The sequence below is a fragment of the Lissotriton vulgaris genome, chromosome 4_1 (assembly GCF_964263255.1).
Source record: "Lissotriton vulgaris chromosome 4_1, aLisVul1.2, whole genome shotgun sequence".
Taxonomy (NCBI): domain Eukaryota; kingdom Metazoa; phylum Chordata; class Amphibia; order Caudata; family Salamandridae; genus Lissotriton; species Lissotriton vulgaris.
The window spans coordinates 1,142,607,783-1,142,751,961 of record NC_141691.1 but is presented as its reverse complement, the minus strand read 5'-3'; positions in this window follow the sequence as shown (position 1 = coordinate 1,142,751,961).

Below are 144,179 nucleotides of genomic sequence, written 5' to 3'. Positions count from 1 at the left end.
ATATATATATATTTCAAGAATCAGTTCAGTACGAATTGATAGCCCGGACACTCTTTCTGTGCAAATATAATGTAGATTAACCACCGAAACGCGTTGTTGTTGCCAATAAATCTACATTATATTTGCACAGAAAGAGTGTCCGGGCTATCAATTCGTACTGAACTGATTCTTGAAAAGATATATATATATAACTGTAACTGGGATTGCTGGTGCCCGGCTCGGACCGCCCGCCGACAGTGCTTCTCCACTACCGGCACTCGTGAAAAGAATATATATATATATATATATATATATATATATATATATATATATATATATATATATATATTCACTGAAAAAACCATAGGTTATAGACTATATATAGTTAGGGATTAGCATTTACAAAACCTTAACTTACTCGCACAAAACCATAGAAATTCGCATATATAGTTAGTTGCAATAACTATATATCGCGCACCCGCAATCCACTGCTGATGATGTCACATATTACATCATTCATGACATGGTCAGTGACATCACTGATGACATCACTGATGACATCATCCAGTGACTGTCTGTTTCTGTAAAGTTAAAATATGTCTTACATATTGAAGAATGAGTGGATGTATAAGTGTCTGGATGAAGGATTTAGTAGGTGCATGAGTGAGTGAGTGATTAAATGTGTCTCACTGAGTGCATGGGTTAGTGACTAAACTGTCTTAATTTGTGCATCATTATGTCTGTTGTTCTGTAAACTGCTGCATGTGTTGATCAGTAGCTATATGAGTAACTATATGGGTTATTGATTGATTGTCCAAGTATTTGTATGGAAGACTGAGTGTGTGTGTGGCTGGTTGGGAGATGTGTGACTCTGTGCAGATCAATGTGTTCTTGTATCATTGATTGTATAAGAGAGTAAGTATGTGTTAGTATATGTTTGAAAATGTAAGGTACTCTATGTTTAACTGTATTGATTAGAAAATGGAAGTGTGATTGATTCTTTACAGGACTGACTAGGTGTGTGAGTAACTCCATGGATGAGTGGCAGAGTGTGAGTGTCTGTATAGGTGTATGAGTGCATATGATAGTGTTATAAAGATGAGTGATTGTATGTATGAATGATTGTATAGGTGAATGAGTGAATGTGTGTGTAGACATAGAAATCAGTGAGTGCGTATGTAGTAACTAGTATTGGTGTGTCAATGGTTTAAAAAATTATATTCTGTATTTCACACTTGATGTAACAGAGGTTATATTAAAGTGTGAGGAGATGCATTGTATTGTCACATGAATTATATCATCAGTGATCTGACCATTGATATCAAATGAGATGTCATCAGTGATGTCATTTGTTATGTCATCAGTGATGTCATCAGTGATGTCATTTGAGATGTCATCAGTGATGTCATTTGAGATGTCATCAGTGATGTCATTTGAGATGTCATCAGTGATGTCATCAGTGATGTCATTTGAGATGTCATCAGTGATGTCATCAGTGATGTCACTGACCATGTCATGAATGATGTAATATGTGACATCATCAGCAGTGGATTGCGGGTGCGCGATATATAGTTATTGCAACTAACTATATATGCGAATTTCTATGGTTTTGTGCAAGTAAATTAAGGTTTTGTAAATGCTAATCCCTAACTATATATAGTCTATAACCTATGGTTTTTTCAGTGAATTTCAATGGTTTTTTAATAGCAAATATGAAAAGCTGTAAAATGTCAAGTACGTGGTAAGTAAAAACATTTTCGTATGTATGCACGCTGATATGCTTTGAACGCTGCCCCCCCCCCTCCTCTTTTCTTTTAAAAATTGGAAGAAACAAAAAGTATTCCCTTCCATAAATAACCCAAGACTTTTATTTTGTTATGGCAAGGGAACGAAATAGAGAATAAACTATAGTTGGTCACCATAGGGTTAAAAGAAGGAATGGTTCTTCACCAGATTAGATATTTTCCCAGACCCTCATTCTCCAATGTGATGAACTAGGCTAAAATTCTTCTGGTGCCTGCACCCTGTCACAGAATATCACCCTAAAACATGGAATCTCCCAAACACCAGATTGAGTTGAACCCCACAGTAAGCCTTATTTCTTCAGGGCCTCAGAATTTCTTTTGCTTTGCTCATGGAAATTGTGGGATATTGGAGAGATAAGGTGTCACCATTAAGAAAGGGTAGTATTTAAATTTGCATATCAATTATGTTAAACCTTTTAGACATATGATATGCTAGCTTGAACTTATGCTTTACATTTGAAGCCGAATTCAACAGCTTAAGTAAGTAGGTTTTCGTAGTTGTAACTTTAAAGGGTGATCTAGCAAGTTGTAAAGATTTTCTAAAACAGTGGAGCGTATTTAGTTTTTTAATGTACATGTTTATGAAACGATTACACAAATGAAACATTTGTGAGTTTTAAATTTCCGGAGAAGTATAATTCACCAATAGCTTTCTCTGTAGATGTTTTTCCATTAACAATCCCAGTTCCATCACCCGCCCAGGATATCACTACTGTTAGTTGTCATTGTTGCTTCTGTTTTAATAAAAAATGTTTTAAGGTGTTTACTGTTTTTGTTGCAATGTATATATTTATAAGTTATTAAAGTGTTATAATCCTACTAATTTTTTATTGATTATTGCTCTTTGAGATATTCCCTGTCTACAAACAGAGAAGAATAGGAATATTCTGTCTCCCTTTGCAGATAGTGAAGGATAGGTAATGCGGACTTTTGTCCCCCGTTGTAATCCGTCATGCCTGTTTTTCTCCCCACTGATTGATTGATTGGCTGGACATTTATTGTTCAACGAATAGTTCTTTCGAGGTATTCTCTGTTTGCAAATAACGTGGAATAGAAATATTCTGTCTAGTCTTTGCAAGTAGTGAAGGGTGGGTAATGCGGACCTTTGTCCCCCGTTGTAATCTGTCATGCCCATCTACTCCCCACTGATTGATAAACTAGTTCCACCCGGACCATTTATTAGAGGTACATCATCTGGCTCAACCGGAGGGTACCCCTAATAAAGAATACATATGTAAAATACAAAGTAATCACTGTATCCTGTTAAACAGAAACTTTAGCATGAAACACACTTGAAAAGGAAGGGAAAGAAATCGAACAAAATCAGTAGGCCACTGATGAATTTTTGACTTCGCTAGAAATAAGAAACATGAAAGTGGTAAGAGAAGCCAAGCTTGACATTACGGCAGCCATGAGGTAGCTAGGCTCCGCCACCCCCCCACTGCTCCAAGCATGTCTGTCTCACCGCCCGCCACGCCCAATAACGGTAACATGAAATAGATACAAATCAGCAGATACCTACCCCCATTCCGGAAACTCCCGAAGTGCAACAGGTTCGCGGCTACGCCCATCCGGAAGACGAGGCCTTCGGCACGTGTAGGGCGAGTCCTGCTGGCAGCCGTCGGCCGGGGAGGTCGTCACGTAAGGTGGGCCAGGAGAGGAGCCGAGGCCGACGGGATCCCTTGTCCCATCCTTTTCTTTTTTCAATAATGGCTGCGACAACGGGGGGGGGATGATGTCTTGCACATGCCACCGACCCCCCCCCCCCTGGGCCAGGAGAAGAGCCGAGGCCGACGGGATCCCTCTTCTTTCTTCAATAATGTCTGCGACAACGGGGGGGATGTCTTGCACATGCCACCGACCCCCCCCCCCCTGGGCCAGGAGAGGAGCCGAGGCCGACGGGATCCCTCTTCTTTCTTCAATAATGGCTGCGACAACGGGGGGATGTCTTGCACATGCCACCGACCCCCTCCTCCCCTGCCCTCGTATCTCCTGGTCTGGCCCGGCTTGGTATGAGCTACCCGTTCGGTCCTGAAGCGGCGCCCTGCAGGCCACGGGGGGGGGATGTCTTGCCTCTGCCTCCGACCCCCCACTCCTCTTATCGCCTGGTCCGGACATCACGGATATCAATGCCAGGTGTCGGCGTGGGGTGCGCTGGGAGGGAGAGGCGGCGCAAACGAGCCTCTCCCACACCCGCAGGTGGGGGCCCCTCAGCTGCACCCCCAACGCTCCACTCACCCGACAAGGGTTCCTCCACTCTTGCGATGCAGCGGCGCTCCACTCACCCAGCGGGGCCTCGTCCACTGTTGCGGTGCAACAACGCTTCTGAGTTCAGCTAGAAAATGAGTCCTGCGTCCAAAAACGTTCTCCTCGACTCTGAAGATTCTATAAGAGCCACGGGGGCCCGACCCCCGCAGACACCCCCGATGGGGAATGACTGCCATGATCACCCACGGAACAACCACGACGTAGCCGCGGGACGTTGGCGCGCTCATGCCGGCGCCGGCCTAAGTCTTGAAATGACCAAAATCCTGCAAGACTACCAACTTGATCAGTTCCGGTGGGACACCAGTATGACCCGGTAGGAGAGATTGTTGCCTCCCACCCCACTTTCACTGATGGTTCATGTTGCCAGTCCCCTCTGCTACCCTTCAACGAAAACTTTTGGACTGCCGAAAGAGGTCCCGGTCCAACTACGAGTTGGTGGAGACATTTTGACTTTACTTGGACCTTCCTGACCTCACCCAAAATGGCGCCGGTACAAATGAAACTCTCAACTCCTTGTTGTGCCCCGATTGCTCAGCCTTGATATCATAAGATATGTATGCAGTTTTTAGCACATGAATTGATATGGGATAAGACTGATTATATGTTCGGACAATGAATTGATCAGGGATGGGTATTGATTATACGTTCGAACAATGAATTGACATGGGACGGGTACTGATTACACGTTCGTACAATGAATTGATATTAAGTTCTAATGCATCATTGATTACTGTATTTATTGAAGGTTCGAATTGTCAACACTTTTGGTACTTGCTGACAATGAATTATCGATATGATTTTGTTGCACTTGTCGCACTTTTTACTATGAAATCAACGACCACTGACTCTGTTATGTTTTCCACAAATAAATACCCCCCCCCATTTACAGTTCCAGCCTGCTCCGTGGCTGGCCCACGGGGTTGTAGGCCCGTATTTGTGCACCAACATTTTTATTAAAGGTTTTTGAAAAAGCAAACGTAGTTGTAACGCGTAGATTGGTAAGTTTCGAATAAATGGCCACTGTTTCCGATATAAAAAAAAAAAAAGCAGGTGAAATGAAGCAGCTCGATTAGTTAAGGGTTAAAAAGTATAGTACGCAGAAACATTGCAAATATGAATGGTCCAGGTTTGTTGTATGTGTTTTTCATTTTTGTACAGCATAAAGCAATCGATAAAGATCCTGGTATTTAGCCTCTACTTTATATGCTACCTGTATCAGGGAAGTTGTTTTAAATGCCCCTAAGCCACCCCGAACGAATGTCACCTGGCCCCCCTAGTACGAACGAAAACGACCCTGTACCACTGTAGGTTATCTCTCTTCCTCAAAGGAGAGCATGAGCTCGCCCCCACTTTACACCGACTGCCCTTTGTTTTGACCCTCCCCTGCACACGATCTGTAATGCCACACTTGGGCGACCTATGCTATCCACAGGCCTCCGATAATTATCTCTCCCACATTACCGGTCCCCCCTGGGCTTAAACGCCGAGATGGTAGGGACTGCATCCCGTGGAGATAGGCCGAGTATGTAGTAAGTAAAAGCCTTTTCGGGTTTATGCGCGCTGATGTGTTTTGAACGCTGCCCCAGCCCCTTCTTTTTCCCTCTTTTCTGCAGGTCACTTCGGAACGTCGATTAAAGTACGGAAAAATGGTGACTTAACGGCCGATGGGATGGGAAAAAGGCTTTGAATATGGTGCCTATACACAACAAGCAAACAATGACTATGTCTCTCTCTGAACCCAGCGCTTGGTAGGGCAGCCTGAAGCAGAAACGTGACGGGTTATTACAGGATGACAACATATCACTTCACTTGGCACCCCGAATAATACAACCAAGAATGACGTGCACCAATGAATAAATTCCTACGTTTAACTAAATAGGGAAAGTTTAAGGATTATTCTGAGGTGAGGTTTACCCAAGTACCCTCCGTCAGGAGGACTAGGAATGTTGCCAATGTTTAAAATTTACCACCTCCTTCTCGCACCCTCATAGACATGAAACTCAAAGCTGCCCCATTGTTCTTCCGACTGACACCTACCGTAGCCTCAGCCTGGAAACCCATTCGCTAAAAATGATTCGAAGATCCCCCCTGAGTATTAGCCCGACCAGGTTAGTTCCCGACCAATTGACAAAGGTGTAAGTATTTGCAACCAAAGCCACCAGCGAAGGCAGCCGACGATAAGAGAGAAGAAAAAGGTAAAAAGAGCTCAGCCCCCAGATGAATTAAGTAGGATGCTAAGGATGCGCAGCATGCAGAAAGAGATCTTTTTGGCCAGCAACTGTTCTGTTTTGTCTTGGATTTTTGTATATAATACATGTACTGTCTCCCCCCGCCCGAGTTTGTGTGTACGTAATGTATGGATCTACGTCGTCCCTCTGCCTGTGTTTACATATTACTTAACCCCTGCTGTTCTGTGTTGTGTGCGCATTAAATGGCCTATTATTGTACACGTCTCTCTCTCTCTCTCTCTCTCTCCCTCTCTCTCTCTCTCTCTCCATGTCTTCACGCAGCAAAAAAAAAAAAAAAAACGCTCACGCGCAGCCGCTGGAAGACAAGTATCAACATATATGAGCCTCCTCAACCACCCTCAGAAAACATAGGGGGTCAGGATACGTCTCCCGTACCCCCTTATACCCATTTCTCACATTATTTTTCCTCCATCTTGTAATTTAATTAAATCGAAACACAAAATGGCGAATTCCCGTTTCGCTACCAGATCGCGAACCGGGAAGCGCTTCTACCGCGAAAAATCTAATTTTTTTTATTTGCCCCACGGGACCCTTTAATAACCCCAACATCATTCCTAGGGGGTCAAGAGGGAGCTACCTTGCCCCCTTTCATTAAATTCCCCCTTCGTTTTTCTCCTCCTCTTGTCTCTCGATCCTACCGAGAGACAAGATGGCGGCCGCACCGGACTGTTTAGAATGTTGACAGACACCGGAGAGCCAATCAGCTTCGCTTCGCAAAGCTCCGTTACGCGAAAAGTACGCGATCTGGAGCGCTATCCGGGACGCTGTCACAGATATATCTGTTTTTTTAAATGTTAATTTCTCAAAATCCACTGGAGCACATATATTGAGACCCAGCAAAGGCACATCGGGCTAACAGTCCCTACAATTTTGCCAAGTTTCATGCAAATCCATTCAGCCGTTCGAGCTAAAAGTGAGGCCAAACGCCCTATGGAAAAATGAATGGGAAAAACGCGTTTTGGGACCCCCCTTTTTTCTCGGACCCCCTTGACGAATCCCCCCCCCCCCCCCCCCAAATGATCAGAAACAAAATGTGCCATTTTCCTGAAAATTTCAGCCGATTCTGTCCACAAACGCCAAAGTTATTAGACATAGAATTTTCAAAAGTTCCATAGAGAAAAAATCCTAACTATATATACCTACTGGCGACCGCCAGTAGGTAATATATATATATATATATATATAATATATATATATTGAAATACAATTGCCCGAAAGCTTCAAAGAAAGCACTCGCAGCAGCTGAAAGCAAACGCTTTATTGTTGGGAGAAAACCAGCATCTTCATTTTGATAAAAAGTTCGTGCTGACGCGTTTCGAGGACAAGCCTCTTCTTCATGGGCAGCTTTCAGCAAACACACAGATGGCTCCAATCAGTCAATTTATGCGGTGCAGTCCATCGTTTAGTACCTTGCATGCTGGGACATGGAGTCCCTGTTGGAGTTCATTAATAAGTACAATTACAAAAGGAGAGGAGCACTCAAGTTTATGCCAATTTAACCAAATAAGCTAAGGGTGCAAACTGCAAGACTATGTTGGCTACATAGTCCCAAAACAATGACTGAACATGCAAGCAGGGCCTACATGCAGGATGCACTGTTCCTGGGAGAAAATATTCTCACAAAGTAAACATGAAGTAACCTGCTAGTAAATCAAAAGATATATGCATAAATCTTATCAACATAAATTTTATTTTTTACAGTGATTATTCAGTAATAATCCTGCCTTTTCAGCTCATCTAATGGAACAAAAATAATGACTTTACATAAATCTGTAAGATTGATAACTGTAGCAAATATACAAATATATGTGTGACTTGATGAGCCACTATGTTTCAAGTTCATCCATATGTAGAAATGACATTAAATGTAGTTGCTAGTTGTCGCCCGATGCATTTCGGGAAGCCCTGTTCCCTTCTTCAGGGGCGAGTACCTAGAACAAATGTAATACAAAGAAATATATGTATCAAAAACACTAATGTAACAAATTCATACACGCTGTACACAGAGAGGAAAAAAGAAGCAATCACTAATACATATTGTCATTAGGTAGATATTCAGTCATTGAAGTATATCAACTGTGTTGCGCTAAACTGTCAGAATGCATATCCGGTAGTGTAAACATATAAAGACAGTCATATTGTGTTGTTATACTGTCCATCTGATAGTAAGAACAGAGTATTGGTAGTCCAACGTAAATATACATAGATGGAGAACACTGCTCATTATTCACGAACAATAACATAAAAAACTCAGAGTATGTGTATGATTGATGGATAAACGGAAAAAACAGGCAGATTCCATGACAAATAGACCAATATGATAGTCTCATAACCTGTAGTGACGGTCACCAAGTGTGAATAACCAACAGCGCGATAATGCTAAGATCAATGAATTCGTGCGAGAAAATGGGAAAGTAATAACCTACCAATAGAATAATGGTGAATGGTACGTTATCTGGGTGATTCCCTGGTTAGAGTCACGAGCATACGCTACAGAAACATGGAGAGAGTGAATGACTTGTAAACTTGCGGTGTTCCATCAAAAATCTCATTAATACTCACAGTGAGTTCCATGTGCTGCTGATATTGAAAAGCATTGTTCTTCCTCTAGTAGGCTCCAAAATGCCACGCTGGTTGTTATTAATCCCTCAGTTGCTGCACTGACCGTGGCTTCTGTACAGTGACAATCGACACGCAGCCTCTCCTTACAGTCCCTGGAAACGGTGCATTCTTTCAATATCAGCAGCACATGGAACTCACTGTGAGTATTAATGAACTCCAACAGGGACTCTATGTCCCAGCATGCAAGGTACTAAACGATGGACTGCACCGCATAAATTGACTGATTGGTGCCATCTGTGTGTTTGCTGAAAGCTGCCCATGAAGAAGAGGCTTGTCCTCGAAACGCGTCGGCACGAACTTTTTATCAAAATGAAGATGCTGGTTTTCTCCCAACAATAAAGCGTTTGCTTTCAGCTGCTGCGAGTGCTTTCTTTGAAGCTTTCGGGCAATTGTATTTCAATATATATATATATATATATATATATCACCAACAATCCTTCCTGACGAAAAGATGAGAGGCCACAAGGGGATTAGGGAGCAAGCTTGCCGTTTTATTCAGTAAAATCCAGAACAAGGCGAATGCATTTCGGCGTTGGCCTTCTTCAGCGCCTTCCTCTTAAACGACCTTCGTCCCAATAAGCTCCACCTGCGTTAAATACCTTCAGGCACTGAGTTCCCTCCCCCATGCAGTCTGCACAGCATTGGTAGTCCGTTTTGATTATCGCGGACTCCCATTCCCAGCATGCACTGTTCTGGCAAAGTTCGGTAGCTGGTATAGGGGAGTGGAGTAAGCGTGGTTTAGTGCCCGTAGCAGGAGGGCGGGGTGGTCGAAGAGCACCAAACAATCCGGTGCCGGTTCCTGTGTCCCCTCTGACTGCAGCGCCCGTTCTCCCAAGTCAGTTATGGAACAGGAGCGGCCAAATGCGAGGCGGGAAGCCCTATCGAGGTAAAATATCTCTGTCTGTTCCATCCGATCTGGGATGCTTGGCGGACTTCTGGGGATATCGATCCCTCGATTTTGTAGATAGGCTGCAAGCAGCGTGTTGCCAGTTATTCCCCAAAGTCTCTTAATGCCGCAGGGCCAACTCTTCTGCGCGTCTGGCTGCGCAGTACATATCACCAACAATCCTTCCTGACGAAAAGATGAGAGGCCACAAGGGGATTAGGGAGCAAGCTTGCCGTTTTATTCAGTAAAATCCAGAACAAGGCGAATGCATTTCGGCGTTGGCCTTCTTCAGCGCCTTCCTCTTAAACGACCTTCGTCCCAATAAGCTCCACCTGCGTTAAATACCTTCAGGCACTGAGTTCCCTCCCCCATGCAGTCTGCACAGCATTGGTAGTCCGTTTTGATTATCGCGGACTCCCATTCCCAGCATGCACTGTTCTGGCAAAGTTCGGTAGCTGGTATAGGGGAGTGGAGTAAGCGTGGTTTAGTGCCCGTAGCAGGAGGGCGGGGTGGTCGAAGAGCACCAAACAATCCGGTGCCGGTTCCTGTGTCCCCTCTGACTGCAGCGCCCGTTCTCCCAAGTCAGTTATGGAACAGGAGCGGCCAAATGCGAGGCGGGAAGCCCTATCGAGGTAAAATATCTCTGTCTGTTCCATCCGATCTGGGATGCTTGGCGGACTTCTGGGGATATCGATCCCTCGATTTTGTAGATAGGCTGCAAGCAGCGTGTTGCCAGTTATTCCCCAAAGTCTCTTAATGCCGCAGGGCCAACTCTTCTGCGCGTCTGGCTGCGCAGTACATATCACCAACAATCCTTCCTGACGAAAAGATGAGAGGCCACAAGGGGATTAGGGAGCAAGCTTGCCGTTTTATTCAGTAAAATCCAGAACAAGGCGAATGCATTTCGGCGTTGGCCTTCTTCAGCGCCTTCCTCTTAAACGACCTTCGTCCCAATAAGCTCCACCTGCGTTAAATACCTTCAGGCACTGAGTTCCCTCCCCCATGCAGTCTGCACAGCATTGGTAGTCCGTTTTGATTATCGCGGACTCCCATTCCCAGCATGCACTGTTCTGGCAAAGTTCGGTAGCTGGTATAGGGGAGTGGAGTAAGCGTGGTTTAGTGCCCGTAGCAGGAGGGCGGGGTGGTCGAAGAGCACCAAACAATCCGGTGCCGGTTCCTGTGTCCCCTCTGACTGCAGCGCCCGTTCTCCCAAGTCAGTTATGGAACAGGAGCGGCCAAATGCGAGGCGGGAAGCCCTATCGAGGTAAAATATCTCTGTCTGTTCCATCCGATCTGGGATGCTTGGCGGACTTCTGGGGATATCGATCCCTCGATTTTGTAGATAGGCTGCAAGCAGCGTGTTGCCAGTTATTCCCCAAAGTCTCTTAATGCCGCAGGGCCAACTCTTCTGCGCGTCTGGCTGCGCAGTACATATCACCAACAATCCTTCCTGACGAAAAGATGAGAGGCCACAAGGGGATTAGGGAGCAATATATATATTACCTACTGGCGGTCGCCAGTAGGTAGTTATAGTTAGGATTTTTTTCAATGTTATGTTATGTTATTTATTATTTGTTAAGCGCACATACGCCCAAGGGCTTCTTGGCACTGGTGAGAGAGTCAAACATAACAATACATAGAAGAAATACAATCACTGTTTACAATAAGCCTGGGAAAAAAGAAAAGTTTTAAATGCCTTCCTAAAGGCAAGGAGGTCCTTACTGTGTCGCAGAGTCAAAGGGAGGGAATTCCACAATGAAGCGGCTAAAAATTGAAAACTGCTGCCTCCCTGACGTTTCTTTTTGAAACGAGGGACCTCAAGTAGGTCTTTGTGGATTGATCTCAAGCTGCGCAAGGGTTTGTATTTGCGCAGTAGTAATCTAAGGAACATGGGACCCTTACCCTCCAAAGCCTTGAACACAATACAGCCCACCTTGAATGTAGCTCTCTGTTCCACAGGCAGCCAGTGCAAAGTCTCTAGTCCATGTCTAATTTATTCCCACTTAGGGACTTTGCAGATAAGTCTCGCAGCTTGATTTTGCAAGTATTGCAATCTTTTAAGTTGGCCAATAGGCGCCCTCAAATAGAGGCCATTTGAGAAATCGATGTGAGATAGGACTAGAGCACTAACTATCTGAATTAAGGCCAGACCTGTAAGGAGATGTGCTATTTTCTTGATCTTCCTCAGTTGTTAAATCTCAAAATTCTATTTGGAATAACTTTAGCGCCGGTTGACGAATCTGAGTGAAAATTTCCTCAAAATGGCCTCGCGGAGCAACGGTACTTCCCTGAAAGTTTGGGGGGGAATTGTCAAGCGGGGGCTGAGATAAAGGGGGGGTCCCAAAACGCGTTTTCCCCCATGTTAATTTCCATAGGGCGGTCGATTTCACTTTTAGCCCGAACGGCTGAATGGATTTACACCAAACTTGGCAAAATTGTAGGGACTGGTAGCCCGATGTGCCTTTGCTATGTCTCAAGATATGTGCTCCAGTGGATTTTGAGTAATTTAGGTTCAAAAAATATATATATCTATAGGCGCGCTCCGGTACGCGCACCGGGGAGCGCACCGGGCGCGCCACGCGACTTGCGCGCAGAAAGCTGATTGGCTCTCGGGTGTCTGTAAACATTCTAAACAGTCCGGAGTGGCCGCCATCTTGTGTCTCGGTAAAATCGAGACACAAGAGGTGGCAAAAACAAAGGGGGGAATTGACCATAAGGGGGCAGGGTAGACCCCCCTGACTCCCTAGGTTTGATGTGGGGGCCATTAAAGGGCCCCGCGGGGTCTCAAAATTTTTTTTTTTTTTTCGCGGGGGGAGCGCCCGGCACGCGCACCGGGGGGCGCTCCAGGGAGCGCCTCTGAGAGCGTACTATAGGGAAAAAAGAATCACTTTTAAAAATTGTATGTTTATTAATTGTTCTTTTTTTTTTTTTATTTAAGTACCAACATGTAGGTATCAATGCAGAGTCTATAATTTAATATACACCGTTTCCTTTGTAGATATCTTGCATGTTGTTACAGAAGTTATTGTGGTATATGGGATTCATAACATAGTCAGGAAAGCAGAAACAACATGGAGGCAGGAGATGATAAAGAGATGTTAAATACACATTGGAGATAATATAGTGGGAGAAAGGAAGTAACTATGAGCAAACTTTCTATGTAACACAATAAAGTTGCACAGTATACTATAAGTCTCACTTTATATTTTAAACATCTTTGATCTACTTGATGAATTACATATAAAAATGAATAATGGCCCGAACAATTTTTGATTATTAAATATAAATGTATTCTTCTGATTCTTTTTCATAATTTAATAAAACTTCTAATAAAATGTTGTCTGGAATCTCTTCATTTACATTCTGTGTTTCCATTGATTCCACACACTCAAGTAATTCAAGGTCCAGAGACTCATCCATAAAGTCAATGTTATCATTTTCAGCATTTTTTCCATCATGGTTGTTGTCCAAAACAATTTCAAAAGAAATATTATTTTCTCCTTCCATTTTGTTGCTGTAAATTGCATAAAAAATAATTATATCAGTAGATATAGGGCACTGTTGGGTTTAAGTTCAGACATGTAGTTTGGATTTTTTAACAGTGAAGTTATCTTTGGGCAGTGTATGGTATCAGGCTGGAATTTGAAATATAACAAAGAGTATGTGATGAAGCCTAAGTACATTAATAATAATACAAGGGAAGCCTAACTCAATCCATAACTATAACAGAGAAGCCTATCTCAATCTATAACTATTACAGAGGGATAGTATATAACTAACAGAATATTTTTTCTCAAATTAACTCAAAGTGCACAACATACTTCACTTTCCAAAATAACAACTTACCTTTGAGAAAGCAGTTGAAGTTGTCAGTGTTATTTCTTTTCAAATGTACTTCAGGAAGCAGTAGTCAAAATGGCTGTGTTTCCTTCTCTTTTTTTTAATTTATTCATGTACATAACCAATCAAATGTCAGGAAATAATCGTAGAAAATGAAAGAAACATTTTAATTGGTTGTAAATTCTCACACTTCATTTGTGTTTTGGTCATGTAATTTACCTCAGGATATTTAGACAGGCCTGTAGCCTAAATGTCTCAATGGAATTCCACCAAATTTGGGCAAATGGTAGGGACTGCTATGTAGTAGGGCCTATTCTATATTTGATGAAAGTGTCTCCAGTGGTTTTTCTGTAAATTACTTTCCCACCTTTTTTTTATGGAGCACTTACCGGTGCGTGCTCCGGTACGCGCACCACAAAATGGAGGACTCCCGTTACGCTCCGGTACGCGCACCGGCAGCGTAACGGGAGTCCTCCATTTTGTGTTTCGGTACAATCGAGACACAAGATGGAGGGCAAACAATGTTCGGAATGGGTAGAAGGGGGCACGGTAGACACTTCCTGACCCTCTAGGTTTTCTGAGGGGGGCTTAGGAGGCTCATAAAGGCTAAAAAAAAAAAATCTTGAATTTTCCGCGGGGGAAGCGCCCGGTACGCGCACCTGTGCACGTACCGGGAAGCATACTTTGGTGAAAAATAGTGAAAAAAGTTAGAAAAAAATAAACATTTGAATGATCAGAGGTAGGGTAGCTCTGAAAAGAGCTTTTGGGTTCTGTGATTGGTTTAGGTACCTACAAGTAGGTTCCAATGAACAGTCTTAAATTCAGGAGGAAAATTCTATTTCCCTCATCTGAGAAGTGCACACCATCTCCTCTGTAGATATCTTGCATGCTGTAACGCAAGTTATTATTGTATATTGAACCCATTCCACAGTCTCTCATGTAAGCAGAAACAGATTTATTCACATGTTTCCGTGCTTTTTCAAATTGTGGACAAAATTGGTTGGACCAGTTCCATTTCTGTCTTTGGCATATATTGGAATATACCAAGGCAGTTTGTGGAAAAAGTGTCATCAATTGACACTGGAAATGCTTTTAAAGGTGTCCTTTAAAAGCATTTCCAGACCAACCCCAGTCATAGTACCCAAATCATTTCCACCACAGTGCACTATTAAGAGGTCAGGGTTTGGCAGATGCAAAAAGGTTTTCACCAATGGTATCAATTGATGACATCTCAATCCTCTCTGACCAATCCACTTGATTTCCAGATTTGATAAATCAAGGTTGTGATAATTTCTGCTAGCTGCATACCTTTGAGCCCAGTGGATGTAGCTATGTCCAATAATCCACACAGAATACATGATGTGAGAAGGTTCTGCTGCAGTCAGATGAAGTGTGGGAATGAAATGGAAGTTGGAACAGTAGGAGTTTACAAAAAAATAATTGTGCAATTTCTCTGCTCTTGAATCACAAGCAATGATTGGTGGATTCAGATAGTTGAAAACTGAAAGTTAGGGCGCATGGCTGTGTTGTGTGAAAGAAGCAATTTGAATGGTTAAGAAAAAGTCACTAAAAGCAATAATGCCCTGGATAAGCTGGTGTATTGAGAGGTCAAACATCCTTGCTGACTTAATTTGCAACATTGTAGAATAAACTTTTGAACCTGAGAGTTCAGTTAGGAGGGAGTTGCTATGGTAACAGATAGAAAGATCTGAGAGGGGGAAGGGTGTTGGTTTGAAAATAGTGAGGGAAGACTTTTGATTGGTTGAAATAAGGCATATGTGTGCAAAGTTAGAGATTTTCTATGCCAGTCTTGGTTTCAGTGTATTGAGTGCACACCTTTTGTTCTGCTAAAGAAAAATTGGTGTGTGTGTCTGACACTGTTTTCAATCTCCCAAAGCATTTGTAAAGGTAAGTAATGATTTATTTAATTTAGATAGAGACTTGTTTGCTGTATGGAGAATATTTGGAAGTAGATAGTTAAGTTTTGGTGGTGAAATTGAATTCCTGTACATAGGTTCTGTGCAGTGTTTTTTAAATGTTATTCAATAAACGATTTTGGGGGCAAATCAATGGTATTTTCATTTGGCCCTTATTTATGATTGCCTTGTGCAACCGGTGCATCACTTTATACATGGGAAATAAGTGACGCTCTTCTGGCGCAAGGTCTTCATAAATAAGGCTTTGAGTTTCTTTGCTCTTGGTTTGTGTTCTGCTTTTTGATAATGCTTGATATCAACATTTGCAAGGTAGAGGATTTGTATTTTGGGAAACAGTGAGGTTTCAAAAGTGAAATTCAGTGCTTGTACATAGGTTCTGCCCTGTGTTTTTTAAATATTATTCAAAAAACGATTTTTGGTGCCAATCAATGGTATTTATATTTGGGTCTTATTTATGATTGTCTTGTGGCGTAGGTATGTCACTTTTAACATGGGAAGAAAGTGACGCACTGGTGGTGCAAGACTTTCATAAATAAGGCCCTGAGTTTCTTTGCTCTTGGTTTGTGTTCTGCTTTTTGATAATGCTTGATATCAACATTTGCAAAGTAGAGGATTTGTATTTTGGGAAACAGTGACGTTTCAAAAGTGATATTGAGTGGTTATACATAGGTTCTGGGCAGTGTTTTTTAAATGTTATTCAAAAAACGATTTTGGGGGCAAATGAATGGTATTTTCATTTTTCCCTTATTTATGATTGCCTTGTGCAACCGGTGCATCACTTTATACATGGGAAATAAGTGACGCTCTTCTGGCGCAAGGTCTTCATAAATAAGGCTTTGAGTTTCTTTGCTCTTGGTTTGTGTTCTGCTTTTTGATAATGCTTGATATCAACATTTGCAAGGTAGAGGATTTGTATTTTTGAAATGCAACATGTGTTGTACTGGTGGTGCAAGGCCTTCATAAATAAGGCCCTGAGTTGCTGTTGTATAAACTTAAATATGTTGCAATTTATTGTTTATATTCTTTGCTTTTTGTCATTACTTTGTTGTTTGCTAATAGTGGTCTTTCATATGTTTTTTTTTCAGAACAACAGATTCAAATCAAATTCTGAAAAGCAAGTAAAAATGCCTTCAAGGCAAAGAAGTATCAAAAATACCATTCGTAAAAGGAGAACATCAGCAACAGAATTTATAGAATCCTCTACAACAACTACTTCAAAAAACACCAGAAAAGCTCCTGGCACACTACGGGTTGGGGGATGAAGTCCACTTTACTCCTGATGGTCTTTGGGGGGAAAGAAACCCTCCTGACACCTCCTGTAAGTCCAACGCAGCGGAATTCCTGAGCATTTGTTCGAAGGGCCAACCCCCTTTCTGCACCACTCTGCAAATGCGACTACTACCTTATAGTTAGAAATCAGCATTTAAAAAATCCTTTGCAATTCATTGAAAAAAAAACATAGGTTTCAGGGACAATATAGTTAGTAATTAGCATTTAAAAAACCTTTGAAATTCACTGAAAAAAAAATAGGTTTCCGGGACATAATAGTTAGTAGCAAGGGGTTGGGCGTGTGCCAGGTAATGAAGTCCAGAGAATCAGTATAAAGTTTCAAAGAAGTATTTATTTCCAATCGAATAATTCTCACAAAATGGGAACATAACACTCAGCCAATGTGTTTTGTTCTCAATTGGAGAACTGCCTCAGGGCTCAAATAAGGCGAGGCTCCTTGTGATAATGGATACTTGCTGCACAAAGGGGCACTCTAAATGGTACAATGGTCAAGTGTACGTAGTTCAGAGAGCTCGAGTAATGAAAATGTAAACAATGTGCAGGGTCAGTGCTCTAGGTTTTAACACTGGATGCAAACAGGAATTCTTAGGGCCAGGTATCAGCCACTCTGTTATCAGAATGTCTTTAGAGTTGCAGCACACAAGACACAAGACACAAGAGGACCTCACCACCCCACCAGCAGTGTGCCAAGGGGTGCGTTTGTAGAGTGGTATAAAAAGAGACATGGCTTCGGACCACCTCTCTGCAATCCAGCTCTGTGGCGCTTACTGAAGGTACATGGTGGGCTACTTGGCCCCCAGGGACCCTCAGTATACAAAGGGGATTAATGCCCCAACTTACAATGTGCTAGGGGGTGCGTTTTCACAGTGGTGCATGGAGTGGGTGAGGCCTCCGGAGAGATGCTGGCTTTTTTTCTACTGTTTTTTTTTTAGAAGGGGGCTGTGTGGGCGGCCTTTTTTCAGCATTTCTTTGGCCCTGGGCACCCCATCCCCCAGGGCCTGACCCCTATTTTTTTTTAATGGGAAGGGGGCCGCGTGGCCCTGGGGATCCCATCCCCTGGGGCATGGCCTCCTTATGTATATGTTTTTTGTTGGGAAGGGGGCTGCTTGGCCTCCTTCACTAGGCCACTATTGGCACCAAAGACCCCATCCCCCGGGGCCTGGCCTCACCATTGGAGCTAGTTGGGTGAGCCCCAATGCCCCCATGGTCCCAACCGGGTCCCCACCTCCTGCTGGAGCTGGCATTGCTTTTGCACAAGGGGAGCTGCTGACATGCAGCTCCCCTTGTGCAAAAGCAATCTGCTTTGATTTTTAGAAGCAAGAGCAGGTTTCCAGCTCTCACGTCCAAAAACCAAAGCTGAGTTTGCTATGACAGGGCGGGAGCCATGCTCCCGCCCTGCCATAGCAAACAGCAATGCACCGAGATTGGGCACCGCGGTACAGTACAGGAGCTGGCCCTGGGGTGTGGCAGTCCCCAGGGCCATCAAGGCCTCCAGGAGGGAGGCCGATAGGCCCCCCTCCCAAGTGTACACCCATCGGGAGGTGGTCGTCCCCGAGGCCAGGGGTCCTCAATGGACCCCCGCATTTGAATATTTAGTAATCCGGGAGGGGGTGGTCCCCAGGGTAGTGTGGGGGAAGGAGACACCCTCACTTCTGTATAGTAATTTAAACGCCGGGGAGGTGGCGGTCCACGGGGCTTCAGAAGGCCTGCGAGGTCCCTGGCCCATATTAATGAAATCACCGAGAAGGTATCTGTCCCCGGGGCAGCATGGGGGGGCAATAGCACCCCACGCACATTTTTTTAGAAGCCTCAGGGAGGTGGCAATTCCGGGGGCTGCGTGGCCCTGCACATAATGAATAAAGCCCCAGGGAGGTGGCGTCTCCAGGGCTTCGGGGACCTGGGCTAATTCATTAAACATTGCCCACGTGACCTGGCCCACCCGGGGGCTTACAGATAACAAAGCGCGGGAGCCACACTTAATTTAAAAAAAAGAATTCGGACGAATTCCCTCAGCCATCCGCAAATTCTGTAATTTAAAAAAAAAAACATTATGGGCCCTGATGGTCCTTGTTTTACCCCCAAGCAGGCCTAGGAGGTTAGGATGTTGCTACCCTGCCCCCTTTTCTTGTTTCTCATCTTTTTTTCACCCTTTTTCTTGTGACTCGATTACCGAGTGACAAGATGGCTGCCAACACTTCATGGTTTGGAGTGTTGACAGCCAATCAGAGAGAAGCTTGTGCCCGGTAGAGTTCCAAATCCTCCTGGATGCTCGGATATCTATATTTGTATGTTTTAAATTTTCCAGCAACTACTGAACAGATTTACACCATTTAAAAAGCACGCTTTCTGGACCAAGACCTACCTTTTTGCCAAATTTGGTGTTAATCCATTCAGCAGTCCGGGCTGTAACCTGTTTCAAAATTCCTTTGAAAATTAACATGGGTAAAATGCGTTTTGAGACCCCCCTTTTTTCTCTGTCCCCATTTGATGAATCACCCCGAAATTTTCTAGACAGGAGCTTACCATCTGCCCAATTAGTTTAAAAAAACGTAGCGAAGATTCGTCAAACAGATATTGGCAAATCAAAAAAACGTTTTTCCTATGGAAACTAGGTCCTACCTACAACCTACTGGTGACCGCCAGTAGGAAATATATTTATAATATATAATATCGCCACCACCGACGACATCAGGGCCATACCAGACCTCATCCTCCTGGACCTCTCGGCTGCCTTCGACACCGGCTGCCACCACATCCTTCGCATATGCCTCCACAACACAGGGATCTATGACAAAGCCCTGGATTGGACCACCTACTTCTTCACCAGACGAACCCAGCATGTCCGGCTCCCCATTCCCTTCTAAAGACACCATGATCATCTGCAGCGTACCCCAAGAAGAGTCCCTCAGCCCAACACTCTTCAACGTCTACATTGCACCGCTCACCAACATCGTCTGATCACAACCTCAACATCATCTCATATGCCGACGACACCCAGCTGATCCCTCACCAAGGCCCCCACTACCGCCAAATCCAACCTCCACGAAGGAATTAGCAGCCGCCTGAAACTCAACTCAGACAAGACGGAGGTCCTCATCATCTCACTCATGGTGGCCGGCCGCACTGGGAGCAGCACTGACGCCCACCAACCATGCTCGCAACTTGGGGGTCATCCTGGACTCAGCGTTGTCAATGACCCAGCAAGTAAATACTGTCTCCTCCTCCTCCTTAAACACCCTCCACATGCTCCACAAGATCTACAGATGGATCCCCACCGGAACTAGAAGGACGGTCACCCAAGCCCCTGTCAGCAGCAGGCTAGACTATGGCAACACTCTTTGCGCAGGAACCTCAGCCAAACTCCAGAAACGACTACAACGCATACAGAACGCCTCCGCACACCTCATTCTTGACATCCCCCGCCACAGCCACATCACAGCCCACCTGAAAAAACCTGCACTGGCTCCTAGTCAATAAGAGGATCACCTTCAAACTCCACGCTCACAAAGCACTCCACAACACCGAAGCAGCATACCTCAGCGATTGACTCACCTTCTAAACCCTGAACTGCCAGCTTCGCTCCGCCGACCTCGCCTCCCCACCGTCCTCGCATCCGACGAGCGATCGCCGGCGGCAGATTATTCTCCCATTTCGCAACTAAGACATGGAACACCCTCCCCATCCGCATGCAACAGACCCAGGATCTGCTGACCTTCAGGAGACTCCTCAAGACCTAGCTGTTTGAGCGGTAGCAGCACTTCTGCCCCCATAGCACCTTGAGACCCTCACGGGTGTGTTGTGCGCTCTACAAATGTACTGATTAATTGAATATATGTATATATATATATTTTCAGTGATGTCATTTGAGATGTCATCACTGATGTCATGAGTGATGTCACTGACCATGTCATGAGTGATGTAATATGTGACGTCATCAACAGTGCATTGCGGGTGCGCGAGTTATAGTTATCTGGACTAACTATAATGGAAGACTAAGAATAATTATTTTATTGCTCAGTTAATTAAAACCATTGCAATCAGCATATTTACATGTAAATGAACTTAAAATAAAACTTTTGTCTAGTAAAATATGACTATCAAACATTTCAGTTAGATTAATTTTAAAAATGTTCTAAGAGCTTACTTGAGCAAAAAAAATATATGTTGGAAGACGATTAGGCTTTCGGTTATCTAAATGCTAAGTCATTTTGTAAACTGGAAGAGAATAAAGAATAAAGAATAAAAGGCAAGCTCGCAGACTCCCTGCAGCCTTTACAGATTCTTTGGGGTTCGTAATCCATCCGTGGTAATTGTGGCTTGAGTTTGTGGTAGCGGCTTGATGGAACGGTAGTCGGAGTTAAATGTTGTGTGGATTAGTGTCTTCCGGGCTCTCCCTTCTGTCATTCTGCTTCTTACCAGCTTTTTCCAGGAATTTTACCAGATGACTTGCTAATTGGATGTTTTTTCCATCAAAGCATGCTTTGGCTGCCTGCCGGCATGTCCTTATTCCCAGTTTCTTTAGGGTTGGCTTTAGATGTTGTCGGCGCTCCTTGTCCAGACCTTTGCAGATGCATATTAAGTGAAGGATATCCTCTTTTGTGTCCCCACATAATCGGCAACTTGGTGGCATTTGTGGCCGTTTCCACGGGGGAAGATGGATTTGAGATGGGAGGATGCCCAGCCTTAGTTGTATGAATTTCTCCTTTGTAGACCGTGTAAAACCGGCTCCTAAGTAGCTTTGGCATGAGCTGCTGGTGTAGTTTTGGATGACGATCCAGCCATGTGCCCTTTTCGTTAGTGCAGCTTTGTCCTCTATTAGAGACTTGGTCCTTACAGATTTATTTGCTAGTTGTTTGAACAAATTATGAGAGATGTTGCTCTTCCAGGCTTCTTGTAGCTCCAAAGTTTCTATGGAGTGCTTTAGGTAATTTGCGGCAGCGCTCGTGTTTCTCCCTGATAGCTCGTTCCAGAGATGATAATCCATGGATGAGGCATCGGCTCCTCGTATTTTGTGCCAACTTTTGGCATAGACCCCCATTCTTTCTGTTACTTGGTTTCTCAGGCCAAATTCGAGTCTTATCTGTGCTTGTGAAGTGTATTTGGGCAGATTGAATAACATTTGCATTGCCCTGGCTGTTGTTTTGTTCAGTATCTGTGCGTCCCTTCCTCGGAGACATTCACTTCCATAGGTAATAGCCAGTGTTAGTTTTGCTTGGATTATTTGTAGGAGTGGAGTGAAACTGCGGCCAGATACTTTCTTTTTAAGGTTTCTCAGTGCAGCTGATATTGTGGTACCTCTCCTTGATATTGCTTCCTTCTGAGGGAAGAATGTCCCTTTACTGTCAACAATTACACCCAGGTATTTGTACTCGTCCACGGTTTCCACTGTTAGGCCTCCCATTTGCCAGAGAAATTTAGATGTGGCCGGCTGCCCATTTACTCTCATGGCTTTTGTTTTGGAGAGGTTTATGCTGAGGCCGTTCGTGGCTGCGTGGGTGTATGTTGTGTTGATTAGGTGTTGTAGCCCTATCGGCGTCCGGCTAATGAGCACGATATCATCGGCGTACATCAAGTTTGAGACTGTAAGTCCTCCTAGTTTTGGGGCGTGAGGATTGCATTCGTCTAGCATTGGAGAAAGATCAGACATAAAAATATTGAAGAGGGTCGGGGCTAGAACGCACCCTTGTTTGAGGCCCTTGGTCGTCTGTACTTTTCTTGACAGGCAGTCTCCTGAGCCTAGCTTGATTTGTACCCATGTGTCCGTGTGTAATAGCACCAGTTGTGATAGTAAAGTTGTCGGCATTTTCCTGTTGGCAAGCTTCTCCCATAGTAAATTTCTGCTGATGTTATCGAAAGCGGAGGTGAAGTCAATGAAGCATATATAGAGGGGTGAACTGGCGAGTTTGGCGGATTCAATTAGCAGAGTTAGGGCCATAATGTTTGTCATTGTTCCTAGTTTTTTCCGAAAGCCTGTTTGGGTGATGGGGATTACTGCATTTTCATTAACCCATTCTGTGAGCTCCTCTAGTAATAGGCCAGCATAGTATTTGGCCTCATTGTCAATTAGAGCAACGAGTCTGTAATTATTTGGTTCATTTTTGCTGCCTTTCTTATGAATGGGAGCTATTATTGAGCCTTTCCATGAGTCGGGAATCGTTCCCGTTTCAGAAATCTGTTTGAATAGTGGCAATAGGGCTGCTGCCCAATATTCCGGATTTCGTTTGTACAAAATGGGAGGAATTCCGTTGGGGCCTGGCGCCCCCTCTGTCTTCCCTTTTGCTATCCTGCTTATGATTTGTTTTTCTGAGAAGCACTTTGAAGTTGACTCTGTTTGTTGTATGCAGTCTGAGGTTTTTCTATTGAGTTCTAATGTCTTCTTGGCGGAGTTATTTGTTGTTGTATTGAAATGGAGCCATAGAAATTCAGACCAGGCTTCTTCGGTGATGTGTGAGTTTATGCTGGGTTTTCTGGTATCCTGGAGGTCTTTCACTGTCTTCCAGAATCTTCCACTGGTATTAATTCCTTTTGCATCATGGAGCAGCTTTGCCCATAGGTCATCCTCTGCCTCCCTTTTCAGGTTCCAGATTAATTTCTTCTTGATGGATTTTTGTTTTTGCAGTTCCTTTTGGACTTCTTTGTTCGGGCCTTCTCGGTGTAGTTGCCTCAGTAGTTTGTTGATGTTTTTCTTGTGAATCTTTAAATTGGTGTTCCGTTTTATTTTCTTGTCTTCCTCTTCCTTGTTGCGAGATCTCTTTTTGGTGCTTGGTTGGTTTTGATTTTCCAAGTTTTTAAAGGCTGTTTTTGAGCTTGTTTGGGCAGTTCCAAGGCTGCTGGTGAATGATTCCCATCGGCTTAGATTACCTGTCCGGGACTCTTTGCTTTTTTCCCCACAGTTTTTTCGCTTCTTTTTCGAAGCCTTCTAAGTTGTGCGTTTTGCATTTTATCCTTTTTTGTATAACCAAGTATGATAATCCCACATTGGCTACTGGTAAGGTGGCCGCGGCCCCATAGGTGTCAAGAGTGATCTCTTGCGGTAGGTGGTCGCGTGCTGCGGTTGTTCCTATTCGAAAATCCCGAATTTTGCCAAACAGTTGTAGAGATGAGAATGTGAGGTCTATTGTGGAGCTTGCCATTGTGTTGTGAAAAGTGGCTGCCGATGGGATGTCGTTTATGAAACGGCCGTTTAGAGCTACAAGGTTGAGATGTTCCAAATCTTTCAGGCTTTCTCTTGACAATCTGCTTTGTTTTCCCCATTTGCTGGCCACCTGTTGGGGGATTCCCCATATGTTAAAATGTTCTTCTAGGAATGAGTCCCTTAGCTGGGGCCCGTCTAGGTACATATTAAAGTCCCCTGTTACTAAGAGGTTGGTTGTTGACTCCTCTGACAGTATCTTTGTTACTTCTGCAATTAGTAGTTTAATCCCGGCTTTTTTTTCCCGGGGGTGAACATATACGTTTAGCAGTATTAGCTTTTGATTTTGGTCTTTTCCCCCTAGTTCCAGCTCTATTGTTTTTATGCTGTTGTTCCATGACTGTGTGGCGTCTTTACTCTTTATTTCATTTATGCTCTTTATTGAGGTGTAAGTTGTTTGGCCACCTTTTGAATGGCCATATTTAGCATTTCTTGAAGCTGGTGTGTGGTATGCTTTAAAGCCCTGTATTTGGTACGGCTCATCCGACCAGGTCTCTTGAAGGGCAATTATATCAAAATTCTGGAGGTATAGTAGAAGCTGCGCGTCGTCTGCTTTATTTCCTAGGCCATTTATGTTCCAGGAACAAATTCTTAATTGATGGTTTTTTGGATTGTTTTGTGGCGAGCTTTGTCATTTCTTCTCAGGCCTTGTATTGATGGTCCTTGCTACCCAGTACCAGTCCTCGTCTCGGATCGGTCCTTGGGCTTTCCTTGCGCTCGGTGGGTATATGTCTGTCTTGGAGACTGAAATGCTTCTGGCCCCTTTCAGGACGCTTGTGCTTTTCTCTGAATTTTGTTTGTTTTCGAGGCAGTCGAGTCTCTCTTTTTGTGCTTGGCTTAGTGGTTCTGGGTATCCTGTTTTTTCCTGTATTTTTAGGCGAATCCCCCATGTTTTAAAACGTTGTTCAGACTCCATGATTCTTTCAGTTATTTCCTGCGTAGCCCATGTGGTTTTGGTTACCTCTTGTTCGGACAGGTGACTGTGGTGTTCAAACTCCACAGATTCAAGGTTGTTTGTTTTTATGTCCTTCAAGTTGCTAATGGTGGACAGTAAGTGTAGTATGTTACCTCGGTTGAGTATATCCCCTCTGCCTCTTGACCTGTACTCCGGGATAAATAGAATTATGCCTTTTTCAACTTCCTTCTGCTTGTGGCCCCGTTGCGTATGTTCTTCAATGTCTGGTTTTATCAGGGTCTGGTCGGCTCTTTTTGAAAGTGGTTGCTTTTCGTCTCGGGCTTCTATGGGCTCCTTGTCTTCTTCCTGCATTGGGCCCTGTAACTCAGGGGTTCCATTGGTGACTGTTAGTGAAGCTCCAGACCTTGCTGTAATGTTTGTCCTCTCTGTTTCATTTGTGAGCTTGCTTTTTTCTCGACTGAATTCTGTTTGACGCTTATTGGTCATATTACTGCCTTTGTGATTGTGGTTTTGACTTAATGAGATTTGTTTAATTTCTTTAGCCGGTGAGGTTGTTATGGTCGCTGTTTGCCTGTCTGTATCTACTTCCTGATCCCTTTCCGATGTTGGGTTTGCCACTTTGAAATAAGCTTTTATGTTGCTTGTCTTTTTTCTTCCTTTTCTTTTCTGTTTTCGACCTTGTTTGTTTAAATCCCTGAGTTTTTCAGGGCTTTCTGTCCCCCGAACTCTTGTTTCGAGTGCTGTTATAGTTCGTGGTTTCTGGATCCTGCCCCTGTTGTCCCTGCGAATCACTAAGCTGTGGGTTCTTTTGTTCCGAGCTAACCTTTTGTTGTGATTCTGCAGGGGTTTGTGTTGCTTTCCATGCCACCTCGGCATAAGTTTCAACTTTGTTTTTCCCCGAGGTATTCTGGCATGTTGGACCGTCCCTGCTCAAGTTTTGTGCCTTCTGCCCTTTCTTGGTTCCCGGTGAGAGTCCAATCGATGAGAGTTTGTCCATTATTGTGTAGCAGGCGCAGCTTGGCAGCTCTATTTTTGTTTCAGCTTGTACTCTTTTGATCATGTCGTTCATGTCTGCAAGCTTGTTGTCGATGTTTGCTACATGTATCGCTAGAAAATTTAGAAGGGAAAGTTGCATATCCATTTTGTCCGAGTGATACTGCATGGCCTTTATTGATAGCTGTAGGGTGTTTAGCAAGGATGACCATAGTATTTCTGTTCCACTAGAAGACTCTTCTGTGATTGGGATTTTAACAGGAACTTGTTGACTATCCTCCACCTGTGGGATAACTGGGGAGTAAGATGCTACTAGCCTCTCCCACTCCTCTGTTGTGAGCTGGCCGGTGTTCTCTAATTTGGAGGTATCTGTTTGATCGAGCTCGTTTTTTTCTGTCTCTTCCGGTTCTTCTTTTTCTACATTTTTTGATGATATTCCTGGTTCTCTTCCGACGTCCTCTTGTGAGTGTTCTCGATGTTGCGGTTGCTCGTGGGCCTGATTAGTGGTAATATTAGTTGCTTGTTTACTAATGATGGGTCCTGTATTTGCTTTTAACTGATCCTGTATTTTGTAGTCCATTTTTGTTGGCTTTGTTGGAAATGGTGACTCCGATTTTCTGGGCGTGAGTTGTTTTCTATTGTTTATGGGCTCTTGATAATTTTGCCCCTTCTCTATTGCTGTTATTAGTGGTTGTGACGTTGGCAGGATAGCTATCCTTGGCTCAAGGGGATAGCCCCTTTCCTCCTTGTAGCTGGTGAAGGCGCTATGGATTTCGCTTTGGCCGTCCTTGCCTGTGCCAATCAAATCCGCTTGGGTTGAGCTTTCCTTGATTGAGTGTGTTCCCCTTTTGCCCTTGGCGTTACTCTCCCTCTTCCTTTCTTGGTCTTCCTCCCAGCCATCCCCAGTGGACTAACTATAATGGGGCAGTTTCAATGGTTTTGTACGAGAGAAATGTCCAACTAACTATAATACCCCTGAAACCTATGGTTTTTTCAGTGAATTTCTAAGGTTTTTTAAATGCTAATTCATAACTATAATGTGCCTGAAACCTACGTTTTTTTCAGTGAATTTCATAAGGTTTTTTAAATGCTAATTTGTAATTATAACGTGCCTGAAACCTATGGTTTTTAAGTGAATTTCTAAGTTTTTTTAATTGCTAGTTTCTACCAGTGCCTACAGAGATACGACATGTGAGGAAAGAAGAAAAAACACACAGAAAGAAGCAAAAAAATATTCAGAAAGAAGCAACAGAACTCCTCAAAGACGAAGAAAAGTGCAGGAGGAAGGAAGACGTGCAGAAAGAACAAACAGAGGAGCAGAAAAAGGCCTTTTTGCAAAATTATCCCGTACCCTCATCTTTTTCAGATGGGTTGACGTAAATATTTAATTTACCATCTTAATTTCTATGCAGGTAAGTACTTAATCAATAATAACTCAGATCGGAAGAAAGAAGACAGAGTCCGTGGTGTTAGAGTTCTTAGGGGTTTTTATTCCTTAAAGAGGAATGGTCATGACCAGGATATCAGGTTCTGACCACCACACGGGTGTCAGAAGGGATAGAGACAACTTTTATTGACAATACATAGCTTATATACTTAATTTACATCATAGAAAGCAATATAGTAGGCGTAACAGCTGAGAGGAGACAAGATAACAGCATCCACGTGTTACTAGTACGTAATCAGGAGGCGTGAACTAGGCGTGAACTGGAGGTGTGTGCTAGAAACGTCACAGGTAGGTGTCACAGGTGGGTGGCACTAAACAGAAATGTTGTAATGTCAGCAGAAATCGGAAGCTTGGATGCGCGCGCAGCTGCATGACGTGGGAATGACGTGAAGCTGGAGGGTGCTGGGGACTTGACATTTGATTTAACGGAAAGAGACAGAAGTCTGGCATGTCAGATCAACTTGTGCTTCTATCATATCTGATATCTGGTGTTTAGGAACTGAGCTATCTGGGCGGAAAGGTCTCTGGGGCAGAAGCTATTCTATACTGACTGTGAGTGCGTGTATAAGCGCCTAAGTGTCTGCATGAGAAGCGTGGGGGCATGGGCCTTCCAGGGTAGCATGGTAACAGGAGCAATGAATTACTTGCATAGAAGACAGTGTGGCCTGGCCCTTTCGCTCTGCAGCTGGGGGAATGTTTACTTAAGCTAGTAGGCAGGAATGTATTTTCGAGGAGCGGAACAGATAATTCGAAGGTTGAAGTCAGTCTTGGCAGGCAGCAGGCTGAGCTGAGCGCGATGGGCCGCGCTGGAAGTAAGTCAGAGTTCACGGGTACAGAGGCAGCCTGGGCTGAGGCTTTCAGAGTCAGAAGCCAGAAAAAAGGTTCGATGGCAGAAATTCAGGGCCTACTCAGCCAAAGCTGAAAAACGTGAAAGTACACCACAAAAAGACGTTGGCATGGCATACTTAGGAACGGACTATTCAACCCATTCAGGGTGGGTCTGAAAGAGGACATGTTAACGTTGGACGCAAATGTATTTGCGTCTTCATAGCTGGCACAGGAGGGAAGTTACAGGCAGTTTAAGCTGATACATGGAGTCGGTGGGGTACACGATAGGGAACATAACTTGACCAAAAATTTATATTTCCTCATTCCCTCCCTGTTCCCTACAGACCCTTCATGATATCTCGATCCTCATGAATCGATCAGTTTGTTCTTGTAACATCATTTGCTCGTCTTTCTTTCTTTGACGTTGTGAGAGGAAACTAGAATGCTCAATGCATGATGTGGCACACAGTCCACAAATCGCTGGCCCACACTGTAGGCATAGGCAACAACTGAATACTATGACTAGGCCAATACCTAGGAAGGATAGGATCTTCCATCCCCAAGCAGTTAACGTTGTCCAGAACCAACCGGACCAAGTCCAGGTGCCTGGATTCTGATGTATCAGGTTTGCAATTTTATGAAGACGTGTGATAGCTTGGTATACAGTTGGCACGTTTTCTGGAATGAAAACACAGCAACTTGACCCGATGACCTTACAGGCTCCTCCTCTATCTGCCAAGATAACGTCAATAACGAGACGATTTTGAAGGACAACAATCCGCATAGCAGACTGCTCCTCTGTTAAGTTACCCAGAGCGGAGGCAGTTTCATTTACTACTGCTTCGAGTGTTCTGGTTAGTCTTCGTATTAGTTTACTGTTTTGGACGGGGCCTGTGAAGAAAAAGAATCCTTTATTGAAATCTGTGTATTGCTCCCATGCCGTTTCAGTATAGTCGACAATCGGGAGATTTCTTCTGAGTCTACTCTTTACTAGATTTGTATTTCTGTGATAATCAGGAGGGGCTAGAAAAACAGGTGGCAGAAGGAAAGCAATATAACAGGTACCATCCCAATCTGGAGGTAGGCGTATGTATGCGGTATGGCCACAAACAAAATATGAATGTCGAGTAACTTTAAAGGACGATCTACCTTGATCACTGAATTCGACCACAGTAGTACATTTACTATGACCTAAGTGTACTGAACCTTTTTTACTGACACATAATTCACCAGTGACTGGTAATACTGACATAGCGGGCAGAACTGGTGCGGTTTCGGATTCAACAGTAAGAATCATGAGGTTAATTGTGTATTTTCCTAGTCCATATACTTCATTTTCTAAATCAGTTCCTATTCTAGTGGGGAGTCCCTTCTTGTCGGGGTAGCAGACGTTGAGTAGAACTAGGTTCAGGTTTCCCCAAACCCAGCTCCCCTCGAAAACAGCAATATCAGAATCCAAGGAATTAATTAATCTAAACCATGCACCACAGGAGCCATTGTGAGTGAACGGGTACGGGAAGAGAGGCAGAACTCCCTTATATTTCTGATAGGGAGGGAGTCGGCCACATATCCAACAGTTTGTAGCATTGTTAGTCTGATGGGAATGATGTAACATACTAATGAATGTGTTGTTGCGCAGCGCGAGTCTGTAAGAAAGTTCATGTGGAGGTAACTCGCTAAAAGAATGTTCAGCAGAAACGTTGTAAGCAGATTGTTCACGCTTGAAAATAGGGTAATAGGTAGGAAGCAGTATACTTGCAACAATAATTAGAAGACTTAGGAAAAACATAATTAATAATGTCACTATACAGTGACTACGCAGTGATTTGCAATATGTATGTTTCTTGAATTGTCTCTCTCTCTCTCTATCTCGATCTAGGGGATACATGTCAGAAACTATTTAACCGATTCACCTAGAGGAGGACTTAAACAATTAAACTGTCTGACTTGCTAGATCGGAGCTTCAGGCGGTACTCCTCTTGGGGAGTTTTCTCTCTTTCGGAAACTTTAAAGTCACTAGGTTCATCACAGTCTTTGGTGGGGGTGGACGAGTCTCGATCTGGTTTCAGTTCATGGAATTTTTTAACATGACTCGTGTGGACCCACCCCTTTCTCCCTTCAATCTTCACTGCGGTCCTCGTGGTGAGAAGGACGGTCTTCGGCGATTTCCAGCGGGGCTCCAGCGGACTTTTCCTGTCAAAGTTCCGTACTAACACTAGGTCCCCAGGACGGACATCATGCGGCTTTACATCAGTGTTGTCAGGGAAGGCAGCGGCAACCTGTGAACGACATGATTGGAGTGCAGACATCAAGGAGGCAAGGTAATCTGTCAACATGTTACAATCAACATCAGTAATTTTCTTAGGAATGGGCGTCCCCCACATATTCGGTGGTCTGCCAAAGACCACTTCGTACGGGGATAGTCCTGATCTCGAATGGGCAACCATTCTCATATAGAACAGTGCCACTGGCAGGGCGACTATCCAGTCGACCCCTTTCTCCTGACATATTTTTGCAAGGCGGGTCTTTAGTGTCTGGTTATGCCTTTCTACAAGGCCTGCGGCTTCGGGATGTCGGACACAATGGAATTTCCACTGATATCCTAGCAGCAAAGAAACTTGCTTCATTAATTCGGACGAGAATGGCTGTCCGTTATCTGAGTACACGACACGAGGCAAGCCGTATCGTGGGAAGAATTCACGAACCAGCTGCTTGGCAGTGGTCGGAGCAGTGTAGTCGGGGACTGGATATGCTTCGGTCCAACGGGAAAGTGCACAAACAACTACAAGGACATATTTGAATCCTCGACAACGGTCCATCTGAATATAATCCATCTGGAGGACTTCAAAAGGGTGATCGGGAGGATGAAATCCACCTTGCTCTACAGGGACGCTTTTACCTGGATTGAACTGACAACAGATCATGCAAGTACGCACTTTCTGTTTTGCTGCTGCTCGTAAGTGTTTATTGCTCCAGAGATTTTGTAGACTGTCTAACATCGCTTTCTCTCCTAGATGTGCTGGACTATGTGCTGTATTGATTATGACTTGAACCATAGAGTCAGGGAGAAACCATGTAGATTTTCCCTTCGTCATCCAACCTTGGTCGGTCTGGATCCCTCCTAGTTCAGTCCATTTCTTTATTTCATCTGCAGTAGCATGTGCCTGAATATCGATTACATCTAGGGTGGGATCCCTGACTGTCATACAATTTGTCGGTACTATTGTCTTTGTCACGTCAGTTGTCTGGGTGTGAGTCAGTGCTGTATGTTTTGCTGTCTGGTCTGCCAGGTCATTACCCTGGGAAACAGAATCTGTAACTTTAGTATGTGCTTTACACTTCATAACGGATATGCCTGAAGGCAGGTGTATTGCTTCTAATAGTGCTTGAATGAGGGGACCGTGTTGGATCTTGGCACCATGAGAGGTCAAAAAACCTCGTTCTTACCAGAGGACTCCGAAGTCGTGTACAACTCCGAATGCATAACGGGAATCTGTGTATATGTTAATATTTCTGTTCTTGGCTAGTATACAGGCTCGGGTTAGAGCAACGAGCTCCGCCGCTTGAGCGGACAGTGTGTCAATACGATGTGTTTCTTTAACTTCAGTTTCAGTGGTCACGGCATAGGCGGCCACTAATTCTCCTGTACTCGTTCTCATACATGACCCATCCACATAAAGTGTCAGGTCTGGATTTGTCAGTGGAACATCTGTTAAGTCTCGTCTGGGTTTTGTTACTGCATCAATGATCTCTATGCAATCATGCGGGGCTGGATCTATCATAGTTGTAGGTAACAATGTTGCGGGGTTCAGAATGCTGCAGCGTCTGATTTCTATGTGTGGCTGGAATAGCGTCAATTCGTAACCTGTCAGTCGTGCTATAGTCAAGTGCTGAGTCTGGGTTCTGTTTAAAAGAACCTCTACAGAATGGGGAACTTGTACTGTTAACTGATGTCCTAAAACAATTGAATCGCTCTGTCTGATTGCTAATGCTGTTGCTGCTACTGACTTCAAGCACGCAGGGAGTGCCTGGGCTACTGAATCCAATGTACTAGAAAAATAAGCGCAAGGCTTATGTGAACCTGCTTGATCTTGAGTGAGGACAAACAATGCTGTGCCATCACGTTCTGTAACAAAAAGTGTAAACGGTTTGCTGTAACATGGTGTCGCTAGAACTGGTGCTTGACATAAAGCTTTCTTTAATTCTTCAAAAGCCTGTGTGTGTTCCTGATTCCAAGGGAGGACAGTCGAGGTCGCTGCCTCCTGCGTTGTTAACTGAATGAGTGGTTTAGCTAGAAATGCATACTGGGGAATCCATTGTCTGCAGTACGAGGTGAGGCCTATGAAGGCCCGCACTTCCTTTTGTGTCTGGGGTTGCGGCATATTTACAATTAACTGAATGCGATCGGGAGTGAGCTGTCTCCCCACTTTGGACAGCAAGTGCCCAAGGTACACCACTTGCTGAACACAGAATTGTAGCTTCGAAGGAGACACCTTGTGTCCCTTGTCGGCCAGGAAATGTAAAACTGTCAGTGATGCTCGTTCACATTCGGGTTCGCTTCGTGCGGTGATCAGCAGATCATCGACGTATTGCAGTAAGGCAGTATTAACTGGCATTATGATACAATCAAGTTGTCTTTTCAGTGCTTGACTATAGATGCTGGGGCTTTCTGTGAATCCTTGAGGTGCGCGTGAAAATTTGAAACTTCGTCCATTTAAACTGAATCCGAAGAGATATTGGCTCTCTGGATCAATAGGCACACTGAAGAAGGCGTTCTTGAGATCAATTACAGTAAAGAACGTTGCTTCTGAATCAATAGCAGTCAATAGGGAAGAGATATCGGGGACCACAGGGTACTGTGGAACAATACATTTATTCAGTTCTCTTAAATCAATCACCAGCCGATATACTGGCGGTGCATTGGGATCAGTACGTTTAAGAATCGGAATGATGGGTGAATTACAGATATTGGAGTCGGTCTCTACGACCACTCCTTGGACTATGAGCTCTTCAATGATTTTCAGTAAAGCCACTACAGCATCGGGTGGTAACTTGTATTGTCTGATTCTGGGTAAAACAACACCTGCCTTGAGTGTAACACGGTATGGTGTGATATGCATACAACCTACATCGGTTGGGCCTTTTGCCCACAAGTGATCTGGTACCTTTTTCAATCTGACATCAAACTCTCGCAAAACATAATGACCCTTGAAATCCCGCAGAAAGAGTCTAACTCCCTCCGGGGAACAGCATATTATAGCTCCTAGAGCCTTCAAAGTCTTTATTCCTAACAGATTTTCTGGACATGATTTCGTAAGTAACAAGTCTGTAACACGTGATAATGGACCCACAGCCAGGGGAACGGGTTGCGATACCTCATTTACGATAGGCTGTCCTGAAAAACCAAGGGAAACATTCTGTGAGCCTGAGAGGGGTGCCCCTGGGACTTCATCATGGCTGATTGTGGTGCGACTTGCCCCTGTGTCAATTAAAAACTTTCTGTCTTTTCCCAATACTTGACTGTGTACATAAGGACCTTCTTGATCTACAGGAATTTCAATAAGAGGCAAACCACCTTCCCTCTCTAGGCTGTTTCATGTGTATCGTGGATAATCGGGGTATGCAGACTGGGCATACTGGTACATCTGTTGCGAAACTTGCTGAGTTGCGGCAATGGGCTGTGGCTGTGGTACCGCTACTGTCTGTGCTGCATGTGATGAAGCATGCATAGGCTGTGTATTCTGCATGGGCTGTTCGTGCTGTGAGGTCTGTTGGTGACCAGGGTCTTGCCTAGGCGGATGCGGTCTTTCTTTTGTCTTACCTTTCGCTATGTTATGTTTCAGAACTGGGCATTCGTGTACGTAGTGGCCTGGCTGCTTGCAATAATTACATGTCCCTTTAACGGGAGCTGTAGCGTGACCTGTCTGGGTTGTACCCTTTCTCTGACCGTCGGCTGGAACCGACTGGGCTACTAACATTTTCATTTTCGTGTCTTTCATGCGTTTCTGTTCCTGATCTTGTTCTTCTCTAATTCTGTTCTGATGGTATTGGAGCATCTGTAACATCTGGGATGGCGTATTTGCCTGCCAAGTACTTTCAACTTTGTACACACGGTTCTTAACTAATGGCAGGGAATTCTCGACTAGTTTTGATACAAAAAGATGCGGATATGACTCGCTACTTGGTTTAAGGCCACTATTAATAATGAAACATTTCTCGAATCTTGAATAGAAGTCACTAGTATCTTCATCATGTTTCTGTTTACAGGACGAGATGGCATCCCAATCTTCCTTTCTGGTTGTCAATAATCTTGGCAGAACCTGTACTATCAAACCTGGTAATGCTTTAGTTTTCTCCCCAAGGCCTACCCCTGGGACACGTTTACTCTCTTCGTCTTCTATTTCTGCCCATACAATCTTTTTCTCTCCTACCTCCCATTCTTTTTCCTTGAGTTTCTCATAGATGCCCGTGGGCAACAGTACCTTTAACATTTTCATGATATCTTCATATGTGTAATCCCCCATCAGTAACATGTCTTTAAGTTCTCTGTGAAAACCTGCAGGGTCTTTATCATGACACGGGACTAGTTTCTTCATTTCTAACAGTTCTAACTTGGTCAGGGGTGTGTGTACATACACACGTTTCAGAGTATGATCGGTACCCATGACTGGATGTACTTCTCGTAAGGGGTTCTGACTTTCAATGCCATGCAGACGTTCCATATGATACATTTTTCTTTCTGGGGGCGGAGCGGGAACATATTCGGAGCTTACAAAAGTGTTATATCTGTGTCGTTGTTCTAGAATTATTTGAATTAGTTTGGTGCTTAAACCTCTCCATCTATCCATGAGTAGTGCTTCTAATGTATCGTGTAAGGGACCTGGATCAGAATGTTGGTTTCTGTATTTCGTGAGGAGATGCTGAATCATGTATACACCTGCTAATTTCTGTTCGTCTGGGGAAAGGTTCAAGAATGTCTGTGCTACGGTGTCATCATTATATATGTCTGGATTGTCAGCCCATAATACTGCTGACCGAGCTAGTTCTTGTTCATCCATAGAATTGAGTACATGGTACCCCATTCGGTCTCGAAGCCTTTTATCGGTCTCCTGGAACTGATGTTCAGTAGAATTCGGATTGGTTAGGCCAGAGAAAAAAACTCTCTTGCTTTCTGGACGAATGCCCTTCCTAAGGTAAGTTCCCTTGCCTACATACGCTATCGTATCTGTAGTTTTTTCTGGTTCTTCAGGGTCTTCTTCCCCCTCGGAGGAAGCCTTTTCTTTCTCTTCTTTGTGTATGTCTATCACTGCTTTTCTTATTTTCTTGTACATACTGGCTATGCAGGTCCCCTTGTCGTGTTTTCCTTCAGATATATTTTGACCCCACTTGTTTAGTGCATCTAATTCACTCTGATCTGTCCCAGGCCTGTCTCGTTCTCTTATTAGGCAATTTATGAAAAAACGTAGTATCTGTGCTTGAACGTCAACTTTCTGATGCTCCATGGCATCCTTAATACTGTCAGGGTCTACCCCAGTCTGAACAAACTGATATATTCCATCTAGGCGCTCCTTCATTCCTGCAAAGAACAGCAGGAAATCAGTAGCAGATCGTAACCGTAGTGATGCCATCATCATTCTATCATCTTTGCCTGGTACTGGATCATATCTGCAAACTGAAAGGGTTTCCTTGAGTATGTCAAGGCGGGGTGACTTGAACGTGAGAGGACTCTGCATATCCCTAAGATTTACTCGGTGCGTTAATGGCGGGGTCCGATAACCCCCGGTCGCACCTCCTGAGGCGGAGGCTTGGGCATTATCTCTCTGTGGAGTCTGTATCTGAACTTGAATTTGTCTTTTAGTAGGGTCAGGTAGACGTGGTTTCGGTAGATCAATTTTAGGTACGGGAAGTGGTGGAGCTGATGGAACAGGGGGGACCTGTCGTGGTACTGGCGGAATATGGTCTTGGGGCGGGTTACCACCCCCGTCCCCGTCGGTAGGCAGGGCACGAACAGGCAGATTGGTGTAAGCGGGTGCTACATCCTCTAGATAGGAATTCAGGAATATGTCTTTAGTGGTCCTATGAGTTACTTTAGTGGGAACCAATGGTGGCGGCAGATTTTTCGGTATTTCCGAAATGGCCTCAGGGGAACCCTCGGTCGCGAGATACATACCGTTCACGAGATTGTTTCGTGCACGGTCTACTTGCTCTACCTTTACTCGAATCCCTTCAGTGACTAATTCGTTTTCTTGAGCTTTATCTGATTCTTTAAGTCTGTCTTCTCTACGAAGTGCTTTTTCTGTACGCTTATGTGATTCCTTACGCCAAAATTCTATGGCGTCTTTCTGAGATTGTCTAGCTTTCTTTTTCCATAATGCTTCTTCTACTTTCATGATGCACTCGGCATCCCATGTTCCGGTAGCGGGCCATCTGTGTCTTTCGTCTAGATGTTTAGTATAATCGGCCCATAAATCTAGATACAATATGGCATCTATGCCATGTTTATGGTACATGAAGTTTCCAGGAGTGTCCCTGGGGGGGATAGGAATTTCTTCCTCTAGTATCCCTTTCCTCGTTCCTATCTGCTTTAACTTGTTAAAAAACGGCATCTTGCTTACTTAGTACTGAGTGCTTAATCCTTACTGCTTAAATCTAGACACAGCTAGTTACACAAGAACACAATAATGCACATTAAAACAGTCACTCATACAACGACATTAATCACAGGAAAAACATTTAAGAACACATATGACTACCCCCTACACTGGATGTACTGCTAAACAGCACAGATACACTGCTTAGCACAGTGCAAGAACTAGACTCATCGGATATACTGCTAAACAGTACAGATACACTGTCTAAAACAGTGCAGACCGGACTTGTGTACCCAAACCCGTCTAGATACGTCCCAGCAATGGTACTCACCGGGAAGCACGGAAAACTGAAGGCCTCGGAAAACTCGACTGGACTGGACCGGACTCAACTCGACTCGACACGTGGATACTTCGGAAAACTGGTGGGCCTCTTGACACCTCGGACCTTGCTTCTTTCGGCTAGGCTCTGGTCGGGATCCTCCGCACTCCTTACCGCCTCGTCTGGGTACTGATCGCAGTCTTCGTCACCTCCGTGGGCCAGAGGGAGATACAGGAAATCCTGCCGGTACGCGTAGTTTCAGTCTAGCTGATGGCAGGGGACAGAGCGTGCAACGCACCAACCGGCGCGTAAGGTGGGGGAGGGGTCCCTATTCGGGCGCCAGAATGACGTAAATATTTAATTTACCATCTTAATTTCTATGCAGGTAAGTACTTAATCAATAATAACTCAGATCGGAAGAAAGAAGACAGAGTCCGTGGTGTTAGAGTTCTTAGGGGTTTTTATTCCTTAAAGAGGAATGGTCATGACCAGGATATCAGGTTCTGACCACCACACGGGTGTCAGAAGGGATAGAGCCAACTTTTATTGACAATACATAGCTTATATACTTAATTTACATCATAGAAAGCAATATAGTAGGCGTAACAGCTGAGAGGAGACAAGATAACAGCATCCACGTGTTACTAGTACGTAATCAGGAGGCGTGAACTAGGCGTGAACTGGAGGTGTGTGCTAGAAACGTCACAGGTAGGTGTCACAGGTGGGTGGCACTAAACAGAAATGTTGTAATGTCAGCAGAAATCGGAAGCTTGGATGCGCGCGCAGCTGCATGACGTGGGAATGACGTGAAGCTGGAGGGTGCTGGGGACTTGACATTTGATTTAACGGAAAGAGACAGAAGTCTGGCATGTCAGATCAACTTGTACTTCTATCATATCTGATATCTGGTGTTTAGGAACTGAGCTATCTGGGCGGAAAGGTCTCTGGGGCAGAAGCTATTCTATACTGACTGTGAGTGCGTGTATAAGCGCCTAAGTGTCTGCATGAGAAGCGTGGGGGCATGGGCCTTCCAGGGTAGCATGGTAACAGGAGCAATGAATTACTTGCATAGAAGACAGTGTGGCCTGGCCCTTTCGCTCTGCAGCTGGGGGAATGTTTACTTAAGCTAGTAGGCAGGAATGTATTTTCGAGGAGCGGAACAGATAATTCGAAGGTTGAAGTCAGTCTTGGCAGGCAGCAGGCTGAGCTGAGCGCGATGGGCCGCGCTGGAAGTAAGTCAGAGTTCACGGGTACAGAGGCAGCCTGGGCTGAGGCTTTCAGAGTCAGAAGCCAGAAAAAAGGTTCGATGGCAGAAATTCAGGGCCTACTCAGCCAAAGCTGAAAAACGTGAAAGTACACCACAAAAAGACGTTGGCATGGCATACTTAGGAACGGACTATTCAACCCATTCAGGGTGGGTCTGAAAGAGGACATGTTAACGTTGGACGCAAATGTATTTGCGTCTTCATAGCTGGCACAGGAGGGAAGTTACAGGCAGTTTAAGCTGATACATGGAGTCGGTGGGGTACACGATAGGGAACATAACTTGACCAAAAATTTATATTTCCTCAGGGTACTTGTGGTAACTGACTCTGACTAACCAGTCTTAGAGCCAGTGCTATGCTAAAAGACACTTAGAATACAGTTAAAACACCTACATACACTAGGGAACACTATGCGTCGGGGTACCCCGGTGATAACCATGGCCTCCTCTGTAAGCTCCTAGTACATAATAGGGCAGGGGGATCAAAACTACCTCTTAAACGCGCCACAGGGTATGTTTGCACACCTGAGAAGGAAGGGAGAGGGCCTTAGGTGACATGTGTGCAAACACACCCTGTGGCCATGTTAATTTAGAGGATAAAGTCCCCTTGAATTCTGAGTGTCCCTTGGGTCAAACTAGCCCACCAGGTATCTCCAGGTAGCGCCACGGTGTTGCGTTGCACAGAAGTGTTAAAAAGAGAATAGCCTAGACCACCTCTCTGCAACGCAGTGCAGTGGTGCTTACTGGAAGCACCTGGTGGACTAGTTGCCCCCAGGTTTCCTCAGGATTGAAAGGGAATTATTCCCCCAACTTACAACGCGACACAGGGTGTGTTTGCACACAGCACCTCAGGCCCTGTCTCTCCCTTCACCACTGTGTAAACGCGCCCTGTGGCCTTTTTAAGTGAATCCTGAGGGTCCAAAAGGTCCAACTAGCCCACTAGGTACCTCCAGTAAGCGCCAAATAGCTGCGTTGCAGATAGGTGTAAAAAGGGGCACGGCCTAGACCACCTCCCTTCCCCACTGTGTAAACGCGCCCTGTGGCCGTTTTAAGTTTGGAGATTAAGTCCCCTTGAATCCTGAGGGTCCCTACGGTCCAACTAGCCCACTAGGTACTTCCAGTAAGCGCCACAGAGCTGTGTTGCAGAGAGATGTAAAAAGGGGCCTAGACCACCTCTGCAACGCAGTGCAGTGGCGCTTACTGGAAGCATCTGGTGGGCTAGTTGGAGAAGTGTGGCTCAGGGGTTAGAGGCGGCAGACCCGGAAGCTTAGACCGGCCCTGGACCAGGGTTCAATTCCCCGCCTCGGGGGTCTTGGGCTAAAAATTCCACGGACTCGATAATTCTCGCTCCGGTGCCTTCTCGACTCACGGGTTCACACTCTGCGACTCTGGGCAATAGCTTGCTTAATCTCCACAACGGCCCCTCGCGGCGGGATGCCTGGCTTTCACCTTGTGGATACCCTGCCGGGGTTATCTCACAGGGGAATACCAGGACGGGTTCCCTAAGCAAGCGCCGGGACACCCACTGCGGGTAGCTGTGCGCTATATAAGCTCAAATACATTTACATTTACATTTAGTTGGTCCCCAGGGTCCCTCAGGATCGTACAATTCTAGGGACAGAAAAAGAGAAAGAATAAAAACAATTCAAGGGACAGAAAAAGAGAAAGAATAAAAAATCCTGCTAACAACAGAAGAACTACAGAGGTCACTCAGAGATCAATGCTGATTATTATTACAAATATTCCATCAAGTTAATTGTCTCCAAAAACTCAAAGTAGTTCTCCCTTAAGAACTACTTTGAGTTTTATGGAGACAATTAACCTGATGTGATTTCAAATGTATAATTTTTAATGGATTGCACTATCCAAGCCTGAGCTGGTCTTAACTTGTTTAAATAAATTGTATATGTTTACTTTGCATTTTCGCATTTTTATTAATTCTGCATTTCCCTGTGTGCTGTTTCAAAATGTTGCATTAGTGTTTTGTACTGTTATTGAGCTGAATGAATGCCTGGGTTTACAATTTCCAAAGGGGAATCTATTTTCTGACATTTGTCGCTTGGTACCGTACTGCTTTGGTTTTTTGGGTCCCTCTCTTTTATTAGAGACTGAGAATAGTCTCATTCCAAGGTTGAGTTTAAGGTGAAGTAACAGGGTAATGTGAGACACCTACAAGTTGCTTTATAAACCGATTTTCAACTAGATGAGGCAAATCACATCCACATGGCCCTATATCTTTGTACGATTCAAAGCTTACCCCAGAGCCTGTGATTGGTAGATTTGCAGGGCTGTGCTTGCTGGTTAAAACTGCGATCTATATGCCATCTTAGAAATGCACCTCACAATTTGCTCCAGTTTAAGCCTATGCTGGGTGCCGTCACTTATGACATTTCAAATGACATCACTGATGACATCATACACAGAACCATTCACACACCCACTCACACCCCATTGAACGTCTCATACACCTTCTCCCATTCACATACAGCTAATCATATCTATTCACAGAGCCATGCAAGCACTCACACACCCACTTACTGATCCATAGAGCCACTCATACATACACTCACTGATAAAGTCACTCACTTAATCACTAACTTAACCAAAGAGCCACTCATTTACCGCTAACTCAGTCATACAGTCAATTACATGCTTAATCATCCATGCAGCTTCTTGCACACCTACTCACTCAACTATAAGGTCACTCACACAGCCATTCAGATACTCATTCACTCACTCACTCACTTACTCATACATATACTAACACATGTGTCTGCAGCAAGGACATAAACACACGATGGTAATCGAAAAACCATCGAAGCCCAACAATGCCAGAAACAGATTTACATTGTGAGAACTGTTCTAGGGAACTTGCTATTTTATTCCCTGACTGGCTTCGGCCACTAAAGTATCTGTTTTGAGGCTAGCCTAACATTTACTGGCAAACGTTTAGTGCCAGATGTGTTGGATTTACCAATGCGCATTTGTGAAAGAGGCAAATGCTCTGATTTATATCTTTAATTTTTCATCTTCGGAATCCTCCAGTGTATCTTTTTAGTTGTGGCGTCTAAAAATACATATGCGTCTTAGAGTTTAACCAGTCATATCCCTTAGTATGTGTATGTAGTTGTCTCTTATCACTAGTGTTTGCAGTGGACCTTTGTACTCTCTACCACCCCTATGTGACCCTTAGAGTATTTCCAGTCATATCCCTCCTGTGTAGATAGAAGATAACTCTAATGACTAGTATCCTATGTGATTTTTAGATTGTATCCATGTGTATCCCCTCCCTGTGTTTAGAGATATAGCTTTAACGACTAGTCGCCTATGTGACTGTTGGAGTATAGCCAGGTGTATCCCTTCCCCTGTGTGAAGAGATAACCCTATTCACTAGAACAAAAAGAAATGTGTTCCTTATGTAACGTAACTGATTCTATGGAAAGTGCTTTGATAACATGTAACGGAACTGATGCTATGTAAAGCGCTCTGATAACCTAATCGGTTCAAGTTCGCGCTATATAAAACTCTAAAAATAAATAAATAAAAAATAAAAAATAAATAAATAAATGTGCTAACTCACCTATACAACCAGGAACACAGGCACACACTCACCCATACAGCCACTCTCACATTTATTCACTCACATTTACTCACTCACCCATTCAACACGTATGCACTCACTCTCCAATAGAGCCATTCACAAATCCCATCACTCACCTATACAGCCTCTCACATACCCACTCATTCATCCATACACCACTGACATACCCACTCAATTACTCACAGTCACACATACCCTCACCCACTTAGCCATCAGCTACTCACACACCCACTCACACACCATTACAGCCCCTCATCCACTCTCAGATACCCACTCACACATGTATACATACAGCCAAACAGCCCCTCACATAATATGTGTTAGAAATAGTGTCAATCATTAGTAGTACACAAAGTTTATTAATTTAACATTTATAGTATCTATCCTACTATATATCTTTAACTCTCAAAAACATTTAGAAAACACTCACACTCAATGGATGATATCATTTGAGGTACCATCATTGCTGTCACTGACCATGTCATGAGTGATGTAATATGTAAGGTCACAAGCAGTGCAATGTGGGGGCACAAGTTATAGTTAGCTCGGGTAACTATACCTGCTGAATTTCAATTGTTTTGTATGATCAAAATCAGAGCCTAACTAATGTCCCTGTAACCTTTGTTTTTTCCAGTGAATTTCCTCGATTTATGTTATTCTATATTTTAACTATAACGTCCCTGTATCATTTGTTTTTTTGTGCATTTCTATGGTGTTTAATTCTATTTCCTAACTATAAATTTCCTGTAACCTTTGTTTTTTGAGTGAATCTATAAATATACATATCATTGCTCATAGTGACGTTATAGTTAGGTGATGGTATAAGAAAAGAACCAGCATTTAGATACCCACAATATATTAATTGCACCTTGTCATGCACTGCATATGGTCATATATTTTGCTTCACTCATGACGCCTCAAATGACATAACTGATGACATCAGCCAATAACTGTATGGGTGTTCTACATGTTTTGAGGGCTGGGAGTAAGTTAACCTTTTAAGAACAGGACATATCCTGTAAAAGTAGTTGACTGATACATGGACGTTGTTTACTATTGTGCAATAGAGATTACATAGATGTCAATTCACTTAGATTTAAAGGATGCCACCCTCTTTTAACTTGCAATCTTACTTGCCTGAGAAACACATAGCCGAAAAGTTTATCTAGTAAAATTGCATTAATACTTGCGAATGATGTGAGTCCTTCACAAATAATAAGGATGTAAAAGTGTTGATGATGAAACTTGAAGGGTCCCCCTTGCAAAGTACATTAAGTGGGCCCACCATCCCAGACCCAGTCAGGAGCTCTCAGGCCAGGGGCCAACCACCCTGCACAGTGCAGGAAGGGGAACCCTGAAGCTTGGGGGGACCCCCGTCCCACAGGGGATGTGGCGGCTAATGTTGCACTGCTGGTCTGCAGTTATCTTTTTATTGGGAGACAAGTACCCCATTGTATCACTTGACTCTCCTTGATAGTGAAGCGGAGAAGTCCAAGTCCTGCTCAGGGGAGGTGGTGTGGGCTAGCAACCCCAGAAAAACATTCAATAAATCATTATCCAGTCAATATATTTTCTTACAAAAAGGAAACATACTTTGATTACATGCACAGTAGGCAGGTAACAGAGCCGCGATGACTGACTGCTGTGTTCTGAGACGTAGTCTCCTCCTACCAGAGTACATTATATGTTCCTGCCATGCAACACAACAAAACTGTATCCAGTAGCAGTGGCAGAGATGCAGAAGTGCTGTGATTCTCTTGTTCTGCGGATCACTACAGGAGACCGGTCTCCTCTTCTTGCATGGAGATGAGGCATGTTTATAAAGTGCATGCTGTTGGAGTACCATGCACCATGCATAAAGGAGACCTGAGGCATTGTGGAATACAAGAGAGCCATCCTTTTTCAGCCATCTAGGACTGTGGTTTAGCTGTGGAGTGACAGCATTGAGCTCGGACGGTCCACTGCAGTGTCGGCCTGTGGTCTACTGGGCACGTGGGACGGACCAACGGACCTAAGGTAGGTCGACATAGAGCACAAGGTGGTGGGCCCAACCTACGGGGCTGGAGGCAGCTCATGGGTCTCAATGTATGCAACCAAAGTCACCGAAACAAGCCAGGAGTGTTCCAACCATTCAGATCATACCGAAACAATGCAAAAAAGCATCCCAGAGTTATGTTGCAGGTCGGAGAGAGAAGAGGATATTGGCAAGTACTAACTTAGCATCTGCTACTAGGGAAGGACCGTCCATGGATATTACTGAGTCTGTCCATTAACTTTGCTCAACTGGATACTTTTGTAGATGAAGGCGGAGCTCAGGCTGCCAGTGATCAATTCCAGATGCAATACCTCTCATTAATCAGCCAGCCCAGATCCCCCCTTATTGTTGTAATGCCTACAACATCCCTGGACACACCAGGGAAATCTTAGTACTATTCCTTGTTTCAGAAACTGACCCCCAAAGCAAGCTCAGTATAGGCTTGGACTGTCCTAAGTTTGCTAGAGCAACCAAAGATAGCCCAGATTAAGGCAGTGCCTATACCGGACCTACCAGTATAAGCAAGGTCATAAGGTAATGTAGGGCTGGCCGATATCCTCAAAACAATAATTATAGGTCAAGGATTGGCACAGGCTAAGCAACAAGATTTACATCAGGGAGACCCGAAAGGGAGCGCATCATTAGGAATTAATAATGCAGAGCCTTATTTAGACACTACATCTGGGTCACTACGACCATTGTTGAAAGCAATTTTACTGGCGATTCACAGGCGGAAAATACAGCAAGCATGGGACACTGAAACAGTTAATCAAAAACTGTCTAAAATTGAGGAAATCCTGGTACAGCGACCTAAATATCTACTGGAGGCTGAGCAAAGGATTTCTGATCTCAAAGACCAATTTCAAAGATTTGATAAGAATATTCTACCAGAATTAAACAACCTACAGCAGCTGGAAACTAAAGTGGGGGTGCTGGAAAACCAATTGTGACACAGTAATTAAAGATGTATTAGTATTCCAGAGGGAATTGAGATGCAGGGGGATAGTCAGAGTGTCCCCCAGCTGATGAATCTTCTCATTAAGAAATGTATATTGCCAACACTGACTGATTTATCCATAATGAGAGCACACAGGGCTCAGGCCCAGTGCTCAGTGGATGCCGAATACCCATGGATGATAGTTGTGAATTTTGCAGATTTCTACATAAAATAATAGATTCTGGCGACAGCAATCTGTCTAAAATCATTTGCTATCCTGGACAATGCTTTTATGAGAGTGTTTTCGGACATGGCCTTGGTGACAGCCCAGCGCTGGAAAGCACAGGGTCTTATTCAAGAATTTAAGCGGCTGGGGGGAATGTCTTTTTGGCAAAATCATCTCAAGAATAATTCAGGATGGAGGAGTATTTTGTAAATAATGTACACAATCTCTGGTGGGGGGCGCTATGTTCTAATCACACAGATGCTCTACCACAGCACCAATAGGCGGAGGAAAGGTGAGGGGCTGTCAGATGGGGGGTCCTCCAACTCTGGGAAGAGGGTAGATATAGAGGGTGGAGGGGGTTGGGGGTCGCTGACAAAAAATGAGAAGGACGAGCAAAGTTTTTACAATATACTCTAGGGCCATATTACAGGGTCATCATTAGGAGTTGTAGGAAAAGATGTAATGTGAACTGGCCCAGATTTGGTAGAAGGGGAATAAACTAGATGACCCAAAATATAACAATAGTTACAGGTAATAAAAATGGGTTGCTAATTCCACGCAAGAGTGGAGCTCTTCTTAAATGTCTAGCATCTTTATCCACACTAGTAATTTTCCTGCAAGAAACTCACCTTAGGACCAAAACATCCAAGATATGTCTGCCAAGAAAATACGCTTTGCTTATTTTTCCTCAGCAAATGTAGCAGTACGCAGAGTGGGGATTCTACTAGCAAATACAATTGACTGGCAGATCAAGGTAGTGCTGCAGGATGGAGTCGGGAGATGGTTATAGATCAAGGTAAAGGTTGATGAGACAGTGTTAAATTTTGTGAATTACTATGGCTCCATTATAGATAACACCAAAGCACTGAAACAAATCTATAAAATAGTTTTAAATTCAGAAGTTTTTTTAATCATTGGGGTGATTTTAATTATATTTTAAACTTGACACAGGAAACTTCTAAGAAGACTAGGTAACAATTGAAGACAAAATCGACGAACGTAAGAACTACCATAAAAACAGAATTTACGTTAACTGATCCATGGAGGTGGCAACTGTGTTTCTCCCAGTTTACCTGTTGTTTGTCCAGATATAAGACTGCATCATACTTGGACTTATTTTCTGGTAGATAAGAAGATGGCGAATGGCATGACTGAGATATTATCCAATTATTTCTCAGACCAATCTATAGTCTCCTGTACATTAACTCCAGGGATTGTTCCAAGAAAAAAATCTTTGCTGGAAGATCGGACTTGGCAGGGAGACGAGAATTTTTATTCCAGAGGTTTTTCAATTTAAAAAGAAACTTTCCCAATATTTATGGTTTGGGAATCATTCGAAGCTGCCTTTATAGGACACCTTATTTCCTATAAGGTTAGGATGTATAAACAGTGCATGCACAAAGTTCTGGAACTGCAGGGCACGGTGGATAAAGCTAGACGAGAAGTAAATTTAGCATCAACAGTGGAGTATATTTTTAAAGTACGGCAGCTGGAAATATTAAAGGCCAAGGAAGATCTGAAAGAATTGTTTACACTAGAATAGATTACGGCTAGTAAAGCATATCATCAAAAACTTTATGAAGAGAATCAGCACATTGGTAGAATTTTGTTATGGACTATGAAAACAAGGAAAAACTGTCAAATAATAAATCGACTGAAAGAACTGTTAAACCTGGCACCATTGGTGTGGGTCTCCCTTCCATTTTTTGCTGCTGCCTCATGTATTTTTGCTGGTGTTAGATGCTTTGGGCACTGTACCACTGCTGTACAGTGCCACAGTGCAAGTGCTCCCTATTGTAAATGAATGTATTAATTGGTGATCTCATGATTGACTATTTGGTTTACTTGTTAGACCCTAGTACAGTGCACCTGGGGTGCACAGGGATTGTAATCCAAATGCTTCTAGTGGGCCTGCAGCACTTGCTGTGCCACCCACAGAAGCAGCCTTCTAAAATGTGTCTAAGGTCTGCCATTGCAGCGTCTGTGTGCAGTCTGGTACTGTCATGCTGACAGCAAGTGCACCCCTTTGCCAGTCCTTAAACCTTCCATTTTCTTCATATCAGTCACCCCTATGGCTAGCCCAAGGGCAGGGTGCATTGTAAGTATAAGGTAGGACATGCTCTGGTGTGTGTGGCATGTCCTAAAAGTAAATTACAGCCATTTTCCTTTTTCACGATTGCAAGGCTACTTGTTCTCCACAGGCCAGAATGGGCTGTTAGAATTATTACATTTTATAATCCTAACTGACTCAGAGAACATGTTAGAAATTCAAGTTTAGCATGCCTGAACTCAGAATAATAGAATACATCTTTTAGTAAAGTCGGGTTTAATATTCTGTGTTTGAAAATTCCACTTTTAGAAAGTATGTATTTTCTTGCCTAATCTTTCAAGCCTGCCTCTGCTAGGTAGTGTATTCCTTTGTCTGGAGTTTGTGAGTGACAGGGCTTGGGGACTCCATGAGACAGGCTGGGGCAGCCCAGTGGTGAATAGAGAGATATGCATCTAGGTGGGAGGGAGGAGTTGCACTTGGGACCAGAATAGGGCTGGGCCTCCCCTCTATAATGCTGGCTCCACCTCCTGTGGTGTGTCTGATGTCTCTGCCCTGTACAGTGAATAGAAGGAAGGAGACTCGTAAACAAAGTGCTCAGGAACTGGTTTGGACTGGGCAAAGGCCCCGCTGCCCTCAGAGGACAAAGGATTTTGGGGTATAAATATTGGGACCCTGATCCCAAGAAATTAGATCACTTTGGACTACAAGAAGAAACCTTTGCTGAGGAGAGGAACCTGAAGAAACAGAGGGGAGACTATCTCTAAGCTGAAGTGCTGCTTGAGGGATTGGCCTGCAGTGGTTGACTGACTGCCAAAGAAAGGAGAAAGAACTTTGTATGCTTTACTTTCAATTTGTGAAGGATCTCCAAGGGCTTAAAATAGAGCTTGCCTCCTGCTGAAGTCTCAGGGCCAACAGGCTTCACCCGCCATCTCCTCGAAAGCCTTCCTGAAGTGCCTGCAGCTGTGCTGGACTTTGTGGGGGATTTGCGTGTCACCAGAGAAGAGGTTCTACGTCGCCGCAGACGCCGCTGCATCACCGGATGAGTGTTGCAGGGCCTGTCGTGGCTCGCATCGTTATGGAAGCAACTTGCATAGCCAGTAGAGATGATCGACGTCGCCGCAGATGCCGCTGCATCGCTAGGAAGCTTGTCAGAGGGCCAGTCGTGGCTCGCATCTTGTAAAGTATCTTGCATTGCTGGAGAAGAGGATCGCCGCCGCCGCATATGCCGCCGCATTACCGAGAAGCGTGTCACATCAAGGATGATGGATTAAACCCAGATCTGTTGACTGGGTGTGAGTGTTTGATTGGTTCAGATGCTCCGTCCATCACTACCCCCTTTTGTACCGCTTTGTTCACCATAAGTTGTCAGGGGATGCTCAGAAGTGAGTCCCTTGCTCACTTGGGCACTGGATTCAAGCTAGCCTGGCTGAAGACGCCTATAATGCCAGAAACCAGTCCTAGGAAGCTTGTTTCCGGTCCAGGGAAGGCATGGCTCGGCAGTTCGGGCTGGACTGTTCCCATGAGGCACAGGGTCAGACTGATTTACATATGGCCATGTCTGAACTGGGGTGGCAGAGTCTGCTAAAGAGCGGTGATGGATTAAACCCAGATCTGTTGACTGGGTGTGAGTGTTTGATTGGTTCAGATGCTCCGTCCACCACTACCCCCTTTTGTACCGCATCAAGGAGAGAGCGTTGTTTTTATTTCTTTGCACCAGAACTTTGCCGTATTTCCCTCACTGCGACATTGCTTGTCCTGGGAGCACAAAGCATCATAAGGTACATTGACGCAAAGTGTTGCATCTTAAGAACTGAACTAAACTAAGCTAAACCTACCATCTTGAAATAACAGTATTGTGTATTTTTGTCGTTTATGGTCTTGCGGTAACTCTATATAAAGTATACTTATTTTTTATATAAAACCTTGTGTGGTGTCCATCTGTAGGGTCATCACTGGGTTACCGTATGTGGTCACAAATGCTTTACACACTGCCTCTGAGATAAGCCTGTCTGCTCGTGCCAAGCTACCAAGGGGGTGATCAGGGGTTATTTAGTAGTGTAATCCCCTTATACTGACTAGAGGCAAGAGTCCCTATTTGTCACAGGTTTACTGTGCCAACTAGAGACCCCCAAATCTAACATTGGTGGTCAGCGGTGAGGATTCTAGACTTGCATTTGTGACTCATGTACAGTGATTGGTAAACACTACTTAGTGAGTGCAGACCAAAACGCAACCACATACTTTTTGGCAGATTCCTTTTTGGGATTTTCTATTTTTGAAAGATGCCAAATTCAATTACCACAGACAAAGCAGCATACATAGCCTCTGTTGATCTGGAATGGGAGAAAAGAGAGACTAGAATGCTACACCTTAAAACAGCTCAAGCATTTCTGCATAAGATTCAAAGTTTGTACCACGGGTATCTCCAGGAAGGAGGACCTACAAAGGGCGCTGAGGGCCTGGTTTGAAGCAAGGAATACCCCTGAGGAAGGGGCTGAGAATGCAGATGAGCAGCTGCAAGGGCTATTGGGTCCAGGGGGGAGAAAGTCTCCCCAGCAGGTAGTAGTGTTTCTGCCAGAGGACTGTCTCCAGAAGAGCTGGAGGACAGGAAAGAGAGCAGGATGCATGAAATGGAGCTGACCAAGCTCAAGCTGAATGGGCAATTGGAATTTGAAATGCAAATGAGAAAGTTAACCATAGAGGAAAAGAAAATGCAGTTTGAACATGAAAAGGTTTTGAGGGAGTTGGAATTGAAGGCCAAGAGCTTAGAGATTGCTCTCTCTGGTGGCAGCACACTGTCAGTGCCTGTGGAAACTAGAGTATATTTTCCCAACGATGTGGTGAAAGAGTTTTATTTAAAAAAATGATGATATTAGGCAGTGGTTTAGAGCCTATGAGGTAGCCATGTCTTTCCACCGGGTCCCGGAGAGAGATTGGGGAGCGGGCTTATGGGGAAGGTTCCTTAGTGAGAGGTGGGACACACTGTTATACTTCCCTTCTGAAGTCCACAATGCATACAGCCAAATGAAGGAAGCCTTAATGTCTAAGTATGGTTTGACCCCTGAACTCTATAGGCAGAGGTTCAGGTCTTGTAAAAAGATAGAGAACAGTACCTGGGTTGAATATGTAACTTTCTTTTGCAGAGCACTGGATGGTTGGGTAAAGGGCAGCAAAGTTAATGATTTTCAAGGTCTCTGATTTGATTGCATGGGAGCACTTGGCTAATAATTGTTTTCCTGAGCTGCGCCAGCACCTGATTGGTAGTAAGCTGTCTAACCATAGGAAGCTTGCGGAGGAGGCAGACCACTGGGTGAGCACCCGGGTCCAAAAGGGTCACCTGGGAAACTCAGCCAAAGGTGGGCAGGGTCCCCAGCAGAAGAGTGGGGGGGACAAGGGTAAACAGAAGGAGTTCCTCAAAGGGCCCCAAAGTAGTCCCCAAGGGAACCAAGGGAAAGGTTCCCGGCCTCCCCCCTGAGAGAAAGCAAGGGGTCCCAACAGGTGGTCCTGTTCAACAAGGGTCCCCTGAAATGTTACAAATGTGGGGACCTGAGTCACAAGGCGAGTGATCCCAGGTGCCGCCTATTTGGAAAAGCTGTACCCATTAGTGCTCCGCCCCATCAGATGACTAGTGTAGCCTTGGGGGAGGTTATTGATGTCCTAGGTGGGTGGGGTCCCGCACAGATGACCCTTGTCTCTTTAGGAGACTGTGAGGTGGTCTCAGAAACTCATCTGCCCAGGAACACTAAGAAATATGGGCAGTGGGTGACCATCAATGGCCAAAATGTGGAGGCTCTTAGAGATACAGGAGGGAGTGTGACAGCTGTCAGTTGTCACCTGGTGTATCAAGAGCAGATTGTCCCTCATGCATTCTGCCGAGTTGTTGCCGCTGACAACACAGAGAGCCATTGTCCAATGGCTCAGGTTCCCTTTGAGTGGGGGGGTCTCTGGTACTCTTCAGGTAGCTGTCAGGCTGCCATGCCTGTTGACTGTTTGTTGGGGAATGATTTGGAGAGCTCCCCTTGGAAAAAGGTGGAGAAGAGTACTCACTTCAAGATGGTGGGTCTGCCTGACTGGGTGTGCGTGACCACCCGGTCAATAGCAGCCAGTAGGGGTGCTCAAGAGGACCTGGAGCCTGAGAGGGAGGCCCAAGAACCTGCCTTAGAGAGAAGTGGCGGGGCACAGAAAACCGGCCCGAAGTTCCCATTGCCCTGGAGGAGGTAGACCCTGAGGGGGATGCCCTGGAGCCTACCGGGGAACAGGTAGCTGAACTGGGGGACCTGCCTGAGCTGACCCATTGGCAGTGAGAAGGAGGCCCCTCCAGGGAAGAATTCTGCCAGGAGCAGAGAGAATGCTCTTCTCGAGGGCTTGCGGCAACAGGCTGTAAGCCAGGCAGCAGGTGATCAGTCAGGATCACATTGGCTTTACTGGGAGAATGGTCTCCTGTATAGTGAGTCTAAGGTTGCTGAACCTGGGTTGGCTCGTGTGCTGGTGGTACCCCAGAAGTTCAGAGCCTTCGTACTGGGGCTGGCTCATGATGTGCCATTAGCAGGACATTTGGGGCAGAACAAGACATTTGAGAGGCTTGTCACCCCTTTCATTGGCCCCAAATGCGCAAGAGTTTAAACACTCATTGCAGGACCTGTCAGACTTGCCAGGCAAGTGGAAAGAGTAGGAGGAAGCACAAGGCTCCTCTCCAGCCATTCTCTGTCATCAGTACCCCCTTTGAGCGGGTGGGGATTGACATTGTGGGGCCACTGGACCCCAAGACAGCCATGGGCAACAGGTTCATCCTTATCTTGGTGGACCATGCCACCCGGTACCCGGAAGCCCTACCTCTGAGGACAGTGACGGCCCCCGTGGTGGGACGAGTACTGATAGGAATGTTCTCACAAGTAGGATTCCCTCGCCAGATAGTGTCCGACCGGGATACTAACTTAATTTCCAGGTATATGAAGTCCCTGTGACAGGAGTGTGGTGTAACTTCAAAGTTCACCTCCCCCCAAGGAAACGGGTTGGTTAAAAGGTTCAACCGGACCCTGAACGGCATGATAATGTGTCTTAAGGAACCCATGAGGCGTAAGTGGGACCTCCTCTTACCATGTCTACTCTTTGCATACCAGGAGGTGCCACAGAAATCTCTAGGGTTCAGTCCCTGAGTCTGGTTAAAGAAGGCTGGGAGCAAACGCCCAGGAAACCTCCACAGGATGTATATAGCTACATGCTGGCCTTCAGGAACCAGACTGGGTGTTTTAGGCAACTCGCTTAGGTGAATCTGGAAGCCAGCCAGGAGGAGATGAAGTACTGATATGACCTGAATGCCACTCTGGTAGAGCTTCAACCTGGACAGAAGGTGTGGGTCACGCCCCAGTGGAGCTCTGTGCGCTCCAAGATAAGTGGACCGGACCTTTTGAGGTTGTGGAGCGCAAAAGTCCAGTTACCTACTTGGTGGACTTGCAGTCTCCTAGGAACCCCTTGAGGGTCCTGCATGTCAACCGCCTTGAGCCCCACTTAGAGAGGTCTGAAGTGGGCAAGCTCTTAGCAACAGGTGCTGGAATGGAGGAGGAGACTGAGCCTCTTCCTGACGTCCTGTCTGCAACAGAGCAAGATGGGTCAGTGGATGGTGTTAACCTCTCTTCCAACCTGACCCGTGAGCAACAGAATGACTGCCTTCAGTTGCTTGGACAGTTTTCTGATCTATTCTCCCTGGTTCCTGTTGTCACAGATTGGTGCGTCCATGATGTTGCTAGCGCCTTGAGACCCTCTGGGTGAGTAGTGCGCTATATAAATGCTTTGATTGATTGATTGATTGATGCAGTAGACAGCTTACCTGTGAAGCACAAGTCTTACAGGGTAACTGACAGGGGGAGGGCTTGCATCAAAAAGGTGGTCTCAAAGATGCTTGGGCTAGGGGTGATTGAGTCCTCTAGCATTCCTCGGGACAGCCCAGTCGCCTTGGTCCCAAAGGCTGCAACGATGGGTGCCACACCCAAACTCCGGTTCTGTGTGGACTACAGAGGGCTCAATTCAGACACGAAGACTGAAGAGCAACCTATCCCCAGAGCTGATGAGCTCATTGATCGGCTAGGGGCTGCACAGTACCTTTGCACGTTTGATTTAACGTCTGGGTACTGGCAGATTGCCTTGACTGATAGGGCAAAGGAGAGGTTAGCATCCTCCACACCAGGTGGGTATTTAAAGTCAGTGTTATTCCCTTTGGGATAAAGAATGCCCCTGCCACCTTTCAGAGGTTGGTCAACCAGTTGTTGGTTGGACTGGATGAGTTCAGTGCCACCTACCTGGATGACATTGCAGTGTTCAATGCCAGTTGGGTGGAACATCTGCTCCACCTCTGGGAAGTGTTGTTGGCGCTGTGGAAGGCAGGCCTCACGATCAAGGCGAATAAGTGCCAAATCGGGCAGGGTTCCATGGTGTACATGGGACATCAAGTTGGGAGAGACCAGGTGGCGCCCCTACAACCCAAGATTGAAACTATCCTGGCTTGGAAGCCCCCAAAACCCAGACAGAGGTGAGGACCTTTTTAGGACTCACCGGGTATTACAGAAGGGGTATGGCAACATTGTTGCACCATTGACAGAGCTGACTTTCAGGAAGCAGCCCAAGAAAGGGATTTGGATTAACACGTGTCAGAAAACGTTTGATGCCCTGAAAGCTGCCATGTGCTCCTGGCACCCAACTTCTCAAGAGAGTTCATCGTTCAGACAGACACTTCAGAGCATGGGGGCTGTTTTGTCACAGATGAATGAGGAGGGCCTAGATCAACCTGTAGCCTTCATTAGTATGATGTTACTTCCATGGGAACAGAGGTGGAGTGCTATTGAGCGTGAAGCATTTGCTGTGGTCTGGGCACTGAAGAAGTTGAGTCCATACCTGTTTGGGACTCACTTCCGGGTTTAGACAGACCATAGGCCCCTCAGATGGCTGATGCAGATGAGGGGTGAGAATCCAAAGCTGTTGAGGTGGTCCATTTCCCTACAGGGTATGGACTATATGGTGGAACACCGCCCTGGTACAGAACACGCCAACGCAGATGGTCTGTCCAGGTTTTCCTGCATTAGTGATGAGAACTCCCTGGAGTTAGGGTAGTTCTCCCCACAATTTAGCTGCAGGGGACACGTGTTAGACCTGGAACCATTGGCATGGGTCTCCCTTCCATTTTTTGCTGCTGCCTCATGTATTTTTGCTGGTGTTAGATGATTTGGGCACTGTGACACTTCTGTCCAGTACCACAGTGCAAGTGCTCCCTATTGTAAATTAATTTATTAATTGGTGATTCCGTGATTGACTGTTTGGTTTACTTGTCAGACCCTAGTACAGTTCACCGGGGGTGCCAAGGGCTTGTAATCCAAATACTGTTAGTGGGCCTGTAGCACTGGTTGTGCCATCCACAGAAGCAGCCTTGTAAATTGTGCCTTAGGTCTGCCATTGCAGAGCCTGTGTGCAGTCTGGTACTGTCATGCTGAATGGGCAAGTGCACCCACTTTCCAAGGGCATGGTGCATTGTAAGTATAAGGTAGGACATGCCCTGGTGTGTGTGGCATGTCCTAATAGTGAATTACAGCCATTTTCGTTTTTCACTATTGCAAGGCTACCTGTTTTCTATAGGCCAGAATGGGCTGTTAGAATTATTACATTTTATAATCCTAACTGACTCAGAGAACATGTTAGAAATTCAAGTTTAGCATGCCTGAACTCAGAATAATAGAATACATCTTTTAGTAAAGTTGGTTTTAATATTCTGTGTTTGAAAATTCCACTTTTAGAAAGTATGTATTTTCTTTCCAAACCTTTCAAGCCTGCCTTTGCTAGGTTGTGTATTCCTTTGTCTGGAGTTTGTGAGTGACAGGGCTTGAGGATTCCAGGAGACAGGCTAGGGCAGTTCAGGGGAGAAAAGAGAGATCTGCATCTAGATGGGAGGGAGGAGTTGCACCTGGGACCTGAATAGGGCTGTGCCTTCCCGCTACAATGCTGGCTCCACCTCCTGTGGTGTGTCTGGTGTCACTGCCCTGCACACTGACAGAAGGGAAGGAATCTTGTCAACAGACTTCTCCAGGGCTGTGCCTTCCATCCCCTGTGCTGGCTCTACCTCCTGTGGGGTGGATGACGTCTCTGCCCTGCACAGTGAATTGAAGGAAGGAGTCCTGTAAACAAAGTGCTCAGGAACGGGTTTGGACTGTGCAAAGGCCTCTCTGCCCTCAGAGGACAAAGGATTTTGTGGTATAAATAGTGGGACCCTGATCCCAAGAAATTAGATCACATTGGACTACAAGAAGAAACCTTCGCTGAGGAGAGGAACCTGAAGCAACTGAGGAGAGACTATCCCTAAGCTGAAGTGCTGCTTGGAGGATTGGCCTGCAGAGGTTTCCTGACTGCCAAAGAAAGGAGAAAGAACTTTGTGTGCTTTACTTTCAACTTGTTAAGGATCTCCTAGGTCTTGGAACAGACCTTTCCTCCTGCTGAAGTCTCAGAGACAACAGACTTCACCCACTAGGTCCTCAAAAGTCTTCCTGAAATGCCTGCAGCTGTGCTGGACTTTGTGGGGGATTTGTGGGTCACAAAGAACTGGAAGCGCGACTCAAGATCGAGAAGCGTGTTCCAGGGTCTGACGCGGCTCAACACCGGAGAAGAGAATTGACGTAGCCGCAGACAATGCCGCGTCACCCGGAAGAGTGTCGCAGAGCCTGTCGCGGCTCGCATCGTTGTGTGTGTGTAAATGTGTAAATGTGTGTATACTTGTAAAGCGCACTATCACCTGACAGGCATCCTGCCGCTGTATACCACTGTGGAACCCGTCCTGGCTTTCCCTGTGAGATGCTCCCTACTGGGCACCCCCAAGGTGAGGCCAGGCATCCCAGCGCTTTCGGGCCGTTGTGGAGATTAAGCAAGCTATTGCCCAGAGTTGCAGCGTGGGACCCATGATTAGAGTAGGCACCGAGGCGAGAATTATCGAGTCCGTGGACATTGAGCCCAAGACCCTGCCGCGCTGGAAATTGAACCCTGGTCCCGGCCAGACCTCTGCATCAGAGTCTGCCGCTCTAACCATTGAGCAACTCGCATCACCAGTAGATCAATGTTGTTGCAGACGCCACAGCATCGCAGGGAAGCTTATCGCAGGGCCGGTCGTGGCTCGCATCTTGTAAAGTATCTCGCATCGCCGGAGAAGAGGATCGACGTCACCGCAGACACCGCCGCATCACCGGGAAGCGTGTCGCATCAAGGAGAGAGCGTCATCTTTATTTCTTAGCACCAGAACTTTGCCGCATTTCCCTCGCTGCGACATTGCTTTTTGTGGAAGCGCAACGGATTGTAAGGTACATTGACGCAAAGTGTTGCATCTTAAGAACTGAACTAAACTAAGCTAAATCTACCATCTTAAAGTAACAGTATTGTGTATTTTTTTGTTTATGGTCTTGTGGTAACTCTATATAAAGTATACTTATTTTTTATATAAAACATTGTGTAGTGTCCATCTGTAGTGTTGTCACTGGGTTACTGTATGAGGTCATAAATGCTTTTCAAAATCTGCCTCTGAGATAAGCCTGTCTGCTCGTGCCAAGCTACCAAGGGGGTGAGCAGGGGTTATTTAGGAGTGTAATCCCCTTATCCTGACAAGAGGCAAGGGTCCCTATTTGTCACAAGTAGCTACCTGTGCCAAATAGAGACCCCCAAATCTAACAAGAACCAATCACAGGTCAAATAGAAAAGGATAACCATAATTTCTTACTCATATAAAAAAATCTATACAGAAACGCAGGTAAAAGAAGAATAAAAATGAACATCATATTTTGAATCTGTTCAATTGTCCGAATTTTCTGAGGACCAGAAAACTGCCATACTTAAAAGCCCGATAGAATCATCAGAAATTGTTGGGGTACTAAAAAGCATGGCTAAAGCTAAGGCTAGTGGGAGTAATGGGATCCTGGTAGAGGTTTATAAAGCCTTTCAGGATTAATTATTTCCATTTCTCACTAACATCTCAGATCAAATAGAAGGTGGGCTGGGCATACCTAAAAGATTCAAGGATTCAGTTCTGGTAATTATTCTTAAAAAGGATAAAAAACCACAAGATCCTAATTCTTATCGTCCTATTAGTCTCCTAAACACTGACTATAAAATATTTAGGATAGTTTTGGCAATTGCAATTGCCCCTTTTTCCCAAAAGCTGGTCCACACTGATTTCCTTCCTGACAGGCCTATGGCTACTAACTCTTATTATTTTAATGCAAGCCATTGTTTATGTTTCAGCTAACTGGGTCATGGCTGCAATACTTATGATGGATGCGGAAAAGGATTTTGACCTGATAGACTTACAGGCCCTATTTTGTATTATGGAAAAGTTCAGATTTCCATATCAGCTGATTGGTATGCTGAAAGAATTGTATAATCAGGCAGAGGCCAAAGTTATTATTAATGTGGAGGAAGCAGGGATGGTCAACATCAAAGGGTCGATTAGGATGGCGGACGGAAGAGCCACCGCGGCCCGTGAGTAGGTGGAAAAAGCCTTTTCCGTGTCCGCCTGCCGCGGATACTCCGTCCGCCATATCAGGATAGGAAAACTTGTCAAATTTCCGTCCGCGACGGAAAAGCACGCTCCGCCGGCCAACTACACACGACCACGCGGCGGACGTAACAGATCCGGACGCACCGCCGTACGTACTGACGACGAAGACCGTCCCCCCAATCAAGATGGCGGAAAACACACATAAAACCGCAGCGGAAAAACAACCTGTCTGAACACGTCGGAATCCCCACAGCGAACACAGGTGACATAGCCGAGATACCCACCGCAAGCTGACCACCACCATGGACCCTGCGCTACACGCCTTCCCGATGCTCTTCGCGATCCACCACATCCTAGTCATGGCCTACTATGGACGACGCAGGTAAGGCACAAACCATTGGCTGTCTGGAGGTGAATACCAGCAAGGGACGTGACGTAGGGAGGGGGAGTGTCATGTCACCGTAACCACTGATGAGAAGCAAATACGAATACACAATTGTAGTACGCAAGCAGGAATGACAACGAAAAACCACGAGATTTGATAGACCACCTTTATTTCACAAAATAGGGGTTCAATCACAGTGTATGCGTGAGCATGGGCAAAGTGGGCACCAGAGCAGGCACATCATAGCAGGTAACGGGAGGGCAGTATGCAGTATCAGAGCATCAACAGGGCACAGTGCAGTACACAGCAGGTACATCATAGCAGGTAACGAGAGGGCAGTATGCAGTATCAGAGCATCAACAGGGCACAGTGCAGTACACAGCAGGTACATCATAGCAGGTAACGAGAGGGCAGTATGCAGTATCAGAGCATCAACAGGGCACAGTGCAGTACACAGCAGGCACATCATAGCAGGTAACGGGAGGGCAGTATGCAGTATCAGAGCATCAACAGGGCACAGTGCAGTACACAGCAGGTACATCATAGCAGGTAACGAGAGGGCAGTATGCAGTATCAGAGCATCAACAGGGCACAGTGCAGTACACAGCAGGCACATCATAGCAGGTAACGAGAGGGCACTATGCAGTATCAGAGCATCAACAGGGCACAGTGCAGTACACAGCAGGCACATCATAGCAGGTAACGGGAGGGCAGTATGCAGTATCAGAGCATCAACAGGGCACAGTGCAGTACACAGCAGGTACATCATAGCAGGTAACGAGAGGGCACTATGCAGTATCAGAGCATCAACAGGGCATTGCAAAGAACAGGTCCATCAGAGGCAGCACATGAGAGGGGCACAGAGAATCAACAGTCCATTGCACAGAACAGGTCCATCAGAGGCAGCACATGAGAGGGGCACAGAGAATCAACAGTCCATTGCACAGAACAGGTCCATCAGAGGCAGCACATGAGAGGGGCACAGAGAATCAACAGTCCATTGCACAGAACAGGTCCATCAGAGGCAGCACATGAGAGGGGCCAAGTGCATGAACAGTCCATTGCACAGAACAGGTCCATCAGAGGCAGCACATGAGAGGGGCACAGAGAATCAACAGTCCATTGCACAGAACAGGTCCATCAGAGGCAGCACATGAGAGGGGCCAAGTGCATGAACAGTCCATTGCACAGAACAGGTCCATCAGAGGCAGCACATGAGAGGGGCACAGAGAATCAACAGTCCATTGCACAGAACAGGTCCATCAGAGGCAGCACATGAGAGGGGCACAGAGAATCAACAGTCCATTGCACAGAACAGGTCCATCAGAGGCAGCACATGAGAGGGGCACAGAGAATCAACAGTCCATTGCACAGAACAGGTCCATCAGAGGCAGCACATGAGAGGGGCAGTATGCAGTATCAGAGCATCAACAGGGCACAGTGCAGTACACAGCAGGTACATCATAGCAGGTAACGAGAGGGCAGTATGCAGTATCAGAGCATCAACAGGGCACAGTGCAGTACACAGCAGGTACATCATAGCAGGTAACGAGAGGGCAGTATGCAGTATCAGAGCATCAACAGGGCACAGTGCAGTACACAGCAGGTACATCATAGCAGGTAACGAGAGGGCACTATGCAGTATCAGAGCATCAACAGGGCACAGTGCAGTACACAGCAGGTACATCATAGCAGGTAACGAGAGGGCACTATGCAGTATCAGAGCATCAACAGGGCACAGTGCAGTACACAGCAGGTACATCAGAGGCTGCACAACTACGTGTCCCTACCAACCCGTCACAGGAACCACAAGAGTGCCACGCAGTTCCCAATGGACACACCATGTGAAGTAACATTTCAGTGAAGTGTACAGCACCTCACATCACAGACTCAGGGGGACTGCGTGAACCACCTGCCTCGGACACACTGGCAGCACCAGCAACAGGAGTGTGAGACACAGTCACAGCCCGAGTCACACACACATGGGCCACGGACCCAGACACACTGGCAGCACCAGCAACAGGAGTGTGAGACACAGCCACAGCCCGAGTCACACACACATGGGCCACGGACCCAGACACACTGGCAGCACCAGCAACAGGAGTGTGAGCCACAGCCACAGCCCGAGTCACACACACATGGGCCACGGACCCAGACACACTGGCAGCACCAGCAACAGGAGTGTGAGACACAGCCACAGATGTAGTCACTGACACGTGAGCCACTGACCCAGACACACTGGCAGCACCAGAAACAGGAGTGTGCAACACAGCCACAGATCTCCTAACTGACACGTGAGCCATAGACCCAGATACACTGCCAGGACGTGCAACAGGAGAGGGCACAACTGACACTGTGCCACCATCTGATACATGAGAGTCAACTGCACCAGCGCCACTGGGACAACTGAAATGATGAGCCACAGGGCTGTATGGGCCAGGAGGCAGGGTGGCCCTGGGAGCTGGTGATAGGTCAACTAGAGCCAAATCGGGTGTGGCAGGTGTCAATGGTGTGTGTCTGCGTTTCTTATGGAGGTGTGAGTGCACCCTGGACAGGACTGGACTGCCAAGTGGCGGGGACTCCAAAGAATCACCACCCAGCATAGGTGGAGCAACTGCTGCCGGGGACCTGGTTTCTGGGGACGTGCTGGAGCCTGCTTGTCGTTTGCTCTGTGCCTGCCGCCTGGACTCGGAATGATGTGTAATGGGGGATGCTACAACAGGGGACACCCACCTCTGCTTCTGACTGGCCTGGATGGGAGTGGAGGTATGGGGGGACTCCGCCGCGGAGACATTAGTTTGGCGTCCAGTAGTAAACATCAGCCTCAGTGCAGCCAGGGGTGGAGTATGCCTGTCCTTGATTGCGCCAATGTCCATGCTAGATGCCTTGTCCGTAGGAGGTGCCTTATCCTTAGGTGGAGTGTTGTCTCTGGATGTAGCCTGTGCCCTGCTCGCCGCCCTGTTCCTGCCAGCAGACTTGTCGTCTGTGGTGCACCTGTCTCCAGTAGACACCTGCTCTCTGTGTGTGTCCATGCCCTTGGGAGTGTCCCTTACCTCTGCTGTGGGCCTGCTCTTGGGAGTCTCCCTGCACTTAGTAGGTGCCTTAGTCTTCTCACTGTCCTTGGGAGTTTTCCTATCGACCGCTGTGGGCATGCTCTTGGGAGTCTCCCTGCTCTTAGTAGGTGCCTTAGTCTTCTCACTGTCCTTGGGAGTGTCCCTTACCTCTGCTGTGGGCCTGCTCTTGGGAGTCTCCCTGCACTTAGTAGGTGCCTTAGTCTTCTCACTGTCCTTGGGAGTGTTCCTATCGAGCGCTGTGGGCCTGCTCTTGGGAGTCTCCCTGCTCTTAGTAGGTGCCTTAGTCTTCTCACTGTCCTTGGGAGTGTCCCTTACCTCTGCTGTGGGCCTGCTCTTGGGAGTCTCCCTGCACTTAGTAGGTGCCTTAGTCTTCTCACTGTCCTTGGGAGTGTTCCTATCGACCGCTGTGGGCCTGCTCTTGGGAGTCTCCCTGCTCTTAGTAGGTGCCTTAGTCTTCTGACTGGCCTTGTCCAAGGAACAGTCCATGGACATGTGAGTATCCCATGCCTTGGGAGTACCTTTTGTGTTGAATGCCTGTGTAGCTCCTGAAGGCATGTCCTCCAACAACACTTGTGGATCCTGTGTGTGTACTCCAGTGCATCTGACGTCGTGTACGTGAACAGATGTAGGTGATCTAGGGGATGTGGTCTGTGCCCTGCGTGCCCTGACGTGCTGTCTGACGCTGCTTCTAGTGCAATAACCTTTATTTGAGTCTTGCACACAATAATCACTACCCCCTGAGACATCCAGCGGTGTAGATGGGGAAACAGAAGTAGGACCCTGTTCATTCGACTGAACTATTGCAGACGACACACTGCTTGCCAATGACTGCACTGTCCTGCGTAGACCTGAAAGATCGCCATGCATCCCTTCCATGAATGCCACCACCTGCCCCAACTTCCTATCATGGTCCTGGAATGCATTCGTCATATTGGTCTGCCCCACACACAGCTGTCGCAGCAGATCAACTGCCTCAGCACACAGTGCATTTTGGCTCACCGTGGCAGGGGCAGCGGTGCCTGCACCAAACGCCACTCTGCTCCCCCTACTCCTCCGGCCACGAACAGTACATGGTGCAGTTGGTGGAAGTGTGGGCCCTGTGTGCTGTCTTCCGACAGAAGGTGATGAGTGCCCACTCCCAGTCTGTGACAACAGTGCAGGCTCACCAAGAGTGTCCGACGAGGAGGACGATGGTGTCTCCACATGCGAGTCCTCAGGGACGGTCCTGTCCCCCTCTCCGGCGCTGGCCTCCTCCGTGTCAGTCTGCGTGTGTGCGATGTCTGAGCCGGACTCATTTCCTCGGCTACTCTCCACCGTCTGTGGCAGAGTGTCCTCTGTCAAAGCTGAAATGCACAGAAAAGATGTGTGAGTCATGGGCAGACTGACGTACAGATGGAACAGGATAGCCAAATTACATAGCAGACAAAGGTTTAGGAGCCAACATCCTGCACATGGCCCACCCCTACCAGTCATCCTCACATTTCCTGGAATGGGGCCATGGACCACTAGGGGATGTGCATTAACACTCAAGTACTAAGCAAGTGGCGTGTCAACATGGCGGACCTGGCTGTCAAATGAGTACCACCCAATGGGACCAAAATGGCAGCACAGGCATACGTACGCAACACGGAACTCAATAGTGTGTCTGGGCACCAATACATGCATGGCACTCACAAGTTTCCTACACAGACAGTATGCTCACCGCTAGTTTGCTGTTGATCGGCACTCAGACGTTCGGCCAGTTCAGGATGCGTCACTGCAATTATACGGTGCATGAGAGGGGTCATGGAGCGTCGGGCCAGACGGGGCGTCCTTGGAATCAGGCCCAGTGTTACTTCAGCTACATTCTTGCTCAGCCTGGAAATGTCGTCCCAGCGTTTGTGGCAGTGTGTATGTCGTCTGTTGCACACCCCCAATGCCCGTACTTCCCGTGCTATGCCCCTCCACAGGTCCTTGCGAAGGTGCAGCTTGACCTACCATGATGAAAGAGAAAAGGGTTTTAGTCAGTGGACAGGTGGCCTGTGACACACATAGGGGCAAGACGTAACTGTCAGCAGCCATGCACAATCGGGAACATATGTGTAGCCCACACTACACAGCTAAGATAGAAATTGGCAAGATCATTTAGCCCCCTCATGCACACCAACATGTCCCACACTGCACTTACCACCCGTCCTGGTGCGCCGTAGAGGCGTCCATAGTTGCGGAGTACACCGTCCACGAGGACATCAAGCTCCGCGGCGGTGAAGGGTCGAGACCGGATCTCATTGCCTCTCGACATGGCAAGATCACGGAGTATGGCACTAGAGCAGCAGTCGGTGGTCAGCTCAGCAGCAGCAGTAGGTCGAGGTGATGGTCACAGGCAGCAGTCGGTGGTCAGCTCAGCAGCAGCAGTAGGTCGAGGTGATGGTCACAGGCAGCAGTCGGTGGTCAGCTCAGCAGCAGCAGTAGGTCGAGGTGATGGTCACAGGCAGCAGTCGGTGGTCAGCTCAGCAGCAGCAGTAGGTCGAGGTGATGGTCACAGGCAGCAGTCGGTGGTCAGCTCAGCAGCAGCAGTAGGTCGAGGTGATGGTCACAGGCAGCACTGGTCCCCAGGGTAGGTAGCGTCGTTTTGGCCAACACACATATATAGGGCCCTCTGCACGTGTCAGTGGCATACGTCACCAGCAATTGGTCAGCCCTGGAAGCGTGATCGTGAAATGGGCCAATGACTGGCCCATAGTTGCGGTGCACACCTTCCGCTACTTGCGATTGGCCATATGCGGCCAGCGTCCCTCTCCCCATTGGCAGCATGTGCATGGACCGTCACGGGCAGACATCGGCGACCGCACGTGCAAGCCTCAGGCACGGATGCTTCCGTTGCAACAATGTACTATCACTGGCGCCTCCATGGCGGTGCACGTACTCAGCGGGGGAGGTGCAGGCCCATACACCCTGTAGATGTAGTCAATGGACATGCCATTTCATGACCCCCCTTACAGTCACCTTGCATCATCCACCGTACACCGGCCGGAGCGGCCGGGCCTAGGACGACCGCCGTGCCCGGCCATGAACACAAGCGCCATGGCCGGGCACGGCGGTTCAACATGGCCGGGCACGGCGGTTGTTCATGGCCGGGCACGGCGGTTCAACATGGCCGGGCACGGCGGTTCAACATGGCCGGGCACGGCGGTTGTTCATGGCCGGGCACGGCGGTTCAACATGGCCGGGCACGGCGGTTGTTCATGGCCGGGCACGGCGGTCGTCCTAGGCCCGGCCGCTCCGGCCGGTGTACGGTGGATGATGCAAGGTGACTGTAAGGGGGGTCATGAAATGGCATGTCCATTGACTACATCTACAGGGTGTATGGGCCTGCACCTCCCCCGCTGAGTACGTGCACCGCCATGGAGGCGCCAGTGATAGTACATTGTTGCAACGGAAGCATCGGTGCCTGAGGCTTGCACGTGCGGTCGCCGATGTCTGCCCGTGACGGTCCATGCACATGCAGCCAATGGGGAGAGGGACGCTGGCCGCATATGGCCTTTGGGAAGTAGCGGAAGTTGAGCACCGCCATGGCGGCGCCAATTATGTGATCTTGTCAGACGCTGCACCGTGATGTGTTGTGTGCAGTTGTGTCATGAGGGATGTGAGCGTGATTGGGAAAGGTCATATGTCATACAATATAGCATGTGTGTCCATACAATGGCAATTGGTCGGCACATTATGGGCAAAAGATGTGCATTTCTACTTGTTGACGTCGGGTGTGACCCTACAGACGTTGTTACATCTTCACAACTACACAGTACATCACGGCTGTGTGGCCAATTAATGCATCTGTTGTCAGTTTCTTGTTGTGTCGAGGTGACTACAGTGGTGGTGGTACACATGCATTCCGTGTATGTGTTTTGTACGTTGTGTCACCATGCATGTCATTTCCGTATGCACATCATTATTGGTGGTGGCATTTGTGCTTGATGACATGGCGTGTGTACACTTATCGTTTGTGTGCATGCAGTAGCATGAGTGTCTGTGATGTGTCTACGAAACATTAGGGTGATGACAGAAGTTTTGTCAGTAAGGTACACATGTGATGGAGTTCTACACGTATGCGTCATTTGTAAGTTGACCAAAGTTACATCTCTGTCCCACACAGGAGGGCTCCAAATGTGCTTCGGCCATACACTGTGCTGGAGGATATGGTAGACGAGGACATCATTCGGAAATTCAGGCTGGATCGACGTCGGTTGATGGACCTTGTGGCACTATTGTCTCCTCATCTGCAGCCACGTAGAACGTATCCTGGGTCGATTACACCCACTGCAAAGGTCATGGCGGTACTACTTTTCTTCGCTACTGGCACTTTTCAGTTCACTGTTGCAGTTTCCGGGGGGATGTCGCAGGCCATGTTTAGCACGGTTCTTCGGGATGTGTTGACAGCTATGATGCTCTACAAGGATGAGTACATTCATTTTCCACGGCCGGAAGAGTTGCCAGCTGTCAAAGCTGCTTTCTATGCACTGGGCCACATGCCTCACGTTGTGGGCTCAATTGATGGCACACACATCGCTCTGATTCCACCACGGGCACGCGAACAAGTGTTCAGGAATCGCAAACACTTTCATTCGCTGAACGTGCAGGTGGTGTGCCTGGCGAACAACATCATCTCCCATGTGTGTGCCAGATTTCCTGGATCCGCACATGACGCCCACATCATGCGGAGCAGCAATGTCCCACGACTCATGGCAAATCTGCGACCCGGTCAAGCGTGGCTTGTTGGTGAGTGTGCAGTGTGTACTCTTGTGATCTCTGTGTTGCATGGGGTACCCACCATATATATTTCAGATGTTTGTCTCTGTCATCCCCCTACATAGGCGACTCGGCTTACCCAAACCGGCCCTGGCTCCTCAGTCCCCTACGTAATCCGAGGACGGCGGGTGACATGCGGTACAATGAGGCACATGGAAGGACACGGAGAGTCATCGAACGTACCTTTGGACTGCTAAAGTCCAGGTTTCGGTGCCTCGATAAGACCGGAGGGGCCCTGCCTTACACACCAGGAAAAGTATGCAAGATCGTGATAGCCTGCTGCATGCTCCACAACATTGCAGTACGCAATGGCATTGAACTGCTGTTGGACCCTGAAGACGAAGGAGTGCCTCGGCCTCCCATCCCACCCATGTCCACTGATGAGGATAGTGGTGAGGAGGAAGGTGTGGACCAGAGGCGCCAGCTCATAGATCGCTACTTCCCTTGAATGTGAGTATCTACCTGTAGTGGCGGTTGACAATGCCTCATGTATGTTTGCTGGTGTTGTGTGGGTATGGGGTTAATCAGCTGGGTGTTGTTTGTGATGGTTGCACATGTGTGTCTTCATGTCTTTGGACATGGAAGTGTCCATGATGTGTGTGCTCTCATCCCATGCTTGTGTGATGGTTGTCGTTTGTGTAATGTAGCTGTGCATTGTGTTGTGATGTGTGTGAATCTCTTTACTGACGTGTGTTTGCTGTCTCTGGTTTTCTCTAGGTCACTCCCGCAGCGCCATGATCATGTACGACTATGATCCCTGTACCTGTTTACGTCTGTATCTGATGGCAATCATGTGAATAAACATGGAGGCAAAACATCATTGTGTGAATTAATGCTATTTATTTACAGGTTGTGCTTCTGTGCTGGTGAATATTTACAAGTCAGTGGGGTGGAGGGAGTTGGAGTTGAAGGTATTGGCTGATGAAATGTCCGTGCTGACGCCACATTGGGGGGTGTCAGGGTAGACCAGCAGACCAGTGGGAATGATTGTCTGTGGGACAGGCTACTTAGCTGGGTGAATGTCTGGCACAGGCAGTGACATTGTCATGGTCGTCCCCTCTTGGAGCGTGTGCCTGGCGCTCCAACACTGCTCTCAGCCTCTTTCTTACTCGGACGGCCCCTCCGTCTCTGACCTGGAACAGATTCAGCTGGGAGGGCAGGTTGTTGATGGGCCACATCCGTCGCCAGGGGCTCAGGTGGTGGTTGCGGCGGTGGAGGCGGAGGCGGAGGTGGCGGCGGAGGCGGAGGTGGCGGGGGAGGCGGAGGTGGCGGGGGAGGCGGAGGTGGCGGGGGAGGCGGAGGTGACGGTGGCGCTACCACACTTGGTGGAGGGGGGGGGGGGTTGTTCCGGTCAACCCATTCACTCCACATCGTTGCCTGCTGCCCCATGATCAGCAACATCTGGCCAAGGATGCCAGCGATTTGGCGCTGGGTGTTGGTGTTGTCCACTGAGTCCTGGTGTGCACGATCAGCGTTTGCCTGGGACCGGTCGTATGACGCCTGGCACCTGGCAAGAGCTTGTAGGGACTGTGCCACTGGCTGGGGTAGCTGTTCCTCCTCTGCACGGCGGTGTGTGGCTCGCCTGATTGGATGTTGTCCCGTTGCCTGTGTTTGTGGCCCACTCACCCTGCTTGTGTGTGGGGCCGTTGGACCAGCGTTGCGCGGTGGGTTCTGCTGGGTGGCAGCGGCAGGAGTCGTGGTGCTGGTGGTAGTGGTGGTACTGGTGGTACTGGTGGTACTGGTGGTACTGGTGGTGGTGGGGACTGTGCAGATCACAGAGACAGGTGCCGCTGGAGTCACACATGCGACGTTGGTCTGTCCAGGGAGTCCCTGTGAGCCAGATGGCCCTGGCTGCGTGCTTGGTCCCGCTCCATCCTCCGCCCCGGAGCTGACTGTGTCCTCGTCACCAGAGAGTCCTGTAGATGTGAGAGGCGAGGCTGGCGGCCGGGTACTGGTTTCCGCAGTCAGTTGACGATCACCTGAGGGACAAGATCGAGGTGGTCAGTAATTTGGACATTACATGGGTATATGGATTTGTAGCCATTTCGGTTTCCTGTCGAACACACCCCACCCTCCATCACCACCACCACCACCACCCTCCCCGTGCACATGGGGGCCTGTTGGGAGTTGTAGTTTGGGCCTCTCACACACCCCACCCTCCACCACCACCACCACCACCACCCTCCCCGTGCACATGGGGGCCTGTTGGGAGTTGTAGTTTGGGCCTCTCACACACCCCACCCTCCACCACCACCACCCCCACCACCCTCCCCGTGCACATGGGGGCCTGTTGGGAGTTGTAGTTTGGGCCTCTCACACACCCCACCCTCCACCACCACCACCACCCTCCCCGTGCACATGGGGGCCTGTTGGGAGTTGTAGTTTGGGCCTCTCACACACCCCACCCTCCACCACCACCACCACCCTCCCCGTGCACATGGGGGCCTGTTGGGAGTTGTAGTTTGGGCCTCTCACACACCCCACCCTCCACCACCACCCTCCCCGTGCACATGGGGGCCTGTTGGGAGTTGTAGTTTGGGCCTCTCACACACCCCACCCTCCACCACCACCACCACCACCACCCTCCCCGTGCACATGGGGGCCTGTTGGGAGTTGTAGTTTGGGCCTCTCACACACCCCACCCTCCACCACCACCACCACCACCCTCCCCGTGAACATGGGGGCCTGTTGGGAGCCATGGACATGTTAGTGAGTTGGTGTCGAACGTGCATGGTTTGGGGCGTAGGGGATGTTTCTTCTCAGTTGTGTGAGCCTGACCATGTCGTGCTGATCGTGGTGTTGGTTTGTACTCACCAGTCTCTTCTCCTTCGTCAAGTCTGTCTAGGCTCTCTCGGTGCAGTATCCCCAGCACCTTCTCCTCCCAATCTGTGTAGGGTAATGGCTCCGGGGGTGTGCCACCGCCAGTATGATTGGCTCTAGTGACGTTTTTCGCTCGGATGCCCTTGACCCTGGTCTTCAGGTCATGCCACCGCCTCTGAATGTCATGCTTCGTCCTCGGCACAGTCCCCGATGCATTCACCCGAGTGACGATCCTGTCCCACATGTGGTTCTTTTGCGCCACGCTCGTCTGCTGGACTTGGGCCCCGAAGATGTGGGGCTCGACACGGATTATTTCGTCTACCATTACCCTCAACTCTGTCTCTGAGAATTTAGGATTTTTTTTGGGTGCCATGGTGTGTGGTGCTCAGTGTGTGAGTTGTGTGAGTTGGGAGGTGCAGGTGTGTGGTGTGTGATGTGTCGGATTTGTGTGGTGGGTGTTTGTGTGGTGGGTGTGGTAGGGTGGTGGGTGGGTGTCTTCTATGTGATTTTATGTGAGTTAGCAGTTTCTCGATTTGCCCTCTTGCTCGCAGCAATGCTGTGGTGCAAACGATTGTGGTTGTGTGTGGGTGTCATTTTGTAGTCGTGTCTCAATGGTTGTTGCGAGTCAGGTGGTAGGTGGGCGTGTTGACGTGTGTGCATTATTGGATGATTGGGACTTGTCATGGTGGCTTGTGATTGGTGTTGGGGGGGGGGCTTGTCAATGTTCGTATGTTTGCTTAGGACTTGCGGTGCAGTTTCTGACATTTGTTCGGCGCTAGGGATGTTGTGCGTGTTGGCCTTCCGCGGTGATGCTGTGGTTCTCGTGGCATTGTTTCCGCCGCGGACGTGGATGGCTGTGCGTTCCGTGGTACGGGCGGATTTATCCTAATTGCGGCCACGGAGTATTCTCAGGTATGGCGGTACATGTTTTATTTTCCGCGGTCATTTCCGTCCGCGGCAGTGGTTGTTCATTGAACTCCGTCCGCCGCGGACGGACTTGGTTGTGTTCCGACCGCCGCGGACGGTGTTGGTTGTGAACCGTCCGCCGCGGTCGGAGTTTCGTCACATGAATATCCTAATCCCAAACGCGGTATCTCCGCGGCGCAGCCGGGAGTAAAATTTCCCCCACCATGGCGGACAGTACCCATTTCCGTCCGCCATCCTAATCGGCCCCTAAGTGTGGTACTCGACATGGATATATGTTATCTCCCCTCTTGTTTTCTCTTTTTATTGAACCTCTAGCAGTAGAAATCTGTACAAATGTGCTGATTATACCTCCCCATTAATGGGATGGCTAAAATTAAATTGTACATTGATAATATAATTTGGTATCTTAAAACTGAAGGCTCTAAAATACAAAATGCGATGAAAGAAATCAAGAAATGTACACAAATCGAAGGATATAGAGTAAATACAGCAAAAACAGAAATTCTTACATTTAACTTGAATACCTCGGTGACCCCAGCCTGCCTACAAAATTTTCTACCACATCCTATTAGATACCTTGGTATTCTTGTAACAAACAAATATGCTTAACTGTTCATGTTGAACTGTGGTAATATGCTGTAAAAAGTTACAAAATTATTAGATAAAAGGACTCTTTTCAATCTATCACTAATAGGACGGATTTCTATGATAAAATTGTCTATACTGCCACTATTCATATTTCTTTTTATTAAACTTCCACATAAAATACCTAGTTCCTTTTTTAAAGAATAGGATGGAATGATTCGAAAATTGGTCTGGAACAACAAGCACCCCATGGTAAAATTAGCTACACTTCAATTAGATTTAACAGAGGGGGTCCAGCACTGCCACATTTTGTGAGTTATTATCAGGCCTCCCTGGTTAATTTGACAATCCAATTAGCCAAAACAAATTTGGTTCATGATCATTTTTTTATTAAACCATATGGTAAATGAGGGTGCAATCAAGTTACCCATTTTTCTACAGTCGCAAAACTTTCTAAGAGAACTAGATATAAGGTCTTATTGGCTCTATCAGTACAAATCCATATTTTCACAAGTTCTCAAGATATACCAGCATACAGTGCCTATACCCCTATTCAAGACTGTGTGGTGGGAGGTTTAATATTGTCTAGGGGGTTATACCACTGTTGGTAAGAGCTAGGTTTTGCTCAGCTTGAGAATTTGTATAATCATGATAAATTCATCACATGGCAAACTATCTCAGTACAATATGGCAACCAAAGTGCTGCTTTCTTGATGAGTTTTTGCCCGGTAGCTAATTTCCTCAAGAGTAATTATGCTATGCTGAGTGAATCAGTGTGACAGATCATTAGGCAAATGGTAAATGGGATGGTGGGTGTGGGATCCTGGTATCATTTACTACACGAGAAGGTGCAAATTGAGAATAAATGAGTGGCAGCAGCTTAGCGAGATGTGCCACAGGGCACTGTGAGGGGCTAACGTTAAGAGAAATATTTGTTTATTCAGATGGACTGCATACTACACACCACTACAACTATACAAAATGTTTCCAACACTAGCTGTCAAAAGCTCAAAGAAGGTGGATGGATGCATAACTGATTTGAATGTACTAACCAACGGCAATTCTGGAACGATGTGTTTGCAACTATCAGTTGCTGTATGTCTATAACAATTGTTCCATCTTGTATGCTGGGTTTATTTGTTTTTTCAGGGGCGGAAGGGTGTTTAAAACAAATATCACCAGTATTTCATATTAATTTCTATAACCGTGGCAAGATCACTCATTCTACAGAATTGGAGAACAAATATACAACCAACAGTCGGTCATTGGATCAGCAAGATGTGCAGGACTTATAAATGGGAGGAGGTGTATGCAAAGAGGGTGGGTGCCACTATAAGATTCAGGTCAACATGGACACGTTTTTCCTCGCACTTTATAAATTAATGAATTCTTTTGTAAACAGATCGTAATGACATATGTAAGCACTCTTGCAATTTCGTAACTAGTAGGCTGCTAACCATATATACACTTTATTAATTGCTATAGTTCTAAATGGGATCAAATTTAGTCAGAATAGGCTGCTAACCGGGTATGCACTTTATTAACCATTATAGTAGTAATAGTGAGTAAAGTTATGTAGGGCTGTCTCAGGGTTCTGGTACTTTAGTATTTACTATGCTGCTAGTCACATTACCCTTTGAAGAAATATTTTTCATGCTGCAAGAGGTAATAGGGTTTCTTTTTTATCTATTACTTGTAGAGTTAGAATATTTTTAACTTCTCTTAGATCATGTCATTATTGCACAAAAGTAAGGTAGTGACTAATGTTCCGCATTTACATATAGGAAAACCGGATTCATATTAGTAATGTGACATGCTTGCTAGAAATTTTGGCGATGATATGCTATTCTTTATATGTTGTATTTTTTATTATTTACACAGAAGGTATTAGGTGTTCTCTGCAATTTTGCTCTTTGTTTTGCCCTAATTAAAAAAACTAAAAAAACAATCACACTATTAAAATGCTACACATAAAATTACAAATATGAGGTAGATGGAAGCCCCTTTTGTGACACCTTTATAATACATCAAACCGATAGTGTGTCCTGAAACCTGTAACCAGTCAGTCAGTCAGAAAGCTTTATTATCGGTTGATAACCATAAAAGCAGTAATACAAAATTACATAGAACAACATTTGACCAGCAGTAGGCAGCTATACAAAATATACATAATTTACATAATTAGCACTAAGTTAAAACAATAAATGGTTCCATGATGAAATATCGATTACAAAAACATTGTCTTACAAAAACATCGTCACAAAAATATCGTTTACAAAAATATCGTCATCATATACTTAAACAAGGTTTCACACAAATATCGATATTTTTTTATCGACTACCCTAATATCGTTAATGCTTATATAGACTACATAAATATCGACTACTACATTATCGACTTTCTTTAAAATAACATTACCTTCTACATTAATATCGACTACACTAACATCGACTACCTCTCTACTTATAAAAATATACCAATAATATCGTACTATTATTAACAACCAAACATATACAATACCTTCATATTATTCACATTTTTATAATTATTTAATGTTAAACAATTCTTTTCGCACATATATTATTTAGTATACCTATTATTTATTTATATATATATATAAAATATCGTTTACTAATAAATACATTAACTAACACTATCATACACTCCTATTGCATATTTTTAAAGCATATTTCACTATTTTCTACATTTTAAAATTGTCATTCTATTAAAATAAATCACATATAATACATTTTACTATTTAAATTCGCTAACAATTATTGATGCAACAAACTCTTTCAAAAATAACGGCTTTTAAATTCAAAATAATGTCCTCAACCAATGATTTTAAAATATATATAATTGAACCAATCAAAAGCTACCATTAATTAACTCACTACTATAAATACAATTACACACTTAACTTAATTTACCTTTTTTGGCCCTAACTTGGAGAAAAACGGTTACCTTGCTGAAGAAAAGAGAATACACACCTACTACAACAACTACAAAACTGCATACTACAATTCAAGTAAGTGAAATCCCATTTCATTTATCATTCTAACCTGTTGAAAACTACCTAAAGTCCCTAATGTAAAAACTGTTCTTCTTTTCTATGAAAATACAACTACAAAAACCTATCAACAACCACCAGAAAATAATAATGAAATAAAATTATGAACTGCCTTATCCATGTCTACTTAGATAGCTGTAAAATATTAAAAAAATAAACGTGCAATAGACTTCATATGTTATTAACTACTATTATCCTAATAAAATAAATAACACAATAATTTTTTTTTCAACAAATTATACAAACTTCATCTACCAATCTACAACTACACTACCAACATCTTCTACTACATCAAGTAAGTATAATGACTGTATGTATTAAAAATCAGAAAGTTAAAACAAACAACTATAACACTAAATTATTTTTTTCTATTATTTTTTACCACAACTACAGAACATTAAAAAGAGAAACTCAAGAAAAAAAAACAAGAATTATATAATTAGCAGGAAAACAACATTGTAAGGACGTTTTCACACTTTTTCCTTCTCATATACACATCTCTATAAATGTTTTTCACTTATAATTAAAATACATATATATGTTTCCACAGATCTACCTTAGACATGGCAACTGGAGCTACTTTTATTACTGCTCAAAAAGGGAAAATAATGCTGAGCTACATGGGTTACACCTACACCCAAGAAAGAATCAAAGGGAATAAGACCCATTGGAAATGTAGTAAATATTACTCAAGTGCATGCTATGGTAGAGCAACTACTGTTGATAACAATGTTGAAAATGTACGTGAGCATAACCACCCGCCCAATGTAACAGAAGTTGAAGTTAGAGAAGCACTAGAGACATTGAGAGATGCTAGTACAGGCTCACAAGAAACAAGCACTAGTATTTTGAAAAATGTTTTAAGCAAAGTGCCAGAACATGTAACAGGACTGTTACCTTCAATCCCCAACTTGAAAAGATTAATAGCTAAAACAACACGTGCTTCTGATCCAACTCCACCAACCCCAGAAACTTTTCAAGACATAAAAATATATCCTGAATATACTATTACACACAATGAAGATACATTCTTAATGTATGATAACCACAGTCATGACAAAAGAATTTTACTTTTTGCAACAAATAGCAATTTGCAAAAACTAAAATCATGTGAAACCTGAATGATGGACGGAACTTTTAAAGTATGTCCCAAACCTTTCTATCAACTTTACACCATCCATGGTGAATACCAAGAAACAAATATCCCTCTAATTTATACTCTGCTGCCAAATAAAATAAATGCTACCTACGTAGAAATTTTAACAACTATCAAAGAATTTACAGATAATTACTATCCACAAAGAATAATAATTGACTTTGAAATTGCGATGATTCAAGCTATCCTTAAAATATATCCCCACACCTCAATACAAGGATGTTATTATCACTACAACCAAAGTATATGGAGGCACTTACAAAAATCTACTTTAAGCATTGAATATTCTACAAACAGTAACTTTGCTTATCAGATTAACAAGTTAATTGCATTGGCATATGTGCCAACAACAGAAGTTGCTAACTACTACAATTTACTACTTGACAGCCCTTTCTACCGCACCAATGAGAAAAAATTAACTCCCTTCTTCGACTATTCTGAAGATACCTGGGTGGGAAGATTACATCGTTCAGGCCACCGCAGACAACCTAAATTTCAAATTCCATGGTGGAATGTGTATGCTAGTACAATAGCACAGAAAGCAAAAACTAACAACACAGTTGAAGGATGGCATAATGCCTTCCAAGCAACTTTAGGAAGAACACAACCAACACTTCATAAACTAATCCTAAGAATAAAAAAGAACAAAGCTACCAAGAACTCAGAATAGAGCAATCTCTATCTAAAATCGCCCTAAACTAAGTAAACAAACATTAAATATGTACGAATACCTACAGCAAAAAACCAGAATGTACCCAAGTATCGAAGGTCTAGAATACTTAGACCTAATAGCAAAATCCATCCTTTAACAAGCAATACCTAAAAACGTAGCAAATAATAAATAAAACATATATATTTTTTAAATGTAGTTAAATTATGTCATGTAAAAATAAATATAATATATTATTACAAGACATAATAAAACGGCATTAAACAAAATTGTACAATATAACACAATCCAGCCCAAAATTAAAATTAATAATAACTTACGGTTCTGCTGCTGTAGAATATATTCCAAGACAATTGTTTCCACAGGAATAGAACAAAAATCAATCCATATAGTTTAAAAAAATCCCAACAAAATGCAAAAATACAACTGTTTTATAAGAGTCCCACGTCGCAAAATAATCACGAGAAAAAAGCTCCAAAATCCCGAGAAGTCAGGAAATGTAATTAAACATTTACCTGTATTTTAAAAAAAAACGAGATAAAATCCATCTGCTCACCAAAACGAACACCTGTAAGTAAATACAAGCAAAACCCACCCACAATACTTACGTAATACACAAAGCCTACACATAGCACATAAAATATAGGAAAACACATGAAGTAATCCATTAATAAAATACATAAACCTTAGTTTCATTAGAAATACCTAACAAAGTACGTTATCAATAACGACCTGAAATAACACGTAATTATCACATAAACTGTAAATCACTACACATATCGACACTTACACACTACAACTAGCTCTCAAATACCTTAAAATATAGTTAAAATTAATGTAAAATAAACTTACCTTCACAAACATGAAGCAGCTCCCAACCGCGAGGTTCCGTTTTCTGAAATGACCCAAACAACGATGTCGATAGAGTAAAAAGTGAAGTTCCAAAAAAAAAAATGGCAGCATAATAAAAACAAAAATAGGACTAAATACCCATTTATCCCAAATAAAATTGTAATAAATAGCATTTTTTTTCCATGTTTACTAATAATTTTCTTATTATTGTGAAAAAACATATGAATAATGTAAAATATACAATAATATTTTTAATATAATTCTGTATTAATTCATTATTGTATATTAAAATATGTTTCTGATTGTTAAATATTTTTTTCTAATGTACAAAAACATGCACTATTTATGTACATATTTTTGGAAAATACTATTACATGTAAATTAATTAACAAATAAAATTTTAATAAATCATATTAAAATTTAATATACTAATTAATGTATAAAAAATGTATATATGGCAAAAATTGCAATGTAAATTGTAAACAAATAATTTGTTAATTTTGTAATCAAATAATATAAATGTTTGCATTAACAAATGAAAGTATGAATAAAAAATTCTTGTACAAAACTAAATAACTATTTTACTTAATAAATGTTGAAACTTGTCATATGTTTGTAAAAATGTTTATAAAATTATTAATTGTTTATTGCTTAAAATAATATTACAACATTACATATATTATTATTATTATAACTTGTAAATATAATATTTTTAAGAAAAATAATGGACAGTAAAGCATAATAATTTACTATTCTAACTCCAATCCAACATAAGTCAGGGAAAGCGCTGGACAGTAAACCATAATAATTTACTAGTTTAACTCCAATCCAACATAAGTCAGGGAAAGTGCTGGACAGTAAACCATAATATTTACTATTCTAACTCCAATCCAACATAAGTCAGGGAAAGTGCTGGACAGTAAACCATAACAATTTACTATTCTAACTCCAATCCAACATAAGTCAAAGAAAGTGCTGGACAGTAAACCATAATAATTTACTATTCTAACTCCAAATATGACATTACTCTGGGAAAGTGCTGGATAGTAAACCATAATAATTTACTATTCTAACTCCAATCCAACATAAGTCTGGGAAAGTGCTGGATAGTAAACCATAAAAATTTACTATTCTAACTCCAATCCAACATTAGTCTGAGAAAGTGCTGAACAGTAAGCCATAATACTTTACTATTCTAACTCCAATCCAACATAACTCAGGGAAAGTGCTGGACAATAAACCATAATAATTTACTATTCTAACTCCATAAATGACATTACTCTTGGAAAGTGCTGGATAGTAAACCATAATAATGTACTATTCTAACTCCTATCCAACATAAGTCAGGGAAAGTGCTGGACAGTAAACTATAACAATTTACTATTCTAACTCCAATCCAACATAAGTCAGGGAAAGTGCAGGACAGTAAACCATAATACTTTACTATTCTAACTCCAATCCAACATAACTCAGGGAAAGTGCTGGGCAATAAACCATAATAATTTACTATTCTAACTCCATAAATGACATTACTCTTGGAAAGTGCAGGATAGTAAACCATAATAATGTACTATTCTAACTCCAATGCAACATAAGTCAGGGAAAGTGATGGATAGTAAACCATAATAATTTACTATTCTAACTCCAAATATAACATTACTCAGGGAAAGTGCTGGATAGTTAACCATAATAATTTACTATTCTAACTCCAATCCAACATAAGTCAGGGAAAGTGCTGGATAGTAAAGCATAATAATTTACTATTCTTACTCCAATCCAGCATAAGTCTGAGAAAGTGCTGGAGAGTAAACCATAATAATTTACTATTCTAACTCCAAATATAACACTACTCAGGGAAAGTGCTGGATAGTAAACCATAATAATTTACTAATCTAACTCCAATCCAACATAAGTCAGGGAAAGTGCTGGACAGTAAACCATAATAATTTACTATTCTAACTCCAAATATGACATTACTCTGGGAAAGTGCTGGATAGTAAACCATAATAATTTACTATTCTAACTCCAATCCAACATAAGTCAGGGAAAGTGCTGGACAGTAAACCATAACAATTTACTATTCTAACTCCAATCCAACATAAGTCAAAGAAAGTGCTGGGCAGTAAACCATAATAATTTACTATTCTAACTCCAAATATGACATTACTCTGGGAAAGTGCTGGATAGTAAACCATAATAATTTACTATTCTAACTCCAATCCAACATAAGTCTGGGAAAGTGCTGGATAGTAAACCATAAAAATTTACTATTCTAACTCCAATCCAACATTAGTCTGAGAAAGTGCTGAACAGTAAGCCATAATACTTTACTATTCTAACTCCAATCCAACATAACTCAGGGAAAGTGCTGGACAATAAACCATAATAATTTACTATTCTAACTCCATAAATGACATTACTCTTGGAAAGTGCTGGATAGTAAACCATAATAATGTACTATTCTAACTCCTATCCAACATAAGTCAGGGAAAGTGCTGGACAGTAAACTATAACAATTTACTATTCTAACTCCAATCCAACATAAGTCAGGGAAAGTGCAGGACAGTAAACCATAATACTTTACTATTCTAACTCCAATCCAACATAACTCAGGGAAAGTGCTGGGCAATAAACCATAATAATTTACTATTCTAACTCCATAAATGACATTACTCTTGGAAAGTGCAGGATAGTAAACCATAATAATGTACTATTCTAACTCCAATGCAACATAAGTCAGGGAAAGTGCTGGATAGTAAACCATAATAATTTACTATTCTAACTCCAAATATAACATTACTCAGGGAAAGTGCTGGATAGTTAACCATAATAATTTACTATTCTAACTCCAATCCAACATAAGTCAGGGAAAGTGCTGGATAGTAAAGCATAATAATTTACTATTCTTACTCCAATCCAGCATAAGTCTGAGAAAGTGCTGGAGAGTAAACCATAATAATTTACTATTCTAACTCCAAATATAACACTACTCAGGGAAAGTGCTGGATAGTAAACCATAATAATTTACTATTCTAACTCCAATCCAACATAAGTCAGGGAAAGTGCTGGATAATAAACCATAATAATTTACTATTCTAACTCCAATCCAACATTAGTCTGAGAAAGTGCTGGACAGTAAACCATAATAATTTACTATTCTAACTCCAATCCAACATAACTCAGGGAAAGTGCTGGACAGTAAACCATAATAATTTACTATTCTAACTCCAAATATGACATTACTCTGGGAAAGTGCTGGATAGTAAACCATAATAATTTACTATTCTAACTCCAATCCAACATAAGTCAGGGAAAGTGCTGGAAAGTAAACCATAATAATTTAATATTCTAACTCCAAATATAACATTACTCAGGGAAAGTGCAGGATAGTAAACCATAATAATTTACTATTCTAACTCCAAATATAACATTACTCTTGGAAAGTGCAGGATAGTAAACCATAATAATGTACTATTCTAACTCCAATGCAACATAAGTCAGGGAAAGTGCTGGATAGTAAACCATAATAATTTACTATTCTAACTCCAAATATAACATTACTCAGGGAAAGTGCTGGATAGTTAACCATAATAATTTACTATTCTAACTCCAATCCAACATAAGTCAGGGAAAGTGCTGGATAGTAAAGCATAATAATTTACTATTCTTACTCCAATCCAACATAAGTCTGAGAAAGTGCTGGAGAGTAAACCATAATAATTTACTATTCTAACTCCAAATATAACACTACTCAGGGAAAGTGCTGGATAGTAAACCATAATAATTTACTATTCTAACTCCAATCCAACATAAGTCACAGAAAGTGCTGGATAATAAACCATAATAATTTACTATTCTAACTCCAATCCAACATTAGTCTGAGAAAGTGCTGGACAGTAAACCATATTAATTTACTATTCTAACTCCAATCCAACATAACTCAGGGAAAGTGCTGGACAGTAAACCATAATAATTTATTATTCTAACTCCAAATATGACATTACTCTGGGAAAGTGCTGGATAGTAAACCATAATAATTTACTATTCTAACTCCAATCCAACATAAGTCAGGGAAAGTGCTGGAAAGTAAACCATAATAATTTAATATTCTAACTCCAAATATAACATTACTCAGGGAAAGTGCTGGATAGTAAACCATAATAATGTACTATTCTAACTCCAATCCAACATAAATCATGGAAAGTTCTGGATAGTAAACCATAATAATTTACAATTCTAACTCCGATCCAACATAAGTCTGAGAAAGTGCTGGACAGTAAACCATAATAATTTACTATTCTAACTCCAATCCAACATAAATCAGGCAAAGTGCAGGATAGTAAACCATAAAAATTTACTATTCTAACTCCAATCCAACATAAGTCTGAGAAAGTGCTGGACAGTAAACCATATTAATTTACTATTCTAACTCCAATCAAACATTAGTCTGAGAAAGTGCTGGACAGTAAACCATAATAATAATGTTTTCTAACTCCAATTAAACTTAAGTCTGTAAAATGCTGGACAGAACTAAAACACATTTAGGGTATTCTAATAAAATAACAACACTTAGAATATATATAAATAACAATTATGATCTATGATAGTACAAAATGAACTATTACTTTCCAACTATACAATATTCTAAATTTGTTATACCAAAAATTAATATTTGTGGAAAAAAATTATTTACATTTGGAAAATATAATTATTTTTTTACATTAAAATTAATATTTTATTTATCTTTCTATTTTTTACATACTTTTTAATAATTCTTATCATATATTATAACAAAAACACATTTAAAAATACTACACAAATAACTTATTTCAATATTTATAATTAAGAAACTATCGATTTAAAAATTATTTTCTCACAATGTAAAATTTTAAATTTCGAATTTCGCAATTTTTAAATATTTAATTATTTTTGAACATTATATTACATTATTCAGACAATTTTTCAGAAATTTTTTACATAATATCTAAAATTGAAATCCAAAAACTGAAAAAATTTGTTTTATAATTTTGATTTTTTTTTTCTTTTGCATTTCACATCACTTATTATAATATACTACCCACCCTTATCCCCTGTATCAACAACAACCCACTACTAAAATTTTAACAATTTTTTATTAAATTTTAAAAATTTTATTTCGTTTTAAAATTTGAAATTTCGCATTTCAATTTTAATTTTTTTATATAATTCAATATTGTTACTATTCTATACAAATTATTTACACTACATTTTTAAATTACTACCCACCCTTATCCCCTATTATACCAATAACCCGCTCCTAGATTTTTTACTATTATTATTTTTATTACAATTTTTTCAACACATATTAATACTAATAGACATTTTTCATTAATTATTTAAACATAATACATACTTTTAGACACTTATATAACACATTCTATTATTTTGTCGATATTATATGCAACAATATTTTCCTCAACGATATTCTGTTCAACAATATTTTTTTGGGACGATATTTTTGTCTTTCTAAAAAAACAATATTTACTACAAAGATATTTAAAACTACGATATTTTTGCAAGTCAATATTCTTACCTCGATATTTATGCTAGTCGATATTATCCCGTCGATATTCCTGCTTTATACCACAATAAATAAGTAGCGTTTAAACATTTAGAACTTAGCAGGTAGAAATAAAAACAGCCAGACGTGAATGCAAGTAAAATAAGCCCCAGTAGATGCAGAGAGATATTGGAACATTAGGGGCGATTTACATTTTAATTTTTGCTCCTCTAGTACACCACATAGAAAATAAGAATCTTGAGGTTGCAAACACGGTCAAGGGAGAGCAATCATATTTTAGCAATCTGTAAACATCCCTAAATCCCTAAAGTCCCTGGACTTACATAACAATGAGATCCATTTAGCCCTAGCTTTGGAGTACAACGAGCAGAAGAGCAGAACGTGCAGATCAGTCTCTTCAGTTTGTTCGCACCCCGGGCATAGGCTAGGTGCTTGTCGGGCTGCTGACCACTTGCTAGTTACGGCCCTTACTGGGAGAGACCCATGTCTGAATTGGACGTATAATTTCTTTGCCAATGGTGGTTGAATGTCGTCAAGGAATCTCTCAAGGTGATACTCGTCCTTAACCTCAAGAAAACTACTGGCCAGCCTATCCAAGAATGGTTTTGATATCATCAGGTCCATTCGGAATTGATTGAGCACTTTGACCAGTGTTCTCCTAGGAGACAGGGCACAAGTGGATTCCGGGGAAGTCCACAGGTCACCCCTCCCCAAGGCCTGGCAAAGCTGTTTCACATGCCTTAGCCAGGGGATTTTCCCCACACCCCTCGACAACAGTGAGTGGCTAAGTTCCTCCCAATAACTAATAAGCTTGGGTGTAGACCATAATCTCCTCCAAAATAAGAGAGGACTATTATGGATGACTTCTACTAAAGGTACCAATCCCAGGTCAAGGTGTAGCGGGATCAGTGGTGTGCTATGTGGGAGTCTCAATAATCTTCTAATGAAACTGTTTTCGGTAGTGGAGAATGTAGAGGTGTTAGCATGGCCTCACAGTTCTACTCCATAGAGCGCTCCCCCTCTCACCTGAGCTTTATAAATTTCTAGTGGCGGTCCCACAATTTTAGATGAGCACTGGTTGTGTACCTTTAGAATGCTTCCAGCGGCCTGTGCCAACTTCATGTTTGCTTTAGCTATATGAGTCCCCCATTCCATCTTATCGTTCAAAGTTACCCCGAGATACTCGAATGTGGAGACTCTTTCGAGCACTGTGCCATTCATGTGAGGGAGGGGGCAGTTAGGTTTTTTAGAATTAAAAACCATAAATTTAGTTTTCGAGAGATTTATCTAATTTCTTAGTCTGCAGAAAGCGCAAAAAGCCTCCAATATTTGCTGTAAACCCCCTGGGGATTTAGATAATAAGAGGTTGTCATCAGCGAACATCAGGGCTGGTATTTTGCAAGCTGCCAAACTAGGGGAGTCTAAATCTCTCGCCCACCCAAGATGTTTAATCAGCCGTTTGGGAATAGGGATAAAAGCGTGGTGGCTAACACGCACCCCTGCTGTACACCCCTTTCCACCGGAAAGGCAGCTGTGAGTTCCCCGATCCTCCCATACCTAACTCTTGCAAACTTTCCCTGATGTAACCTTTTGAATAAGTCGTACAGATACGCTGGGGCTCCCATCTCCAACAAAACCGTCCAAAGCTTCTCCCTCTGGACCAGCTCAAACACAGATCAAAGATCTACAAAGATCAAATACAGAGAACCAGCCCCCAAAGTTACCGTCTTCCAGTAGATCATCTGTAGTCTAAACAGTTGGTCGAGGATGGAAACTTTGGCACGAAAGCCCGCTTGTAGGGGTGTCAGGATGTGATATTCGTCCATCCAACATTGCAACCTAGACAGTAAAATGCGGGCCATTCATTTCTGCAAGACGTCTATGAGACTGATGGGGCGGTAGTTGACCGGGTCCAGTGGGGAGGCCTTTTTGTGGATGGGGATAATTTCAGCCCCCAGCCAAGTATGGGGGATTTCCATACCACAAAGGATGGTGTTGAAGTAGATTGTTATCAAAACAGGGGTTGACCCAGTGCAGTCAAAGGACCTGGGTATTCAATAGTATAGAAAACAGTTGGTCCTCGACATATTTATAACATATAAAGCAATTATAACATTCGGTTAAATTAATTTTCTTTAAACAAAGATTGAATCTGTGTTGTTAATTCAATAGGTAATACTAGCCCACATTTACAGGATATCATACAGTAAGCACCAACAAACCATCAGAGCTGAGAAAAATCCAATCAGGTCAGCCTGTTTAATGTACAATATAACAAAGTTTAGAATTTCAACATATCTTTATACATGTATTTACATAAATAATAAACCGAGAGATAATTCTATAATAAAAGAGAACGTGCACAGAGAAAGATTAAAGTGTGTGCTCAAGTGAATGATCAAGATGATCAGAGAAACATAGTGTGCGTCATTTATATACAAGAAAAACGAGCCTGCCCTGGGTAACGCTTGTAAAAAATGTACTTATTTTTTACTCGCTTATATACTATATACAATTCCGCAGTCCTTAGTTTGCACAGATGGCAATGGGATTTTTGGAAATGGGGCAGGGGACAGGCGCACTCTAAATTAGGTAGTTCACAAATTATTACACGTTAGTCCGGGGATATTTTCAAAGAATTTTGACTTCACACAGTGCCCGTATCGCTATGTCCAGCACTAAACGGTAAATCCTTTAGCTCAGTGCGCCGCACGGCTTTCCAGCTACACCTCGCGTTATGGAAATTATTTCCCCGGACTAATGTGTAATAATTTGTGAACTTCCTAATTTAGAGTGCGGACCAAACGTCGCACCGATATTGATGCACCACAAAAGGGTGCCCAATGATAATAGTTTTTAACCGACGTGCACTCTGAAAGCATACCCCCTTCCCCCATCATCCCGTCCTGATGAAGACCCGTTGTTGAGGACTTAAACCACCCGTTGTACGGTTGGGTCGAAACGTCGACGACATTCCCCTTTGGGAGCCTGCACCTACTGACCCCTGTCCCCTGCCCCATTTCCAAAAATCCCATTGCCATCTGTGCAAACTAAGGACTGCGGAATTGTATATAGTATATAAGCGAGTAAAAAAGAAGTACATTTTTTACAAGCGTTACACAGGGCAGGCTCGTTTTTCTTGTATATAAATGACTCACACTATGTTTCTCTGATCATCTTGATCATTCACTTGAGCACACACTTTAATCTTTCTCTGTGCACGTTCTCTTTTATTATAGAATTATCTCTCGGTTTATTATTTATGTAAATACATGTATAAAGATATGTTGAAATTCTAAACTTTGTTATATTGTACATTAAACAGGCTGACCTGATTGGATTTTTCTCAGCTCTGATGGTTTGTTGGTGCTTACTGTATGATATCCTGTAAATGTGGGCTAGTATTACCTATTGAATTAACAACACAGATTCAATCTTTGTTCAAAGAAAATTAATTTAACCGAATGTTATAATTGCTTTATATGTTATAATTATGTCGAGGACCAACTGTTTTCTATACTGGTGTTGAAGTAGAGACAGAGAAAGGGGGCCCAAACCTTTGGTTCGCTCAGAAAAATATCACCTTCTATATGATCCAAGCCCGGGGTCTTTCCGCTTGCCAGACTTTTAAGGGCCTCTTGAATTTCCCTTAGGCTAATTGACTGGTAATCTGGGTCTAAGGAAACAGATTGGTATGGATATATCTAATTCTACTGGGGGCACAGTATTGGTATGGGCAAAAAGGGGCTTAAAATGCGCTATCCATACCTCTTTACTAAGGTTTGGTGTTATAGCACACGCCCCCTCTACCGAGCCAGATCTAACCAGATCTAACCAGATGTAATTACGTGTATCCAGAGCATCCTTGATGTCAACCCATCTACAGGCCTCCCAGTCCGAATTAGACTCTGCAATAATTCTTTTATAATTGAGCCCCTCTTACACTCTCAATTCAGCCAAATTTAGATCTCTGACAAGTGCACTTTTCACCTCCCTACAGGATTTATTGAACCACTGCTCCTGCATTTTAAACCATGCCCTCCCATTAACTGGTGTGTAAAAATAGTCCGCTAGGGAGGTAATTAAGTTGTTGTGGATAAGCTGTAGCACCCGAAAATTAGTGGTCCCATTAATAGCCGGGAGATTAAAAGCCTCAGCTAGGGAGGAGGCAACTTGTTGATAGAGCTCCGCTAATTTATCCGTCGTGAGGACAAACTTGGCCCACTTAATACGTCTACCACCAGCCGCTGCAATTAAGTTAGAGTTACTGTGTAGATCACGTTCCGTCGCTCCTAATTGACTACCTAATGCAAAATGTAGTTCCAGGGTCAAGAGATTGTGGTCACTGTCAACCCTATTAGTTACTTTAAATGACTTGATTTGGAACCAAAATTCAACATTAACCAGGATGTAATCAATTATTGTGGATTTCCCTGGTCGATTGAAGGTAAACTTCCCAGGCATATCGGGAGCAATCCTGCCATTACATGCTCTAAAAGAGTGAGAAACTAAAAGCTTGTTAATCTGTAATGCAAGTGGGGTCAGGCGCTTAGCTGGGTACACAGAACACTCCTGGATATGCCAAATAGCATCCTCCTCTGCGGTCACAGACGTTATACCTGCCAAGGGTTTGAAATGGCAATTTAAATCACCTCCTAATATTTTATATTTAGGAGAGGAGTGGACTTAAAGAAGTTCGTCAAGGGCGTCAATCAAAGGCGATCCCTGCGATAGGGAACAAGGGCGCTGATAGATGTTAAATATCGCCAATGACGTGCCGTCTAGTAATTTAAGGGCAATGCCCAGGATGTCCGGGGAAGGCGGATTAATCGCTTTCACAGAACACCCCAAATGGGTGGCCACCCATATACAGAGTCCCCCCGATGGCCTGCCCCTCGGGCCCTGTAGAGCTGGTATATAATAAGTTGCAAAGCCCATCCTAGAGGGAGCAATTGTCATCCAGGTCTCTTGGAATAGGCATACATCATAGTGGTCCACCAATTCCCCCCAATCTGGATCTAATAGCTTGGCACTCAACCCTGCTAAGTTCCAAGACCCTATTAATGAAATACGAGGGTGTTGTCTTAAAGGATCAACTGTGGTCAATGGTGAACTACTGATACAGGGGATATGTTCTCTAATAACCATCACAGCCCCTTTCCCTTGAGGGCACAGCTTAGAGGTTTCAGTAGGTGGGAGCAACCGTGAGTCCGCCGAGCGACCCCACTGACATTCTCGAGGTGCTCTCCTGCTTGCCTCACACCCTCTAATGCCGCCTGGCACCCAACTAGATTAAAGTCTTTGTCAAAGTGCCAGGGTGGGAGGGTTAGTCAGTCTACATTATTCAGTGGACTGAATCTGTTCTCCACCGGAATATTGTATTCTGATGTCTCACCACTATTATACGCAGGAGAAAAGCCATATGCCCGGGGGACCTTGCCTGTGGATAGAAGTAAACTAGGGGGAGGGGGATGATAGGGCCCTGTTGTCGGGGGCCAACCCAATCCAGGATGTGATTAACCATGCCAGGATCTCTAAAATTAATGATCACACAGTCCCCTCCCCTATCCTTAGGAGTATTCCCAATCCAATTTACTCTTCTTGCAAATAAGATTTCCCCTAGTCCCGAGTTCGTTAGTGGTCTACATTTGTTCAACCAAAATATGATCTTATTCTTTAACTCAGGAAATGTTTCTCCTCGCTCTCCTGATAGCTGTGGTACTCCAGCTAAAACCACCACGTATGGAGAGGCCTCGGGTGGGAGTTGGAGAGTGGGTATTGGTTGTCTGGTGGCTTTGGTAGAAGAAGAAGAAGTGGTAGGCTTCTGTGTCTCTGGAACTCGATTTGGCAATTGTTTGTCAGACCCTGCTAAGGTTGGTATTAATGTACTAGGGCAAGGGCCTACTGTATTTGTGTGACTACTAGATTGAATAACGGGGCAAGGGGGAATGGGGACATTAGGGCGGTTGGTCAAAGTCTCTTGGCCAATTCCTTGTACCCGATTATTTGGTCGCGGCTCTACACCTCGACCTAGGCTTTGAGAAGGGTGTTTAGTATTGACAACAGCTGGAGATGGGGGAATATTCCTAGTTGGTGGAGATAGCTGTGGGCTTATAATACTCTTATTGTTTAGGATGGAGACAACTTTGTCAATTTTACTCATTACAATTTTAAACTAGGATTTAACAAGTTGTTCCATATATTCTTGCAAGTCAATTATTAAATGAGTGGCCCACAGTGGGGGAGCTAGGGTGGAGAAGGGGGGCCCCACATTGGCCTGATAAACCTCTGAGGCGGATGTATCTCTCCTAGCGGTTTTCTTTTGTAGCCTAGGCTTCCTTTTTTTGGACAATGTTTCGGAATCTTATTGGCCACCCTGGAGCCCACTGGAGGGCTCTCCTTATGCTTCCTCTTGTAGATAGGAGCTTTGTATTGTTTCCTATCCATGGGCATAGCAAAGGCAGGGCAAGAGCAGGGAGTAATGAGACTGATGTGGCCTATACTCCAGACACATGCGGGCAATCCGCTGGCCTAGCTCTCCTAGTTAACCCCTGGAGATTTGGTCCCCATGTACCTTTCTCTTGCATTGGACCATAGGAAAATGGGGCCCCGCAGAGGCAGAAAATGGCATAGGAAGGGGGGCCACACATGCCCCTTTGCCGTAAATTTTGAGGTAAATGTTGTCCTAATTCCTCAGGCCTTGGTCCTCCCTGGGATAATTTTAGTCTAGTTGGTAAAGTGCCATGTGATTAAATATCTACCCAGTTGCCCCAGGGGATCGAGCTGTATCTCAGGCCCTGTAGAGCCTTTTTCTACCTAGGAGGTGTTATTTTGCTCCTGTGGGCAGGCTCTAGCAATCAGGAGCTTCCTCTTGGCCTCTGAATGTGCATGGTGAGCTCGAATTGTAGGCTCTCTGTGCTACAACTGTCCTCTCCTTGGCTTCTGGTACTCTTCTCTTGCTCGTGGGGACAGCTAGGATTCAAAAGACCCTCCCTGCTACACTCCTCAGTACTCAGAGCCTCTGAACTTCTTGAAGGGAACTAGTGGGTCAGCTAAGTCCAGGAGCGTCCACAAATGTTTCAGGGGGTGGGGGCGGTACCATTGGTCCTGGAGAGACCCATTCTAGTTTAAATGGCCAGCTGGAGTCAAAGTTCTAAAGTCTATCCTTGCAGGGTATTGAGTGTCTTCTTCTTCCAGCTAGTCATTCTTCCACAGTCATAGCTCCCAGTTCCAGCATAAAGGCGGAGAGAGGTATTCAGGTTATTGTTGCAGGTATTTTGTGTGTTATTCTGCATGTACAAGGAGGAAGGTGACAAGTGCAATCTATATACTTTAAAGATGCATATATCTAATCGAATACAGTGGCGTTTATAAAAAGTATACCTAGCTATAGGTCTAGGGTATTGGTATTATTATGTTGGTGCCTCCTCTTTGTGCTTTGGCTGGATCTCAGCTTAATAAAACCAGTGCCCTATACCTAAATGTCTACAAATAGGTGCTTCTGCATGCATGTCATGATGGAGATATTGTCAGATGTAGACAATGGTCGTTTGGACACGCAGGTCCATTGGCAAGATTCATATACTACAGTTTTTTTTTGCAAAATTTTTGCCCTCATAATTTTACTACATACCTCGATGAGCCTTTTGTCCTAATGTTATATTATAATTTGCTCCAGCGATCTACCAAATGTCGACTTTTAGCAGCTGATGTGCATTTTTGTGGGCTGTGGGATGAAGTCAAGGGCCATCTGGATGTGACTACGTGCCCATGACTTTACCAAAGTGTTTGGGAAGGGTCTGCACGTATACTCTGTTTGGTCTATGTCAAATTCCTCTGTGCATGATGATTCCATTTCTATGACAGTTGTCTTTTGTCTAGATTAGTTTATTTCATGTGGTATGCGGTCAAGTCTGTGTCCAACGTCTGTATGTGATTGGGGTTTATGGGTGTGATATTGGTTGATGTGACGTGACAGGCGTGCTTTTGGGGGTGTCATTGTCCCTAATTGTCCTGTTTAAATTATGCTTTGCAAATTTTCATCTGTATGAAACATAAACTTTACCATCCCACTGGTTATTCGATTAACGCAAATATGTTTTTTAAATCTTACATCTTTTTTTAAAGTTTTGCCATGGTCTCAAATTCTCTTGTTTTGCCATTCGTAAACCCCCTAGTGCCTCATTTATGAGGCCGCGCGTCACTTTTACTGCGCCGGTGCGTCACTTTTTGTGACACACCAGCAGCGTAAAAAATGTGCCTTGTTGCACCATATTTACAAAGTGACGCATCTAGGTAGATGCGTAACTTTGTAAACCCCTGCGCTACATTATACCTACGCCAGGTATAATGTATGCAGAGGGGACGTTCTGACGCAAGAAAGGGTCATAGCGCCACTTCTAGGACACAAATGCGTCAAATTCTTACGCCTGCCTCAGCAGGCGTAAGACTGACGCAGGCCCTTTCACATGGGGCTTATACCATGTGAAAGGACACATTGCTGGAGTAGTGTCATGTTTGTGACACACTCCAGCAAAGCGTCACTTTTGCGCGATACAGATACGTCAGAAATACTGACGTATCTGTAACTCCTTGCGCCATGATGCATCATACTGTAAATATGACACATCATTGGTGTTGCAAGGAGGGTGCAGTGAAAAGTGAAGCATCGCTATTTTCACGCAGCGGTGAGTCACTTTTCATAAATGAGGCCCTTAATATTTTACCTAATAGTTATTTAAAAGTAGCTTATTTAGAGGTCCACAGAAATCTGCTTTTCCAGGGAAAATATACAATTAAACATTTGCTCCTATTTCCACTTAAAGCACATTTGAATAACTGCAGTGAAAATGCACGTGCAATGTGACAATATCACCCCGAGGACATGCTAGTATCACCTAACAGCATGATAATTGCATGCAATGTCTACACAAACTGAGGGTAAAGGTGACCAATAGAGCATGCCAATGTATTTGGTTTCTGCACTTCTTTTCATGATGTTCAGGCTTCAGACCTTAAGCTCGGATAATAGTTATGACCTGTTAGACCTGTCTGCCTCTGGGGGTGTTCTAACCATTATTATTTATTTTTGTCACCCTTAGCCTCCTAGTGTTTCTATTTTTTTTATGTTCACCAGGGTTTTTCAGTGTTGTCAGGGGGCTAGGTGTTCCTTGATTATGTCGCCATCTTTCCCTTCATTTTCTGTGAGGCCTAGTCAAGCTCCTGAAAATCTAGGGACACTCAGAAACCTAAAATGGTGTCCACCAACTGCCATAACGGTCACCTAAGGGTGGCAGACCCATAGGCTAGCATGAGGAAGCTTCCAGAACCCACTAGTAGCTTCCAGGGGTCTGAGGCCAGCCTATAAAAGGCCAGTGACCAGCAGCCATTTTGTACAGTATTGGAAGTGACCAGTGCGGAGAGAGGCGACTTGAGGAGGAGGATAGCACACTAGTAGTAACAAGATCGACCTTTGGGGCCGGCTGTCGCTCTACTGGGAAGTGACCCCTCTTAGGCTGACCAAACCCCACTACCACAGCAACCATATCAAGAAACCAGAGACTCTGTGGCAAGTTTTATAACTATCAGTGACTCTTGCAGCGTGGCTCCCAAGTGACCTGTAAGTCCCGCCCTGAAGGCACGTGTGCAGTGGGAGCGAACCCTGACACAGTGTCGCGCTGAATGATCAAGGAATCAGGAGACAAGGAGTTGAAACGCCCGCGACTGCAGCACATGAGTCCGGTGTCCACATTGTAAAGAAAAGCGGCGGAACCAGCTGTTGACCTTACCTGAAGGAAACGCTGCTGCCGTGTGCGATCCCTGTCGCGGGATCGGAAGAGGAGGAAGAGCCCAGCTGATCCGTGCTGCCGTCCGGAGGAATCTGAGGTAGCGTCGGAAGAGGCGGGGAGAGTGCAGGAGGAGGCTGGGCGGAGGCGGAGCCCTGTGTGAGGAGGCCGGCGGCGGCAACAGAAGAAGACGACAGACGCCCAGGAGGTTGGCCGGAGGCGGAGTCAGGAGTGAGAGAAGCCGGGCGGAAGAACGTCGCGGGAGCTTCTTCGGACTTCCCCCCCCCCCCAGTGAGCAGCCGTGGAAGGTGCGTCGGAACAGCGAAGAAGGTTCCGATGAGAGAACTACCCTGAAGTTGAATGCTCACTAAAGTAAGCTGGGAAGAGTTCTCTGGTGGGGGGCAGTGTCAGTCAGTCAATTTTCTTTATTCGATTATTTAAAATCATAAAAGAGCAAGCATAATTACATAACATAGTTACGATACATTTCATTGAAGCACAAAAACAATTTAACAACTCTGCAACATTCAATAAATATTATAAAAACGGATAAGGTGCAATGCAACATACATAAATATCTAAAAAAGCTAAAAAAGAAGGGTTTATTAAGCACAATTCATTTTGGAAAATGGAAAAAAGATAAAATTCATTTGTCAAGGATAAAGTGCCTGTGCCTTGTGCGGTGCTTATTTAGGCGTGCACCGGCAACCAAAAAACTAGCCACTGAGAAAGCTACTTGTACAGTGGGGAGGAGCTGCAAGAACAACAGGGCCGGTTTAACCTGGATGAAACCCTGGAGACGTAAAATAGGGAGCAAATAACTTTTCCTAAACTCGGTATAATGTCCGCAGAACATTATAAAGTGCATCGTGTCTTGTGTCGAGAAGTGATCACAGTCGCACGGGTCGGCATCCTCGGGTCGCGACCAAGATTTGAAATTACCCAGTACGAAATGAATTAGATCAAAGCGGAATCTCGTTAGGAGAAGGCGATGATAGGAATTAGTAGTAAAAAGGAGATAAGGTTCCATTCCTGGAGCTAAGGAGAGCATACAATGTTTCCTCACCATAATCTTTTTTAGCTCTACTTCTTCCCTTTCCATGGCATATAAATTTGTCAGGGTGTTTTTGACTGATTTTATATCGCCATAGGTTATCCCCTCTGGGGAAGAGAAGAGCTCTGGACGACCAGCCAAGGTAAGCTGTATTTTAACGTATCTTAACCAAGGAATGTAGAGGGCTCTATCCAGGGCTAAGCAATCTTTTAAGATGGTATGATTTAAAGTAAGCTCCTGATTGAGCCATGTTTTTATCCAGCCAATCACTGGGGCTAATTTTAATGAATCTGAAATATAGCCCACGCCTAACTCTGTATGTATTGCAAAGGTCGACGTTGATTGGGGGACAGAGAGCAAAGATCTCAGAAATTTATTCTCTACAATCTGTATTTTAGCTGGGCTGGTATAACCCCAGATTACCGAGCCATACTGGGCAACTGACAAACACTTGGAGTTATAAACTTTAATGATGCTTTCCATGGGGCGGGCACCCAGCTTTTTGGCAAAACCCAGCAGCCCTGCAGCCGCTCTAGCGACAGCGCTGCTTTTGACCAAAAGCTGAGGGCCCCAAGTGCCCCTATCGTCAAAAGTGACTCCTAAGTATGGAAAGGAGGAAACTCTCTTAACCTCCTTTCCAGCACAGGAAAAAGTTAGTAACTTTCTTTTCCTTCCTGCGGGTCCAGCAATCATTACATGTGATTTGTCTGTGTTAATTTTCATGTCCAAGGATGACATAAAAGCCCCGAAGGATGCAAGAAGTTTATTTAGCGCAACTCCGGAGCGTGCCAAAAGGACAGCGTCATCCGCGTACAGGAGTACAGGAATCTTTGTCTCCCCTGCACGTGGAATATCGCTATGGGCTGTTAACATTGCTGCCTCTAAGTCATTAATGTATAAAGTGAAGAGGAGGGGAGCAAGTATACACCCTTGCCTAACCCCCCTCTCCGACTTAAAGTGACAAGTGCATCTACCTTCCCGAGTAACTCTGACTGAAGTCATAAGATCCTTGTGTAGCTCGGCCAGGTATTCGACCAAAGGGGGGTCGAGACCCATGGCCAAAAGGATCCGCCATAGCTTTGCCCTGATGACCAGGTCAAAAGCTGATGACAGGTCCATAAAGGCCATGTATAAAGACCCCTCCCTGCCGACTACATACTTATTTACAATTAATTCTAAATTTAGGCACTGATCTAACGTTCCTCTTTTGGATCTAAAACCATATTGTGCATTAGATAAAATACCCCTACTTTCTAAAATGAGGGATAGTCTTGATAATAGGACTCTGCCCATAATTTTTACACTCGAGTCAATGAGAGAAATTGGCCTATAGCAAGCCGGATCTGTCCTCTGACCCTTCTTAAAAATTGGCACTATAGTTGAGTTTGCGGTGCGTGGGCTGCACGCGACAAACCCCTAACTAAATTGTGCCGCTTTAGTCTGAAACTGTGACACCCATAAAAATTACCTGACAAGTGGTGAGACGTCCGAAAGGGACTTTAGAACTGAGGCAATAGGGCGGGCAGGCATTACAGGAGGACAGGAACTGGCCGTGATGCAGTATATGAACTAAGCTGTAGAGGAAAGCTTTCATCGAGAAAGAATAGGTGTACAAAATATCCCAGCTTTCCCATGAGTGCTTAGAGGATTCTAGGGGGCTAAATGTAATGAGGTATTAATTACCCTGTCTCCTTTCAGATATCCAGATGCCTAATCCAGTTACTAATACAACAGTAAGGTCCTCTTGTTGCACAACTGATCCTTCCAGCTGTTATTGTCTTACAGTTCCTATGGTAATGTAGAACTTGATTCTCTTATAGGAAAGTGTCATTTAGTTATTTACCAACTGTGTATTGAGATCAAATATTAAGAAGTAAGGCTAACAGTGGAATTTTGATGCACCTACCAATCGGAAAGAGGTGTGGGCAAATGTATTCAATGAAAGTAATGTAAAGATTGCGAATGTGAAAGTACACCAATGCAGAAATATTTTATGTGAAAAGGTGAAACGTTATTGCAGAACCAAAACGAGAAACCATAGCTTTCTTTTATAAAACATTCGTATTTTTCTAAATTGGTGTGGCGTCCTTTATTTTTAGTGGTAAGACATTGAGTTACTGTGAGTGGGTTTTGTAAGTACTTCACAAAAGCCTTGGAGGTTAGCTGTTTCCCCTCTGTGCCAGGCTACCCTATGTAGTGTAGGATTCCCTAGGTCTAACATAATTGGTGTTTCAGCGGTGGGATCACGGATTTGTGCTTACACTCACTTAGTAGTAACGCAGTGCTTACCACGGGCCTACACCTGGAGTCTTCTCCAAGCGGCCTCCCAAAATTTATATTTTGATTTTCCAAATTTACTCCTGGTGGTGGGTGGAGGTTGTCCTCAAATTACACTTCTTAGTTCTCTCCTGAGTGTCCATTTGATACCATATTTGAAAAATGGAATTGAACCTTGAGGAGATAGAGACCTACACTGTGGCCCAACTTAAAGAGTGGTGTCAACGACAGGGGGTGTTCTTCAAGAAAGGTGCCAAGAAAAGCGAGTTACAGACAAGCTTGAGGGCATGGGTGGAAGCTCATATAGAGGAGGAACAGGACACAGAAGAGAGTGATCGAGACACTGTCCTTGGGGCAGGGCTGCTGTACCAAACTGAAGGGGGGAATCTACTGACAGGTCCCAGGACACTTTCAAGGGAGGGCAGCAGTGTCTCAGTGAGGAGCCTTACTGACGCCGAGCTAGAAGACAGGAGGGAAGAGAGGAGACTAAAATTGGATTTAGCTAGAATGGAAATGTAGAGGGAGGACAGGAGGTTGGCCCACGAACGAACAATAAAAGAGTTAGACCTTCAAGCCTTAACCTTAAGATCCTCCAATCCAAACAATGGTGGCAGCGAAAACAAAGAGATCACCAGAGAACCCAGACCCTACTTACCCAAGGATGTTATTTCTAGCTACACCCCGGGTGATGATATTTCCAAATGGTTAGCCGCCTATGAGGTCTCCTTAAGGGCCCATGGGATCGTGGAAACCCACTGGGGGGGTGGGCTGTATAAGTACATGCCACCTGCTGGCAGGGATACCTTGTTGGCCCTGGAGCGGGATGAGCAAACCCACTACCCTACAATGAAAGTGGCGCTGATAAGAAAGTTTGGACTAACTCCTGAGAAGTATAGGCAGAAATTTAGGAGTAGCCACAAACTAGGCACACAGAATTGGGTGGATTTCCTTGATTACGCCAAGAAGGCCTTGGAGAGTTGGGTGAAAGGCAGCGAGGTAGGGGACTATGAAGGTTTATATGACCTCATACTCAAGGAACACCTACTCGAGAAATGTTTTCCCGAGCTGCGTCAACACCTGGTGGACAGCAAGCTGACCAGCCCCAGGAAGCTTGCTGAGGAGGCGGACATCTGGGCTAGTACCCGGGTGTCCTCGAAGGGGACTGGAGGGGATTCCCAGAAGTCTGGACAGGGCGCCCCCCAGAAGAAAGAGGGGGGAGATAATAAGAGGGAGTTCTCAAAAGGTCCACAAAATACTTCTCAAGGAAGGGGCAGAGGATTCATCCCTAAGGCTAACCCACCCCGAAACCCTAATCCTGGCCAAAGCCAGCAGCCAAGGGTTGTCCATTGCTTCGAGTGTGGTGGTGTGGGACACTATAAAGGAGACGTGAGATGCCCAAAAAGACCACCCCCTCCCACTGGAGGAAAAGCCCCGGGAATAACTAGTGTAGTGCTCGGGGAGGAGATGCCTTTGGGTAACGGAGGGGAGCGGGCGGGTGTCACTTTAGGATCCCTGGGAGATAAGGAGATGGTTCCAAAGGCCCAGTTGCCCGCAAATACCACAAAGTATGAGCAATGGGTCACCATCAATGGCCATAGAGGGGAGACTCTGAGAGACACAGGAGCCAGTATGACTATGGTGAGAAGTCATCTGTTGTCTCCAGAGCAGGTCATCCCAAATGTACTCCATCCCGCTGTGATGGCTGACAGCAGATTGGGCCACTATCCTGTGGCCGAGGTTCCCTTTGAGTGGGGAAGGGTTGCAGGTTCACTTCGAGTTGCCGTAAGCCCTGCCGTGACTGTTGATTGCCTGTTAGGAAATGACATGGAGCACAATGCTTGGAGGGAGGTGGAATACCGGACTCATTCTGAGATGCTGGGTACACCTGACTGGGCCTGTGTCAGCACAAGGTCCGCGACTACCCGGAGGGGGAGTTCGTTTACGCTGGAGCCTGGAACAATGGCCCAGCCCGCTGCCAGAGAAGAGAAGGACAGTAGGCAGGAGGGACCTGCCTCAACATCTCTACCTCGTGAGATAGATAGGCCACTTGCGGAGGTGGATCTGGAGTCCACGGAGGAGAATGTTACTTCCTTGGAGAACCTACCCATCCCCGCTGAGTGGCATGTGAAGGGAGGTCCTTCCAGGGAGGAATTCTGCAAAGCTCAGAAGGAGTGTCCTACTCTTGAGGGGCTGCGACAACATGCCAAAGCCCAGGCAGCAGGGAACATTGTAGGGAACTACCAGATTTACTGGGAGGATGGACTCTTCTACAGTGAGCCCAAGGCACCCGGACATGGTTCATCCAGGGCCTTGGTGGTCCCTCAATGTTTTAGAGCCTTTCTTTTAGAACTGGCTCACGAGATATCCTTGGCAGGACACTTGGGACAGGACAAGACCTTTGCCTGGCTTGTCCCCCACTTTTACTGGCCTCGGATGAGAGTGGCGTCTGATACCTATTGTCGGACGTGTGTGTCTTGCCAAGCCAGTGGGAAAACAGGGGTGAAGCTAAAAGCTCCCCTGGAACCACTTCCTGTCATTAGCACCCCCTTTGAAAGGGTGGGCATCGACATTGTAGGGCCATTAGATCCACCAACTTCAGCTGGTCACAGGTTCATCCTGGTTCTAGTGGATCATGCCACACGGTACCCAGAGGCAATTCCTCTGAGGACCATCACTGCACCTGCAGTGGCAAGGGCCCTGATGGGGATCTTCACCCGAGTGGGTTTCCCCAAGGAGGTTGTGTCCGACAGGGGGACCAACTTCCTATCAGCTTACATGCGGGCTATGTGGAAGGAGTGTGGTGTTACCTACCGGTTTACCACTCCTTACCACCCACAGACCAATGGACTTGTGGAAAGGTTTAATAAAACCTTGAAAGGCATGATAAGAAGTCTGCCTGAGAGCCTGCGGAGGAAATGGGACGTCCTCCTACCCTGTCTTTTGTTTTCTTACAGGGAAGTGCCACAGAAGGGAGTGGGCTTCAGCCCCTTCGAACTTCTGTATGGGCACCCTGTACGGGGTCCTCTCAGCCTGGTGAAGGACGGATGGGAAAAGACTCCCAGGAAGCTTCCCCAGGACGTGGTGAGCTACATGCTGGCCTTCCGGAGCCAAATGGCCAAGCTGTGGAAGCAAGCTTCTGACAACTTGCAAGCCAGCCAAGCAGTAATGAAGGAGTGGTATGACCACAATGCTCACCCAGTGGAACTGGAGCCTGGACAAAAAGTGTGGGTGATGGAACCTGGAGAACTAAATGCCCTCCAGGATCGTTGGACAGGCCCCTTTGAGGTATTGGAGAAAAAGGGTAAGGCCACTTACTTGGTGGACCTTAAGACCCCGAGACAGCCCCACCGGGTGCTTCATGCCAATCGCCTCAAGCCACACCATGAGAGACCCGAGGTCGTCTTGATGATGGTGACCGATGGAGCAGAGGAAGAGGAAAGCGAGCCTCTCCCTGATCTTTTCTCGTCTCAAGAAAAGGATGGGTCGGTGGAGGGAGTGATTCTCTCGCCATCCCTGACTCCTGAACAGCAGAGAGATTGCTGCCAGATCCTGGAGCAATTTTCTTCACTGTTCTCCCTTGTCCCGGGAAGAACCCACCTGTGTACCCATGATGTGGACACAGGAGACAGCCCACTTGTGAAGTCTAAGATCTACCGGCTGTCAGACAAGGTGAAGGCCAGCATCCAGGGTGAAGTCACTAAGATGCTGGAGCTAGGAGTGATTGAACCTTCTAGTAGCCCTTGGTCCAGTCTGGTGGTTTTGGTACCGAAAGCTGCCCCGCCGGGCGCCACACCCGAATTGAGATTCTGTATGGATTACCGAGGACTAAATTCAGTAACAAAGACTGATGCTCATCCGATCCCAAGGGCGGATGAACTAATTGACCGGCTGGGAGCTGCCCAATACTTGAGTACCTTTGACCTTACTTCAGGGTACTGGCAGATTTCCCTTACTGATGGAGCAAAGGAAAGGTCAGCCTTCTCCACGCCTCAGGGTCACTACCAGTTCTGCGTGATGCCCTTTGGGCTCAAGAACGCTCCTGCCACTTTTCAGCGGTTGGTGAACAAGGTCCTCTCTGGTATGGAAGCTTTTTCTGCTGCTTATCTGGATGACATTGCTGTCTTCAGTAGTAGTTGGGAGGATCATTTGCAACACTTGCAAGCTGTTCTCCAGGCCCTGCAATGGGCTGGCTTGACAATCAAGGCCAGCAAGTGTCAGATTGGGCAGGGGTCGGTGGTGTACCTAGGCCACTTGGTGGGCAGAGGGGTGGTGCAGCCCCTCCAGGCAAAGATCGAGGCTATCATGGCCTGGGAGCCCCCCAAGACTCAAACCGAGGTCCGAGCCTTCCTGGGCCTCACTGGATACTACCGTCGCTTCGTGAAGGGGTATGGCACCATTGTGGCACCCCTCACTGAACTTACCTCAAAGAAACAACCCCGACGAGTAGTCTGGACGGAAGCTTGTCAGCGAGCCTTTGTGACTTTGAAACAAGCATTGTGTACTGCTCCAATACTCAGGGCCCCTGATTTCTCAAGATAATTCATTGTCCAAACAGATGCGTCAGAACATGGCATTGGGGCAGTGTTATCGCAACTAAATGATGAGGGCTTGGATCAACCCGTGGTCTTCCTATCCAGGAGACTACTCCCCAGGGAACAGAGATGGAGTACTAAAGAGCGGGAAGCCTTTGCGGTGGTTTGGGCTCTGAAGAAGTTGCGTCCATACCTATTTGGCTAGCACTTCCTGGTTCAGACCGACCATCGGCCCCTTCGTTGGCTGATGCAAATGAAGGGGGAGAATCCCAAGTTGTTAAGATGGTCCATCTCCCTACAGGGAATGGACTTCCGGGTGGAACATCGGCCTGGAATGGACCACGCCAATGCAGACGGTCTTTCTAGGTATTTCCGCCTTAGTGATGAGAACTCCCAAGGGATTGGGTAGCTCTCCCCACTTTCAGCTGGGGGGGACGCGTGTTAGACCTGTCTGCCTCTGGGGGTGTTCTAACCATTATTATTTATTTTTGTCACCCTTAGCCTCCTACAGTTTCTATTTTTTTTATGTTCACCAGGGTTTTCAGTGTTGTTAGGGGGCTAGGTGTTCCTTGATTATGTCGCCATCTTTCCCTTCATTTTCTGTGAGGCCTAGTCAAGCTCCTGAAAATCTAGGGACACTCAGAAACCTAAAATGGTGTCCACCAACTGCCATAACGGTCCCCTAAGGGTGGCAGACCCATAGGCTAGCATGAGGAAGGTTCCAGAACCCACTAGTAGCTTCCAGGGGTCTGAGGCCAGCCTATAAAAGGCCAGTGACCAGCAGCCATTTTGTACAGTATTGGAAGTGACCAGTGCGGAGAGAGGCGACTTGAGGAGGAGGATAGCACACTAGTAGTAACAAGATCGACCTTTGGGGCCGGCTGTCGCTCTACTGGGAAGTGACCCCTCTTAGGCTGACCAAACCCCACTACCACAGCAACCATATCAAGAAACCAGAGACTCTGTGGCAAGTTTTATAACTATCAGTGACTCTTGCAGTGTGGCTCCCAAGTGACCTGTAAGTCCCGCCCTGAAGGCACGTGTGCAGTGGGAGCGAACCCGGATACAGTGTCGCGCTGAATGATCAAGGAATCAGGAGGCAAGGAGTTAAAACGGCCGCGACTGCAGCACATGAGTCCGGTGTCCACATTGTAAAGAAAAGCGGCGGAACCAGCTGTTGACCTTACCTGAAGGAAACGCTGCTGCCGTGTGCGATCCCTGTCGCGGGATCGGAAGAGGAGGAAGAGCCCAGCTGATCCGTGCTGCCGTCCGGAGGAATCTGAGGTAGTGTCGGAAGAGGCGGGGAGAGTGCAGGAGGAGGCTGGGCGGAAGCGGAGCCCTGTGTGAGGAGGCCGGCGGCGGCAACAGAAGAAGATGACGGACGCCCAGGAGGTTGGCCGGAGGCGGAGTCAGGAGTGAGAGAAGCCGGGCGGAAGAACGTCGCGGGAGCTTCTTCGGACTTTCCCCCCCCAGTGAGCAGCCGTGGAAGGTGTGTCGGAACAGCGAAGAAGGTTCCGATGAGAGAACTACCCTGAAGCTGAACGCTCACTAAAGTAAGCTGGGAAGAGTTCTCTGGTGGGGGGCGGTGAAAGGAAAGGCTTCCAGGCGCCGGGCGTGAACAAAGTACGAGCCTCCTTCAGTGGCGCTTCCTCCGGTGCGTGGGCTGCACGCGACGAACCCCTAACTAAATTGTGCCGCTTTAGTCTGAAACTGTGACACCCATAAAAATTACCTGACAAGTGGTGAGACGTCCGAAAGGGACTTTAGAACTGAGGCAATAGGGGGGGCAGGCATTACAGGAGGACAGGAACTGGCCGTGATGCAGTATATGAACTAAGCTGTAGAGGAAAGCTTTCATCGAGAAAGAATAGGTGTACAAAATATCCCAGCTTTCCCATGAGTGCTTAGAGGATTCTAGGGGGCTAAATGTAATGAGGTATTAATTACCCTGTCTCCTTTCAGATATCCAGCTGCCTAATCCAGTTACTAATACAACAGTAAGGTCCTCTTGTTGCACAACTGATCCTTCCAGCTGTTATTGTCTTACAGTTCCTATGGTAATGTAGAACTTGATTCTCTTATAGGAAAGTGTCATTTAGATATTTACCAACTGTGTATTGAGATCAAATATTAAGAAGTAAGGCTAACAGTGGAATTTTGATACACCTACCAATCGGAAAGAGGTGGGGGCAAATGTATTCAATGAAAGTAATGTAAAGATTGCGAATGTGAAAGTACACCAATGCAGAAATATTTTATGTGAAAAGGTGAAACGTTATTGCAGAACTAAAACAAGAAACCATAGCTTTCTTTTATAAAACATTCGTATTTTTCTAAATTGGTGTGGCGTCCTTTATTTTTAGTGGTAAGATATTGAGCTACTGTGAGTGGGTTCTGTAAGTACTTCACAAAAGCCTTGGAGGTTTGCTGTTTCCCCTCTGTGCCAGGCTACCCTATGTAGTCTAGGATTCCCTAGGTCTAACACGACCCTACCCAGTAACTACGGCATTATTTGTCTGCAGTTTAAATGGCATTACTGACAGTCACTATTATTAAATTTTGAAAAGCCCAAATGAATTGAGAGGAGAACATTACAAACAAAGCTGCAACTTCCGCCAGCAGGTGTCCTACGCAGGGCCGTACTGGCTACCGGGCAGTTTGGAATGCTGCTGAGTTGGGGGTATATTTCGTTGATGGGGGGCTGCGTGTACTAAACGAACTTAGTTTTGGGTTTATTATTTCGAATCACACGGAAATTTGTTACAGGTGCGGAGTTTAAAAAAAATGTACAGTGACCGAGTTATCAAACATTTTTGGCACTCAGTACCGTTACCGCCTACTACATGCAGACCCCCGAACTAGGAAGAAATGTAGAGTGACAGTGATGTCATTTTAATGTGTTTCCCTCACTTTAACGCAGACCTCTAAATAAAGGCCACTGTTTCTTCTTGCAGCCATTCTTTTTGCTGATCAATCCCATGTTTTGCATGACGCTGATGTTAAGCTGGGCCAGGGCTGGCTTTAGGGTGGTGCGGCCGGTGTCGCCGCACCGGGAGCTGAGCTCGAGTGGTGCGGCATTTTGAAATACCCTCTGGGATTTTAAGGCCTGCGGCAGTCTTCATTGTGTGCCCATCGATTTTTAGGCAATAATAGAAATGGCAAGCTAACTCTGGTGATTAATGTACCTGCTGGGGATATCTGAGGTGTGTCTAGTCCTAGTTTTGACTCATCGTAAAGGAAGTGCAGAGAGTAAATGTGCCTGCTGCAAAGCACTTGTAACATGCAGATCACAGAAATATATTTAAACGTAGATACCTCAGTGGGTTCCTGCTTTTGTCATAGAGAGTGTTTTTTACTTGCATTTCAGAAATTACAGTCATTCTGATATAGCATATTGGGGCATATTAGCAAGAACCTTGTTAAAATTATCGCTGTTTTAGCGGCAGAAAAATGCAGCTAAACCAGCGATAAGGGGCTTGCTAATATGCGTTATAGAATTCCAATAGAAGCCCAGGTTAGATGTCCTGTACATCTAACCTAGGCTTCTATTGGAATTCTATAACGCATATTAGCAAGCCCATTATCGCAGTTTCCTGCTGCTAAAACTTCAATAATTTTAACGAGGTTCTTGCTAATTTGCCTCATTGAGCTATGAACGGGCCTCAAAGGGCAAGGTATGGGTGATGGAGCTGGGATTCGCGTGCAAGCGCCTTGCTCTCATACAAAACCCTTGCTTAAATCGTATAATCATATTAACACCATTATTCGTCATTTATAAAGTGTTTTTCCCAACACGCGGGTGTCCCCAGGATGCTTGCTTGTTTGTCTTTTCTCGTACTAACGAAGCTTGCACTAAAATCGGCTGCTTCGCTGAAATTCAGTCTGCGCATGCGTCGGTCATACCCATGTGATGTGACGCACTCGCATTCTGGAGGGATTCTGTGCTCATGCGCACTGTTGCAAACATGGCCGCTTGTCTCTCACCACGCTCTCCGCTTGCTACTGCTGCTGTAGCCTATCTGTCTTTTCGCACTAAAACATTAATGCTATAGTCATTATAAAATAAGGGTTGGTTAGAATTTTATCATGGTATACAGTGTGATCATTTTATATATGATTTTAATTTGTTCTCGCTTACTTTTCATGTACCGCGTCTTTGTGGGCTGGGGCATACATGAGCGACGCCATGCTGAGGCTCCTCTGAACCCTGTCAGCTGACCAGGGAAAGTCCTAACTGCGCAGAAGCTAAATCTAGCCAGCTGGCTCCTGAAGCACAATGCGCCTGGGAACATCGCTGGGAATACGGAGTCTTACCTTGGAAAAAGCAATACTGTTGCTACCTATTGTGAACTGTCTTACACTGCTGTATTCCATGCATGGGAACGTGAACCCGGGGGGCGGGTGTGCAAAATTGCATATTAAGTATGAGAAAGCAAAATTCTAGGAGGTGGTAATGACCGCACCACCTCTCCTGACCAATCATAATATGGGAAACTGTCACTTGCAACATTAGTGGGTGGTCTGAGGGTCCCCAAAACAGTATAATTGCCCTAGTTTAGCTTAGGAAAATTGTCCGACTTGTCCGAGTAGCAGACCTGTCACTGACCCTACGAACTCTATAGGTGCTCAATCTGAAGTGCTGCGGAGCACTTTGTCCATACTTTCCACAAACTCATAAGGGGTGGAAATAATCCTAAGTGCTAGCGAAGCACTTTGCTGGGAAATTCGAAAACCCAATCGGGGTTACTGGCGGATTACTTGCAGAAAGGGGTAACGCTGGCGTTGCTTCTGAAGCTGTGGGTGTTGGTCGTACCTTGGTGAGCCCAGTCCTGATCCCAAATCCTGAGGGGTATCCTGTCCTTACTGTCCGTGAGCTGTACCTGCTCGCATTCTGGTATTCCTTCCTGAGGGTCCTTGTCCCCGTCCTTCCAACTGACCCGTGGCCAGGGTTAGTCTTCATTCTGAACTAGGTAAATATTAAACCGTGGGTTTGCGTCCCTATTCTCTCTCTCTCTCTCTCTCTCTCTCTCTCTCCATATTTTTTTAATAAAGCACTCTTGCTTGTGATATTGCCCTATCACCGTGAATGTAACGTATATGCTATTCTTGTTAGAATTGTTCCATCTCTCTCCCCACCTTTAGAGAATTGTCAAATTGTTATACTTTATTAGTATGTTCCAATTTTTCCCTTTCCTTTAGCTGGTTGCAGTGATTTTTGTAAGAATAGTTTAGTACATTTTAGGGTAAGTACATGTTCTAGGTCCCATCCTCGTCCTAGGTCTCTAGTATAAGGTTGCAGTGACTAAATTCTGTTCTAATAATTCCCACCTTAGTCATTCCATGTACTCAAATGGTTTTAGCATTTATCTATAGTTACGTTATTGTTATGATATTATTAGTTGACGTTTTATTCTGCTTATCACTTATTGCCTTGTCATTGCCCTTTTAAACTTTATATAAAGTTTTGAACTACCCTCAGGTGTCTGTGGTCATTTTACAGAAATTGTGGATAAGTATTGTACTGATTATAAAGAGTATTTGATCTAGACCTGTTTACTATTTTCCCTACTAGCTCCAGATCTGTTGTAGGAATTGTGCCTGTGGTAAGTCAGGTACATGGTAAGCAGAGGTGAAACCAAACCTTAATTACTCATAGCAGCGTGCAGGAGGAGAAACAAAGTAATCATCACCCGGTTCACCCGAATTGTTAGTGGGGTATTAAAAATTTTGCACGCCAGGGCCCAGTGCGTGTAGTGAAATTGGTAACCTTGGTGACCCGGGTGGACTGCGCGCTCTATCAGTAATTTTCTGGCAGCGAGAGGATGGTTTGGACTAGTTAGATTAGGTAGACAGGATAAATCATAAACAAACCGTAAAAATAAAATGTGCTGCTAATTTTCTATTGTATTGAGTCAAATATTTTGAAATGTTTAAGAAGTTTTTGTAAATGTATACGATTTTTGCATTGCTGCTATAAAAGTTATACTAACCGAAAAATTGTTTGTGAATGTTCAGTGTAGTCCGAATCCCCGGGGAAGTATTTTAGCTAACGGTGAGCAGAATCCGGTTAGCTGTTGAAGTCACTAGGTTTGAGACATTAGTGCAGGGTTGAGGATAACTGGAAGCACTAATTAGGACCTTTTTGGTTTATGGAGTGAATGATAGCTACGAGTCCTTTATAAAACTTTCATTGCGATATCACCTAGTAAGGGTCGCATACGGGAGGAGTAGTAGGGTCTCCGAGGCTTGTCTGGTAAGTAAGATAGTTCGCTGGTGAAATCCTGGCTCAGTACATATCCCCGACTGAGGTGGATGAGTCAGAAGAATAACGGGTTCTGTGTTACTAGTGTGAAGGGACAGGCAAAGAAGTCTATCCAGAGTGAATGAGAAGTAGACAGAAGTGGTTTACTTGTAGCGAGAGAAAGTTCTTTTTCCTTTTTAGAACACTCAGACATAGTGGCAAACGTTGTGTGTTGTTAAATAAACTCTGTATTCGCACTTTAGGGAGAGTTAAAAGTTTCCGTTACCTTGTGAAGGAGGGAGTCAGTCGGAGAGCTGCTCTGACGTCACTCCGTGCCGCGCTGGTATTGGTCAAAACAGCGGGTGTGTAGCGGAGCTGAATTTGTAAAGGAGGGGTGAGTGCCGAAGCGTGAGACTCTGTCTTGCGAAAAGGCCGCGCACCCATTGGACGAGGATATTTGTAAACTCTGACCTGATTGGGTAGTGTGAAAAATAAGTCGCGCTAGCATTGGAAGCACAAAGGTAAACAAAATTAATCAAGCCGAGTTAGAAGCAAGTCTGGAGAGGTGCATGTGGTATCCAGATTTCATACCGAATCCAAAGTACCTAGGATTTTATAAGGATCAGCTTATACGAGGTAGACCGCACATGATGTATGGAGTAAAGAGGAAAATGTCTCTTTCCAATAAAATTAAGAATTTTTTCAAGTCCGACAAGCCCATTAGAACGAGGGAAGGCGTGCTCATTCCCCCGCCAAACACCCCTGCTTCTTTCATGTTGTTTGATAAAGGGTATCACACTTGTGTCTGGTTAGAAAATTGGGCAAAATATACTGCCGAGGACGGAGTCCTGGCATTCCCTGTTGAAGGTACATTTAATGGTCGGATTTTGTTTAACTTAAGGACCCGCATGAATGAATTGCACCCTAGACCTAGGCTGACCCAGTACGAAGCCCTGGAGGAATGGGAAATTGAGGCTGCAGAGCGAGACAAACCCAGGATGGATAAGGGAGTGAGTAAATGGTATCCGAGGGTTCAAGCGCAGACTAAAGAGCAGAAAATGAAACAGTGGAGGCAATCTATGTTGACTGAAGGATTATTTCCCATGATGGGGGTATTAGAAGAAAATGGAGGTAAATGTAAAGAAAAGACCCATCACCTAATGCCCGTAGGGGACTCAGAAGATGAGCACCTGGAAGATTTGTTAATGAAAAATCCCCCTCCCTATGTTGCAGAGTCAGAGCCTGTACATTCCCCAAATCCCTTTTCAAAGTATCCCAGATGTAGGAGGGATAGTGATACAGATGGAACAGGTACAGACAGTAAAACCAGTGACGGGGATGGATTTTGCAGACCTAAGTCCACGGTCCCAAACTATCAGCCGTTCGGAGAAGGTCCACCTCGATTGGTCACTCCGACTGCCCCGAGTATTTATCCGTCCTTAGTACCACAGGTATTGCATGACAATTCTGCCGAAAAAGCATTGCGGGAAAAAGAGAAAGAAGCCCTGGCTAGACAGCGGGAAGATTTAGTTCGAACCATTGCCCAGATACATCCCCATCCTGATTCTCTGACTATTCCAGTAACTATTGGCCCAGCTATTCCCCTGTATAGAAACGACCTGACTAGCCCCCATCCTCCTGTTAACCCCTCAGTGTTGCCCACTCCTAGCGTCCCTTCCTCGAAGAAAGAAGTATTCATAGATGAGGACCAGGAAAGTGAATGTGAGTCTGTGGTGCTGATGGATTTGCCCATTAGAGAACCTAGGACTAGCACAGCGGGGGCAAGAAGTCAGCCTAGAATAAGAGAGGTATCGATTGAAGGTGCAACTGGGATTAGGAGTGCCACTGTAGTAACCCCAGAAGAATTAGACAGATGGTCAAAGGAGCTAGAGAAGGAGACTACTCCCCAACCCAAAGCATTAGAGATATATAAATTGAGAATAGAAATAGAAGAAATGATGGCTGGAAATGTAGGAGTTGAACGCCTAGGCTCGTACAATGAAGAAGAATTACTGTTTATCAGCAAAAATCTTACCCGGAGTGCTAGGTTGCTCCATGAAAGGATAATGGATACAGCCACAGAAATGGGAATTGATGTCAGTCGCTCCAAAATTCTTCAGAAACCCTACAGAGTAGATTTTTCAGACAAGGATTTAGAAAGCCTGAATGTGATGGGGAAACAGATCCAAGTAAAAGAGTTGTTGAAGCTCCTGCAAAAGTGGGGAGAGGTGGGAAAATGGAGAACCCGGTGGGCTAAGAAAAAGGAAGACAGCAGGGCTAAGTCTCAGGCTTCAGAATTCGTGTTAAAGGAAGTAACACCAGCAGAAAAGTTGTGTCCCATGAGAGAGGTCCCGGGAGGGAAATATGTCCATGTCCCTTGGTCCCGACAGGATATTGTGTCATTTACAAATGACTTCCCGAAATTACGGGAAAAGCCTGTTGATTGGTACAGGCAGGTAGAACGCTTCATAAAGGTTCAGAAGTGTCTGCTGAAAGACCTGGATGGGTTTTTCGACATTGTGGTCCCTGTAGATTTGTGGACCGACTGTAAAATCGAAATTGATTGGCCCAGTGAGGAATTCCCTAGAGATGAGAAAACAGGGGCTCCTGCACCTGAAGTAATGAGGAAATATGAACAAGTCATACAGTACCTTAAGAAAAAGGTGCCCGCAAAGGAAACAGATTGGACCCGAATAGATAGAACCACACAGGAACGTGATGAAACGGTGCATTCATTTTATGAAAGGTTGTTGCAGGTATTTAAAACTTACAGTGGTATTGATAACGTAGACATGAAAGACATGACCAATTTCAGCTACAGATTCGTGCTAGGATTAAGGCCTGAAATCTCACAATGGATCCGAGATAATAAAATCAGTTGGCAGGGAAAGCCCATAGATGATGTCCTGAAATATGCAAAGTATTGCGAAGATGAAATCGAAAATAAAAAGAAAGCCCTCAAGGAAAAGGTCATGTGGGCACAGGTAAAATTAGCTAAACAACAAGAAAAACAGTTAAGTCAATTGACCTCTGGTAATAATACTCAGAATGCCACTGCTGGGGGAGGAGGGAAGCCCCGCACTAAAATGAGTAGGGAAGAGGCCATGAAGAAATTTCCGTGCCATGGGTGCGGCCAGATGGGGCATTGGCGAGACGAGTGTCCACACCTGCAGGCCGGTAATGCCCCTGTAAATGGTTTAAATCCACAGGTGCCGAAAGAGGGGACGAGAAAGAACCAGCAACAGGTAAAATTGCCTCCAGTACCTCGCGCCCCAAGACAGAATTTTAAGAATCAGGGTCAGCAGAATGAGAGGGCGGAAGTATGGGAAGTCGAGAGTGAAAGAATTGCAGTCATTCCACAGTATTTGTTAAATGATACCTTCCTCTGTGAAGATCAAGATTGACGGGGCCTGAGAGGGGAGGATGAGGAGTGCGTGCTTGGCGCCTCCTTACCGGTAGACCAGACTGGACCATACATTGAAGGAAAGGTTGAAGGAAAAGATGTCACCTTTCTGTTGGACACTGGTGCTACCAGATCTACTGTAAGAACAGTGGATGTTCCTAACCTACCCCTCTCGGGAGAAGCGATCCAAGTAGTGGGCGTCTCAAATCAAATAATAAGTACCCCAGTAACTGAACCAATGGAAATTTCTATAGGAAATTTCAAGGAAATGCACAGATTTGTGGTCTGTGATTCCAGTCCTGTAAACCTGCTAGGACGTGATTTGTTGTGCAAGATGCGTTGTACCATTTTCTGCACACCAAATGGCGTCGAAATTCAGACCCCTGATGAAGATGGCCTGTACAAACTGATGTTAGTCAGACAAGACGCTGATATCAAACCTTTGACAATTGAGGATTTACCTGAAGAGCTCTAGTTAAGAGTAGTTCCGGAAGTATGGGATTTCACAGGAAAAGATGTAGGCTTAATGGCAAATGTGGACCCAGTTAAAATAGCAATAAAAACAAATGCTATCTACCCGAAAACCAGACAGTACAAAATGAGTGCAGAAGTAAAGGCAGGAGTAGCGACTGAAATTACGAGGCTGCTCGAAGCAGAAATAATAGAGGAAGTGATGAGCAGTCCCTGTAATTCGCCTATCATTGGGATTAAAAAGCCTAGTGGAAAGTACCGGGTGGTGCAAGATTTGCGCAAGGTAAACCAAATTGTTGTGCCTTGCTGTCCTGTTGTGCCCAACCCTGCAGTGATTCTATATCAGATCCCCTGGAATGCAGAATGGTTCACTGTCATCGACCTGTGCCATGCGTTCTTTTCCATCCCATTGCATCCAGAAAGCAAGTTCCTTTTCAGTTTTGAATTTGACAGCCATATCTATGTCTGGAATCGTGTCCCCCAGGGGTACACCGAAAGTCCATCGATTTTCAATCAGATACTAAAAAAGTGCCTTGAATCCCTAGTGCTGCCAAGAGAGTCTGTTTTAGTGCAGTACATAGATGACCTGTTGGTGGCGTCTAAAACCCAGATTGACTGTGTCACTGACACAATTGCCTTGCTGAATCACTTAGGAAAGGGAGGACATAAAGTGTCGCCTGACAAGTTACAATTCTGTAAAAACTCAGTGAAGTATCTGGGGCACCAGATAGAAAAAGGAATCAGGAAAGTCACTACCGAAAGAATTAAAATAATTAAAGCAATGGAACTGCCCAGAACTCAGAAAGAGGTGAGAATGTTCTTGGGAGTCGTGGGTTACTGCAGACAATGGATTGTAGGATTTGCGGCTCTGGCAAGACCCCTGATAAAAATGACAAAGAAAGGAGTAGAAGACCCCGTCAGTTGGGACAGCGAAAGTATGAACGCTTGGGTAACTTTGAGAAACTGTCTATGTACCGCTCCTGCATTGGGTATGCCTGACTACACCAAGCCTTTTGAACTATTCTGTGACACAAGAGAGAATTGTGCTCTTTCAGTTCTGACCCAGGAACACGGACTGGTTAGAAGGCCAGTGGCCTATTTTTCAGCCACTCTAGATCCGGTGGCTGCTGGATTACCTGGATGCTTGAAGGCAGTTGCTGCTACTTGCGTCAGCCTGGAACAAAGTGAGAACATTGTCATGGGACATCACGTCACTGTATATGTTCCTCATTCTGTTGTAATCCTACTGACTAGAACGAAGACCCAGTACCTCACGCCTAGCCGGCTGACTAAGTATGAGAGGATTTTAATTGGCGCCGAAAATATAACTATTTCTCGGTGCAACGTCCTGAACCCTGCAACCCTGTTACCGGTCCCTTTGGATGTAGAAATCGAAGAGGGAGGGGAACATAATTGCATCGATTTAACTGAGTACAGTACAAAGCCCCGTCCGGATATCCGTGAAATAGCATTACTTGATGGGGATAAAACAATGTTCGTGGATGGCTCGTGTTTAAGACATGAGAGTGGGAGTCTGAGTGCTGCCTATGCTGTGGTTACATTGACAGAAACAATAGAAGCATCCTACCTGAGCGAGGTGAAATCTGCACAAGTGGCGGAGCTCATCGCGTTAACTCGAGCATGTAAGAGGGGAAAGAACAAAAGAATTACTGTTTACACAGACAGTCAGTACTGTTTCGGGGTTGTTCATGACTTCGGCCAATTATGGCTGCAAAGAGAATTCATGACTTCCTCAGGCACTCCTATCAAAAACGGAAAGGTGGTGCATAACTTACTGGAAGCTATTCAATTGCCCAAAGAATTGGCTGTGGTCAAGTGTGCGGCTCACAAATCTGGAAATGATGATGTGACTGCCGGTAATAGGTACGCTGACCAAATTGCACAATTTTGTGCCCGACACCAGATGTCACTCCAAATTGCCTTGTGGAGTGGAACCAGCTGCCAACTTATGTTGTTTGAGAATGTGTCAACGTGGGAAGAATTGAAAGAGTTGCAACAGGCTACAGATAGGAAAGAGAAAGGAAAATGGGCAGCAGAAGGATGCAAATTGAGAGATGATGGTGTGGTGGTAAACTCGACTGGTGTGCCTGTACTGCCTGATAGCTTGATTGACCCCATGATCAGAATGATACATGAACCAACACATATGGGAAGAGACGCAATGTGTCGGGTGTTTGACCAGGTGTTCTGTAACTCAAAGTTCAGGAACCAGGCAGAAAGGCTTTGCCAGAGGTGCCTAGTGTGTCAGCAATTCAATGCAGGAAAGAGGACTGTAGTAGAGCAGAGTACTATTGGAAAGGCAGTAGGTCCCTTTGTTAGAATGCAGGCAGACTTCGTGACCATGCCCAAATGCAAGGGATATAGATATATCCTAGTCATAGTTTGTCTGTTCTCCAGGTGGGTGGAGGCTTACCCTGCAAAGAAAAATGATGCCCTAACTACTGCCAAGCTATTGCTCAGGGAGTTGATACCTAGGTACGGAATCCCAGAGACTATCGAAACGGACCAAGGTGGGCATTTTGCCAACGATGTCCTATTGGAACTCTGTAAAGCATTTAAAATGAAGCAAAGACTGCATTGCGCCTATCATCCAGAGGCTTCTGGAGTAGTGGAACAAATAAATGGCACCCTGAAATCCAGATTGGCAAAAATGTGTGATTCCACAAAGATGAACTGGATAGAGGCTTTACCCCTTGTGCTGATGAGTCTGAGAAGTATCCCGAACAGAAAAACTGGCCTGAGTCCCCATGAAGTGTTAATGGGAAGAGTGATGCGACAGGCGTGGGTACCCGGACACAAACTGCTAAGCATTTCTGATGATATGGTATTAGAATACTGCAAGCAGCTGGGTGACCAAGTGCGTTCTCTCTCTCAGCAGATTGGAGAGACAGAAGACGAGTGGCCAAAGACTCCAGCACATAATCTGCAACCAGGAGATTGGGTGGCGTTAAAGAAACACACCCGGAGCAGTTGCCTGAAGCCAAGGTGGGGAAAGCCACGACAAGTGATCCTCGTCACTACAACTGCTGTAAAGTGTGCTGGTGTACCGAAGTGGATCCACGCCAGCCACACAAAGCGGGTATCTGGAGAAAACGCGACTGGAGCTGAAGGCAGCACAGCTGAAGAGGCTTCTGAGGAAGAGAGTCCGGAGCTAGCTGACATCGAACTGCCGAGCACAAGTCGAGACGTTGAATGGTATCCCGCCGACGACCAGGTTCATGATCCAATACGAACCAGGAAATATTCCTACTTAGACAGTGAGTGGGATAGTCCAGGTGAGCTAGAATTAGAAGAAGAAGGTCAGGTCAACGAGAATCACATCACACCTGATCAGGAAGTAGGCCAAGTAGGGTCAGATCGAGACCTCGAGAACTCTCCTGAGACTCCAGAAAGTGGAGAGGGACAGTTAGAAATTAGAGCTGACGTTCATGCAGAAGAAAGCGAAGAGATCGAAGAGCATGAACAGGAACAGATAGAACTAGATCAAAGTGCTCAGACAACGGAAACAACAGTAACCAAAAATAAAAAGAAAGTGCGATTTGAATCTGAGCAGGGTCAGAATAGGGACCAGGCAGAAGAAATAGATGAAAGACCTGGAACTAGTCAGATAGGCAGGAAAACAGAGGTGCCACAACAAAAAGTGAAAAGAGTGCACGAAGAAGGCCAAGTCTCCTCAACCACTGGGAGGCACGGAGGAAGAAGTGCACCCCGATACGTAAAGAGACTAAGGCTCAGACTAAAGACAGTCGAAGAAAACGATAAAGACCGAAAAAGGGCTGAAAGTGAAAGAAAGGCAGCCCAAGGCAAATCGCTAAGAAAGAGCGACAGGCTAAAGAAGCAGAACCGACTGTATCGGAGCCCTGAGTGGACTTACTTTGTGTTGGAAGAAATAGACGAACCACACCACAGTGGCAACAGTGACGAAGAGTCCATTGCTGATCAGAGTTCTGACGAAGACCCTCCTTGAGAAAGCCCAGAAGTGAGCCTTGGGTGCGGAGAAACGAAGAGGGGTAGCGAAAGCCACCTGTAAGCTAAAAATGTCTGATCCGAATGTCTCTGGGAGATCCCGGTGTGGGTGTCTCAAAACCTGTTGTAAGATATGCTTGTGTAGTATAGCCATGCTAATAGTAACGTGGATAGGACTAACAGTTTTTCTACCTTTTATGATAAGTAAGAATCCTAACTTGTCCCCCACTGAACCCGAAGCAGTAGACGTAGGAGATGTACAGACTGCAGAAACACCACGAAGCTTAGAAAGACGCGACAGCCAAATCAGACTGACACACACACGACCTAATTTAGAAGCATCAGATGAGGATGGACTACATTTTCACAAAATGAAAAACAGGACGCATTTAAATGTTTTTGCTAACTTGTTGGTGCATTACGTAGAAGCTATGGAAATAGAGGACTGTTATGTCTGCATGAAGCTGCCAACTTCAGTGGCTGAAGGCGTGACATACCACCACCTACCTTTAACCTATGGAATCTCCTGTAGTATATTAGCTAGCCTGTTCTATAGAAGCTCCTTGCAGTATTATTATTCAAATGATGACGTAGTATTTTCTGAACTTCCTATTAGAGGACACTTGAACCGTGTACATACTACAAGTGACGTGACCCGTTATATGGGAGAATATTTTCTGACTATAGGTAACATAGATTTAGATGAAGCAAGACAATCTAACCTGACCTGTTCTCTGCAAGAGCAGGAAAAGATGTTTATAAAGATGGAAGACAGAAGGAGAGAAAAGTTTCAGAAGAAAGCGAATGACGAAAAGGATAGAGTCCCTAGGTGGGCTGAGCACATGGATAACATCTCGCAAAGCGAAGCTAGTCCTGCCTTGTTGCTGGATTTTGAACGAAAGGGGAAACTTTGTATCCATAGGGAAAAGACAGAGTACTATAACAATGTATTCATCGGTTCCAGCGAGTGTGAACATAATTACAAGGTAATTGGGGGTTGGGGTTTCAAAAATGGGTCAGAACCTGTGTTTCCCGGAATATATTATATATGTGGGAACAAGGCTTATTTCAAATTGCCGGATCACTGGTATGGAAGCTGCTACTTTGGCATTGTTTTCCTGAAAATATACCATGTGAATAATGCAGCTGGAAGCGATGAAGATACTAATGGCTTAGTGCGTAGTAGACGTGAAAGTGTAGGTGAAATTATAGGTGATATTTTTAGTGCACTGATACCTGGAATGGGGGTAGTTCTGAACACCCATAGAATCTGCAAATTGTCTACAGTAGTGGACCGGCTATCAACAGACACTGCTGCCGGATTCCTGATGGTCAATACTGAAATGGTTGCGATCAGATCAATGGTTTTACAAAACCGTCTTGCCCTTGACACCCTATTAGCAAAAGAGGGCGGGGTCTGTAGAATGCTGAAAGCGCAACATTGTTGCACTTACATTCCTGATAAAAGTATCGAATTAAAACAATATGTGAGGAACATAACTAATTTGGAAAAAGAACTCAAACCATTGGAGGTTGACAGTGCCTGGACGAGACTGACTGGAGGTCTCTCCTCTATAGGTAGTTGGTTTACTAACCTAGGTAGAAATCTTTTGTGGAAAATACTGATGCCAATAGTTGTAATAGGTGTAATTGTATTGATCGTTTTTATCTGCTGCAAATGCCAAAAATGCAAAAAGAAATATACAGTGAATCAGAGGGGGGTGAAAAGAAACATAGATGAACTAGAATTAGAAGAACTAAAGAGTGCTATTTACAAGAAGGCGAAAAATCACCACTCTCATAGAGAAGCTGAAAGAAAGCTAAACAATAAATTTATTGAAATCCAAATGAGTGATGTGGATGAATAAAAAAAAAAGTTGGCATCTGTTTCCTTCTATGTGGTGATGATAGTAAATATCATCAAAGAGGGGATTGATGGAGCTGGGATTCGCGTGCAAGCGCCTTGCTCTCATACAAAACCCTTGCTTAAATCGTATAATCATATTAACACCATTATTCGTCATTTATAAAGTGTTTTTCCCAACACGCGGGTGTCCCCAGGATGCTTGCTTGTTTGTCTTTTCTCGTACTAACGAAGCTTGCACTAAAATCGGCTGCTTCGCTGAAATTCAGTCTGCGCATGCGTCGGTCATACCCATGTGATGTGACGCACTCGCATTCTGGAGGGATTCTGTGCTCATGCGCACTGTTGCAAACATGGCCGCTTGTCTCTCACCACGCTCTCCGCTTGCTACTGCTGCTGTAGCCTATCTGTCTTTTCGCACTAAAACATTAATGCTATAGTCATTATAAAATAAGGGTTGGTTAGAATTTTATCATGGTATACAGTGTGATCATTTTATATATGATTTTAATTTGTTCTCGCTTACTTTTCATGTACCGCGTCTTTGTGGGCTGGGGCATACATGAGCGACGCCATGCTGAGGCTCCTCTGAACCCTGTCAGCTGACCAGGGAAAGTCCTAACTGCGCAGAAGCTAAATCTAGCCAGCTGGCTCCTGAAGCACAATGCGCCTGGGAACATCGCTGGGAATACGGAGTCTTACCTTGGAAAAAGCAATACTGTTGCTACCTATTGTGAACTGTCTTACACTGCTGTATTCCATGCATGGGAACATGAACCCGGGGGGCGGGTGTGCAAAATTGCATATTAAGTATGAGAAAGCAAAATTCTAGGAGGTGGTAATGACCGCACCACCTCTCCTGACCAATCATAATATGGGAAACTGTCACTTGCAACATTAGTGGGTGGTCTGAGGGTCCCCAAAACAGTATAATTGCCCTAGTTTAGCTTAGGAAAATTGTCCGACTTGTCCGAGTAGCAGACCTGTCACTGACCCTACGAACTCTATAGGTGCTCAATCTGAAGTGCTGCGGAGCACTTTGTCCATACTTTCCACAAACTCATAAGGGGTGGAAATAATCCTAAGTGCTAGCGAAGCACTTTGCTGGGAAATTCGAAAACCCAATCGGGGTTACTGGCGGATTACTTGCAGAAAGGGGTAACGCTGGCGTTGCTTCTGAAGCTGTGGGTGTTGGTCGTACCTTGGTGAGCCCAGTCCTGATCCCAAATCCTGAGGGGTATCCTGTCCTTACTGTCCGTGAGCTGTACCTGCTCGCATTCTGGTATTCCTTCCTGAGGGTCCTTGTCCCCGTCCTTCCAACTGACCCGTGGCCAGGGTTAGTCTTCATTCTGAACTAGGTAAATATTAAACCGTGGGTTTGCGTCCCTATTCTCTCTCTCTCTCTCTCTCTCTCTCTCTCTCTCCATATTTTTTTAATAAAGCACTCTTGCTTGTGATATTGCCCTATCACCGTGAATGTAACGTATATGCTTTTCTTGTTAGAATTGTTCCATCTCTCTCCCCACCTTTAGAGAATTGTCAAATTGTTATACTTTATTAGTATGTTCCAATTTTTCCCTTTCCTTTAGCTGGTTGCAGTGATTTTTGTAAGAATAGTTTAGTACATTTTAGGGTAAGTACATGTTCTAGGTCCCATCCTCGTCCTAGCTCTCTAGTATAAGGTTGCAGTGACTAAATTCTGTTCTAATAATTCCCACCTTAGTTATTCCATGTACTCAAATGGTTTTAGCATTTATCTATAGTTACGTTATTGTTATGATATTATTAGTTGACGTTTTATTCTGCTTATCACTTATTGCCTTGTCATTGCCCTTTTAAACTTTATATAAAGTTTTGAACTACCCTCAGGTGTCTGTGGTCATTTTACAGAAATTGTGGATAAGTATTGTACTGATTATAAAGAGTATTTGATCTAGACCTGTTTACTATTTTCCCTACTAGCTCCAGATCTGTCGTAGGAATTGTGCCTGTGGTAAGTCAGGTACATGGTAAGCAGAGGTGAAACCAAACCTTAATTAAAACAGGATCCTGCTTGCGAGACTGTGGGAGATCGGAGTCAGGGAGAGTGCCTTGGGATGGTTCACGTCGTTCTTATCTGACCGCTCATTCCAAGTGCACGCCCCGCCGTACTCATCCAGCATACATCCCCTGGACTGTGGAGTCCCGCAGGGCTCTGCGCTCAGCCCCACATTGTTCAATGTGTACGTCCGCCCCCTGGCCATGCTGGCCAGGGATCGTAACATCAAACTAACATCATACGCGGACGATACACAACTCATCTTCTCCTTTTCTAAGAACAGTGGGGCTGACCAAATTAAGTTCCAGGAAGATATCCTGGTTATATCGAACTGGCTGTCACAGAACTATCTCCAGCTAAATTCCTCCAAGACGGAGATACTCATTGTAGGTAAAGATACCGAGAAATGGGATGCACATTGGTGGCCTTCCACTCTGGGACCCTCTCCTGTCCCCAAAGAGGCTGTAAAAAACCTGGGTGTGATGTTGGACAACTCACTCTCCATGGAAACTCATGCCAAGAGAGTGGCAGGCACCTGCTATGGTCGCCTGCGTTCTCTTAAACCTATCCTCGGATTCTTTGAGCCTTGCATCCGCCAGACTATAATTCAGGCCTTAGTCTTATCCCATCTAGACTACTGCAATGTCCTGATGCTAGGTTCTAACTTGACGGTGATAAACAGACTTCAGAGAGCTCAGAATGCCGCGGCGCGCATCCTATTCGCTCTGCCAAAAAGATGCCACACCTCCCCTATTCTCCATCGGTTACATTGGCTTCCCGTTAAACAACGTATCCAGTTCAAAAGCCTTTGCCTAATGCATAAAATCCTGTATAATACCGCCCCTCAAACCTTGCTGGGACTCTGCTCCTTCTATGTCCCCTCGCGCGCCCTTCGTTCAGCCGACCTGTCACTGGCACGCACGACTAAGATCCGTAGGTGCCGAGCGGGTGGTCGCTCTTTTAGGCATCTGGCGCCGAAGCTCTGGAATTCGATCCCCCTTGGGGCTCGGGCCACTTCTAACCACTTGCTGTTCCGCAAACAGATTAAAACGTGGCTGTTCTCTTCCATCTAGCTCCATTCTCTTCCATCTAGCTCCACTCTCTCTGTTGTGTTGCACTGCTTCCAGGTATGTCCGCAGCGCTGGGACGCCCCATTGCTGGAGTAGCCATGCGCTATATAAGCAGAATTAACATAACATAACATAACAATTACTCATAGCAGCGTGCAGGAGGAGAAACAAAGTAATCATCACCCGGTTCACCCGAATTGTTAGTGGGGTATTAAAAATTTTGCACGCCAGGGCCCAGTGCGTGTAGTGAAATTGGTAACCTTGGTGACCCGGGTGGACTGCGCGCTCTATCATGGGCATAGCACCGTATGTTAGGGGAATATTATCAAGAAACAGCGTTATATTTATCGCCGCTTTAGCGGCAGAAATCTGCCACTAAAACTGTGATAATTTTAACGCCGTGCTTGATAATTTGCCCCTTAGTTCTCCAATCTTTCGTTATCCCGAAGTTGGTAAAAACGAGTAGAAATAAAATCTGATTAATAAAGCTTACCTCAAAAACTGTTTAACTTTATAAATCCCCAGTTTGTGATTCTCCAGACCAACCTCTCCTAAAATAGATTGCCTACCAGTATGGATTATGTGCATCCTACACCTTGTAGTCCTAATTGTTGTATGTAATATGTCTTATACTTTGATATATACACTTGTACCATTCATCGTCTTTGTATAATATGTGTGGATTGTATCATAATCTGTATACCTTACATTGGTATAAGTACCGCTATAAAATAAAGCAAATGAGATTGGGTAGGTAGAGAAATGGGGCACCCTTGGAGGGTGGTACTAATCAGGGAATTCGTTGAGATGGGGGTCATTGGATGATCTACAACAAAGATTGTCGCTCTGTGCGCCACAACCTTTAAAGCCAGCACAGAGCTGAGCCAACAGAAAAGATGAATTCATGACATTGTTTATCAATATAAATCTTGTAAAGTGACAGTATTAAAAATAAAAAGACATACTACTGCTGCAGACGGCACTGCCAATAGTTTACATGCAAACAATAAAATCCTCCAACATTTTGAATTAACAGACGTTTATTATCCCCAAAGAATGTCGGCTTTTGTCCGTATTTCAAAAAAGCTGTGCTGCTTCTTGATTGGCAGCATTAACGTAATTTTGTATACAACTTTTTCCATTTCTGACTCACTGTGTAAATTGTTTGCAGTTTTTATCGCGTGGAAAAACCAAGACGTTTTTGTACCCGTGGGTGCAATCGAAAACAAATTACCGGAGTTGATATCATGAGACTTTTTAATCAGCCTCATGTGTTTTTGTAAGGCGGGATGTGTTGCCTTGGCAACAAAGCAATGAAATCAAAGTAAGACTCACAATACGGGAGCTGCTTAAAATTGCCATGGTAACTGCCATGAAAAGAATTGTCTTACAATGTTAAATATAAGTTCTCATTTTGAGTAGATGAAATATGTTTGAAGCCATAATTGTTGATATGTCACATGCTCAATTTATAGGATAAGAGAATACATTATTCATAAAAAAATAAAAAAAATAGAAGCTCTCTACAGCACTCGTTGAACTGTAAATAAAGTTGTATTGCCCTCAGAGGATAAGTTAGAAATACCTCAAATTACACCGTTGTGCTGCCCAAATAACGTAGCATATTCACTAACTTATTTTGTAGTACATTAGCAGTACTAAAATAATACTTTTAATGTGCTAAAAAATGCTACTCACCAACCTCCCTCTCCATTGTGTGGAGCTCTCCGCCCTGGCATAGGTGTCACTGCATGTATACATTTTAGTAATAAATGTGAGAGGGGGAGAGGCTGAAAAATGGGTAATAATTGCTACAAAATGGGAGGTGTTAAGGGGCGAGTGAGGAAGGGTAAAGGGATGAAGAAGGGAAGGTATAGGGAGGGGGGGGGTACACACACCACAAACGAGTTACCCCATTCTTATTACTTCTAAAGAAACTGCAGCCAAAATGGAACCAAATCAGTTGTAAATGTATTCCAGCTTAGAGGTGGAGTAAGTACAGCAAAACACATGGTCAACCACTGGTACTGCAACGCTCTCTCAGTGGGAAAAATGGAAGCAGGGACTTAAAATAAAGCCCCATTTGAAGTAATGCCAAGTTAAATTAAATTATTTAAACTAGTTAAAATGTAAAATTCAATATCAATCGCTGACCGGGTGACATCTTTGCCTGTACGTATAATTGTCATGCTTGTCAATGCTTGCCCTGCCCTCTTTATGGCAGGGCGACTATCACTGGATTTCCGTTGCCAGGACGGACCACCATGCAATACATGTGGGAACGTGATGGGGGTCCAGGTCAGGAAGATCAAACAATGGTCTGACACAAAGGAGGAAAACTCCCTGCCTGTCTGGGCCATGTGTGTTTTCTTTGGTGTTCATGAAACGAATGAGGTAATTTATAGTTTGGTCCAGTGGGAACAGCAACATAACTCCCACTCTGCTAAATATTCTAGTTAGAGTTGAGGGAAGTATTGGGTTTACACTACTGACGCCTCAGCTGGTTAGAATAACTCTTTTATGTGATGGGCCATCCACCTTAGGGCTCTTAGGCCACAGTAATAGTCACTGCCTTCCATTTTAATGTGTCTCTTTCTACCAACTACCAACCTAAGAGACATGAAAGTCCCAGCTAGGGAAGCACAATAATTGTCCTCAGACACGGAGAGAAAGCTTCCTCTACTTTGAAGACATTTTAATTTTGCTTTGCTTTAAAAGACTAAACTCTTGTTTTAGAGCATCAAACATGGCGCCTGTGCGGCTTAGGATGAGTGCCTTCAGTGTAGCAGGCACAACAGTGACTTCACTGAGGATACATAGAATTTCACCAGGCAGACAGAGAGCTCCTAATTGTCTGGGCAGTTCTTAGCCAGGTCAGTGGAGACCACAACCTCTACTGACCTGGTGGGATGATGGGCCATCTGAGAGGATTCAAATAATCCCTTAATTCCTGGTTTGGGTCTTGTTTCGTGAAAAGAAAACACCTTTACCAAGCAGGCACAACAACAAATGTGGCACCTGATCATCAAAGTGCAGTTGCTTCAGTGGAACCACTGGACTGGAAGCTCTGGGCGTGGAACAGAGACTGTTACCTGCCTGATGAAGATAACTCAGTTTAGCGGGTGATCCTGTTCCTGGTGGCTGGAGGCCAGCAGCTCTGCTGATGTGGCAAGCAAGTGGGCCTCCTACCGTGGTCCTAATGACCAAGAAAGAGTTTGCACTGTGTATATCCCTTCCTCCCTGCTTCTCCATGATTAAACTCTGGCCTAATTGCTCTGAGGAACATTCTATTCATCACCTTCACATCAGAGATTCGTAATGTATTGCTTTGACACAAAACCTAAAATATAAAGTGGAGAATCAAGGGTTTATTATTTTTTTTAATCTGGAGGCTTTCAAATTTGCTATGCTAGCAATGACCTCTCACATCACAACTTTATCTAATTCCACTCTCAGTAATGCTTAAGAATTACAAAGAAAATGTACCAATCGCAATCACCTAAAAAACAATTGCAGAGACTGTGATCATACCAAACTAAAGGAATAGTTCAAATTAGGATGGCCACTGATGCAGGTGCTCTGTAAAGAGATCCTCTTGCTTGAGAACACAGTCTTTGAACATTTGATTACTACACCAACATTCTCCTACTCAGTTTAGTAAAGACAAATGAGATCTGGTGACATACATTGCAAATGCTTGTTGTTCTTGGTACCTGCAAGAGTTCTAGGGCCTCATTTATGAAAAGTGACGCATCGCTGCATGAAAACAGCGACGCATCACCTTTCATTGTGCCCTCCTTGCGACACTAATGATGCCTCATATTTACAGTATGGCGCATCATGTCGCAAGGAGTTACAGATACGTCAGTATTTCTGACGTATCTGTAGGCACAAAAGTGACGCATTGCTGGAGAGTGTCACAAAAGTGACGCAACTCCAGCAATGTGTCCTTTCACATGGGGCAAGTTTTGTGTATGTTGCCTGGTATAAAGAAAATATAAGAAAACATTTTGATATAAGAATAAAAAATTATTTTTGATATAATTGGTCATTGATATTGAGTGACTATTTACTGCTAAAAAGCTAAGTATTGATCACGGCGGTGACATTGTTAGAAATTATTATACTAAGACGAATGATTCCTCAAGGGATAATTGAATTTTGTTATTGAATATACCCAGTCCCTAGGGGATTATTGGGTGGCTCTCTATTGTTTAGACTTTGTAAATATGGCGCAACAAGGCACATTTTTTACGCCACTGGTGCGTCACAAAAATTGACGCACAGCCTCATAAATGATGCCCCTTGACTTTACTGGACTTCAGCGAGCTAACCAAGGTGGAAATCTTTTGAACATAGGGGATTATCAACAGAAAGTCCAAGCCAAACCACAACTAAGGAATGGTGGCAGTAATCATTAAAAATGCTATATCCTTTTTACCTGCACCCTACGTGTAGAAGATTGCCTACCGCTGTCCTCGTATTTGGAAGTCAAATCCCCCAGCGCCTTTGAGCTTGATATGGACCAGTTACTTTCTGATCTAAGGAGGCTCTGCATTTCTGTAAGACGAGCAACTTAACTATGTTTATTTCCTCTGGATGCATCCTAGATCCTATCAGCATGGAAATTCACACAAGAAGACTTTTGTATACATTTTATCGTATTATGAAATTCGTTTTATTTAACTATGTATTTAAAGTGACTGTTTTGTATAAGAAAGTATTTGTATCTTTTTATGGCTTTTTACCTGAAACAAATAAAATGATTCTTAGATTGCCTACTGGTTCTCCCTAGTAAAATCCATGTAGGGTGCAGTGACTGGGCTGCTCACTCCTGCAGAAAGAAGTACTTGGGTCCAAGAGGGAGTACACCAGTATTGGGGTCCATTTGTATGTACGTGGCCTAAATGTCTAGGGTGAATCATTTTTTTTTTTTTTTTTTTTTTTAACATCATTTTTATTGCATCACCAAGATAAATGTACAGGCATTAGAATTAAAATAATAATTCAACCTAAAACAAGAAATAACATTTTCCATTGTTCCCCATTCTGGGAGGCCCGCCCCCTCCTCAGGCGCAGCTCGGCCTCCGTCCGCTAATAGTCCTTGTGATTCCTTACATTGCCCGACGCTATTAGTACCAAAGTAATGATGGGTTGCTTTTGTGATTTTCGACCCTTCCCCACCCCAAAATTTTCGATCCCCAACAGCCCGCCAATTCCAACAACTTGCCCCCCCCCCCCCGTGGTCGCGCTGTGCTGAATCACTGTCGAAAGAACGTCTGTTGTGGCGTAGGAAGTACATACATTCACTAAGGTGTGTCCCCCGGTATGGTGACAGGGTTAGCAGTACCCAGCTCCTCCACTTCCTCCCGCTCCTCGTCGGCTGTGTCCCGGAGCGCCTGCACCATCATTTCCCACGCAGTCGCCCTCTCCATAGCCTTCTCATCATTCATTCTCCAGGCCACCTGTTACCTCAAGGTGCTCTCACATGCCGCCCACCGCAGGCATTCCCCATACCATCTCTTGTACGTGGGCCCTGTCCTCGATTTCCAATTTCTCGTTATCTCCCGCTTAGCCAGAATTAGCCCTAAGTCTATAAATTTGCTGGTAGTCTTATTTCTAGGCGTGTGTGGAAACCAATGGAGGACCCCCACTGCTTTCGTGTACTGAATGTCCCTATCTGTTGCACTGTTGAGGGTCCTCCCAACCTCCTGCCAGTAGTCCCCCAGGGAGGGGCAATCCCATAACATGTGACCCAAGTCCGCACCAACTGTATTGCACCTGGGGCAAGCAGCTTGTTCCACCCCAAAATATTGTCGTATTTTCCCCGGCGTGAGGTATGCCCTGTGAATGACGTAAAAGTGAAACAACTGAATCCTGGCGTTTCTCGAGCTTTTCCGTGTTCGCCTCAGCAACTGGCCCCAGGTCGTATCCGGGATCTCCAGTTGGAGGTCCAACTCCCATTTGGCCTTCAGAGCCGCTAGAGGCTGCAGGGTCTCCCGCAGCATCCTGGAGTACAAGCAGGTGACGGCCTTAAAGGTCCCTGCTGCCATCATCGTGTATTGACATGCCATAGAAACGCCTGGTTCCTGCAAGCCTTCCCCCCAGTGAGCCTGCATGGCGCCCGTTACCGCCGCGTGCAACAAGTAGTCGCCCCGCGGTAGGTCGAACCGCTCCTGCAATTCCTGAAACGGCAGCAGTACCCCATCCTCATATAAGTCGCCCAGCATGTGTATCCCCGCCTCTTCCCACCCCAGCAAGTGCGACCAGTCCCCTCCGTGAGGGAGGGCCGTAACCATCCCCAACGGGATTTCAGGAGCGTACATAAGGCGGACCCCCGCTCGTTTACGTGCCCTGTTCCAGCAGAGTCGAAACGTCTGCTCCTCAACCGTCAGGTCCCCAACCATGAGCTTCTGGTGCAATGTGATATACGCCAGCACATGTCTCGGAGTACCTTCTGCTCTCGTTTCCTCAGGGCCTCTATATACTCTCGCGACCTCCTGAGTGAAGACCTGCAACTGCGCCGCCAGATAATACCCTTCAAAATCAGGCACTGCCAACCCTCCTTCATCCTTGGGGCGTAGTAGAGTGTCCAGCGCTATACGCCTCCTCCCCGCGCCCCATAAGAACGCTATAACCAGAGACCTCAGGCGTCGAAAAATAGAGCTCGGGATCCACACCGGGAGCGTCCTAAAATAATACAACAGCCTGGGCAGGGCCACCATCTTAAGCAGGGAGATCCTACCAGCCAGGGACAGCGGCAGTGTAGACCAGAAATCCATGCACCCTCGCAGAGCATTAATACAACGGGTGATGTTACCTTCCAGCAGATCCGCCGGAGTATGATAGATATAAACTCCCAGATAATGCAAACAGCGCGGTTCCCACCGGAGTTCCTGCGCCGTGAGTGGGCACGGTTCTCCTGATTGCAGAGGGAATAAACAGGACTTAGGCCAGTTGACCCTCAGGCCCGATAACCGGCCAAACCGCTCCAGCAGCCGTCTCGCCCCCAAAAGTTCTGAGCCCGCGTTTGCCAAGAACATCAGCAGATCATCTGCGTATAATGAAATGAGATGTGGCCTGTCCCTATATGATAATCCGGCGTAGTGGCGGCCCGATCTGGCCTCCACAGCGAAGGGTTCCATCGCCAGGGCAAACAAGAGAGGATATAGGGAGCACCCCTGCCTGGTGCCTCGCCGGACGGGGTATTGCCTCGAGACCAGAGTGCCCACCCGGACTCTAGCTACCGCGTCAGTGTACAGGACCTTGGTCCAGTTTATGTAGCCGTCTCCCAGCCCAAAACGCCGCATCACCTCATACAAGTACCCCCATTCAAGACTGTCGAAGGCCTTCTCTATGTCAATAGAGAGAACAAATGGAGAGACGGCGCCCGGCCAGTCTGCCCCCATTAATCTCGTAAGCCTTCGGATATTGTGGGTGGTGTTGCGTGTCGGGATAAAGCCGCACTGGTCCTTATGAACAAGGCCAGTCATGTGCACTAGCAGCCTATTGGCAAGGATTTTACTCAGGATCTTGTAGTCCGTTGTCAGCATGGACAACGGACGGTAGGAGGATAAAGCCGCTCCCTCTCTGCCCGGTTTTAGGAGCGGGATCATGATGGCTTCACACATGGAGCCCGGGAGCCGCCCCCTTGATTGTGCCTCGTTGTAGACTGCTCGCAGCCGGGGAGCAAGGTACTCCAGATATTTACCATAAAACTCAATCGGGAGGCCGTCGAGATCCGGGGTCTTATTTCTGGCCATTTGTTTAACTGCACACCCTATCTCCCCGATCGTAATGGGCCGACCCAGCTCCTCTGCCTCTGAGTCTTCCACCCTCGGCAGTTGTAAACCGTCCAAGAAATCGCCCAGCTCATCCATCCCCCCTGTTTCTCCACTCTTGTAGAGGTCCGCATAATACGCCCGAAACTTGTTCAGTATCCCGGTTTGGGTATGGCAGGGTTCCTCCCCTGTCTCCTGGATCATCATGATCGGCATACCCCTCCTGACTGGGTTGGCAAGCCACGCCAACATAGACCCCGCCTTATCGCCTTCCGCATGCGCCCTCGTCATGTACGCTTTATGATCAAAGCTGCGCAGCCGTTCCAGTTCCACTGCCAGCCCCTCCCTGGCCCCACTAAGCCCCTCCTGCAACTCAGGGTGATTCGGGCGACCTTTCTCCAAATCCCTCAACCGCGTCTCCACCTTATCCAAATCATCCATCAAAGTCTTGCGAGCCCCAGCCGTGTGTCCAATACAGTGCCCTCGCACCACCACCTTAAACGCGTCCCACTCCACCGCCCTCGTGGAGGCGGAGCCACTGTTCTCCTCAAAATAACACTCTATACAGTCTCCAAGGGCCTCCCTGAACAACAAGTCATCCATGGTGTCGGGTTGCAGGCGCCATGTTGGTACGCAGCTAACGTCCACCATCCAGTTCAGGGATAACAACAAAGGGTTGTGGTCCGACATCGTCCGAGCCAAATATTCCGCCCCCCCCACCGCAGAAAGTACATACGATGAACACAAAAACGCGTCCAGCCTAACATGTAGATCATGCAACTGCGAGTGAAAGGAGTAGTCCCTAGTAGTGGGGTGCAACACTCTCCATGCATCTGTGAGGGCCCAACTCTCCTGCCATTCCAGCCTGCGCTTGGCCACCCTATGTGCTGGGGATGCGCGCAGCGGGGGATGGGACCTATCCATAACCACGTCCTCCACCGAATTGAAATCCCCCCCCCAGGAGCACCGGCCCCGCCAAATAGCCCGCCAGTTTACCCGAGAGTGTGGACAAAAATGCGGGCAGATCCACATTGGGAGCGTACACACTGCAGAGAGACACTACCCTGCCTCTCAGCCTCCCCTCCACCGCCACATATCTGCCCTCCGGGTCCACCAATGTTTTAGTAACCTGGAAGGGAACCCCGGCTCGTATCCAAATTAGCGCCCCCCTTGCAAAAGCTGAGAACGTCGTGTTGAACAGCTGCCCCCTCCATCGCCTCTGCAGCGCAATCCCTTCTTGTTTATTAAGATGTGTTTCGTGCAGGAACGCTATGTGCACCCCCCTACGCTTGAGGTACGCCTGAACTTTATGCCTACGTGTCATGGTCTGCATACCCCGCACATTCCAGGTCACACATTTCAATGCCCCGGTACTAGCCATTCCCCTTCGCCCACCCAGACCGAACAATAGAAATCATTGATCTTGCACGCTCATCGACCACGGATTGTCCCCCCCACCCTCTCCAAACAAGAAACCAAACCCCCCATCCAACAACAACACCCAGAGCAACCCCAACTGCTCTCAATTCCCACCCCCCCAGGACAGGCCCCCCCGCAAATGGAAGTACCCCCATCCAAACCAACACTCCCAACCACCCCTCAAAGAAAGGCAGTAATGTTCGCAGTCTCCACTGCGATGACCTTAAGGGCCAGTAGGGCGCGGATCAATGCGAAAGGTTTGTGAAAGCAAATCAGTCCCGCACACTCCGCCCCACAATCCCCACATCATAGCGCCCCGAAACCTCAAGCAACAGTGTTCCGCTGCCACGGGCCCAACGCCCCGGTGTCCAACCAGCGAGTCCGCTCCACTAGTCCAGGTTAGCACGCCTCGAGGATCTCCTCCGAAGTCTGCGGCGTCACAATAGGGCCTCGGGCTCCACCAAATTCTGAGAGTCCCGTCTCTGAGCCCGTGCCCGGGTCCTCCGATTCCATGGCCTTCCCGGACTGGCTCCTGGCATTGTTGGATAAGTTCGCCACGGCCTGTAGGGCCGCCTGCCTCTCCGTCTCCGTCTGCGATACCGAAGGCCTGCCGGTCCTCCTGCGGTTCTTCCTGATCCGTTGAGATTTCCTAATCGGTTGTGTCACCTTAGCCTCCTCCTCTCTGGCCTTGGCGCCATCTGTTCCCGCTTTGTAGGTGTCCCACCAGGCCCAGGCGTCCGCTGAGGTTGTAAAGAAGAGTACTCGCTCATCCACCACTACTCGCAACTTCGCCGGGAAGAGCAGGGAGTACTTGATACCTTCATCGCGGAGTTCCCGCTTAAGGGACAAGAAATTTGCCCTGAGCTTCTGTGTCTCAAACGTATAGTCTGGGAACATAGTGACCCTGTTGTTGTCCACTTGAAAGGGTCCTGCCTCCCTCGCTCTCTGCAATAACCAGTCTCTGTCCCTGTAATGGAGCAACTTGAACACCGCTGGGCGAGGCGGGAGGCCCGGGGCCGGCGGACGCGCTGGAACCCTATGTGCTCGCTCCAGGGAGAAGAAGGGGGACAATCCCTCTGGCGCCACCTCAGTTCGTAACCAGTTGTCGAGATATCCCACCATATCGTCTCCTTCGATTTTTTCCGGCAGGCCTACGAGGCGGACGTTGTTGCGCCTATTTCGGTTTTCCGCGTCCTCAGCCCTCCGTTCCAGCACCTTCAATCGATCCACCACATCCGCCATCTGCGCCTTCACCGCTGCATGGCTCGGGGCCAGTTCCTGAACCGTGATTTCCACGGACTTCACCCTGTCCTTGAGCTTATCGTGGTCAGCTTTCAGGAGGCCCAAGCCCGTCGCCACCTGGGCTATGTCCTGCTGCAAAGCGTCCTTTGTGGTGGCGATGGCCTCCAGGATACGGTCTTGCATACGCTGCAGCGCCGACTGGTCCCGATCCGCTCCTTCTGTGGCTTCGGTGTCGGTCGCACCATCCCCCTTCCCTTTCGGCTTCCCCATCTGGGCTGGAAAGAGTGGTGGCCTCCAAAGCTGCCTCTGCATTCGCTCCCCACTTTGCAGGGCCTCGCCCTCAGGAAAGTTCCCCTGTAGCAGTAGTGGGAAAGGCCCGCTGCATCCCACGCCTTGAGCACCACTCTAAACTCTGGAGTCAAAGCCGCCTCTTGGGATTAGGGTCTCCGATGGGCTGTTGAGCAGTCTGGTGCCAGTCGTGCTCGGAGAACTGAGGTCGTCGTTATTGGGCTGTCGCCATGTTGTCGCCGCCACTACCAAGGGTTCGGCTCCTCTCCACCGCTGGCAGCGCGCGAAAGGTCCACTCTAGATCCCCGAGGGAGGGTAGGAGCGTCCGCCTATACCTCTCATCGGAAAAGGGCAGCAGTCCATAAAGTGGCTCCGGGCCTGCGACTCCGACGTCTCCGTGCCTCAGGCCACCGCCGGCATCTTAGCTCGATGACTTCACGCCGGAGACCAACTTTTAGATCCAAATACCGGGCCGGGAACGACCTCGAGTCGACCGCCGTCGGCGCCGGACCCTCCATGGCACCTTCCAATACCGGATTGTATCAGTTTCGTTGGGGTCCGATCAGGTATTCAGGATATTTTTCAGGATCGGGCGCGGAGCTCCGAGCTCACGCTGCCTACCTCCTCGGCATCCAAGCCACGCCCCCGTCTAGGGTGAATCATATTGACAGCTGAAGTTCAGAGGGTTTAGTTTTTACTGCATTCTTCTCTGCACTGCATTCTCATATTTTCCTCCTCCTAGCAAGTTAATGAAGGCTAGGTGTGTGAGTCTGTTTCTGAAATCACATCCACTTTAAAGGAGGAGGAAGATATCCTTGTAACTAATAGGCCCAAACCAACTCCGCCTGTGGTTTAGGAGAAATAAGCCTGAATGAGGAGTTAAGGCCCAGGGCATGACCATGTCAGACACCTTCATCTCTCGTTCACCACTGGGAATGAGGGCTGAATCCAGCAACAGTCACTGACTAGCTGCCGAGTGCATGTGACTGATCCAAAAACCATTGGACATTATGCCTGCCATTATCATGGATCCAGACTGATGGAACATAGGATCGAAAAGTTCCTACATTAAGAAAAACTGGGCATTGAATGATTCCTACAAAATATAAAGTATGGCTTTTATTTAATGCATTTATTTGTTGATATTTAATAGAACACTGTGTGGCACCTTTCACTTACATCAGGGAACAGCTAACTGGGACAAATTTGAACTTAGGTCAGCTCTAGTCTATTTGGTAGTAGGGGGTACAGTCAGTATTCTTGATGATGGTCCCTAAAGGAAGGAGATCTAGTGATAAAAAGAGAGTAGTTTTCTAACCCTTCCTGAAATGCAAGTCAAAGATTCTTCCAACCTTGTTTTCACTGCATTTCACAGTTTAGGCTTCTAAATTCCCAAGACCCTTCCTTCATGCTTGCGTAGGAGGAATGCTCTTTGGATAATTATATATTGAGGTGCAGATTACAGGATTGTGTTAGGAATGTAGCAGTATTTTAGTATTTTTTGGATTTGTTTGTTTTCCTCCCCAGACCTTGTCGACAGTGTGGAGAACTTTGAATACAATCCTGCCTTTTACTGAGAGCAGGTTAATAGCTTCAAATGCCTACACTGCACGATTACTCTTCTTCAGGTTCAGCCAGGGCCATCATGTCTCTCTTTTGAGCCATTCTACCCTGAAATAATGTTTTTTTGAGAGGTAAGCGAGTGCTATGTTGCAGTGGCCTTGTCTGGTTATCATCTGTAATTTGTTCAACAGTACCACCTGATGATCTGGGTAGACTCTTCGAAACAGGTAGAGTTGCAGGTTGTGTTCGGGTGAGCTCCCACCTATCGTTTTACCTCCATTAAATGCCAAACCTCTGGGACTTTCCAATGTTAGATTGAACTTTCTGCTGTTGTGCTTCATCCTTTACTGACCTCCAGCCTACTGGATACAATTCAGAGCTTGCCTTGTTTTTTGGATCCTTGATCAACTTTGTTACAGCTGAGATGCTTTTCCTTTCACAGGTTAAATTTTCCAGAAGCTCTGACCTTATGGTTTATGTTAATAATGATTTACATTTTCTTAAAAACATTCAGGACTTGCATTCTAGTTCTGAGCAGAGGTGTATGGCAGCCTTTATGTTTTTCTATGCCAAAGACTGTCTTTCCCTGACTTCCTTGCTCACTGCTCTGTTTTTACACTTGCAAGCCAATGCTGAACAGAGGAATCAACACACCAGTAGGTACCATGTGCTAGCTTTATGCCATCTGAGGCCTAGTTAGCTAATTGCGAGCTCCTTCAAGCCCTTATTTAAATCAGCCCAGCAGTGTTCATTGATGCAGTGTTTCTGTTGGACTGACCCTCTATTTCCTTAGAGTCTTCATACTTGTACCGTAGAAGATCCTTGTGTTCTTGATTGGCACTGTAGTAGTGTATCCTCATTTCTTGATTTGCATTCTATTTCAGTGCATCGCTGTTTCGTAAGATGGTGCTCTTTAGATAGGTACCGTTGGTTCTTCGGTTAGCACTGTCCTCTATGTATCTTTGGTTCATGAACATGCAGTGCTTTGTAATCTATCTGTATTTGTAGTTATGTTATGTTATGTTATGTTAAAATGCGTTTGTATAGCGCTCGGCTACTCTAAAAGAGTGTCCCGGCGCTTTCCACGGGCTAAAGTGTAGAACAACATAACAAGAAAAACAGATTCCAAAGAAAAAGAAACCCGCCTAAACAGAAAGATTAAAAAGCCAAGTCTTCAAATTTTTCCTAAATTGAAGCAGATTGGGGGTACTGTGAAGTGCCAGTGGGAGCGAATTCCACAGCTGGGGGGCCTTGAGGCTAAAAGAGCGCCCCCCAATGCGGGCCTTCCTCACATGCGGGACCACAGCAGTGAAAAGGGATTCAGAACGCAGTGAGCGAGCAGGGTGATAGAAAGCCAATCTCTTCTGCAGATATTCCGAGCCTGAGCCAAACAGAGCTTTGTGCACCAGCGTCAGGGATTTGAACATAATCCGCTTCCGGATCGGCAACCGATGGAGCGTCTGCAGCAGCCCAGAAGCCCGTGCTCGTCTATGCAGACCAAAAATCGCACGGGCTGCAGAGTTCTGTGCCACCTGCAAACGCTGGACCAAGTAATCAGGAAGGCCTAAGAAAAGGGCATTGGCATAGTCTAGCCTGGATCCGATGAGCGCCTGCACCGTAATCCGCCTGTGCTCCGCAGATAGTAAAGCAAGAAACTTGCGGAGCGTTTTCAGAATGCCGAAACAGGTGCCGGACAGGCCAAGAACGTGCGCTCTCAATGAGAGCTTGTTATCCAGCTTAACACCAAGGTTCTTGGAAACCAAGGAGGATTGTGCCGGGGGACACATGGCAGCCGGCCACCATTGCCGCCACTCGGGATCGATGGCACAGCCGAAAAATAGAACCTCCGACTTACTGGAGTTGGCCTTCAGACTATTCCGCTGGAACCATCCAAAGGCCATATCCAGGCAGTCCCGAATTCTCTCCCCATCAAATGGCTGATCTTTGCCACATGTGACTGACCATAGTCCTTAGGGGCGATCCCGCTGGTGAGTGAGTGGTGTGCGACCCCACCCCCTTTTTGAAATATTTAAGAGGGCTGACGAGCCTGGGACCCGCACCCGCGCGCCTGTGTGGTACTAGACCTGGCAATATTTGGCAGCCACCGGCAACCCCAGAAGATAAGAAGATGGCCTATTCCCTGCTGATGAGGGGTAAATACCCCGAAACACGTGTCCAGGGATGGCGAAGAAAGATACATCGCGGAATACAAAACTACACTGACCATAGTCCTTAGGGGCGATCCCGCTGGTGAGTGAGTGGTGTGAGACCCCACCCCCTTTTTGAAATATTTAAGCGGGCTGACGAGCCTGGGACCCCGCACCCGCGCGCCTGTGTGGTACTAGACCTGGCAATATTTGGCAGCCACCGGCAACCCCAGAAGATAAGAAGATGGCCTATTCCCTGCTGATGAGGGGTAAATACCCCGAAACACGTGTCCAGGGATGGCGAAGAAAGATACATCGCGGAATACAAAACTACACTGACCATAGTCCTTAGGGGCGATCCCGCTGGTGAGTGAGTGGTGTGCGACCCCACCCCCTTTTTGAAATATTTAAGCGGGCTGACGAGCCTGGGACCCTGCACCCGCGCGCCTGTGTGGTACTAGACCTGGCAATATTTGGCAGCCACCGGCAACCCCAGAAGATAAGAAGATGGCCTATTCCCTGCTGATGAGGGGTAAATACCCCGAAACACGTGTCCAGGGATGGCGAAGAAAGATACATCGCGGAATACAAAACTACACTGACCATAGTCCTTAGGGGCGATCCCGCTGGTGAGTGAGTGGTGTGCGACCCCACCCCCTTTTTGAAACATGTGTAGAGGAGTTGCGTGTCGTCGGCGTAGGACACGATCTGGGCTCCGTAAGCCTCCACCGCAGCCGCCAGAGGGGACATAAAGATGTTAAACAACGTCGGGCTCAACACAGAACCCTGTGGAACCCCGACTCCCAATGGCGGCATCTCGGCGGAGCTCTGGGAAACCCAGACCGTCTGGCGGCAGCCATCCAGAAAAGATGTAAACCATCTGAACACCGTCCCCCTTAGGCCGATGTCATAAAGCCTGGCGAGAAGCGCCTCATGGGGGACGGTGTCGAAGGCCGCCGACAGGTCCAACATGACTAACATGGCCCTGCCACCCACATCCAAGGTCTCCCTGATGATCTCTGAGACCTCCACCAACGCCGTTTCCGTACTAAAATTCGGACGGAAACCGGATTGGGATGGATGGAGCAAATTGTTGGATTCTAAGAAGCTCGACAAGACGACATGTTTCTCAGTGATCTTGGCCAAAGCCGGGAGCAGTGAAATTGGCCTATAATTGGCCAGAACCTCGGCATCAAGACCAGGCTTTTTCAGGAGGGGGATCACCATCGCCCTTTTCCAGGTGCGTGGGACACTCCCCTCCCTCAGGGAGGCATTGAGGATCGGGTTGACCAGAGGGTTCACCACTGCCGCCATCCCAGCCAAAAATTTGGCGGGCAGGGGTCGAGTGGCGAGCCAGATTTAAGGCTGGCCAGCAGAATCCGGGACGCATCACTGGAGACAGGTGGAAAGTCCGCCAGTACTGCCGTTGACAAGGACGATGTTCCAAGTCCTGCCCCGAGGCCACAGCAACCCTCCTCCGAGCTCTCCGAGAAGGAGGCCTGAATTGCCTTGATCTTGTCGGTGAAAAAAGTGGCAAGATCACACGCCCACGCATCAGATGATACTGGCGGGGGTGAGTAGGAGCTAGGGGACGTGAACTCCTTCACAATCGTGAAGATCTCCTTACAGGTGTTCGCCGACGCCTCAATCCTCCTGGCAAGGTATTCCCGCTTGGCACCAAGAATGTCGCGGTGATAGGCCTTCGCAGCCGACCTATAGGCGAGTTTAGCCTCCCCATCATATTGAAGGCGCCAGGCACGCTCAGCAACCTTACATTGGCTGCGAGCCACTCGCAGCGCCTCCGTAAACCACGGCGCAGATTGCCGTATCGCCGTGGACCGAGGTGTTACCCTTGGGGCAAGATCGTCCAACCTCTCAGTCAGCCATCGCTGCAGAGCCTCAGTGTCTCTTTCCGTATCCCCCGAGAGATGAAAAGGATGTTCCGTGAGCGCCTGCTCCAACATAGCAGGCGTCACTCTGTGCAACGCTCTCGAGGCTGACCTGGGCACCGTGGGGGCGCAGGTGTCGGACCGCCCATTCTCCAACACGGAAAACCCAATCAGCCTGTGATCCGACCAGAGCACCGGCCGCGTTTCAATGTCAACAATTGGGACTGAAGAGAACACTTGATCGAGGGTGTGCCCTTTCTCATGTGTAGGCCCTGACACAAACGGTGCCAGGCCAAGCGGAGATATCATATCCAGCAATTTAACCCCATCCGGATCGTCCGTGACATCAAGATGAAAATTGAAATCGCCTGCCAGCAAACAGTGCTGTGCAGACAGCGCCAGCTCCGAAATGGCTGTCTGTAGGTCCTCCCAAAAGGAACCCACCGGGCCAGGTGGCCTGTAGACCAACAGTCCACAGTAGTGACTGCACTGTTCTACAATCTTTCACTGTTTTCTGAGCTACCACATGTTTAGTGAAAAGTTAGCTCCCAAACTTATGCTGCTTTGAGGTTTTACCCTATGACCGCCCTTGCCTTCCTTTGCCTGCTGCCTTAGTTCCCAGTTTCATAGAGTGATATGCTTGCTTCCTTTCTGCCAAGTGTTACTGTGTTTCCTCATCTTTCCTGTTAAATACTATGGTCCCGATTCACAAAGGTAAAGTGAGACAAAAGTCTACCTTTACGACTTTCGGTATTCACAAAGAGCATTTACTACTCGTAAATGCCCTTTGTGAATACTGAAAGTCGTAAAGTTCCACTTTTGGTATTCACTAAGGGTATTTATGAGTTGTAAATGTTCTTTGTGAATACCAAAAGTCGCAAAGTTAGATTTTCATCTCACGTTACCTTTGTGAATCGGGCCCTATTCCCCTCAAGCTTATGGTCTACCATTGCTGTGTGTAAAGTTCCACACCTGTGCTATTATTGCCTGTGTGCCTATATCCTGAGTGATATTTTGGCACAGTTGCCAACCTAAGTTATTTCTCGTCCCAGGTGAATACTATCTTTACAATACTTTTTATACCATCACAAATGTTATCAGCCCCGTAGCTTTCACGTATAACATACATGTGGCTATTTATTCACAGACAGGATATTTAAGCACAAGTTTGTTTTTGGAAGTTACTGAGCTTCTCTTTTTGTACATGGCACCCCCGACTACGTGCCCTAAATCCCTTTAATCAATGATGTTATTTGTATGTCTTAAGTTCCTTAGATGTTACTTATTCTGAGCTCCACATTTACTGTTCAATACCTGTTCTTTATCAGCCTTGGCTTTCTTTGTTACCTTATGCAGGGTGTCCTCAATAAACCCCGCTTTTTCTCTGACTCCCAGTTTCATCTTGGGAAGTTCAGTTATCAAACTTATTTTTCTGTAGTCTTCCTTGTTAAAAGCCCCTGGCAGATGCTTGACTGGTTGATTTATTTAACTAAAACACTAATGTGAGGGACAAAGCTAGGCTGTGAATCATAAATCATTAACCAAGTGCCTTCCTTACTTTTGATGAAGGGGGAATTGATGCATCTAGCATTGGAGGGTTGAATGACGGTTTTTACCCTGCCCAACACCAGCAGCTGAGTCTTGCTTTCATTTAGATAAATGAAGTTCACCATAATCCAGTAGAGTGTGTGCTCCTGGCACAAGCAGATGCTTGTTTTGTCGAACGATTTTGCAGCGGGCAATTGATTTACGTATTATGAGCCCGATTCACAGAACTAACTTAAGACAAAATCCTAAACGTACTACTTTTGGTATTCACAGAAGTTAGGATTTTGTCTTAAGTTTGTCTTAAGACAGACTTAAGACAAAACCCTAACTTAAGTCTGTCTTAAGACAAACTTAAGGCAAAATCCTAACTTCTGTGAATACTAAAAGTAGTAAGTTTAGGATTTTGTCTTATGTTAGTTCTGTGAATCGGGCCCTGTCGGTTTAAACTTTGAGGTTCTTCTAAAGGTTATCTGCAGCAAATTTGGGAACAGGGACTTTCATGCTGAAAATCAGTCAGAATAGTTATGGACCTTGTTGTATTCCACAGGAAGTCTGCACTTGAAGAGGAAGGATCTAATCCTATTCAGAACGGGCTTGTAAATCCGATTTTATGACAGGTTTTTCTAGCAAGATGTGCGTCCGAAGTATTATAGTCTCCCGAGATCTTGAAATGTATGTAAACAACTTCTTGTTTGCCTTGAGGAAAATCATGAGCTGTTTGCAAATCTATCTCCTTGTAAGTTCCACACTTTAGCTTTTTGTACTTGAATGGACAGTCTCCTTGGTCACTGGATAGAAGGTAGCAAAAAAAGCAGAATGAGAAGCGAAGCGATATTGAGAAAAGATGAAGGCATGGTATTGCAGAGGATTCAATATCAGATTTCAAGGATTTTGAAATTGAACAACAATAGGAGGTCATATCAATGCAGACTGGTCACACGTTATGTGCCAGTTAGCCTCACACAAACTGCCACTACTTCTATATGTCAGCTGGTCCTGTTAAACAGATATCCACATTCAGCTGGCCCTGTTAGCCAGGTATCCACTTTCGCCTTTCTACTGCCAGGTGCTCCATAGGCCAGCAAATCAGAGTTGACTGGTCATACACAGATATATAGAAGAGTGAGTTACCTAAGGCATAGAGTAAACCAAAAAGTGCTTTAAGGCTACAATAAAGTGTGCTTTATTGAAAATTACCAAGACTGAAGCGTCCCAAAATCAAAACACAAGTATGCACACAATATAAACACAAGATAGATACACTGAGCTTTGTATTAACATTACATGACAAGAGGAACAGTACGTCAGCAACCACAAAATTATAAAACAAAAGATAATTATATATAAAAAAAATTAATTTATTACATTCACAGAGTTAAAAAACAATTCATACATAAAAACATTTTGTGATTACACTTAAAAAAACAAAGTCGGTGAAGAGAAGATCTAGAATTGAAAACTTATGGTTCTGTTTCAAGCCCAGTTGACATCCAGTTGCGACTTGCAAGTTAACCTCTAACATGCTCCTTGATAGGCTTTTTTAAGTTTGTTTTATTTTAAACAAGACGGTGGCTCCAACGAAGGTCTTCATATATTGAGCATTTTCTCATCGGTGTATACCTTTGGTGAGATTTTAAAGAAACCTTACCTTCACCTTATTGTGCCTTCATTGGTCCAAATTGAAACCAGAAGGAGGCAAACTCATTTTTAAAGAAAACTGTCCTGAAGAAGGTGAACATCCCTTGAATCACCAAAACGCAGCGTCAACTTGGTTTTCTTAAGTGTAATCACAAAATGTTTTTATGTATGAATTGTTTTTAACTCTGTGAATGTAATACATTTAATTTTTTTATATATAATTATATCTTTTGGTTTTATCATTTTGTGTTTGCTGACATACTGTTCCTCTTGTCATGTAATGTTAATACAAAGCTCTGTTTATCTAGCTTGTGTTTATATTGTGTGCATACTTGTGTTTTGATTTTGGGACGCTTCAGTCTTGACAATTGTACCTACCCTGTCCCTATTTTCAATAGAAGGGTACCTCCTTCTCTTTGATAACAATTATTGAAAATTACAACATAAATATGTGCAAACTAGTACTCAACTGATTCGTGGTCACACCTTTATAATGTTTGGGTGCAATATAACACAGCCCAATAGGAGCAAAAACATACTTATCGTAATCTTACATGATTAATAAGTGATTTATTCTAAAGTGCATTTCATTTCAATCTCTAAATCAGATGCACATATCACCAAACAGGAACAATTTAAAGTGGATAGAGTGATACATAGTCTTTGTAAACATAGGTTGTAGAGTGTTAACAATGATTTGAGTGTCCATTTTCACCCAGAGGCAGTTCATTAGAAAGAGAGCCTGCAAGTCTTGTATGTAAGCTGTGGCATGTGCACGTTATGTACAACTTTCAATATGGAATGATAACCGTGTATTACAACTCCACCTCAGAATGTTGATGCTCAAACTTGAGAGAGCTTTTAGCTGGACTGGAACAGGATGGACCTCTGGTGGATGGGCAGGGGCAGACTGGCCATTGAGGCTAGCGGACACCGGGTGTTTTCCCGATCGACCGAGGGCTGATTTTGGACTGGTGGGAGCCGTTTTTGTTATTGGAAGCTGGGTTTGCAGCAGTGTTTCAATATCGCCCCCCTGCAACAAAAGCAGCCGGAGTGTATACCCCAAAGGGTACATTTATTATCCTGGTTAATTTGAGTTAATGCTTATCAATTTAATCTTTTTCTCTAGAGATAGTGTATTTTGATTGGATGTTGTAATGCAGAATGTTACTTCTCCTCCATTTTCTCTTCCTTCCCCTGGTGAGCCTATATTATTTTAACAACAATGGAAAACGGTTTTCAGGAATTATGCCAGAGTGATTGGCACATGTATTAATGAGGTGAGAAAATGTCTTTAATAATGCACTGTTTAGGGGTGAAAGGTCAAGAGGTATTTTAACACTTGCCTGATTTTCCAACGGAGAAAGCCAATATTTCTCAAAGACTGAGTTCCCACATTATCAGAAGAGGAAATTGCACAACAATCATGGTCCTACGGTGCTGTGACCACCGCCACAATCACAATGCAAAGAGACTATGCTGAAACAAATGAAATCCACTTCAAGAGTTGGTCGGCAACAACGCCCTATCAGCATGGCAGCTATGAGGATGTAATGTAAACAGTGTAATATACATGGCAGCTTGCAAAACTTGAAAATAAAGTTGCTAAAGAAAACTATTTTTGCTTCCTGCCAATCCCACCATTGTCCCAAAAAAACGATTCCTAGGGCCTAATGTACAAAGCCATTTTGTAGTTGCAAAGCATTCTATTGGCAAAATCATCGGGTTTGCGACCACAAAATGGTTATTGTTATGATGTAATCCGATTTTGTGGTTAGTTAACAGGTTATCAAATTGCAAAATGGGTTTAGAAACAACAAATCGATATTTGGTAGAGGCGTGTTTAGGACTTCCTTTCCAAAAAGCGATTCAATGTGTATAAATGTTTTGCGACTAAAATCTGGTCTCAAAACATTGACATTTTACTGATCGCTCATAAGAGGTGGTACGGATTTGTGAATGGGAAGGGTTCCTCTTGGGACCTATTCCCCATTGTGAATGTTGAAAAATATTTATCAAGGATTTTTAAGTGAAACAGTCCGCATTAGAATATTTTTTAACTTCATTTAAAATGTGATCACAGTCATGGTGGTCTGGTGATCCTAGAAGGCCAGCATACCTGTGATGGCATCAAATCGTAGTGAGTCACAATTTGCAAACTACCTCGAGAATACTGATGAGGTAGGTTGAATTGCAAACCACTGCGACTCAGAATTTCGTGAAGTGTCCTTTCCATTTGCAAAAATAGGTGTTCAGTTTGCAACTACTTTTTTTAAGGGAAATTTCGTGCATCAGGCCCATTGTGACTTGCCGCTTACCCGTTGCTCTCTGGAGTTTCATCCCTTATGCACACCCTGCACAATTATGATTTTGCTTAAGCTCATATTGAATATTCATCGGCACAAATATATATATATTTATATAAATATATATATATATATATATATATATATATATATATATATATATATATATATATATCGCGCCACTCCACTCGCACGAGCAGTCGCCTGCGCCTTTCTCCTTTGAAAAGAACGTGGAGCACAGACCCAAGCAGGTGCTTAGAATCTTCTTTATTTAGCTGTGCAGATGTCGGCCATTACGCGTTTCGGTGCAAAGTACCTTGATCACATGACACGGAATAACGTCACCTGACCCCTTAAATGCCAAACCCACCACTTTTTTTTCTTTTTCATTTTGCTGGTGATGCTGTGTTAAAGTGACAGTGCTCATTTGTACATTAAAACAGTGCTACTTGGTAGTTTCTTCAAAGTGACAGTATCGGTCTAGTGCCATCTTAGTTCAATTTTTAGTAATTTCTCTGTTTCTTTTACAGTGAGTCTTTACAGATATTTTTCATATTTGTTGTACTCTTGACATGGACACTTGTGCAAATAACGCTTGCGCAAATATCGCAATACAGTACATATTTTCATGTGCAAAATGCTGCATATAGCTGCCTTTTACAAAGTGCAAATTATGCCTCTCTAGTAAAAACACTTATATGTGCAAATTTAGCATTAAAATCACGGTATAAATACCTTATGCAACATTTATGTTGTTCTGTGCCAATTCATGTCAACTTCATCATGGTTTAAATACCATATGTACAACCAATCTTTTATATCTTTCAGATCTAATATAACACTGTATTCTACAACTATTTCTTATGCATTTAAAAAAATTCCATATAGATTAAAATATAAAACTTTATATTTAAAATCTTCAATATGCATATTTTTTTCTTTATATTGGTTTCTACATGGTCTATTACTTTCTCTTCCACTGTCACTCTTATCTTAATACCTTTATTAGCTGCCTGGTTTACCAACTAGAAGCCTCTGTTGGTAATGTATTGTACTCTCTAAAAAATTATGTGAGAAAAAAGTGCTTAAAAAAGGGTGAAGTTAAATTAAAAAACATTTGTACAAGGATCACTGTTAATAGGCTGGGAATAAACTTTTTTTAGTCCTTTATTTAAAAACCATTGTTAAAGAAAGTTTTCTAATTCTTATGTATTCCTGCCTTTTCCAATGCATGAGGTTTGGTATTTATGTTGACTCAGTTTCTCAGGTATTAGATTTTTTCCTCCGTTCTCTGATTGATATTTTCAGTTTAGGGAATATGTTTTTTGATCCCCACATTTTAACTCAATACTTCTGTAGATCTAGAGACAGGTATACAGGTCTTCGGTGGCGTTCAGACCATGTGGATGTTTTGAATCTAGATCCAAGATATATTTGGTCTCTAGTCTTCGTAATTTCTCATCCCTGCCTCCTCCTCTCTTACTTGGGGGTATAGTATCGAGTAAAAAATACTTTAATAATTTTTCATCTCCTTGATGTTTTTCATTAAAATGTCGAGCAACTGGGTACGTAGGATCTTTGTTCTTTATAGCCCAAATATGTTGTAATATTCTTTTATGCCCCTGCAGCTTTGTGCTTCCCACATATTTTAGCTTGCAGGGGCATTCTAGAACATAAATCACATAGTCTGTTTTGCATGTTAGCATATGTTTTATTGTATGATCCCCTTTGCCAAATGCCAGTTCTACACTCTTAGTATTTACACCATTTAGACAAGCCTTGCATACCTGACATTTATAGAACCCCTTCCTTTGGTTAAACCAATTCTTTTTCGGGAGTTCTATAGGATTATTGACCACCAATCTATCTTTCATATTTGGCGCCCTCCTACTGGTGACCATGGGTTTGCTAGGGAGATGGTTTTCTAGTATTGGATCATTTTTCACTAGAGACCAATTCCTCTGAATTATTTGTTTAATCTCTCTATGCTGTTTATTGTATCTTACAATCATCCTAAAATCTTTGTCAGATTGTATAGGGGGCTCAGATATCTCATTGGTCATTGGTAATTGTGCTAGGGCTGAGTGTAAGAGTGTTGATCTAGTTATTGCATTGCTTTTCTTGATGGCTGTATCTATACATGTTGCTGTGTACCCTCGTTGCAGAAAACAGAGTTTACTGGCTTCCTGTGCAATTTTTAGTTCCTGGGGTGTGCTACATATGCGCTTTAGTCTTAGCATTTCCCTGTAAGGGATGCTTTGTACCAGGTGTCTGGGGTGATGACTGTTAGCATGCAGTATAGAATTTACTGCAGTGGGTTTTCTATGGATTTTAGTTTCTAATTTCCCATTCTCTATGTATAGCTCCACATCCAGGAATGTTGCATTTGTTGGGCTTATTTCTGAAGTAAAATGCAAGTTAATTTCGTTCTGGTTCAAATTTTCAATAAATATTTCAGCCTCTCTTTTTGTACCCTTCCAAACAATAAATAAATCGTCAATATATCTCCACCAACATTTTACATGTTCATTGAGTATGTCTCCAAATTTTCTATGGAGGACCAGTTCCTCCCACCATCCCATATGGAGACAGGCGTAGCTCGGGGAGAAACTGGCCCCCATAGCTACACCTCGTATTTGTTGGTAAAGAACATGTTGAAACAAAAATATGTTGTTATATAAACAGAAGTCCATCATGTCCAAAAGCATTTTGCTATGTTGTTTATGTTCCTCTGGTCTCTGTCTAAGATAAAATTCTGTTGCCCTCAAACCATCTTTATGGCTGATACTGGTGTACAATGATGTAATGTCCATTGTTATCAGTAAATAATCTGATTGCCAATCTATGTTGTTGATTTTGGCTAAAAAGTCACCAGTATCTCTTAAATATGAGGGCAGTTTGTGCACAAACTCTTGTAAAAAGTGGTCGATATATTGCGACATATGTTCCGTCAAGCTGTTCATTGCCGAGATAATTGGTCATCCCGGAGGATTTAGAGGATTTTTGTGGAGCTTTGGTATAAAATATAACACCGGTGTTGTGGGTTTGTCATTTTTTCAAAAATAAAAACTCTTTACTTATTAAATCCAATCCTTTCCAGGCCAACAGTCTATTGTATAACTGTTCATTTGTCTTTTTCAATGTTGCCTGGTCACAGCGACGGTAAAAATTTGTATCTGCCAGTTGATTTTGGGCCTCTTGTATATAGTCAGATTTTTTCCAAATTACAAGATTGCCCCCTTTATCCGCATTGCGATTGACAATCTGTCGGTTTTTTGATAATTTCGTCATCAACTGGTTATAACTTTTTTCCATTTTCCTTTGTTTCCTTTGTTTGGGTTTATTTATGGCTGTATTCAAATCTTTGAGATCTCTAATGATTTGTTCATGATATATATCGATCCCATCACGAGGCATAATTGGAACAAACTTTGATTGGGGTTTGAAGTTTGTGAAGCATTTGTCAATTTTTTGAGACACAGTATTTGGTTCACATGCTCCTAGTGTCATGAGTTCCTGGGTTTGTGTAGCTCTCATGTCATCTAAATCTTGAATGAACTCCCTCTCCTGTGTATTGAATATTGATTCACTTTGTATCCGTTCATCAGGGGCAGGTTCACTTGTGCTGTTTAATTCGGAATTCTTTTTGAGTAGATGGTATTTTTTCAGTTTTAATTTCCGTATTCCTTTGTATATATCCATTCTTGTGGATGCGTAGTCAAAAGTGCTTTCAGGAGCAAAGGACAATCCCAGAGATAAGAGTTGTAATTCAGCTGTATTTAGTGTTACCTCTGACAAATTGGTTACTGTTATATTTTTATTTTTATTTGTATTCCTTTCATCCCTTTTGTTTATTTCTTGTCTTACTTGCGATTCCACCTCCGTGGGTATCTTCTGTTGTTCTCTCCTTTGTCTTGCCCGTCGCCTTTCTCTGCGTTTGCGGGTGCGGCTTTTGGT